The sequence below is a fragment of the Schistocerca nitens genome, unplaced genomic scaffold, assembly GCF_023898315.1.
Source record: "Schistocerca nitens isolate TAMUIC-IGC-003100 unplaced genomic scaffold, iqSchNite1.1 HiC_scaffold_435, whole genome shotgun sequence".
Taxonomy (NCBI): domain Eukaryota; kingdom Metazoa; phylum Arthropoda; class Insecta; order Orthoptera; family Acrididae; genus Schistocerca; species Schistocerca nitens.
The window spans coordinates 25,909-147,804 of record NW_026045968.1 but is presented as its reverse complement, the minus strand read 5'-3'; the positions used below and the strand labels follow the sequence as shown (position 1 = coordinate 147,804).

Here is a 121,896-nt window from a genome sequence, read left to right as displayed (position 1 = left end):
TTCAAACCAGAGAAACAGATGTTTCAAGTAGTATTAACAAGAGTCTCGCAGAAGAATTAAATCAGCTGAGAAATGTTGGGATACTATTTACGCAGAAAGTTGCGAAGTAGCAGAAAATATTGGAATATCACCTGATGTGAATGTAATGATTGATGACGGAGAGAAACGGCAAAGCAGAAGAAAACGCTTTGTTGATGAAGCAGCAGGGGACGATTTAAATCGTAGGTCGAGGAACAGTTTTCAGCTAAATGTTTGCCACGTTATTACACAGCTGTAGGGGACTTTACTGTACCGTGTGCAGCCGCATGCAAATCTGAGACATTCCGTTTCCCGTGGAACTACGTAAGCGAACACGATTCTCCGGTCCAAGAGCTTGTGGGAAACGACGAATCTTGCTACAGTGTAGACGTTAATATCGAAGGTCTCGCAGAAGAAAAGATTCGTGAAGGCAATGTTGTGTCTGAGCATTTCTTCTGCGCCTTGTCAATACTCTTTGTGAGTGAAGTTTGAGTGACGGCCTTACGGACTGTTCTGCCGTTTGCCTGCTGGCGCCTCATAAGCAGAGAGGCCGCTGACAGTTGTGGCAGGAGCCACGGACTGGCAGAGCGGGGAGCTGCGTCAGCTGCGTCCGCAGCACGGCCACAGGGAATGAAGTGAGGTGACAGCAACTGAGTTGATAGGCGTACACTCTCCACTACACTTATTTACTCGATGTGCGAGTCAAAGTAAGTGTAATTTTATTACCTGTAGCTCCATGACTTGCGTTACCGTCTCAGCTGTCCCGTTGTGACCGATGAGTGTGGAGACTCGTGTGTGTCGTTGCGAAACTGCTTTCGTGTGCTGAAACTCGTGCCTCGGTGTTCTGTCTCCAATACAACTAGAATTACTTTGCTTGTTGCAATCTTTTACGTCAAGTAGAGAACAATACCAGATAGAGAGGATTTCCTTCACATTTTGTATGCGTGTCATGTTGTTGTCTGATTGTGTTTAGTTAAATGTAGACTGACTGTATGGTTCCAGATGATAGCCGCATTATGTAGTGTGAATTCTGCTACTACCATCTCATTGTTGTTGAACACAACAGGTACGGTAGAGTAGAATGTTTCCTGAATATGGAGAAGTAAATTGAGTCTGATATCAGGAGCGAGAATTCTGGTGATGGAACTGATATAGCGTCAATCTAGGTATGTTGCAAATTAGAATAGTCTGATGTAGCACCTTGTAGACTGGTGTGAAATACTTTTGAGCGATCAGATATTATAGAGAAGTTGTGATTGTTCACAGTGAACTGTTGACTTTTGCCTAGTTTAGTCTGGAAGTGTACTCGAGACATTTTTGTTGAGAGAAGGATTGTCCATTGTTATATGAATTATTTTACTTTTATCTGGCGTTGTTTCAGTTTTGCTACAGCATTGATTAGAGTATTTGTGTGCTAATGTTACTTGAGGAGGCCTGAAATTAGTGAGTCACAATAGGATTGAGTTTTTTGCTTCTTTATTTTAAAAAATATGACAACTGCTTTTCTACAAATTGTTTCAGTTCCTGTTTTTTTGCACAGAGTTCGCTGGACGGGCTGCCTCATGACAGCATCTCCACCAGCCGCCTCTGGTTGCGCCGCCTGGCGAGGTCCAGCGCTGTCTCCCCACCAGGAGTTGTGGCCCCCCTGTCGGCCCCCGCGACGAGCAGCGCAGCCACCACTTCTGCGTGGCCATTGGCTGCCGCAAGATGCAGCGGCGTCCACTCAGCGACATCCCTGGAGTTCACCGCCGCCCCCACCCCCACCAGCAGCCTCGCCGCCTCGACGTCTCCCCTGCCTGCTGCCCAGTGCAGGGGGGTCAGCCCATCCCCGCCCCTCGCCCCAACGTCGGCCCCTGCGGCGATCAGCGCCCTCAGCTCCCCCACTGACCCCTCCCGAGCTGCCTGGACCAGCCTCCTGGCCCTCTTCTCTGCAGAGAGGCTCCTGCACAAAACACACAAACTGCCACTCTCTGCTACACACACACAGCACACAGAATGAGGACAACAGCCACACGAGGAAACAACTGTTGCGAATACAAATCTGTCCTGAAACAAACCTACTGTATCCCCCTCCTACAGTACAAAACAGTGCGCAATTGTGTGTATGTATTAAATTACAGCAAATCTGTTTTATCTCCCTCATAAGAAAATCTTCACTCATGGTCCATTACAAACAGCATTATACAACCTCTGAAAGAATTTCATTACCACATTTTGTCACACTCATTCCTTCAAGTCAGCTCCTTTGCTCTCGGGACGCAACACCTAACCAGTCGCTCACCTCCACTACAGAACAGGCTTCTTGCAGCTAATACTGGTCTCTGTCTGCAGCTTCACTGCCACACGTCACACACAAGAAGAATCCCATCACCTGGTTTTCAAACAGACACTTTCCTGCTATGCAGGCAAAAAAATTTCACTGCAGTTACTGGCAGTTTTCTTCATTCAGCCTCACTGGTTTTCAAACAGACACTTTCCTGCTATGCAGGCAAAAAAATTTCACTGCAGTTACTGGCAGTTTTCTTCATTCAGCCTCACCAAACACTGAAACTTTCTGACACACAGACAACAATTTATTCAAAACATGTGAGAGATAAACACCAACTCGCCAACACCATCCCCATAAAAAAACTGTGTGTGTGTGTGTGTGTGTGAGACATTTTATGGCCTCATAGCATACGCACATGTATTTAACATGTGCTATCATGCTCAAAATCATCTGAACGATCTCAGTTGTCGTCCATCTTAATGTTTTGCGGTAAGGACGGTTCCATAAAGTTTCTGGTGTGCAGCTGCATAAATTCAGTGGTTCGGTCCTCGGGTTTAAAAGGACGGACCAAGTGCAGCAGCGTCACTCACCTCGGCTCGCTCTGGAGATGGCGGGACGGTGTTCGGCCGAAGTATTAGGAGAAGAGGCTGAATTTATGCGGCTGCACGCCAGAAACTTTATGGAACGATCTGAATTGTGTTTTGCCTGATTTGTGATCAGTCCTCATAACATTGTTCCTCTGCTCTGTTTTCGGTACAGTCTTTGCCTGTACAAAATGTTCACTGCATGAGGCCACAAGAGACAAGTGCTCTGTGTGATTATCGGCTTACATGCAAACTGACACTTCGATAGTGCAAATACCAGGAAACGTGTTATTGGACATTACACGGCCATTACGCTTGCATATTCAAATTTATTGTAATAAATGAAACCTCAGAAAGCAGCATCCTCCTTTAAATGACACGACAAAAGTTTTCTTACTGCGCTACTATCCGGGAATGCAATCTAACAAGTAAAGAAGAAATATCTCAACTATGGTTTCAGTCAAAAGTAACAAAGAGTGTGCAAGTTCAAACTCGAAATGATCTGCCATAAAGTTTTGTGTTTCCCGGATATTCGAACGCAGCACTTGATCCGATGGTTAACTAAGCAGAATGAAACGTCAGAAACCGTCATTTTGAACCAGCAATGAGATGACAAACTGGAACCAGGAGACGAAAGTGTTTTGTGTAATGGGCATTCGGAACCAACACCTATCCACACTGACTTCTAGTCACGCATGGACGTTGAGCAGCGAAATGTGGACATGTCATAATTTTAAATAGAATGATGAAAATTTTCTGCTGACTAGGAATGGAACCCTAGACACATCGTTGTCGACTACATACAAAGATACCTCGACTGTACTATTCTCTTTCACCAGTAGCTGGGAGTGGCATGTTTCAAACTGACACGACAGGACGAAAAGCTGCCTGTCTGACTTGGGACTCGAAACTAGTACCACCATTATTGTTAACAAAGCCCAGAGAATCGGTAAAATCAGAATAATTTCTCACATGTATTTTGCTGAGCTCATGCTGCAACTCAAAGTGACATGCCAGGATTCGAACCCAGGGATGTGTCTCTTGTGAATGTGTTTATGACTTTGCAGACAAGTGGAGACAATGAAGCAGTGGAAATGCATCATCTGAAAGCGATCAAACGTGACGAAAAGGGAGATCTGAGTTCAAATTCCATCATCGTCAATATTTTCCACGTCTCAGGCTCGAATACAGTAAGAGTCAAGTGCGCTGCGGCCTTGTACAGCAATTGGCTCAATGATTTAAAAAAAATATCGCTTAAGAAAGGTGACTGGTGACAGAGTTTCGACCCGGCGTGACTTCCGCCTCTGTCAGGGCCCAGCCTGTAGCGACTCTCTTCCAGGCTACCAGAGGTGGGAGAGATGCTGCTTATGCTTGGTAAAAATGATTGCTGGATGTGAGAAAAGAATCCAGACCTTCACCATATGTAGCAAGAATCATTTCAACTTTTTCTTAACTAGCAACTATTACCACGAATTAAAATTCATGCGAGTTGCGGTATTCGAATCCACTACATGCAGACTAGAAACTCGCGCCCTTAACCCCTTATCTTTCATTTAATTTTTTAACCATTCCGAGGTCTGGCCACGACGCCTCCCCCATACCTGTCAGAGTCGCTGCGCTATTTTCGTGCATAATTTTTTTATTTTTTTTATTTCTAATTTTTTTTATTTTTAGCTCTTCATCTGAAAGACCATGTTTGCACACAAACTAACTCAGCTGAGAGCGACGCCTTCCAAGTTCCGTGTTCACGATGGTTTGCTTTCCGATTTATTTCTCAACATCTTGTAACACGCCCAATGCCTCGGTTGCCAAGGCTCCTTTGGAAAGCTGGTCTTCTGCCAACCCCGGGTACTGCACGCGCTGGAAGCTCCGTGCTGCGATTCCTGATACAGCGGGTGACGATGAGTGTAACGCAGAACAGCAGAAATCAGTGCAGTCGCTTCTGGTTAAAAGGAGTTTCGACATACGGAACGAAGTGAAATAAAGTGTACTAAAAAGTACCACGTGTTCTGTCGTGAGGACCAGCTTTTCCTCCGAGATTCCTTCAACACAAAATAGAGTGCTTCTGACCTATGTATTTCAAATTAGATTTCTGTTTCCTTAAAAATAAATAAGGCAGTAAGAAACACCGTTTAACACAAAAGAGCTTAAGGACGAGTCATTATGATGTTCTTGCGTTTACAGCTTTTTCTGTTCACTTTGCACACTGTTCCACGTAACTGTATGTACTGAAACATGTTGCGAAGTTTCTCTCGCAGTTTTCCACCTCAGCGACGCACACGCCGCCCCGTGGCCCGCTTGTGCCCGGCGTGCGTGCGGCGACCCACCCAGCGTCCGCCCGTCTGGTTTCCCTCTGCTGGCAGGTGGTGCGTTGTTTGTCCTCTTAGCCAGTTTACAGCATTCCTTTATTCACACGGCATGTCGCTACGATCCAAAACAACTGGAAAGCAAGGTATTGGCAGTAGAGTTCGTGTTATTGTGGCTAACAATTGTCTGATAACTCACCAGATGTCCTTCACTTGAGCGCGTACGAACCTCGCCTGCTATCAGGTCGTAATTCTCTCACGTGCTGCCGACCACCCAGGTGGACTGCCTCAAGTTTCACTTTGGTTGCTACTTTCCTGTTTACTGCCCTCTACCAAGTAGTTTTCACACTTGTTGGTAGGTGAGGGGTGCCGATGTTTGTGCAGGTGGCCCTCCAGCTGTAGTGTGGCTACTTTTGTACAGTCACGTTTCCGCTTTTGCTTCTCCATGTACATGTTCTTGACTTTTACCATATTCGACGGCCAACTCTGGTTTGTGTATAACTGAGTTGGAATCAAAATTGTTCAAAATGATAAAAGCCATTGGCGACGTGCCGTACATCTGTGGGTGGATTCCAGACAGTGGGAGTAATTTCCTCTGGTAAGTGCGGCGTGAGGGCCGTGTGTGTCTTCTTCCACATGTCGTGTGTGGAACACAAGAATAAAGTTTCTCACTTTCTCCCAAAGTCGGTGAGATTTAATCCCCACCCCTGTTTCCACCCGAGATGGTCAACATGTCAAACTTTATCTTAAAAATATTACCACGAATTAGAAAATGATTCGTAGCCTACAGAAATCTTGCTGCTGTTTCACGTGGTATGGGTAAAACATGTGCCACGCAGTTGACTTTAGAGACCATGTACATATGCGCAAAGTGTGCCCTTTGGAGGTTGTCAACTCTTCTCGCCCTATGTTCTTTGACTCCAACTGGCACGCTGGCAGGCACTTAAGAGTTTGCAGCTGCAGTACGATTTACGTTAGACCTGTAGTCCAGAGCCAGAACTTGGACTGAGGTCTCGCGTGTTTCGCAAAGATATTCCGCACCCCACATTCATGACGTGTGCTTTAGTGTTGCTTAGCTTTGAACCTGATGCAAGTTCGGATTTGCTGGTGACCTGCAGTGCCTTCTCCCAGTCGCTGTCGCCAACGATCACTACATCCACATCACCCGTGTATGCCCAACACACGATATTCTGGCGGTATGTGTGTGTCTGCATGCGTCAAGCCCTCGTAGCTGTTTCTGCAGAGCGGCTAGCAGGGCCTCAGCGGCAGTGGCGAACGAGGCCCTCCACACAGGACCACCTCTCGTCGCACACAACTCTTTGAGTGCAAGCTGCCTTGTTAGCTGTCCACTCATGATTTGCAAACTGCTGTTCTTCAACATTATACCAATTACCTTGACAAAATATTGCAGAAAATCCAGTACGGTCATTGTTTCAAGAAGGCACTGGTGACTCACCCTATCGAAAGCATTCCCGAAATCGAGCGACATTACGGCGCACTCGAGCGTGACAACATGTGCCGCAGCTACCATGTCGCTATATTCACGGACAGTTTGAATACTTGTTCTGCCTCTACCCACCGTGGTTCCATACGTGCCAGTCACCTCATGCATTATCATTTTCACTTTCCAGGCAAGAACGCGCACTATTAATTTTGTAACCACCAACTGATCTCAAGAGTCCCTTTAGTCAGCCATAGTGCCAGCAGTGCTAGTGTTTTGAATACAGTCCTTAGACAGGTAGGGCTTTTTTCATTGTTTTCTACAAGAAGTGTCTGGTAACCACAGTTAAGTCAACTATCAGCCGCCTTTAGTGAATTAGCAGTCTAGTTAAAAGTTGATTAACTCTCTACAGTAAATTGATTTCTTCGGACGGATAGGATGTGTGACTGCTGTGTACGGACGCAGGAGGAGCTGGCCACTGTCTGCGAACAGCTGAGCGTGTTGATGGCCGCGGTCAGCCGTCTTCAGGCTGCTGCCTCTGAGTGTAGCGGCAGTGGGGAGTCTGGTGCGTCGCAAGGTACACCCCAGGCGTTACACATGCGTCACCCACTGTCCCTGGTGTCGAAACATTCTCGCGGGTACCGGGCGCGGTTGGGCCACCCTCTCCCCAAGGGGAGTGGTGGCGTTCCCGGCACACGAGGCGGAGGGTAAATGTGGAGGCTGGCCGTGTGGCATCGCCCGCTCTGCCTGTGAGTGGACATGTGGCCGCTCCTTCAGCAAGGTCCGAGCAGGCACACGGGGGGAGGGGTTTATTAGTTATTGGGAGCTCCAACGTTAGGCGGGTGATGGAGCCCCTTGGGGAAATAGCGGAAAGGTCTGGGAAATAGGCCAGTGTTCACTCTGTCTGCTTGCCGGGGGGTCTCACCGGAGATGTGGAGGAGGCCCTGCCGGCGGCCATAGAGAGCACTGGGTGCACGCGACTGCAAAGTGTTGCTCATGTCGGCACCAATGACTCCTGCCGTCTGCGTTCAAAGGTCATCCTCAGTTCATACAGGTGGTTGGAGGAGTTGAAGGCGGAAAGCCTCGCTCGCAGGGTGGAATCTGAGCTAACTATTTGTAGTATCGTTCCCAGAACCTATCGCGGTCCTCTGGTTTGGAGCCGAGTGGAAGGCTTAAACCAGAGGCTCAGACGATTCTGCGGAGATCTGGGGTGCAAATTTCTCGACCTCCGCTATCGCATGGAGAAACGTAGGGTCCCCCTGAATAGGTCAGGCGTAAACTACACGCCGGAAGCGGCTACAAGGGTAGCGGAGTATGTGTGGAGTGCACGTGTGGGTCTTTCAGGTTAGAGAATTCCCTCCCTAGGCCCGACAACACCCCTCTTGAGACGCGACAAAACAGTAGTAGGCAAAACGCAACGGGGAATAACAATATTAATAAGCTATTAGTAAACTGCAGGAGCGATTATAGAAAGGTCCCAAAACTTCTCTCATTAATAAGCGGTCACAACGCCCACATAGTACGAGGGACAGAAAGTTGGCTGAAACCAGATGCAACCAGTAATGAAATTCTAAACTCGGATTGGAATGTATACCACAGAGACACGCTGGTCAGTGAAGGATGAGGCGTGTTTATAGCTATAAGAAGTGCAATAGTATGGAAGGATATTGACGGAGATCCGAAATGTGAAATAATTTGGGTGAAGGTCACGGTTAAAGCAGGCTCAGACATGGTAATTGGATGTCATTATAGGCCCTCTGGCTCAGCAGCTATTGTGGCTGAGCACCTGAAGGATAATTTGGAAAATATTTCGAGTAGATTTCCCCACCATGTTATAGTTCTGGGTGGAGATTTTAATTTGCCAGATATAGACTGGGAGACTCAAACGTTCATAACGGGTGGCAGGGACAAAGAAGCCAGTGAAATTTTTTTGAGTGCTTTATCTGAAAACTAGCTTGAGCAGTTAAACAGAGAACCGACTCGTGGCGATAACATATTGGACCTTCTGGTGACAAACAGACCCGAACTATTTGAAACAGAACAGGGAATCAACTATCATAAACTCGTTACTGCATCGATGATTTCAGCCGTAAATAGAAATATTAAAAAAGGTAGGAAGATCTTTCTGTTTAGCAAAAGTGACAAAAAGCAGATTTCAGAGTACCTGACGGCTCAACACAAAAGTTTTGATTTAAGTACAGACAGTGTTGAGGATCAGTGGACAAAGTTCAAAACCATCGTACAATATGCGTTAGATGAGTATGTGCCAAGCAAGATCGTAAGAGATGGAAAAGAGCCACCGTCGTACAACAACCGAGTTAGGAAACTGCTGCGGAAACAAAGGGAACTTCACAGCAAACATAGCCAACGCCTTGCAGACAAACAAAAATTACGCGAAGCGAAATGTAGTGTGAGGAGGGCCATGCGAGAGGCGTTCAATGAATTCGAAAGTGAAGTTCTATGTACTGACTTGGCAGAAAATCCTAAGAAATTTTGGTCTTGTGTCAAAGCGGTAGATGGATCAAAACAAATTAACCAGACACTCTGCGACCAAAATGGTACTGAAACAGAGGATGACGGACCAAAGGCCGAAATACTAAATCTCTTTTTCCAAAGCTGTTTCACAGAGGAAGATTGCACTGTAGTACCTTCTCTAGATTGTCTCACGGATGACAAAATGGTGATATCGAAATACACGACAGAGGGATAGAGAAACAATTAAAATCGCTCAAAAGAGGAAAGGCCGCTCGACCTGATGGGATACCAGTTCGATTTTACACAGAGTACGCGAAGGAACTTGTCCCCCTTCTTGCAGCGGTGTACCGTGGGTCTCTAGAAGAGCGAAGCGTTCCAAAGGATTGGAAAAGGGCACAGGTCATCCCCGTTTTCAAGAAGGGACGTCGAACAGATGTGCAGTACTATAGACATATATCCCTAACGTCGATCAGTTGTAGAATTTTGGAACACGTATTACGTTCGAGTATAATGTCTTATCTGGAAACTAGAAGTCCACGAGACTCAAGAGGGCCATAGACACAGGTTCACAGGTAGATGCCGTGTTTCTTGACTTCCGCAAGGCGTTCGATAAAGTTCCCCACAGTCGTTTAATGAACAAAGTAAGAGCATATGGACTATCAGACCAACTGTCAGACTGGATTGAAGAGTTCCTAGATAACAGAACGCAGCATGTCGTTCTCAATGGAGAGAAGTCTTCCGAAGTAAGGGTGATTTCAGGTGTGCCGCAGGGGAGTGTCGTAGGACCGTTGCTGTTCACAATATACATAAATGACCTTGTGGATGACATCGGAAGTTCACTGAGGCTTTTTGCGGATGATGCTGTGGTATATCGAGAGGTTGGAACGATGGAAAATTGTACTGAAATGCAGGAGGATCTGCAGCGAATTGACACATGGTGCAGGGAATGGCAATTGAATCTCAATGTAGCCCAATGTAATATGCTGCTAATACATAGAAAGAAAGATCCCATATTATTTAGCTACAATATAGCAGCTCAGGAACTGGAAGCAGTTAATTCCGTAAATTATCTGGGAGTACGCATTAGGAGTGATTTAAAATGGAATGATCATATAAAGTTGATCGTCGGTAAAGCAGATGCCAGACAGATTCATTGGAAGAATCCTAAGGAAATGCAATCGGAAAACAAAGGAAGTAGGTTACAGTACGCTTGTTCGCCCACTGCTCGAATACTGGTCAGCAGTGTGGGGTCCGTACCAGATAGGGTTGATAGAAGAGATAGAGAAGATCCAATGGAGAGCAGCGCGCTTCGTTACAGCATCATTTAGTAATCGCAAAAGCGTTACGGAGATGATAGATAAACTCCAGTGGAAGACTGCAGGAGAGACGCTCAGTAGTTCAGCACGGACTTTTGTCGGAGTTTCGAGAACATACCTTCGCCGAGGAGTCAAACAGTATATTACTCCCTCCTACAAATATCTCGTGAAGGGACCGTGAGGATAAAATCAGAGAGATTAGAGCCCACACAGAGCCATACCGACAATCCTCCTTTCCACGAACAATACGAGACTGGAATAGAAGGGAGAACCGATAGAGGTACTCAGGGTACCCTCCGCCACATCATCTAACTTAGAACTAACTTACGCTAAAGTCGACACACACGCCCATACCACAGGGAGGACTCGAACCTCTGACGGGGGCAGCCCCGCAGACCGCGCGGCGAACGGTGGAAAGTATCAACACCAAGTCATCAGACGTGACGAAAAGGGAGATCCGAGTTCGAATCTCAGTCCAGCACCGATATTTTCCACATCTCATGCCGAAATAAAATAAGAATCAGCTGCCCAGTGATCTTGCACGATGAGTGGCACATTCATCAAAAAACACTCTTGCGTAAGAAAGCTCACTGGTGACTGACTTTCAACCTGGCATGATTAGGCCTCCGCCATGGCCCAACCTATAAGGACTCTCGCGCAACAAGTAGCAAAGTGACGTCTCTTATGTCCGTTTGGAACCGCAGTGCAACACTACATTCTTCAAATGACGTCACCAGAGGTGAAGATGTGATGTTTGTACTTCTTAAATTGATTGCCTTATGTGCGAACCTAGCCCCGACCATCACAAGAATCATTCCAAATAAACACCCGTCTGCACAGAGCATTGGTTCATGACTGTCGTAATGAAGGCCTTTCCGCACTAATGGAAAATTCCGATTCCGTGGGGGTCGATTACAACCTGTTGGAAACATTTCTTTGTTGGTCCATATTGACAGTCACTGTCCACCTTGGCTACCTAAGGCGTGCTCCTGACTTGGGTCTGTTATCGCCAAAATAAGATCACGTTAAGAGGCAGCTGCACGAACGGGCAACACGGTATAGTGCGCAGATTTCTGCAGGATGTGCCTCTCCACTAGCGATTCTATGCTCATAGTATTTCGGGTCTATTCACAAATTTGTGTAAACCCTAAGGGCAGATATCGAACATACTCTCGTCTTTGGATTTCGTCTCGCATAATTGCATTCCTGCAGCATTTTATGGGGAGAGTACTTAAGTATGTAAGCAACCAGGGTAGATTATACCTAAAAACTGGACAAGTTTCTGCCAAAACTTAAATCGTGTTTGCAGGTGCTAGTAACATAATAATTGGTTGGATGAAAACGTGCACTTTTGAAATGCAGCAAACAGCTGAAACTAGCCAATAATGTGGATTTAAAAAAATAACTTCACTGCCTCAGCGAGGAAGATTAATAAAAGCCAAATTTCTTCAGCAAACCGACAAAAATAACTATTGTTCTGCAAGGTGATTAAGGCCCGACTGTCAGGCAGGTGGAAATAAAATAAAATCTGAAACTAATAACATATTTTAGTCTACTGTACTCTCATCAATGTATTTTACTTCGCTTGATAGCTCCCGGCCACAGAGATCAATTTTCTTTTCGTTTGACGCGACTGCAATAAACGAAGAGGAGACAGCAAAATCACTTAACGTAAACGCAGGTCATGTGGAGATCAGCCATCTCCCCACCATAACTCACAAGGAGACGGCACGACCACGGGGTCGGGGATTTGTCCGAAATTTTGCGTGGACCCCTATCACCTCACGTGGTTAAAATATTAGGACGCACTACTTGGAAAATCCCGTGAAAAATCGGTCCAAAGTTTCTCAGGTGCCTTATGAGTATAAAATGTTGGTCCAGTGCCGAGCCGCCGTTTGGCCTAGTCATTGTGGTATTATTTTGTGAATACGAAATTTTCAACGAACTCCAGACTGCATTCCATTCATCTGGCTGATTCCCCTTCGCGTACCACTTGCAACCTGATTGACAGAGATGAACATCAATTTGTCTGTGGAAATGCAGATAATATATGGTTGTCAATCAGAAAAAAATTAGCAACTATGCAGAGAAAACCGCCGTATTTGATAACGCCAGCGTGCCTTTTATACCTGGAAGAAGAATTATACGCCACCTCAAAGAAAAATGCCGACAAGTGGTTGAAGGGACACGCGGTATTTTACCTGCTGTCCAGTAAAGAAAGGAGCGAAGGAGATTTTTGGACGTACATCTCCGACCAGCATCACAAGCTACTGCGCATAATTAATTACTATGATACATACGCCAACTTCCTCAGAAGAAGCGTCATGTGAACTCCATTTTCGATTATGCGACTCAGAACATGAAGAAACGAGACACAATTTAATCTTTGAAAAACAAATACGCTGAAGTGACGAACATCACTATCTCGTTTAGGCCTTGATTTCTTCTAAAATGTCAAGGAACCTGCAATTAATTTTTGTTTGTTTTATTACTTTTAAATGTTAGTTGAAAATTATGTACTACTGTGGAATTTTATGACCAATTTAAAAAAATGGTTAGGGCTCGGACTCTCATGCCAGAGGGCTTGGGTTCTTTTTCTTCTGTTTCATTTTCTTTTGTTATTCCACCAATTATTCAAAAAGTTTCTCAAACTGGCATTATTTTAGCTGAAGAATGTAAAGTTTATCATTCACTGAAAAATATTCGTGCTCGTTGTTCTATCTCGTGTCATGGGGTTTCTAGGTTTAGAGGGGCTTTGTAAGGGTCCCCTTGGGATTATAACGGCCATCTGCGCATAGGACTGTGCGCGAGCCGTGAGAAGTAAACGGCAGTTTGTTTTTCGACTTCGTCGTGAACAGACATTCCTGTTTCAAATTTCGACGTGTTATTCCGATCCGAGGTTGAACACGTCGACTGAAGAAGTTGCTGGCTCATCTGGAAAGGAGAAGAAATTCCTGAAGAATCCGTTCTGAGTGATCCATCCAAATTACGATTGAAGGGCACAGTGCTGTATTATGAAAAGCTGTTGACGGAAAATATTTTAATTGCATCGACATCTTCGGAAGAAATCTCTCACGATGCTATGTTATTGGCCGGAGAACTTTATAATAATACACTGGAACTTTTGGGCGCAAAAACATTCGTAACTGAAGAGGAATTAATTCACGCTCATGAGGATTGCAAAGAATGTGTGGAGAACGACGAACAGTTCGAAGTGCCACAAAATGATTCGTCTCCAGACGAATATAAACCGCCACCGAAAAGATTTAAAAGTAACATGATTCCCTTTGCCTACAAAGTCGTGAATATTGCTAAAGCGCACCTCACGTGGTCCTTGGCGACGTTGCAAACAAAAAAATGCCAATGGATGCGAAAAGAATATCTTTCACAATGGGAGAAAGATATTAAAAGTGGTGGTACGCGAATGGATAAATTTGAGGCGATAGATTCGTGGACCTACGACCGTTTTGTGGAAGCAAGACAGCAACATCAGCAAGTTGCGACAATGGACATTGGCTGCGGCTGCACAATTCGTCGATTTCAAATTCAAGGCGTCTGATCGATAGGTCACGGCATTTGAACAGAAGCACAGAATTTCACAACGCAAGATCACGAAACTGGTTTCGAAAAAAGAGGCGGCGTCAATGGAGGCCATCCAGGCGTCTGCGGGGGCCTTTCGTCGGCAGACGTGCCGGTTAATCCCTCAATACCACGACGAGGATTATGCGATACATACTGAGCCAACAGGTAAACACGTTTTCTGCGTACAGAATGTTTTTACCGATGTAAAATATATCACTTCAAATTTAATTATAGAAAAAGATATTTACACACACATTCGAATATTGTTTAATATTAAAAATTCTATTGTTTTACGATACCAATATCAATCTCACTGAAAAAGTAAGTAAAACAGTTTTCGTGAAAAAGTCGGATTTGAATAAAGTGACGCATTCGTACACTGCACAATATTCAATAACATTATCCGGAAAACTGCTCCCACATGTCTTCATATGCTTACAAGAAGCGACCGGTCGTTTCGGACCTCGTATTCACTAATTAATACATGGCTATGGCAATACTTATACGAACGTCATCGTAACATCATCGCAGTCCGGAAAAGGAGCAACGGTTTTATACATGGATTTTGTCCGCAAATATTTAAAATCTTTCGTCGGGGAGATTAAATATTTACTTCTCATTGACTCTTGGGAAGGTGAAACGATTCCAGAGACATATGATGCAATTTTTCAAGATGACGAAAATATGCCAACTTGGGTTCTGAAAGTCATACCTCAAAAATGCACTTCTTTGGTACAACCTTGTGATGTTTACTTTTACAGGCAAGTTAAAAATTTCGTAAAGCGCTTGCAAAATTGCAGCGCATTGAAACAGGAGAATCGTGAAATTAATTCCCGGGAAGATTGCATCAAAATTCATTCTATAATTCTCCATCAATCATCGTCACCAATATTCCGAGACATGATTCAGTATGACTGGTTTGCCTCAAAATTATCAGAAACTAGGAACATTTTCGTAAATGTTCATGGGGCATGTTTTTCCTACAGACTTATTGCAAACGCCCGTTTTCATTTGATGCGCAAGATGTCGCAAAAATTGCTTTGTTTTTACGATAATTATCACTGTGGTTCTAGTTTATAATTATTGTATGTATAAAAATTGAATTTTTCCCAATCGACTTTGTTATTCTGATTAAAAAACCAATGTTTCTCCTCATATACTTTACAATGGAAAATGGAAAACCCACTGCCATGATTTGTGTTGTTGGACAAAAAGAAAGAAATGACATAAATGAGGTGGCAGGTAATTGCAGTCATAAATTACAGTGTTCAAAGAATGAGTCTTTAGCACTAGCACAAATTAGCACCTTCACTGTTACCTTCAACCCGTGGCAGTTCAGCACGCACATTTCCTTCTTCTGCAGCCTGAGGTTCCTCATCATAATTTCCCGGACAAAAATTAATCATTCAGTAAATCCTTGACGTGTTTCTTCCAGGGTACATTACGTGGACAGCAGAGCAGTCCCGAACAGTGACATCGCAAAATCCTTCACTGCCTTTTATGTTTGTCAGTTCCAGCCTTCTAAACGCATCCTTGGGGAGTTCAAGATCTTCCTTCATATCAGACACCAGATGTTTGCCGTCATCTTCTTGTATCTGCTGTACTACTGATTTATTTTTCATGTGCGACTTGCAGGTGAGGTCGGGAACGTGAACCCAACCCATTCCCTCTCTACTAGGAATCCAGTTCCTAACCAATACCCATTCTTTTGAAGACAATTCGGAGCATGTTACCACATTTCTTATTGTGATTCTGATATTTCAGTATTTTCTCTAATTCATTTTCCATATTTTCATGTTTCCGTCTTTCAGCTAAAATCACCTTTGCTGTAACTTTTTTGGAGTTTAAAAGCTTTTTGCTGAGATAACTTAGTTACGGATTATACTCCCTAATGTGTTTTAGCTTAAAACGTATTTTTTGTATATTTATCGGCGGCTCTACACTTTCTGGCCTGACAATGTCGTATAGTTTCGCTGTACTGCATCCTGGATCGTTACACATTATGCTCCATGTTCGTTTAACATACAACGCCTTCGCTTTACACGTTATGTCAGACCCATTCCTCCATTGCTTGGATCCAAAACTGCTGTCTTCACCGGCACTCGAAACAATTCCCCTTTCCACAAGAACTTTGCTAAGGTGGACATGATCGTCTTCTCCACCATTGATGGCATGGGGAGAACCTGTGCTATGTAGTAGGCCTTGGATAAAATATACGTGTTGATAAACAGTATTCTCTGGAACTGGTCTATGCTACGTTGACAGCTCCCTTGATTTTTCTTGCCACCTCCCGCCAACTTATTGCTATCATTTTTAAAAGGGGAGTTGTCAATGCTATTCCAAGAGCTTTGCGTTCATTAACATGGTTCGCCCACTCAATGCGCAAGTTAGCAAGCCGCTTTATATCTAGAAATTTACTTTTGTTTCCATTTACCCTCGCACCTGGTGCGGAACAGTATTTTGCAAGTACCATCTCTAGTTGTGTCACATCTGTTTGGTCTCTGATGATTACGCCTGCATCGTCAGCGTAAGCGCCTACCACGGTCATGGTAATGCCTGTCAGCCTGTGCTGTAGCTGTCTCAGGGGAGGTTCCAGCGGTATGTCGAACAGGAGCATGGATAAGGGGCTTCCTTGGGTAACACCCCTTTTTATGTCAATTTGTTTTGTCAGTTGACAGCTAACGGAGATTTGTGCAGTAACACCCATAGCCACGTTCTCGAGGATGTAGATGGTTTTTGGCAGGAAGTCCATTTGACGCATTGTCTCTATCAGGTATTTGTGATTAATTTGATCAAATGCCTTATGGACGTCTATGAAAAGCAGTCCACATTTTATGTTACTTGCCTGCGCTAGCGCAATGACATCGCGATACAAATCCGCAGTTTGTAAAATCGTCCTTCTGAAAGCACAAGTCTGCTGTTGGCCTATGATGTCAGCCGTGCATGGTGTAAAGCGCTTGTTAATTACTAGACCAATAATTTTATAATCCGAATTTAAAAGCGAAATCGGCCGTAGGTTGTTTATTTTTTTGCAGCCTCTGTTCTTCGGGATCAACACGATTTTGCATTGTTTGAACTCTGCAGGCACTGGCTTCCCCTGTAAGACTTCACTGACAACTTCGGTGAACTTTTCTCCTATTAGGGTCCAAAATAGTTTATAGAATTCAATGGGCAGTCTGTCAGATCCTGGAGATTTCCTAGCGGGGGAGCAGCACACGATTTCTAATACATCTTCCTTGGTGATGTCTGAAGAATTGTTCTCACCATCATCATCTCGCGATATTCGTGGAAGATATGCACCAAAGAGCTCATCGTATTCTTCTTCGTTTGTTTCCCCTGACGCATACATACGTTCATAACACGCCGAGATCTCTGTAATTATTTCCTTCTGGGTGGTGATTATGGTACTGTCATCGATCTGAAGTTCATTTACGAAACTTCTATTCTTGGCGTGTCTGACAAGGTGGTACAGTGCAGCAGTCTCATCTTCAGTGACTTACTCTGCTTTGGACTTCATTTCAAGTCCCTCCAGTTTCTTACGTTTCAGACTTGACAATTTTGCTTTTATTTGCTTGATGTCTTTTGATCTTGTAGGAATTGCATCTGTCTGATCGTAGAGTTCCCTTAGCACGCTGTAGTAGAATTCTACAGTCTGTTTCCCTTCTCTGGCCATATCTATATTGAAAGATATTAAAACTTTCTTTAGCTTCGGTTTCGCTCGTTGGGTCCACCATTCTATCACACTTGGAAAGTTGTTCAGTGAATGGAGACATTTCCCAAGCTCTGGTTAGGGCATCTTCTAAGTCTTCTTCCGATAATAACGAAATATTTAGATTCCACTGGCTTCTTACTCTTCTGGTAGGTTGTGGTGTTTAATTTACGCAGGTCAACAACGCACTGTGATCGGAAAAACTAACGGGAACAGTTTCTGTTTTCAGTACTTTATCTGCTAAATTTTCCGATACGTAAATTCTGTCAATTCTACTACATGAATTCGCAACAATGAGTGAAGTTCACCATTGTTGGTTATTTTATTTCCCACGCATCTTTTAAATCAACAACGAGACGTCTCAAGTCAGTTGAGTAAATCAAGTTGCGGATTTGATCCTTTCGACTCAATACACAATTAAAATTTCCCCCTATTTAGTTGGAGGGGGTTTTTCCTCAGTAAAGAAATTACGCTTTCATTAAAGAATGTGGCTCTTGCAGCTTTATTACTGCTGCCAGAAGGAGCATATAAACTGACTATAGTGACTCCTGCTACGTTTATTCCAATACCTCACCCCGATTCTAATTTATCAACGTTATGTACGGGGATGCCTTCTCTAACTAAAATGGCCGTGCAACACTCGTTTCAGTGGAAATATTGTAAAAAATCGACGTAATTGGACAAATTTAATTGTGGGAATACCACTTCCTGTAGGAGAGCAATATCCGTTGCTGACTCATACAGAAACTGTTTCAGTGCAGCTATTTTAACATCCGACTGTATCCTATTAATATTTAACGTAATCGTATATGACTAACATAGGGGAGTGACCTTTTTTCCCGCTAGTCTATCATTTGATGCCATTCCATGCCGGATACTTCCTGAGAATCTGACTGGAGACCACCATCCCGGTTTGCTTTACAACCTTTCTTTTTACTTTTCTTGCGATTTGCATTGAGTCTGGCCTTCACCGAATGTCTGCTCCGCCCACCCCCTGAGTAGGCAGAGAAATCAGGATGCGCTCTGTGTAAGGACACTTCACCTATCAAGATATTAGCAGTAAATTTCCAGTGCGTTTGGAATAAAGTCCCTGAATTTACTGCCCACCACAAAGCGTGTAGCACACAACTTATTCTCGGAACTGAGACCTGGCTGAACCCTGAGATAGGAAGTTCTGAAATATTTAGTGAGATTTGGAACATGTATCGGAAGGACAGATTAGACACCGTAGGTGTTGTCTTCATTGCAGTTGAGAAAAATATTGTGTCTACTGAGGTCGAAGTAGAGTGTGATTGTGAAGTTATCTGGACACTTTTAACAGGGCTAGGGGAAATAAAGTTAATTGTGGGGTGTTCTTACCAGCCACCAGGTTCCACCATGACAGTTCTAGAATCATTCAAAGGGAGTCTACATTCTGTATCACAGAAGTACCCGTATCATCCTATATTAGTCGGAGGCGACTTCAACCTACCTAGTAGACTGGGATCTCTATGGATTCATTACAGGTGGTACAGACAAGCCGTCGTGTGAATTACTTTTGAACACATTATCTGAAAACCGTCTTGAGCAGCTAAATCGACAGCCAACGCGTAATGGAAATATTTTAGATCTGGTAGCCACGAACAGACCAGACCTCATCGACGGTGTCAGTGTTGAGACAGGGATTAGTGATCATGATGTTGTCATTACGACTATGGTTACGAAAGTTAAAAAGTCGGTCAAGAAGGCTAGCAGAGTATTCTTACTAGAAAGAGCAGATAAGCAGTTGTTAGCATTCCACTTAGTAAATGAATCGACTTCATTGACTTCCGGTACAATGGACGTGGAAGTATTACGGGCAAATTTTAAACACATTGTAGATCACGCATTGGACAAGTATGAGCCGAAAATGTGGGTTACGAACGGAAAAGACCCACCGTGGTTTAACAGCGCAATTTGCAGAATGCTCAGGAAGCAAAGGCAGTTGCACTCGCGGTACAAGAAAGATCAGGAGAATGAGGACAGGCAAAAGTTAGTAGATTCGTGCTGCTGTAAAAAGAGCGGTGCGCGAAGCCTTCAACCACTACCACCGTCATACCTTAGCAAAAGATCTTGCTAAAAACCCAAGGAAATTATGGTCTTACGTAAAATCGGTAAGCGTGTCGTAGGCTTCCATCCAGTTACTCACTGATCAGTCTGGCCTGACAACCGAAGACAGCAAAAGCTGAAATTTTAAATTTAGCATTTGAGAAATCTTTCACGCAAGAGGATCGTACAAACATACCACCGTTTGAGTCTCATACAGATTCCCATATGGAGGGCATAGTGATAGACATCCCTGGCGTTGTGAAGCAGCTGAATGGGTTGAAAATAAATAAATTGCCAGGTCCTGATGGGATTCCAATTAGGTTTTACAGAGAGTACTCTACTGCATTGGCTCCTTACTTAGCTTGTATTTATCACGAATCTCTTGCCCAACAAAGTGCCGAGTTGTAACCTCCCCCTCACTTATCGACCTTAATGACAGTGAAAAATTAAACCGCGTGTACCTAATGGGAATTTTGGAAAAGCAATCGTCACCGAAGTTAATCTGTCGGTAAAGAGGGAGGAAAGGGTTACATCTAAATGAAAGGAAAAATGCAAATGAAACTGGTGGAAATTAATTTTGAAAAGGGGTAAAGTCAATAAAGAAAGTAAATGTGCGGCCGTTACGTCAACAATTAACTAGCGGTAATTAGATATTTGAGATTTGGGGGAAATCATGGTCGCCTGTCCTAAGGATAATTACTATAGTAACTGAAAAAGAAAGGTTATTACACATATAATTAGCACTAGAAGCGTGGCAACTGAAGGTTGACACGTGTAGTGTGAAAACTGAAAGTTTGTCAGAAGTAATAAATTTCGCTACACTCTGACTTAATTTAGCAAAAGAATTAATAAATCCGGAAAATCGAAAGTTAATTTAGTGACTGAAGTTAATAGTGAGCTTTCTTTCTGAAGCACATCGAAATCCAGCAGAATACGGTTAGCCTTGGACTACCTCAACAATCATTTCAAAAGCAACTTGACTCTACGCAATTTAGAAACAAGAGATTTAACTTCGAACTTGAATTAAATGATTCTGAATAATTAACAATAGTAAAATTTAGTACGTACCAAGCTGAGCTGCAGTCACAGGTAAGCTAAAATATGCTAACAAAACTCGCACTCTTAATTTGTGCTTGTGTAATCTAACTATTGTAGCCAGCTATGCTTTAACTGCACTTTGAAACTAAAGTAATGAAATGCAATGATAGTACTTTAATGCTGGCGTCTGAATTTCAACGACACTCGGTTTCATTTCGGAAAAGGAAGGGACCCTGCTTGGTAATGCAATTGGGACAATGAGCAACAAAGGTTCATGCTAAGTTGCTGTAATTTTGCGAGGCAAATGGAACAATGTGAAAAGCTGAGGTCTGCCATACAGTTCTGAAACTTTACGTGCTTTTGGTCTTCCTTGTTAGTTGATTGAAGGTTTGAAGCCGTCGATCGAGGAGGTGGCGACAGTCACTCATTGTCGGCCGTCGCTGTTGCAGAAGCTGGATGTTGGCGCGCGTTCTTCTCAACACGGTCACCAGACGAAACGGGCTCTTGATGTGCGCCAGCTAATGCTTCCCGTCCGCGACACCATGTCAGAAACTATCATCGCAAGTCGAGCGCAATTACATGCTGCTAAACCCCGAAAGCGCGGCAACTCGCGGGAGCGTCACACCACACACCTGCTCCACTCGCTACTCCAGCCAGACCCCAACTGCTCTGCCCGCGCTCCACGCGGCAGAGTTAACACTACCAAAGATCCTACACACTTTGATTCTTCACACGACCTATCGATGTAATCGTTCGATAGCAGTTTTCCCTAGGCAAGACCCAGCGTAAAAATACAAATAATATTTACGAAACACACCAATTATACACTGACATAAATGCATATATATATATATATATATATATATATATATATATATATATATATATAGAAATAGTAAAACAATTACAATATATAAAGGCACAGAAATGTCATATATTCAGGTAACAAATTAAGGAAAAAACTTACAGTACAACAGATGGAAATAGGAGGATATGCATTTCCGGCGTTACACGTGCCCCACATTGAGGATGTTCGTGTAACCTAAACAGACTCAGAAAATGTCCCAAAAAATAAACAGCGGAAATGCAGATGCTCAAAACATCATCAAAATTTAGCATTCGTCTAATTAAGCATAAATCAATTTTTTAGACCATAAAAATTGAGTGGAGACAGACCTAATCTTATTCCACTCTGTCATCTTGCACAAAATAAAACAGGTTGACGACATATTAAAATTCATAGAAAGCATAGAAAATGGTTTAGCTATTCCAAAACCATTAAAATTCGCAACACTATAAGAAATGGAATACTATTTGCAAAATTAATTAGAGTACATGGTCATAAAAGCAGGTAGATAAAATACGCAAATTAATTATTAATTACATAGAATACACATTTTATATAACCTTTTCATAATTATTAACTCGTCATGAGAGTCCACTTAACGCTAAACAAGAAAATAATATACAGTAGATCGACAAAAACATAAATATTGACAGCAGAATTCTTTCACATCAGCTGTCCGGGAAGAAAAACAACTCCGCCTTCCATACTCGCAAGTACAAAGAATGCTGACAGCGGCACAAGAGCCGACAGCGACCCAAGAGCCGACAGCGGCTCCACCTTGCCAGTATTGTTGCGCCCGCCTGTGCGGCATGCTTGATCTCACTCGCCTGTGTAGCGGCATTTCCAGAACGTCCGTTTCACTGAATTCTTTAGGAAAACTCACTCCCGAGTAATCTCAAGGAGTCCCTTAATACTATCACAGTGGATAACCCAACACTGTCCATCATCACACGCATGTACTAGCCTGAAACTTAAAACAGCGTCTAAGTACATCGGCAATGACTAGTAAAACACACATTCATGAAATCTGACAGCTAGTTACAAAAGCATATTTACATTCCTTAATCTACTGTGACTCAGCTGAAAACTTAAACTAGCAGCTTGGATTTTTCAATTGGTTAAAACGTCTAATCAAAAATTAATTACTTGTTAATTACAAGTTCTTTAATGACCTCTAGGTCAGGCAAAAGCATCGCAACATGGCACATCCTTAAATCTTACACTCTATATTACATACTGTACAAATTACCCATTCTGTGGTATTAATCAATCCTAGGTTGGTACAATTTCAAGTCTACAATATTCCGTATACCTAATCGTTTTCCAGAGCTTGGATACTCTAAGCAATAAGCATTTGTGTGAGGTATACCAATGACTTTATATGGTCCATTATACACAAACTTAAATTTAGAGATTTCATTGTCTATCTCGCTCGATTTCTCATGAGCTTTTACAAGTACTAAGTCTCCGATTGCAAACTTAGCAAAACGCACTTTAGCGTCATGACGACGTATGTGAGCATCAGCTTTTAGCTTCATTACTTCTCGCAAACGATCTTTTTTCACACCAATACTAATGTCAATCCGTGGAGGGAATTTGATTATCTCTTCCAATTCACTTTCTACACTTTTGTCACTGCCGAAATTCCTCACGTTACGGCAGTTCAAATTCATTCCTACGTCAATGTCATCCGGCCAGTTAACAATGTGTATAGGCTGGTATTGCCTATGCACACCGTCTCCTGCCTCGTCAAAACTAACTACTTTTGTTTTATCTTGTGACGTACATGTCAAGGTTTTGCTTTCGCAGTTAATCACTGCACGGTACTTTAATAGCCAATCTAACCCAATAATTACTTCCATAGTTAAGTCTGGCACGACGACAAACTCTTGTTCAAATCGTGCCCCACATATCTCGAAGTGGACAAAAATCTGTTTAGTGACTGGTTTACTGGCCTTCCCAGTAGCACCGATAATTTTCACTCCTGTTACTGGCATAACTACGATGCCAGGTCTGTCTTTCAGTAACTCAAATATTTCTCCAGATACAGCACTCAATTCTGCACCGGTGTCAATCAACATGTTCAGTTGTAGGCCGTGCATATTAGCAGACACTACTATCTGTCTACACTTGTCCTCGACTGTTTCTTTATTTTCCCACAGTAAATCCTCGTCTATATCCAGGTCATTCCAGAAAAAACCATCCGGCTTTGATCCTAAATCCGGTTTATCTGGCGGCTTTTTCAGCCTCTGTTCACATACAGTTTTAATTTCAACACGTTTGTCCTGAGGCTTAGTCTGTAGCTTCGCCTCCAATACCGAAACCTTTTCCTGTAACTCGTCAACTAGTGAGTGTTGCTTTGCTATCACTTCACTAATTGTCACCTTCGTTGATTCCTCTTTGGCCAGATTGATCTCATCTGCCAATCTACCTGGAGGAATGTGCCCAGTAGTCTCTGCAATTACTTCCGCTAGATCTGCGCAACCCACACTGCTATCGTCTGACCATATAATGTCAGCTCTAACCTCATACACGCTGTAATCCACATGCTTTTCTACCAATCGTGTCCGGCTATCACTAAAATTTTCGTAATCTTTCTCCTCAATACTTTCGCAATGTTTAAACTGGAGTTTTGCGTCGGATGGGTCGGCTACTTCTACCACTGTAACTTTCGGTAAAGTCTGCCGGTTAGGGCCAGAACTTTCCGTTACTACTTCAACAGCCAACTCCTGCGGGACGAAACACGACGAATCTTGCTCGTGCTCCCCATTAACATCAACTATTTCTAGTAAAGTCTGCCGGTTAGGGCCAGAACTTCCTATCATTTCACAAATACTATCTTCCTGTGGGACGAAACGCGGCAAATCCTGCCCGCACTCCCCATAAACGCTTCTCCCATACAGACCCCTATAATCTCTTAGTTCGTCGTATAAGCGACCGAACTGCCTTAACCAGACCTCATCCCTCTCTGCATCCCCTCGCTCGATGACGGACGTTTTATCCGACATCTGATCTTCTCTCAACACTTGCGAATCATTCTTAAACTCAATCTCCAGTTCCGCTGTGGGTATTACAGCTACCACTTTGTAATCGATTTCCGGAACACTACTTAAATTGTTCTTACTGACAGTGAATGTACTTCCTACTGCTGTGTATACAGCTGATTTACTACCTGTGGGCGCACTCCTTTCTCCTAACACTGGCACACTCTCCCGCCGTTGATTATTCCACACGGAATTTTCATAACGACGACACCTGGGTTTTCTACTGTTATTGGGCCGCCAAAATTTCTCCACGCCCGGTCGGCCCCTCACCGGCGCTGCTAATGGTTTCCCTGTCTCGTCCCAGCAGATACGCTCCCCGGATGCTGCTGAGGCGGCTGATCACACTCTGGCGTTATTACTATTCTGCGAAGCCCGTATCACGCTAGTATGATACTGGTTTCCGTCATTCCTGTTATTATTTGCAGTGAATCGATTGTCATTACGGCCCGAACCACTATTGTTATTGCTGACAAGATTGCGGTATGCATTATTCCCATAGTTATGATTGTTGTGGTTGCTGTGATACCCGTTGTTGTTACCACGGCCTCTACCAGTATCGCGATTATTGCGCCAATTGTCCTCGTCCTCAACTCTTTCCAGGAAATGATTGATTGTCCTGTAATTGCTTCCTACGTAGCGTTTTGTATCATCTGGAAGCTTCTTGTAGAGTTCCCAGACTATTTCGGATTCCGTGCGGCGATCACGCAAATATTCCAACTTGCGGATCCAGCCCTCACAAAACTCCTTCATCGAGCCGCACGAATTCGCATCGAAAGGCCTCGATACGACAAATTCGCGCCAGACACTTTGCTGTTTTTGCTCTGACCAGTATTCAGCCAGAAACAAATTTTTAAACTCGTCAAAGGTCAGGTTCGTAATGTTGAGGTTTAAGCCCCAACGCTTGGCATCACCAGCCAACACATCAATAACCGCATTAATTTTTCTCTCATTAGTCCATGATCTGGGTAAAACTCTTTCACAGTTTTTAATGAAATCCGTCGCGTGTATACCGCCTTTTTTCAAGGGGTCGAACCGCTCCTCTTTCGCCAACAATTCCGAACTATGTGCACAGATTGGCACATAGCTCTGTTTTTCTTCAAGTTTCTTTTCTAATTCCGACACTCTCGTAATCACTTGGCAAGTGGTTGTCGCAAGCGTTTCCACTTCCCTCTTTTTCTCTTCGCAGGTATTAGCCTGCTTCCTCACTTTGGTATCTACTTCAGATACTAAAACCTTTAAAGTTTCCACCTTCTGTTGATCGTCTTTTCTCACTAATTGAATTTGTTCCGTCACCTTATTCTCGATGATCGGAGCAACTGCGTCTCCTACACTTTTCTCGATTCTGCTAATTTCGGAATTAAAACGCGTATTTATGCTCGCAATTTCCGCCTGAACGCCTATCATTTCCTGTTTAAGATTACCGATTTCGGTATTAATCACAACAATATCTCCTTTGATTTTATCAACTTTTGTGTTAACAATTCCAACATTGTTGTTAACAACATTAATAGCTTTGTTCTGATTGTCTAGCTTCCTGTCAATTTTTTCAGACTGAGCTTTAATTTGTGCCGATTGAGTTTCTATCTTGCTAGACTGAGCCTTGATTTCGTTAATCAAAACATTCAATAAATCAGTTAAATTCCCGGAAACTACCGGTTTTACTTCCGTAGCGGCTTCCTCTTTAATTGTCCCCCCGTATTCGTCATCAAGGGATTACGATTTGATTTTCACTTCCGATTCCGAAACATTTTCTAATGTTTGGAATTCCATTTCTGCTCTTTGTTGCGTCTCGGCGGTCGCGTCTTTCATGCTAGCCGCCTGCCCCTGAACAATGGGTACCGCGGTGCGTGTTTCCCACTGTTCGACCGATTGTTCCGTACCCAAGTCTACCAAATTTTGGTAATTGTTGCCTTCACTCATTTTAATAATTTTCAATATAAATAACAAATCTCAAATCTAATTAGGATTCCTCAGACTAATATTCTCGCTGACGTATCGACCATTTCGTAACCAGTACTTTGTTACGAGATTTGCACAATGCAAAATTCGTGTCCAGAACAACCTCATATTTGAAGATTGTCCTGTCACCAGATCGCCACGTGTAACCTCCCCCTCACTTATCGACCTTAATGACAGTGAAAAATTAAACCGCGTGTACCTAATGGGAATTTTGGAAAAGCAATTGTCACCGAAGTTAATCTGTCGGTAAAGAGGGAGGAAAGGGTTACATCTAAATGAAAGGAAAAATGCAAATGAAACTGGTGGAAATTAATTTTGAAAAGGGGTAAAGTTAATAAAGAAAGTAAATGTGCGGCCGTTACGTCAACAATTAACTAGCGGTAATTAGATATTTGAGATTTGGGGGAAATCACGGTCGCCTGTCCTAAGGATAATTACTATAGTAACTGAAAAAGAAAGGTTATTACACATATAATTAGCACTAGAAGCGTGGCAACTGAAGGTTGACACGTGTAGTGTGAAAACTGAAAGTTTGTCAGAAGTAATAAATTTCGCTACACTCTGACTTAATTTAGCAAAAGAATTAATAAATCCGGAAAATCGAAAGTTAATTTAGTGACTGAAGTTAATAGTGAGCTTTCTTTCTGAAGCACATCGAAATCCAGCAGAATACGGTTAGCCTTGGACTACCTCAACAATCATTTCAAAAGCAACTTGACTCTACGCAATTTAGAAACAAGAGATTTAACTTCGAACTTGAATTAAATGATTCTGAATAATTAACAATAGTAAAATTTAGTACGTACCAAGCTGAGCTGCAGTCACAGGTAAGCTAAAATATGCTAACAAAACTCGCACTCTTAATTTGTGCTTGTGTAATCTAACTATTGTAGCCAGCTATGCTTTAACTGCACTTTGAAACTAAAGTAATGAAATGCAATGATAGTACTTTAATGCTGGCGTCTGAATTTCAACGACACTCGGTTTCATTTCGGAAAAGGAAGGGACCCTGCTTGGTAATGCAATTGGGACAATGAGCAACAAAGGTTCATGCTAAGTTGCTGTAATTTTGCGAGGCAAATGGAACAATGTGAAAAGCTGAGGTCTGCCATACAGTTCTGAAACTTTACGTGCTTTTGGTCTTCCTTGTTAGTTGATTGAAGGTTTGAAGCCGTCGATCGAGGAGGTGGCGACAGTCACTCATTGTCGGCCGTCGCTGTTGCAGAAGCTGGATGTTGGCGCGCGTTCTTCTCAACACGGTCACCAGACGAAACGGGCTCTTGATGTGCGCCAGCTAATGCTTCCCGTCCGCGACACCATGTCAGAAACTATCATCGCAAGTCGAGCGCAATTACATGCTGCTAAACCCCGAAAGCGCGGCAACTCGCGGGAGCGTCACACCACACACCTGCTCCACTCGCTACTCCAGCCAGACCCCAACTGCTCTGCCCACGCTCCACGCGGCAGAGTTAACACTACCAAAGATCCTACACACTTTGATTCTTCACACGACCTATCGATGTAATCGTTCGATAGCAGTTTTCCCTAGGCAAGACCCAGCGTAAAAATACAAATAATATTTACGAAACACACCAATTATACACCGACATAAATGCATATATATATATATATATATATATATATATATATATATATATATATATATACAAATAGTAAAACAATTACAATATATAAAGGCACAGAAATGTCATATATTCAGGTAACAAATTAAGGAAAAAACTTACAGTACAACAGATGGAAATAGGAGGATATGCATTTCCGGCGTTACAGAGTGACTGGAAAAAAGCGCAGGTGTCGCCTGTATATAAGAAGGGTAGAAGGATAGATCCTCAAAATTGCAGACCAATATCCTTAACGTCGGTTTATTGCAGGATTCTTGAACATATTCTCAGTTCGAATATAATGAATTTCCTCGAGACAGAAGTTGCTGGCCATGAATCAGCACGGCTTTAGAAAGCACCGCTCCTGCAAAACGCAACTTGCGCTTTTTTCACATGAAATCTTGCGAACCATGGATGAAGGGTATCAGACGGATGCCATATTCCTTGGCTTTGGGAAAGCGTTTGTCTCGGTGCCCCACTGCAGACTCCTAACTAATGTACGAGCACACGGGATTGGTTTCCAAATATGTGAGTGGCTCGAAGACTTCTTACATAATAGAACGCAGTACGTTGCCCTCGATGGTGAGTGTTCATTGGAGGCGAGGGTAGCACCTGGAGTGCCCCAGGGAAGTGTGGTAGGTCCGCTGTTTTCTGTCTACATAAATGACCTTTTGGATAGGGTGGATAGCAATGTGCGGCTGTTTGCTGATGATGCTGTGGTGTATGGGAAGGTGTCGTCGTTGAGTGACTGTAGGAGGATACAAGAGGACTTCGACAGGATTTGTGACTGGTGTACAGAATGGCAGCTAACTCGAAATATAGATAAATGTAAATTAATACAGATGAATAGGAAAAAGAATCCTGTAATGTTTGAATACTCCATTAGTAGCGTAGCACTTGACACAGTCACGTCTATTAAATATTTGGGCGTAACATTGCAGAGCGATATGAAGTGGGACAAGGATGTAATGACAGTTGTGCGGAGTCTTTGGTTGATTTGTAGAATTTTGGGAAGATGTGGTTCATCTGTAAAGGAGACCGCTTATAGGACGCTGGTGCGACCTATTCTTGAGTACTGCTCAAGCGTTTGGGATCCCTAACAGGTTGGATTGAGGGAGAACATAGAAGCAATTCAGAGGCGGGCTGCTATATTTGTTACTGGTAGGTTTGATCATCATGCGAGTGTTACGGAAATGCTTCAGGAACTCGGGTGGGAGTCTCTAGAGGAAAGGAGGCGTCCTTTTCGTGAATCGCTATTGAGGAAATTTAGAGAACCAGCATTTGAGGCTGACTGCAGTACAATTTTACTGCCGCCAACTTGTATTTCGCGGAAAGACCACAAAGATAAGAGAGATTGGGGCTCGTACAGAGGCATATAGGCAGTCATTTTTCCCTCGTTCTGTTTAGGAGTGGAACAGGGAGAGCAGATGCTAGTTGTGGTACGAGGTACCCTCCGCCACGCACCGTATGGTGGATTGCAGAGAGTGTATGTAGATGTAGATGTAGATCTATGTTCTCAGTTGTTTAAAAATAACTGGGTACTGCAATTCTTTTTTGTAGCGATTGGTGAAAACTCAGTGTTCGCTGTGCCACCAAATAATAGGCAGCCAGCGTAAGTTTTCAATTGAAAGACACTACAATACATATCACAAAGACGAGTGTAGTGTACTCAACAGTGAAGAACGGCAAGCAAAATAAAATGTCCTTAAGAAAATGGATGAGACACAAACTCGATTTTACAGTACGTCAAAGTAACTGACACTTCTTAGTTTCTTGTGTTACATTTATGTCTATTTTACTGTACGCTGTACAATGTGCTGTTTTCAATTTTCCAGAATGTGAATCACACTAAATCTTCACTGCAAGCAAGTTTTAGAATCGCATTAAGAATTGCGCAATCTGGGAAACCCTTTTACGAAGGGGAGTTTGTGAAAGGGTGTCTCACTGATGCTGCAGAACTTGTGTGCCCCACGAACGTTAGCAGGTTTCAAGAAATCAGTCTATCCAAACAGTGACAAGACTTATCAGTGCTATGTCCGGTGATGTGCACAGGCAGCTAGTAAATAAGGCAAAAGACTTTGTTGCTTTCTCTGTTGCGCTCGATGACGCAACAGATCTGCGTCATTCCATGCGATGTGGTCTAGAGGCTCCCACATGACCCTCATGGATTTTGATGAAATTTTGTATGAACATTCACACATGTTCTCAATGAACACTGGTGAAGTTTCAGTTTCAGAAATTCAATACTTTCTGAGATACAGTCACTTGTTTAAGGCCATAGCACAGCTTTCTATAGTGCGTCCTTGAATTTTCAGCAACTTTGAGATGAGATATCTCTAAGTATTTGCATGAAAGAAACAAAACTTGACCATCTTATACAACTTTTAGAGCTCTGTAAAGTAAAATATTAAGAAAAGGATTTCTGAGCAATTTTCATATAGATAATTTGAAGCAAAGTCGGACGAGAAAATAGCTGTTTAAAAAAAAATGCTAAGTTTAGTTTTTTATATCTCCAAAAGTAATTGTGGGATGTACATGAAACTTTGCACACCATAACTCACCAACACAAGTTCTTAGAATATAAAATTTCATTCTCCTATTGCTTTCCATTATTTCACAAATCTAGGGTGAAGTTGACGATTTTTCAAAAAGTGGTAAAAATGGGTATTTTTAGTCAAATTTTTCAAACAGTGTTTTTTCCAAACTCTTCTAAACCATGGTCATTAGAAAGAGCATATTCTAAAATATCTAGAAAAGAGGATTTGGTTTTGCAATGCAAGCATATATGGCCCTAAAAAGTAGTAGCATCACACACACACACACACACACAATTATTATTATTAAAAATGAATGAATGTAAATCGTAAAATTTATTTGCATAATCATCTAATTATTAATTGCCTGTTTAATGAACAATACCAGCTTACTGATGGGAAAGAAGTGTATAAATGAGTTGCTACAGTCCATGGTGGTTTAACTACTGCTAGTTTCATTTCACCTGAGAAAACCAGCATTCCCATTGTCATAGGGGCCACGCCCGATAGCTTAGCAACAACAGCCACGGGTGGGTTTCTTTACACAGGTTCCCAAGCCTGATAGCAAAATTATTTAAGTGCCCTGTGTAAAATTAGAAGGCACTCTTGGGTTCCTTAGATTGTTTCCTCTAACCTATTTCAATTTTTGATATGCTACATTAATTTTCTAATGAATATCAAGAGGAATGGTGTATTGCCGGCCAGACGAATTTACTGATGGAGCTGGAATAACTGCAATAATGTCGTGGTCCGGAACCCAGCACTTGTCACTTCTTGGTGGCCAATAAAATGAATTTGCTGGACCATGTGGGTGCACAAAGTTTATTAATGCATCCCTTTGCTCTGTGGAGGTCTCACAGATATTCCCAATCCACCACACGTTTTCATAGATGTATACAACATATTGTCCTGGTTGGAGAGCAGACATTAATATGCCTCCTTCATAACTGTGACCCATTTTAGCTAGAAAAGATGAATAAACATTTGGAACTCTGCTGACCTGAATTATTGTTTCATCAATAGGTAAAAAGTGAAGATTTTCTCTAATGCCTGCTACAGTTTGTCCAAGTTTAAACACCTCTCCTTGCGACAATATTTTTTTCAATTTCATCTTTACTGATGAAAACAAATTTAAATCCATTAATGTTTTCAGAGCAGAAGAGAAACAGATCTAGGGGAGTAAGAATTTGTCCATTAAGTGGCCGTTGTAAGCTTGCTGTTGCTGCTAACTGCTTTGTTGTGCCTCCAATCCGATCACAACGTGATTTGCCGTGTCTAGTAGCAAAAAAATTCCATTCGGCTGTGATTCCAAAATCACTCTTATGATAGCACAAATTTAGGAAATTCTTGAAATTTTTATATTGAGCACTGGAGCCATCACTGAAGTAATGAATGTGGGATATCTATGCAAACCATGCTTTTATACAGGGTTATCACAAATGATTGAAGCGATTTCGAAGCTCTACAATAACTTTATTATTTGAGATATTTTCACAATGCTTTGCACACACATACAAAAACTCAAAAAGTTTTTTTAGGCATTCAAAATTTTCAATATGTGCCGCTTTAGTGATTCGGCAGACATCAAGCCGATAATAAAGTTCCTCCCACACTTGGCGCAGCATGGCCCCATCAATGAGTTCGAAAGCATTGTTGATGTGAGCTCGCAGTTCTGGCACGTTTCTTGGTAGAGGAGGTTTAAACAATGAATCTTTCACATAACCCCACAGAAAGAAATCGCATGGGGTTAAGTCGGGAGAGCGTGGAGACCATGACACAAATTGCTGATCGTGATCTCCACCACGACCGATCTATCGGTTTTCCAATCTCCTGTTTAAGAAATGCCGAACATCATGATGGAAGTGCGGTGGAGCACCATCCTGTTGAAAGATGAAGTCGGCGCTGTCGGTCACCAGTTGTGGCGTGAGCCAATTTTCCAGCATGTCCAGATACACGTGTCCTGTGACGTTTTTTTCGCAGAAGAAAAAGGGGCCGTAAACTTTAAACTGAGAGATTGCACAAAACACGTAAACTTTTGGTGAATTGCGAATTTGCTGCATGAATGCGTGAGGATTTTCTACCGCCCAGGTTCGCACATTATGTCTGTTCACTTCACCATTAAGAAAAAATGTTGCTTCATCACCGAAAACAAGTTTCGCACTGAACGCATCCTCTTCCATGAGCTGTTGCAACCGCGCCGAAAATTCAAAGCGTTGACTTTGTCATTGGGTGTCAGGGCTTGTAGCAATTGTAAACGGTAAGGCTTCTGCTTTAGCCTTTTCCGTAAGATTTTCCAAACCGTCGGCTGTGGTAAGTTTAGCTCCCTGCTTGCTTTATTTGTCGACTTCCGCGGGCTACGCGTGAAACTTGCCCGCAGGCGTTCTACCGTTTCTTCGCGCACTGCAGGCCGACCCGTTGATTTCCCCTTACAGAGGCATCCAGAAGCTTTAAACTGCGCATAATATAGCCGAATGGAGTTAGCAGTTGGTGGATCTTTGTTGAACTTCGTCCTGAAGTGTCGTTGCACTGTTATGACTGACTGATGTGAGTGCATTTCAAGCACGACATACGCTTTCTCGGCTCCTGTCGCCATTTTGTCTCACGGCGCTCTCGAGCGCTCTGGCGGCAGAAACCTGAAGTGCGGCTTCAGCCGAACAAAACTTTTATGAGGTTTTCTACGTATCTGTAGTGTGTCGTGACCATATGTCAATGAATGGAGCTACAGTGAATTTATGAAATCGCTTCAGTCATTTGTAATAGCCCTGCATATTTGATGAGCTCCTTGATAAAAACGTGAACTGTAATAGTGTCATGCCGCGAACAATCACTGATAATGCAAAAACTTAAAGATTCTACTTTCTCATTTCGACGAAAGTAGATAACAAATGGATGAATTGTTGCTTGACTATTGTCCCAGTGGAAGCCTTGCACAGCATCCTGAATGATAAAAGAATAATTTTCTGCAAAATCCATTAGGACAACAAGCTCTTCGTCTTTCAGATGACATTTAAGGCCTTTAAGATGCAAGCTTTGATGCTTGGCAATGTAATGATGGCATGACAGACTCCATACTTTATTTTTTACATCTCCAATAAATTCATCCACTACCATTTGCTTCGGGTCCAGTGTGGCCCGATCGGTATGTATCCATTGCTTAAACACAATAACTTCCTGTGGCTCATGATCTAGGAAATAGCTGGAAATTTCAGATGCTATAGCTTCAGGCCCAGGACACCTTTCACAGCGATGAAGCATGCACTGTTTAGAGTTCAATCTGCAAACTGCCTTGCTGAGAATCTCCTTATAATTTTCACGTATACCAGCTCCGCTAAGCATAAGCTTAACATTTTGGTGAATTGCACAGATTGCATGCATTCCAGCTGATCCTACTGTTATACACCATTAGGGTCTAAGTTCTCAAAACTTTGGGAACCCTATTTCTGGACCATTTATCTTCTTATACATAACATACATTTCCCGTAAATTGCAAAGTAACAGTCTTTTCTGCAAGTATGTCTTTCTGTCTAAAAGTCTAACTGAAATACTATCTTTTTTTCCAGGGCACACCCTACTATACTCTTTCTCCAAAAAAATTTCGCACTTTACTAGCAACTTCTGCTAGTAATTTCCTGACTAGCAACTTCTGCTGGTAATTTCCTGCTTTGCCTATTTTCGGGAAGTGCCAGAATGCCCTTCTCTGCCTTCAGCTTCCAAGCATTCTTCAACATTCTTTCGGACACACCGAACTGAGCTGCTGTTTGTCTGACTGTACAGTTTACAGGTGCCACGGTTAAAATTTGCATCTGTTCTTTATGAATTGCATTATGCATCATGGCTTTCAGTTCAGTCAGCAAATGTGCATAGTCGGCACAGTTTCCACATTCCTTAATTTCACTAGTATCTTCAATTTGTCAGTTTACTCCCATTGCATTTACAATTCTGTTTTTAATCACATTTTGAGCCTTTTGAATTTTCTTCTTCACATATTGGGGCTAATCTCTGTAGCTTACTGTTCTCTTCCAGGGTGAAATACCAATAGACAATAAGCTACTATTTAATTCTTCTTTTGGTGTAAAGTCCTCATCAGAATGTGATGATGAGGCTGATAAAGCTTCATCCAAGTGTTTATTTAAGGTAGTCCTGCAAGCCGGACAAATTTACTGACCTGGCTTTATGTTATTAACAAGCTGCTTCTTCAACATATCAGAAGCCTTATTAGCTGATTCAGTATGAAGAGTGTGAATTCCTTCCTTAACATTATGGTTCACCTTCCCAAAGGGATTGAAGCATTTTTTTTTGTAACCTCTCATATTGTGTTAATAACAGGACTTCATGGTGTAAGCAAACTTGAGAGGTATTGTCCAGCTTTGCTTCAGAACGTCGGACCAACAACTCTTTTTCCTCATCACTAAAATTCGCAAACCATTTTAAAGCAGCTTTTTTGGCAAAGAAAGTGACATGACACTTTGTTCCACCGTCTCCTTCCCAATTGAGCAGGAAGGTATGCTGTTTCCTTCTGCATCCATCTCTAATCAGTAACTAAATAATGTATTTGGCCTCTAAGTGCAAATTATGATCTGCTTAAATTTCAGACAAATTGCTACTGAATGAAATTATACACAATGTATAATACCAATGAAAAAATCTAGTAAGAGATACAGGGCATTACAAATGATTGAAGCGATTTCATAAATTCACTGTAGCTCCATTCAATGACATATGGTCACGACACACTACAGATAATCTTACGGAAAAGGCTAAAGCAGAAGTCTTACCGTTTACAATTGCTACAAGCCCTGACACCCGATGACAAAGTCAAACGCTTTGAATTTTCGGCGCGGTTGCAACAGCTCGTGGAAGAGGATGCGTTCAGTGCAAAACTTGTTTTCAGTGATGAAGCAACATTTTTTCTTAATGGTGAAGTGAACAGACACAATGTGCGAATCTGGGCGTAGAGAAACCTCACGCATTCGTGCAGCAAATTCGCAATTCACCAAAAGTTAACGTGCTTTGTGCAATCTCATTGTTTAAAGTTTACGGCCCCTTTTTCTTCTGTGAAAAAAACGTTACAGGACACGTGTATCTGGACATGCTGGAAAATTGGCTCATGCCACAACTGGTGACGGACAGCGCCGACTTCATCTTTCAACAGGATGGTGCTCCACCGCACTTCCATCATGATGTTCGGCATTTCTTAAACAGGAGATTGGAAAACCGATAGATCGGTCGTGGTGGAGATCATGATCAGCAATTCATGTCATGGCCTCCACGCTCTCCCGACTTAACCCCATGCGATTTCTTTCTGTGGGGTTATGTGAAAGATTCAGTGTTAAAACCTCCACTACCAAGAAACGTGCCAGAACTGCGAGCTCGCATCAACGATGCTTTCGAACTCATTGATGGGAACATGCTGCGCCGAGTGTGGGAGGAACTTGATTATCGGCTTGATGTCTGCCGAATCACTAAAGGGGCACATATCAATCATTTGTGAATGCCTAAAAAAAACTTTGAGTTTTTGTATGTGTCTGTAAAGCATTGTGAAAATATCTCAAATAATAAAGTTATTGTAGAGCTGTGAAATCGCTTCAATCATTTGTAATAACCCTGTATATGCTATAAAAGACACAATCAAAACAATTTTTTGTAAATTAAATTAAAAACTTTGATGGTCTTACGAATCACTTAAAAAGCCACACTCAGTCAAGAGAACCCACCCACTATGCTGCAAACACACCACTAAAATACTAATTGTTCAAACAAGGCTCAAAATAATGAAACAATCTGATCGTTAAGGTAATTGTTGCCATTATATTTTCTATAAACAGTGAATCTTGTGAATTTTCTCTGTGAAACTAGTGGTTACATATTTACCAAGGTAGTAGGCTATATTTAATTGTGATTAAATACAAAATTAAAACTCTTCGGTGTTTAACAAACTAATTTCACATGTTTCCCTAATAACTTTAAGATAAAAATTCACAGGTTACAACACCTAGGTATTAAAATCTCTGCAATATCGATTGGAAAATTTACATCACTTGATGCATGATTCAAGCAAACCGATTCTTTTTTGGAAAAATGTTTTATACAATTGAATCAAAAAATTAGGTCTTCATTTTCCACTTGTAAATATTTACAATTTTGGGAAGTACAAAAAATATGAAGCTATTATTCATTGAATTCTTTATGATCTCTTTTTTTTTGTGTGTGTTTCGTTTTACAAATGAGAAGAGTTTTATGCAGATGACCACTTACGATAAAAGCAGAAGGGCTATTTCTCATAGTTTTCAAGTTTTTGACAGTCTCATTGCCTATTTACCAGATCTTTTTATTTCAATTATTCAAGGCACTAATAAACATTTTTTTAGGCATAATAAAAGGTTCAGGTATAATTTGAGTGCCAGAAAAATGTGTTCAAAATTCCAGTGCGCCTCTTTGATGATGCTACTTTTTAGGGCCTTATATTTTGTGGCACAACTTGACAAGAAGAAGGGATCGGTTGGTAGGACATGTTTTGAGGCATCAAGGGATCACAAATTTAGCATCGGAGGGCAGCGTGGAGGGTAAAAATCGTAGAGGGAGACCAAGAGATGAATACACTAAGCAGATTCAGAAGGATGTAGGTTGCAGTAGGTACTGGGAGATGAAGAAGCTTGCACAGGATAGAGTAGCATGGAGAGCTGCATCAAACCAGTCTCAGGACTGAAGACCACAACAACAACATGCCTGAATTACAAAACCAAATCCACTTTTCTAGATATTTTAGAATATGCTCTTTCTAATCACCATAGTTTAGAAGAGTTTGGAGAAAACACTTTTTTGAAAAATTTGACTAAAAATACCCACTTTTAGCACTATTCGAAAAATCGTCAACTTCACCCTAGATTTGTGAAATAATGGAAAGCAATAGGAGACTGAAATTTTATTATAAGAACTTGTGTTGGTGAGGTATGGTGCGCAAAGTTTTATGTACATCCCACAATTACTTTTGGAGACATAAAAAACTAAACTTCGCATTTTTTTTAAACACCTATTTTTTCGCCCAACTTTGCTTCACATTATCTATATGAAAATTTCTCAGAAATCCTTTTCTTAATATTTTACTTTACAGAGCTCTAAAAGATGTATAAGATGGTCAAGTTTTGTTTCTTTCATGCAAATACTTAGAAATATCTCATCTCAAAGTTGCTGAAAATTCAAGGATGCCGTACTGGAAGCTGTGCTATGGTTTCAAACAAGTGACTATATCTCTGCAAGTATTGAATTTCTGAAACTGAAGCTTTACCAGCGTTCATTGAGAACATGTGTGAATTTTCATACAAAATTTCATCAAAATCCATGATGGTCATGTGGGAACATTTCTCGATATTAGACCACTTAGCACAGAATGGCCCATCTTACAGATACAGCCCAGGTTGTGATATACATACGAGCTGTCGATAACGCACTTTGTGTAACAGAGGACGTTTTGGACTTAGTACCTTAGAAAGGGACTACTACAGGTGCGGACTTACTCCAAGCTGCCGTGCAAGCGATTGATGGTGTCGGTATGGATTGGAATAGATTAGTCTCAGTGACCACAGATGGAGCACCATCAAGGTAAGGCCATTGGAGAGGACTCATAGCACAGATGTGCCAAAAGCTAGGGCGCACAAATGAGACGTATGGAATTCACTGCATTCTTCATCGAGAGGCGCTTTGTGCAAAATCTGTAACATTAGCAAACGTCATGCAAATTTTTGTGCATAGTGTAAACTACCTGAAGACACATGGGCATATGCATCGCCAGTTTCAGCGGTTCTTGGAGGAATTAGGAGCGGAGTATGGCGACATAGCTTACTATACTGAAGTAGGCTGGATCAGTTGAGGTAAAATGCTGAAAATATTTTTTGATTTACGTTTGGTCATAGTAACATTCTTACATGAGAAGAGAAAAAAAAGTGAACCTATGTTGGAAGACCCTTGTTGGATAGACCTTGCATTTCTTGTGGACATTACGTCTCACATGAACAGCCTGAACGTCAGTTTGCAAGGTGAAAATAATTTAATTTCTGACATGTTGGAAAAAGTAAATGCCTTTGAAAGGAAGCTTGCGCTTTGGGAGTGCCAGCTAATGACAGAAAACACTGCACATTTCCCAACTCTTGGACTGGTCCATGAAAGTGCTAGATTTCAAGAATATGTATCAATAATTGTAAAAATTAAGGAACAATTTCGAGCACAATTTGCAGATGATACGAGTTTGTCTCCTGCCATTCGCCTCTTTGCTCGACCGTTCTCGTCGTCAGTTGAAGATGCTCCGAATGATCTACAGATGGAACTGATCGACCTACAGTGCAATACAAGACTGAAGGACAAGTTCTTTGCAGTGAGAAGTTCAAAAGAAATTTACGAAAATTCTTCACAACAAGAATTTCCACGCCTGCACAAAGATGCCGCGAGACTTATGTCCATGTTCGGGTTGACATATGTTTGTGAAAGGTTTTTCTGGGTGATGAAAATGAATAAATCAAGGTTTCTATCAAGCATAAGTGATGAAAATCTTCACAACTGCTTGCATTCGTCAATGAGCTGAGCATTTATGCCCGATATTAACTATATCATTTCTCACGACCAGTGATAAACATGTTTGGATTTATTCCTTTCATAATTAAAAATTATTGTTTACTAACTGTGCATTATTGCATCATTCTGCTCCATGGTACATTATTATCAGGAAAATTGCTCATTAAACCGATTGTTCCAATGTATACTTACATTTAGGGTTTTTTCAATGTGTGAAGGGCTACACTCAGCTTAAGTCGATAAACAATAACCTTTATCTAATTGTCTGTTATTATGCAGATTTTAGACGGAACTGATAATAGTATTGAAATAGCAGGTGAGCGAGAGGTCTGCGGTTATCATTCTGTTCAGAGGTCAGTGAGACAGAAATTATGTGGGTGTAACTGAGGGCACCGAGAATTAGTTATAGGATACCTTGCATTAGTTTAATGTTATTTGAAATCATGAATAAGGTTCGCTGGAAGTCGCTGACTGCTCTCTTTCTTAAATACTAGAACAAAAACATTACGCGTATTTGCGTGCTGTCAGTCAAGCTGCCTTAATAAAAACCGACGGTTGTTAACTGTACTTCTTGTCTTACTGGGTTAAAATGGTAACATAAAAGAAGACGTCTCAATGAGTAGACTGTGACAGTATTTTAAATGTTTTAATACGCAAAATACCTTCCCATGGTTGGCTTGCAAGCTGTGGAAAGAGCACTAGAATGCGCTGGTACAGAGTACCCCAGCAAGTGCATAAAGCGACATCTGTGCATAGAAACATGCACTACATGAATGCTGGCGGCTGCGGCATGCACGCTGTGACCCAGAAGTTGCACATGTGCAGGAGCACCGCACGCGTGCAGAATTTCTGGCCGGCCCTGAGAAAGCAGAACTTATTACTATCCTAGAAAGCAACAGTAGATCATTTTCAGCTAACCCGGACTGGCTCGAAATTTTGGATACTGTATTGCAACTCTGGATCATGATCCATTCTTTGTGAAACCGTATTTGGTACCTTTTTCTAAAAAACAGGGCATACAGAATGAAACAGATAAGACTATGGAATGAGGAGTGATAACACATTAACAGCGAATATATCAGTCCACTTAGCATTGTAAACAAGGATGGAGGAGTACATGTTGCCACTGATGCACAAACTCTAAACAAAGTAAAAAGAGAGGTGGACAGGCCTGAAAATCTGGACAAAATGTTGCAAAAATTTCATAATGAGGTATTTTACCAGCTTCGACATGACTGCTGGCTTTTGGCAAATCCCATTAAGTCTAGAATCGCATGAATATAAAGCAATCCTGTTTACCGGGAAATGTTATCGATACAAAGTAGTTCCATTTGGACTGAATACCTCTCTGGCAGTGTTTATTAGAGCTCTGGACTTTGTGTTAGGGGAGGAGTTGAGTTCCAGGATAACTATTTATGTTGATGATTTATTTATCTCCAATGAAAACTGGCAAAAAAAGCTCCAAACTGTTGCTCTTCAAGCAGGAGGCATCACAGAAAAATTATAGAAATGTGAACGTGTAAAATTAGAAATTAAATTCTTGAGCCATATAATTACTAATACCGGCATTAATAAGGACCTGGAGAAAGCTATGTGCCTTAGAAAAATTTCCACCACCAAAAAATAGGAAACAGTTGTAAGCCTTTTTAGGCTGGTGTGGATTTTACAGAAAATTTGTTAAGGGGCAACCCTTCAATAATCCACACTTGAACAATCTATCAAAAGATTTAGTGCTTTTGTTTGGACAGGTGAGAGTCGGCAGGATTGTGAATCTTTGTAGATTAAACTTTAACATGATAACGTTTTACATCACCCAGTACTGTCACAGAGTTTCAATATGAATACTGACAGTAGCACCTATGGGATTGGTATTGAAATTTTCCAGGAGATAAATGGTACAGGAAATTTAGCACATAGAAGTATAGCTTTTGCCAGCAGGGCATTGACAGGAAACAAAAGGAACTACACCATATCAGAGGAGAAGGTAGCCTTGGCCATATTATGGGACCTCAAGAAATTTATAGATTATTGGTGGGGTTTTAAGATCATCACACATTGACCACAAAGCTCCAACATTCCTTAAAGATTGTTGCCTTCTAAACGGCAGGTCACCCAATGAGCTTTATACCTGCAACAATTTAATTATGAAATCTGCTATGTAAAGGGTACAAAAAATTATGCGGCAATGAATTTGCCCAATGGTACTGATGAAGTACCCAAGGAATGCAATGGAGATGGAACTTTCCAAATTAATTACATGAAGTTCAGGCAAAAATGAATTTGAACAGATTTGCAAAAGCACGCAGTATCATCAAAATGAGCATCGAACTTGGAAATCTGTGAAAGTAAATTTTGATTTTTAAAAGTATCTTGTATAAGAGGAAAGGCTTCATTACTGAAGAATGGATGGTGTGTTGGCCTATTCAATTTGATACAGATGTCAGATTATTTTCACTAGCATTAGGCCAAAGGAGTGTCTAGATAAATTGGCTAGTGTTATAGTGATTGCCAATGGTACAAGTCGAATGGTAACTGAACGTATTAGGTCTTGTGACATCTGCCAGGGAGCTAAGGTAACCAATAGAACTAATCAAGGCCCAATGCAGAACATGTTACATAAAGATACCATGGATTTACTGTCTGTGGACCTGTATGGACCCCTCTCCACAACTTCTGGTAATTGTAAATGTATTTTACTGATTTTGGAAGTATTTTCTAAATTTATAAAATTGTATCTCCTGAAAAAGGTGACAGCAATGTCAGTATTCGATAGGATGGTTCAGTATTTGAGAAACATTGGAAAACCCAGTGCAGTACTGCTCAATAATGGCCCCAATTTAATTCCAAAACCTGGAAAGATGGAATGGAGCAGAATGGTGTAGAAACTAAATAAATTTCGGCCTACCATCCAGGCAGCAACCCTGTTGAACGGTATACAAGGGAAATAGGATGGTTATGTAGGACCTATTGTCACCATAACCACTGAGCGTAGGGCAGATTTGTATGTGAATTTGAGAGTTTAATGAAGACTTTGCCTCATGGGTTTACTGACTTCACACCTGGGGAAATTCTGCTTAATACTAAGAGCAAATGTTCAATTGAGGAAAAACTAAAGTTCCCACCGTTTACAGATTTGGGATTAGCCCAGAAGAAAGAATTGGTAAAAGAAAAAACAAAGCCGAAACGAGATCTAAAACGCACAATAGCAACCTGAAGTTTCCCATGTTCAAAATTGGAGACTATGTTCTTCTGAAGACCCATGAATAATGAAGTGAATTTAACCTCGAAATTTCTAAATCTATGTATATATGATGGGCCATTCACAGGACAAGACACACCTCACAACAATGCTTACTATTTAATCTACCCAGAGTCGAAGAAGCTCCTTTATGTTCATAATGTAGTGGATCTCAAAATGTATGTACCTAGGAATGAATAAATGACGAAATCATACCAGCACTTGCCCGCGAAAGGCAAAGGTCCCGAGTTCGAGTCTCTGTCGGGCACACAGTTTTAATCTGCCAGGAAGTTTCATAGTTTCATGTGTGTTGGTGACTGGTTGTATTAACTGCTGCATCTAGTTCATTCAAGGAACATCGTCTTGACTTCCAAGTTAGTACTACATTTATCTGCAAGGTTAGGTTACTGTGTTGTAGTGTGAACAGATGTCAAGAAAGAGTTTAGTAGGTGTTAAGGAAAGTTAGGTTAGCCTTAGCACTGCCTTGAGCTTTATTACATTGTTTGACAAAAATTCCTAATGAGGCTGGTGACTGATATTAATACGTAATATTACGATTTGCTTTTGTGCTGGAGAACATCTGTTCCTCACCCACATGTTTGGTGTTGGTTATACTCTGCTGGAGTGTTATGGAAATGAATCCCAGTCAAACAGATTGTTTGTACTGTTCCCATTAGGTTATCTCATGGTCACAACTTTCTCAAAAATTCCTCAGAGAGGTTTAATGTAATCACTAACTGCTGTTTATGGTGCTCTGTGTTACCATTACAAGCACTCCCTTTGGAGGAGCCCTCTTGCACCATTCCATCACATGTGGATGGCTGACTTGCTGCAAAGCAGTGCCCTGTATTCTGTGACATTTGTATGGCTGCTTCGGTATCTTGGCATTTTCAGCTCTTAAGAAGGGAGGCAGAGCTTTAGTTGGTAAAGACATTTCCAGTTGGAGCACATCACAACCAGACATACATTCTGGAATCAGGTATTGGATTTTAAGGTGTACTCAGGACCAGATGTACAGTCACATCACTGTTACGACAATGAGTGAAGTAAATTTTAAGAGAGTTCTTACGAGAATTCAGTGTGTAAATAAATAGGATACTGAAGTACACAGGAATGGAATGTGAATTTTAACTTCTATGAGGCTCTAGATAATGCGATAATGAATGGCGATCAAACGAATTTTCACGTTTGTCTATATAATCGATGAGAGACAAATCATAACAACAGACAGCCAGAAAAAAGACATCCAGACACTACAGAAGTGACCAAGCGCTGGTAAGTGCGATAGCTTACACACAATGAGCTAAACAGCTCATGAGTCCAACTTACTGACAAAAATAAGATCCAGAAGAATGGAAGACGAAGTTCATGATCTGTTTGAGGATGCTAAATTTGGAGTAATGGATCCAGGGAGGTCAACTCGATCTTAAACTTTATAGTGGCAGGAATGTTGAGAAAAATCAAGAGATATTTATTGGATTTGTAGATCTTTACATGACATTTGCCAGCATGAAACAGTGAATTTTTTTTCTAAAAGGTACGTATATGGAACAGCAGATAACATAGAAATGAGCAATAATCAACAAGAATTGGTACTCTGAATCAAAGATGATTAAAGAAAAGGATGCAGGTAGTCTCCACAAATGTTCAGATGAACACTGAAGACTCATTGGTGGAATTGAAGAAACTTCCAGGAATTTAATTAAAACTGAAGGTGAAAACGATTTCATTTAATAAAATTCACTGGTGATATTTCTGTGTTCACTGAAAGTCCGAATGAATCACCGGAGTTGAATGAACACTGAATCAGGATTAATGAATGGAAGAAAGAGGAAAGTATTGCGAAGTAGCAGAAATAACATTGGTGGCAATGTTTACATCGGAATTAAGGACCATGCAGTAGACTGCTTGTAGTGACTATTACACATGAAGCTAATTTACACTGAGGGACGGAGCATGGTTGTTATAAGGAGTAATGTTGCATGGGAAAGCAGGAGATTCCTTGTAAAACAAAGTTACTAATACCAAGGATAGGCCTTAATTTGTATTGGATGTCCCTTAATGTATGTTTGGAGCACAACACTGCATTAAAATTAATCGTGGATTATGGAAAAAAACAAGAGGGGAATCGGAGCATTCTAAATTCGGTGCTGTAGAAGGATGTTTAAACTAGGTGAACTCATAGCAGAAGAACTGTGGAACGTGTCTGCAAAAAAGGTGAGGATATGTGGAAAACTGTGACAAGTACGAGGGTCAGCATAGTAAGTTATATTTGAAGGCATCAGGGAATAACTGCTGTGGCACTAGAGGTAGTTGTTGAGGTTAAAAACTGAAGGGAAAGACAGAGAGAGGAACGCATACCACAAATGACTGGATTCTGGGTGCTCATGGCACTGTAAATCTGTTGCTCACACAGATAGACACATTGTTAACAGGAGGCAGAGTTTCTGTTTCGCATGTCTGTGGTTACTGGGACTGGCTGTTACAGCAGTGGGGGAACCAAGGTGGACCACACCCTGACAAGCTAAGGCTCTGCTGACGTTTGCTTCTGGTTGGTGCTTGCAGAGTGTATTTTTTGTTACTAACAGAAACTTTATAGCAAATTATTGGGTTGTTTTTCATGTCTCATTCCTGACGAGAACCAAAAATGGTCTCATAAATGTGTGTCTATGTGTGACCTCTGCTAGACCATTCCGATACATCTAGAGTAACATACAATTATCTCATTTGACATAGTGTTACACATTCAGTGCACTCATACTATACCTGCCACTAAATTGTCTGTGTATGACATTGCATGAATTATTGTTGGCATTGGTTTGCTGATCTTGATGAGAATAAGTCACTGAACTGTTAGGAATAACTATTTTCTCTACCAACCTATTCTTAATTAACCTCTCTCCCATGATACTATGATCTAGTCCTTAGGATACCACCCATGAATGTATGTTCTGATGCTTTTCAGCATTTATGTCTCATCTACCATATAATGGTGTGTGTGTGTGTGTGTGTGTGTGTGTGTGTGTGTGTGTGTGTGTGTGTGTGCGCTGGATGAGGGAACTCACCGCATTCGAGAGACAGTGGCCTCATCAGGTTGAGGAGTCGTGGGCCACACAGCAGCAGGTGTCTGGCGAGGTGCCTGGCAGAGGTGGTGGCAGCGGCGGAGGTGGTGCTTTTTCTTTTATTTATTTTTATTTATTTATTTATTTATTTTTTTTTTTTGCTTAAGGACGCTCAACTACTGAGGTCATTAGCGCCCAGTCACAATTGTTAGAGCACATAGAAGCTAGTAAAACTCAAGATGCAGTTAAATAAGTGAAAGGGTTAGATGTCTTTGGACAAGATAGTCAAAGTAATAAAACGAAGAACGCGAGCAGCTGTTCGAGCGTCATCTGCTAAAATATCCTATAAAGTAGACTGCAGAGACAGGACAACACGAGATTGACTAAAACGGGGACACGACAATAAAACATCGCGCACTGTCAAGGCATGACCACAAGGGCACTGCGGGGCTGGGTCACTGGAGAGCAGATAGCGGTGGCTAAACCAGCAATGCTTAATCCGTAACCTGGTCAGAAGGACCTCTTCTCACCGAGATGGTCGGGAGGAGGTTGTCCAAGCAGTTGGGAACGGTTTTACGGCCCGGAGCTTGTTTCCTTGAAGTGATGACCAAGTATCCCACCGCAATGACACAAGCCTCTTACAAACAACCCCACTAATGTCAGATGACGGGACACAATGGGAGGCTGGCCGAGGCAGGACTGCAGCCTTGGCTGCAGCATCAGCAGCCTCATTCCCAGGCACTCCTACATGGCCGGGAACCCACAGAAAGCTGACATAAGAGCCATCATCAGTAAAAGAATGGAGGGACTGCTGGATCCGTTGCACCAAGGGATGGACCGGATATGGAGCTCCTAGGCTCTGAAGAGCACCGAGTGAATCAGAGCAGAGTACATACGATGAATGGCGGTGGCAGCGGGCATACTGAACGGCGTGATGGAGAGCAAAAAGCTCGGCCGTAAAGCTGGAACACGGGCCGAGGAGCCGGTATTTAAAGGTGACGGCCCCGACGACAAAGGCACAGCTGACACCATCGTCAGTTTTGGAGCCATCAGTGTAAATAAAGGTGTGACTGGCAAGTCGCGCACAAAGTTCGACAAACTGTTAGCAATACACTGCAGCTGCAGTACCCTCCTTCAGGAGTGAGCTGAGGTCGAGATAAATATGAACCGGAGCCTGGAGCCAAGGTTGTGTCGGGCTCTCACCCTCTCTGAAGGTGGTAGGGAGGGCAAAATCCAATTGTCAAAGCAGGCGACGAAAGCGGACTCGAGGGGGCAGCAGGGCAGACACATACAACCCATACTGACGGTCGAGAGAATCGGCGAAGAAGGACTGATAAGAGGGGTGGTCGGGCATTGACAACAGCTGGCAGGCATACCGACAAAGCAGTACGTGTCGCCGGTAGGTCAATGGTAATTCGGCAGCTTCAGCATGAAGACTCTCGATGGGACTAGTGTAGAATGCTCCGGTCGCAAGATGTAACCCCCAATGGTGGACGGAGTTGAGACGGCGTAAGAGGGATGGCCGAGCAGACGAGGCTCCCATAATCCAGCTTTGATCGAACTATGGACCGATACAAGCGAAGCAGGACAGTGCGATCCGCTCCCCAAGATGAACCACTAAGAACTCTGAGGACATTAAGGGAACGTGTACAACGGGCAGCCAAATAAGAGACGTGCAGAGACCAACAAAGTTTCCTGTCCAGTGTGAGCCCTAGAAACTTAGTTTCCACGAATGGGAGAACAACGGGCCCGAGATGTAAGGATGGCGGAAGGAACGCTTTATATCGCCAAAAGTTGATGCAAACCGTCTTCTCTTCAGAGAAACGGAAGCCATTTGCCACACTCCATGAGTATAGGCTGTCTAGATAATGCTGAAGGCAGCGCTCCAGGAGGCATGTTCTCTGGGCACTGCAGTAGATCGCGAAGTCATCAACAAAAAGAGAGCCTGAGACATTAGGTGGAATGCAATCCATAATTGGATTGATCGCTATGGCAAAAAGGGCTGCGCTCAAGACGGGGCCCTGAGGCACTCCGTTCTCCTGGAGGAAGACGTCGGACAATACGGAACCCACACGTACCCTAAACTTTCGATCTCTTAAAAAGGAATCAATAAAAAGGGGCAGGCGACCGCGTAGACCCCACCTGTGGATAGTGCGGGGGATACCTCCTCTCCAACAGGTATCATAAGCCTTCTCCAAATCGAAGAACACGGCTACCGTTTGGCACTTTCGCAAAAAGTTGGTCATGATGAATGTCGACAAGGTCACAAGGTGGTCAACAGCGGAGTGGCGGCGACGAAAGCCGCATTGAACATTGCCAAGTAGCCGTCGAGATTCAAGAATCCAAACTAACCGAGCGTTAACCATGCGCTCCATCACCTTACAGACACAGCTTGTAAGAGAAATGGGGCGGTAACTAGAAGGAAGGTGTCTATCCTTCCCGGGTTTGGGTATAGGAACAACGACGGCGTCACGCCAACGCATGGGGACTTGACCTTCGGTCCAGACGCGATTGTAGGTACGAAGAAGGAAGCTTTTGCCCGCCGGAGAAAGGTGTGCCAGCATCTGAACGTGAATGGCATCTGGCCCCGGAGCAGAGGACCGGGACAGTGCAAGCGCACGTTCGAGTTCCCGCATAGTAAAGGGGGCATTATAAGTTTCCAGATTCAGCGAGTGGAAGGAATGTCGCCAAGCCTCTTCTGCCTCTTTCCTGGGAAGGAAGGCAGGGTGGTAATGGGGGGAGCTTGAAACCTCCGCGAAAAACCGGCCAAAGGCGTTGGAGACAGCCACAGGATCAACGAGGACCTCATTACCTGAGGTCAGGCCAGGTACCGAGGAGTGGGTCTTAATGCCCGACAGCCGGCGCAGGCCACGCCACACGACAGAAGAGGGAGTAAAACTGTTAAAGGAGCTGGTGAAAGAGGCCCAACAAGCTTTTTTGCTGTCTTTGATGACTCTACGGCATTGCGCTCGGAGTCGTTTGTATCCAATACAATTCGCCAACGTAGGATGGCGGTGAAAGGTGCGTAAAGCACGTCGTCGAGCACGGATAGCGTCCCTACAAGCCTCATTCCACTAGGGGATGGAAACGCAACGTGAAGAAGAGGTAGTACGAGGAATGGAACGTTCGGCAGCATTGATGATAACAGCCATGAGGTATTCGACCTGACTGTCACAACTGAGAAAATCGTGGTCCGGAAAGGTCGCCAGGGAGGAGTAAAGTCCCCAGTCAGTTTTCGGTATGTTCCAGCTCGAAGGACATGGGGCTGGGGTGTGGTGCAGGATACGAACGACACAGGGGAAGTGGTCACTCGAATAGGTGTCAGAAAGGACATACCACTCGAACCGATGGGTACGAGTGGTAGAACAGATCGAGAGGTCCAAGAGGGAGTAGGTATGAGCAGAGTGCGAGAGGAAAGTCGGGGCGCCGGTATTGAGGCAGACAAGATTGAGATGGTTGAAGACATCCGCCAAGAGGAAGCCTCTCTGACAGGATGCAGGAGAGCCCCAAAGGGGATGAAGGGCATTGAAGTCGCCAAACAATAAAAACGGTGGAGGAAGCTGAACAATCAGGTGCATCATGTCAGCCCGACTAACTGCGGATGACGATGGAGTGTAGATGGTACAAACAGAAAAAGTAAAGCCAGAAAGAGTAATACGGACAGCTATTGCTTGGAGTGGGGTGGTCAATGGGATGGGATGGTAATAGACATCGTCCCGAACGAGCAACATGACACCACCATGAGCTGGAATACCGTCCACAGGGGTGAGGTCAGACCGCTCCGAGGTATAGTGGGTAAAAGCAATACCGTCAGTTGGGCGCAACTTGGTTTCCTGGAGACCAAGGGCGAGCGGACAGTGCAGGCGGAGGAGCAGTTGTAATTCCTCCCGATTAGATCGAATACCTCTTATGTTCCAATGTGACAAAGCCATCGCTAGTCAGAAAAAAGGGGGAACGAAACGGGTGAAGAGCTGGTCACCTCGACGGCCGCGGAGGGCCAGGTTTCGAGGGAACAACGCGTGGGGTCCGTTTTGGAACGCCGGACCTTGGAAGCTGGGGTCCGGAACGTTTCCCCGATGGACGCCTGAGAAGAGGATCGCTTCGCAGGCGGCGGAGGAGGAAGGGTGGCCCCTGGGGCAGAGGGGGCAGGGGCCGCGAGGGAGGAGGATTTGGAAGGGAGGGATTTGGGAGGCGGAGGCATAGACCCCGGATGGGGTGAGGAGGTGGAGGGGGGACAGGATAGGGGTGAGGATTCTGTGGAAGGAGTGGACACGACTGATGCAAACGAAGTTGTCAACGTCACGGGATGGAGGGGGTCATACTTCTTCCTGGCCTCAGAATAAGAGAGACGATCCAAAGTTTTTAATTCTTGAATCTTCTTCTCCATCTGATACGCGGGGCAGTCTAAAGATCGAGGCGAGTGGATGCCAGGACAATTAACGCACTGAGGTGGTGGGGTGCATGTATGTTCCTCACGAAGAGGATGTCCACAATCGCCACAAAGGAGCTCAGCCTCACCCCGTGACGACATGTGCCCAAAGCGCAAACACCAAAAGCAGCGCATAGGAGGCGGGACGTAAGGGTGCACGTCGCACCGGTAGCACATCACCTTTACCTTCTCTGGGAGATCGTCCCCCTCGATGGCGAGGATAAAGGCCCCGGTGTCGATGCGACGGTCTTTGGGGCCGCACTAGACTCGCCGGACGAAATGCACGCCTCGGCGCTCCAGGTTGTCCCTGAGCTTCTCATCAGATTGCAGCAGGAGGTCCCGATGAAAAATAACCCCCTGCGTCTTATTCTGTGCCAGATGCGGGACAAATGACACTGGGATGTCCCCTAGTCGGTCGCACGCCTGGAGTGCCGCAGACTGTGTGGTGGAGGTGGTCTTTATAAGAACGGACCCCGAACGCATTTTACTGAGAGCCTCGATTTCCCCGAAGATGCCCTCGATGTGCTGGACAAAGAACATGGGCTTTGAGGTGGCGAATGTCCCCCCCATCGGTCCGAGAACAGACTAAATAGCGGGGGAAGTACTTCGCCCCAAGCCGGCGGGCCTGTCCTTCCTCCCAGGGAGTGGCTAAGGGGGAAAGGGCAGGAGAACCGGAACCAGAGACAGTACCTTTCTTTTTAAAAGACTCTGCCGCAGAGCGACCTGATACATGTTGACGTTTCATCTGTGAAACGTCCGCCCCGATACCACCCACTCCGACCAGGGGCTCTCCCCATGGGCGCCACCCAGCCTCAGCAAGGGCCACCTGGCAGGATGACCGTTGCCGGGAGTTCTGATGCCTCAAGGAGACGGGCATCTACTCCTTGGCCGATGTGGGGAGCGTGCAGCTCAGGTATCGGCAGTATGATCCCTGTGTTGTCAGGGTACATGACGACCACACCACAATGGGCTGGCTACCGTGCTGGATTTTGGGTGCCATGGAAAGTCCATCATGATCGTAGGTGCAGATGGGGACGCACTATGGGCGTAACTTGTGCACCCATTAGGCGTTTAGGCCCAATTTGAGGGATAGTGGGTGTGGTTACGCCGTTACAATGCTGAGTGCCAAGGTCTTAGTGCACTGAGGACCAGTGATACACCACGTAAGGCGTCCTTCCCCAAAAGGTTCGTACTTCTGTATAATTTTGAAAAATGGAGGTCAAACTCCAAGGGGGACCATCACATGGAAGGCCGAAACGGTTGAAACTCATTTTAGTCGCCTCTTACGACAGGCAGGAATACCTCGGGCCTATTCTTACCCCGGACCCGCAGGGGGGGGGGGTTACAGGTGGTGGTGGTGGTAGTGTTGTTGGTGGTGGTGGTCCTCAGCTCTGTAACGAGTGGTGCGCTGCACATACAGAGAGAGGCAGGGTGTGAGGTGGCTGTCGTTTCCTTGTGGGGATGTGGGGGTGCCTCCCTATGGCCAGCACTGCTGAGGGACCATCCACACACTGGCAACTATATGGACGACATGTGCCAAATATGGGGATAGGGCTCCCGTTAATACAAATGAGTGACCAGTAAGCTAGTAACTATCAGCTGCACCACCTGAGCTTCCCACGGCAGTCTCTGAACACGATACAACAGGTAGTTCAAAACAAAGTGCAGCCAGAAGGTACATACAATGCCCAACATTTGCAAAAACTCAATTACATAATTACTGGAGAGGTCAGCTCAGGTACTATCACCATCAAATCTATCTAAACGGCCTAAATTCCACTCCACCTAAATTGTATGCACCCACATAATGTTACAGTCCCTTCGATCTCTTTTCAGTACGGGCATTTCACTCTACAAAATGGTTACTACAAGACACTGCTTGAAGAAATTTATCTGTAACACTGAGTCCACAATCAGACTAATGTAATGATAATGTAAATATCACGAAACCTGGTATAATTAGGTGACAGTCTTCAGCAATTGTAAACTCAAGTTTATTGCAATAAATGACATTCCAGAAACTAAGTTTCAACTTGAAATTACATGACGAAGACATTTGTATTAGACTAGCATCCAGGATTCCAATTAAGCAACTATTGTCTCTGTTAAGTAAGTATGAATGATCTTAAATATGATTTTGGCCACATGTAAGCATGTGTGTGCAAATGTTGAAATGACGTAGCATTAAGTTTTGTGTTAGATGATTCAAACCCAGCAAGTAATAGGATTGTTAACTAAGGGCAATAATACATCACATTTCCAAATACAGCAAGATGAGAATCTGAAATGTTGAGAAAGTATTTTGTACCTTTACTGGGATTTGAATCCAGCACCTATCATTGTATTCTAATCACAAACACACATTAAACATCTGCTTAGTTTAGCTGTAGCAAGATGTGCACATGTCTGAAACTGAAATAACTTAATGGAAAGTTCTATGTGGAGTGGGAATCTAAGCCTGCATGCTACATGCATCATTGTTGTTGACTGCACACAAGAAAATGTTTATTATCGAATTCCTTTTTGCCAGTTGCTACGAGTGACATGTCTTAACTTGAAATGATGGCTTGAAAAGTTTTGTGTGACACAGTTGAAATCAACACCACCTGTCATTGTTGACAAGACATGTAGAGGCGATAAAAATCAAAATTACTTTTCTCCTTTGGTTTTATGAGCACATATTACTATATCAAATGACAATGAAATTATTTGCAGACAACCACGAATACAACAGATGCTAACTACTATGGACATATCCCTGGGAACAATTTCTTAGCACAAAAGACCTTTGTCACACCAGATGCATACTGTTACATTCTGAGGACTCTTTAGCCTCTGATTGTACATTTTTTCTCAGGACCAAACATTTTCGTTTTATGAAGTTAAGGCCCAATGGCTCAAATGTCCACCCAACCATCCTGGTTTACATTTTCCTTTTTTTCTTAAACTGATCAATGCAAATGCTGTGACCTTTACCTTGAAATGCCACTATCTATTTCCTTTCCCACATTTGAGTGCTATAGATTCTGCTTTGTCTCTTATGGTCTTGCAGTCGATAAGATGTTTAACACTAAATTACTTCTTTCTTTCTTCCGCAATATTTGCTACTGAATTAAAGTGTTGCATGATGGTTAACTGGTCACATTTCATGACGTTTGCCAGTAATCAATTGGGCCATACTGGTAAACCACCACAGCAAGACAAACCAACTCAAAATGAGAAAATTATTTTCCGATTTGATTTGTTCAGCGCACTTACCACATACACACACAAAATACTTCGTGCACCATTTTCGAAGGCTCAAACAACAATCTTCATGACCGTCAAGTGTACAACATTCAATAAGTCACTCCAAGAATAATTTATAACTTCAAATAAAAAATTATGGTTGATAACTTAACTTATTGCAACCTGTAGGAGAACATGTAAAACAAAATCTCTATGATCTTATGCATGAATCTACTTGTTTCAGTAAAATTATGGGTGGCCCTTTTAGGCAATGTGTATCAATGTGTAGTACGCTACACAGAAAAAATTATTGACTTTCTTATGCAATTGCACAATACATTTTTTAGGCCTCCTTTTACCACCTGGAATTTATCTGGAGGGATTATCTGTGCTACGTAAGCTACGTTTACTGAAGACAAGTCTCGTCTTTGCGAAGACCGGTGGTGTTAATAGTAACAGAAGAAACTACAATAATGAATGACCTCTTCAAAAAAACATATTGGATAAACAAAGCTGCTTAGTACCACCTCAAAGTAAAAAATTAATTTCTTCAGAAATTATAACAAAAGGAATCCACTTCGAGAATAACAATGGACCCATTCTCAGAACAGCAACTGCCTATGATTGACTTCCTTATAAATCAAATGCATTTCTTCTTTTATTAAAATTATATGCCCCTAGCACAAAAATAAAGAACTAGAAAATAATTAACTTTCCTTGACACAATACCACACTACTGCAGTTATTTATACAACAAAGATACCAGGAGAATGTTCTGGAAGTTTGATTGATACTTGTCACAGAGTTTTTTTGTATGATCTAGTGTTGGTGCAAGAAACATTTCCTGCAGAAATTTCCATAGGCTACGGTAGTGCCAGTAAGGCAGCTGACAATTATGTGATTTTATTTCAGCGATTACAAAATCAAGTCTAAAGTACACATTAGGTAGATAAGGCAACTAGTGAAAGTTGATTATTGGTAAACAAGGAAAAGAATGTTTTGTAAAGGCTGTAATTAACCTCCAGCGAAAGGGAATGCTCATCCAGTGAGAAGCATCCTTCGTTAACAACAAAACAATGGCACTGGACTGAAAGTTTGGTGGTCTGTTAAAATGGCTCTAGCTTCATATGATTAAGCTCTGTGTTCGAGTCACTGATCAGCTGAACACTAAACAACTATGCAAAGACCCTCTTTGCTTCTGTTGACTTCAGTTAAACAACATAGTCCGACAATTAGAAGCTCACCACAATCTTTCTTATACCAGAAATTTTATTTCATTACTGAACCAATGATCATGTAAGGTCACGGCACACTTATTTGAACTTGCAACGTTGAAAATGTTGGTGCTGAACTGAGAATCTAACTCAGGTATCTCTTTCTGCCATTTCGAACACTTTTTGGACGATACAGTTCCATCTTTTTGTTGTGTCTGCAATATTCCATAGTCATCCAGGTTTCAATGAAAGGCACAGGTGTCAGGTTTTAAATACTAGTTTGGTACAAAAATTTTCACAGTGTGATTTCAAGTTGTAGCATTCGTGCAAGTAATAGGTGAAAAGCAATTATGATTTTTAGCATTTGTGCATGCAATGTCAACAATAACAATTGGTGCCAGTTACGACTGAATCAGGCACAGAACGTTTTGGCCTGTCATTTCAGATTTATAAATTCCACTCCTAGTGACTGGTGGAAAAGTATTTGACAGTGAACACCTCTTCGTGTGTAGTCAGTGGTGGTAGCATGTACAGGGTTAAGAGTCCCAGTCAGCACAGAACTTTTCCTCGCATAATTTCTTGTTCAGACACAAGCATATCTCACTAGAGGTGAAATAAACTGACATTGTGCATCTATATGTGGCTGGAAAACAACATGATATGTGCTGGGTTCGGAACGCAGAGGGGGAATACTTTGTTGTATAATCATTTCAGTTTCATCATCCCTCTAGTGGTGAAAAATTTCGATACATAAAATTATAATTTTACTGTGCGTCATTCACAATCCCTGTCCAAAACAAAACCTTATGCCTCATCATATCAAGTTTGAACAAGCGCAATGCTGTTACATGTGGTTAAAATGAAAGTTAAGATCTCTCATGCTTTGTTAGCAAAGACAGTAGTGACCGGATTGGAGTCCTGGGTTCCAGTCCAATACAGAAGAATGTAGTTTGAAGCGGAATCTTGCTTTTTGAAATGTCATTTACTGTAATTAACTTTAGTTTACAAGCACTGAGGACCGCCATCTCTGGTAGTGGGTTTTCTGATAATTACGTAATTGTGGTATTGGTTTTCATATGGACAATAGCAGGAAAGGGCAGTTTTCCCTAGTGGTCTCTTGTAGTAATGATTTTGTGTAGTGAAACGACTGTATGAGAAAGAGAACAGCCTAACTGCAAGACAGTTATGTGGCTGCATACAAACCAGGTGGAATGCAGTTCATTTGGCTACTTCTGAGCATAGTAACGCATGCATAAAAATCAGGCACAACACTCGTCTGGCTGTGAAATTTTTTTTAATGTAATTAATGTTATACTTTGATCATCAGACATCGTTCAAAGCCTGTTTTAAAAACTGGCATTTGAGAGGTACAGAAAACAAAATTGTTGACAGTGTGTTTCAAGCTGAGTACAGTGGACAGTGCAGCAAGGTGAAACTTGTGATTTGACACCAGAAAGAGGCTGTGGCTGTGCAACAGTTACTTGTCATAATAGTATTACCACATTAATCTAAATTTCATTCATTAAATACAGTTGACAGAAATTTAAACATTTTTCGAGTGAGCATCCTCACTTTGTAAGCACATATGAAACCACAAGGTAGTTAATGTAAGCTGTGTCATTCCCCAATCCAATCATGGGAGAACAAACACTAATATCTCTCTCTACTCTCTGTCTGTCTGTATCTGTGTGTGTTTTTTTTTTGCGTTTGCACATCTAAGTTTGTGTGTAGAGGAGGGGGGGGGGGGAGAGGTGGAGGCGACGAGCATGTAGTCCGTAAGAAGAGCTGTGAACTTGCTACTGAAATAAAATTAAGTTTGTCCTCCACATACAGTAAATGTTTCAAATGGCTCTGAGTACTATGGGACTTAACATCTATGGTCATCAGTCCCCTATAACTTACAACTAATTAAACCTAACTAACCTAAGGACAGCACACAACACCCAGTCATCATGAGGCAGAGAAAATCCCTCACCCCGCAGGAAATTGAACCCGGGAACCCAGGCGCGGGAAGCGAGAACGCTACCGCACGACCACGAGCTGCGGACCCACATACAGTAGGCTTGAATTGTAAATTCCGTGAGAATCTAATGTCTAGAAGGCCTGGCATGGATACACGGGGGAGGAGGTTGTGAGATATCCTCCCCAGAAAAGGGATAAAACTATCACTTCACTGTATGAAGTAAAAAATAATTCTGCTTACATGCGGTTTTATACATCTTATTTTCATTGTTATTAAAACCCTAAGCACCTGTGGTGTAAAGTTTTGAGTGTGACACTAAGTATAATTTGAGGGGGAGTGGTGGTGGGGGGCAAGTGGAATCAGTGAAAGACCAAGGCAGTTCCAGAACGAAATAACGTATATGTGTCTGCAGCTGACACCCAATAGTGTGGGAAGTATGAGGCCGTGAACTAGGTGAAGACAATTAATTATGACAAGAATCTAATATACATCATTAACAGAATTTGTAAAATGTACACAAAGAATACCGTTAGTAAAAACTTTTTCAAACTTAGGACCTTAGTCATTTCCCACAGTGTGCAGAACGAGCTTTGAGTAATGTAGAGAAATATATTTATGTGTTGCATTTCAATTTTTTTTTCAAGAACATAAATAACAATTTTAGTATGTTTGTTGTTTGAAACATGAATTTTTATGATAATCTTTATTGAATAAAAGAGAAAAACACTGAATGATTTACAATACTGGCTATAAGTTCATTACAATTGGTTCAGGGAATGCACATAGTGCCATCTCAAACACAAGATTTCTGATATGCCAAATAGCACATAAAATACTACGTAAGTATTAAAACCTAAATGAAAAATAAATGATCATTTATCAGTGTTAGTAGCTAGTAGACTTTTATGGACATATGCAATTGTAAAATGGGGCAGAATAAAGGTAACTCTGGTCGCAGAGAGACTTTAATGCTCACAGAAATCAGAGGCACAATAGCAACAACAATGGATGGGATACATAATGTCATAAGGTGTGCCACAGTAGGATGGAAGTCTGTAGTGTTCACCGGGTGGCTATCGAAAAGCCATGGAGCAATCGAGACACGCAGACGGGTCGGATACCGTTCATCGAAGATGCAGTAAAGCATGGTATTCTGTGTGTCACAGAAGGAAATATATGTAAGTACTGTGTGAGCTTTAACAAACGGCTGAATAGAGATGACAACAAAATTAGGTGGGAAGACTCAATTTTAGGCAACCAGCCGGAACTGCCTCGAAGACTGGCTTGTCTGGTGAGGTGGTCTCAGGGTGCAAGAGGTGTGAGCAGCCATACACTGGAGCACCGATGCTTACTTCACCCAGTTTTCTGAACACCTTCCATACAAGCCGTGACAGCATATGATTATTCTTTTATGTAACAGTAAAGGAAACCAAAGAAAAATTCGGAGTAGGTATTAAAGTCCATGGAGAAGAAATAAAAACTTTGAGGTTCGCCGATGACATTGTAATTGTGTCAGAGACAGCAAAGGACTTGGAAGAGCAGTTGAATGGAATGGACAGTGTCTTGAAAGGAGGATGAACATCAACAAAAGCTAAACGAGGATAATGGAACGTAGTACAATTAAATCATGTGTTGTTGAGGGAATCAGATTAGGAAACAAGACGCTTAAAGTAGTAAATGAGTTTTGCTGTTTGGGGAGAAAAATAACTGATGATGGTCGAAGTAGAGAGGATATAAAATGTAGACTGGCAATGGCAAGGAAAGCGTTTCTGAAGAAGAGAAATTTGTTAACGTCGAGTATACATAAAAGTGTCAGGAAGTCGTTGCTGAAAGTATTTGTATGGAGTGTAGCCATGTATGGAAGTGAAACATGGACGATAAATAGTTTGGACAAGAAAAGAATAGATGCTTTCGAAATGTGGTGCTACAGAAGAATGCTGAAGATTAGATGGGTGGATCACATAACTAATGAGGAGGTATTGAATAGAATTGGGGAGGAGTAGTTTGTGGCACAACTTGACAAGAAGAAGGAACCGGTTGGTAGGACATGTTCTGAGGCATCAGGGGATCACAAATTACGCATTGGAGGGCAGTGTGGAGGGTAAAAATCGTAGAGGGAGACCAAGAGATGAATACACTAAGCAGATTCAGAAGGATGTAGGTTGCAGTAGGTACTGGGAGATGAAGAAGCTTGCACAGGGTAGAGTAGCATGGAGAGCTGCATCAAACCAGTCTCAGGCCTGAAGACAACAACAACAACAACAACAACAACAACAACAACATTCCCTTACAGCAATTAAAATCCCTTATGTTCTGTTTGGATTTGGAGAGAACGAAGAATTATGTTGGGATACTTGCTGACACGGCTTGCACACAGAAATAAACTATGCAACAGAGACAAAGCTGTAGTACTGAGGTGTGAATAGTGAATACTCTGATAATCTGCTTTTCTACACGACGAAAATTCCACAGGTCAACATCAGAATCTAAATTTGTGAGAAGGTTGCCATCCTCCTCTATAATCATTCTGGAGTACACTACCTTGCTCGAGGTGTTGATTGTAAGTGACTTACTTTGTCGTCATCTTAATGCAGCGTGACACTATTCAAAGGTGTCATCAGCCACAGAGGTACTGAACAACTTTAAACACTACTTTATGTGAACAGGCTTACAGCAACCAGTACAGGCTGCCGTTTGCAAACTACACCCTTCACTGCCTCGGAGCCTGTGCTGGGCAATACAGCTTTGTGTCCACGGCAGTCTGGGTCATGCTCTATTCACACAGTGAGTGTACCCTCTGTCGTGACAGTTGATGCTAAAACCGAAACAACCACTTTATGTATACATGTAATTTAACAGAATAATGTCTACAAACTGGCTCTGATGATTTTTGTTAGCTAACATACCTGATAATGAACTGGGTTCAGTTTAGGGATTCACTGAAACTGCTACAAGAGAAAAATGATAGCACTGTGAGCTATCGTGAATTGACTGTCTATGATGCTGTATTTTACAGCAGAGACAAATGTAAAGAAACTCAGTGGCAAAAATTATTGACTTGGAAACACAAATACATCCAGAACTGAGAGACAGGAATGAGAGGTTTTCCTCACACTCACCTGCTTTTTGGTGGTGGATCGCACAGCAACCGGCTCACTTCGATCAAGTCTTCAGGTTGATGAAGCATCGCATCTGCCCACCCCTGAGTGGCCATCACCTCAAACGGACAGGTCTTAATCAATTTGATGGCGGTGCGCCTGAGGTCACTGCAGGAGTGGCGGACTGCGAGTACGGCTGCGGCTGCTGCGGTCTCGACACTCAGCTGAATGGCCACCTGCCGCTCGCACTCCGCCTTCAGCCACGATGCCCCGTACTTATCCGCTGCGGCCAGCAGCTGGGGGGCCGTGCCGGGCAGCTGGGGGGCCCGCAGGGTGTACAGGTAGGAGACCAGCTGCCTCAGCACCGGGCCCCCCACGTCCGGGATGCTCACCACGCCGGTGCTCGTCTCGAGGGTGTCGTGGGCGAACATGGCTGCCAACACTGGGCTCCTGTCCGCCAGGACGGCCCTGTGTGCCACCAGCCGCGTGTCACCTGCCTCGAGTATCACCGTGGCGTCGTCCCCGGCGTCCAGGAGTGCACCCAGGTCCACAGTCACTGTCTCTGTCACATCCTTAACTGCTTCCATTGCGGACGATTCTGAAACATGGAAACGCGGAGCAGCCCTTTCAGCATACAGGTGACTACTGACACTTCTACGAGAGACAGCCACACCTGTCTGCAGCGACAGCTGATAAATGTTGTCTGTCATCAGTCAGTTTCAACACTATCACACCCTTTCTGTCAGACTGATGCCATTGGTGAATAACTGCAAATCTTTAGTAATAACATTTTCAAGAGTTCCTTTCCTTTCAGCACATTTCATTTGGAGAACAAGCTCCAGATGCGGCAAAGACGTTATCTCCAAATTTTTTCTACAGCGAAATGTTACTTGGTCTGGAAATGGTTCTAAATGGACATTTACCAAAATATTAAAATGGTTGTAACGATCAATAGCAGTACTTTATTCAAAGAGATATTCTCTTTACATTTCATGTTGTTCAAGAAAACATGACTGTCCACGAGACTCAGAGGGTCATAGACATGGGTTCCCCGGTAAATGCTGTGTTTCTTGACTTCTGCAAGGCGTTTGATGCAGTGCCCCCACAGTCGTTTAATGAATAAAGTAAGAGAATACAGACTATCAGACAAATTGTGTGATTGGATTGAAGAGTTCCTAGATAACAGAACGCTGCATGTCATTCTCAATGGAGAGCCTACCAAAGTAGAGTGATTTCAAGTGCGGCATAGGGGATGTCGCTGGACCGTTGCTACTCACAATATGTATAAATGACCTTGTGGATAATATCGTAATTTCACTGAAGACTTTTGTGGATGATGCTGTAGTATATCGAGAGGTTGTAACAATGGAAAATTTTACTGAAATACAGGAGGATCTGCAACGAATTGATCCATCGTGCAGGGAATGGCAATTGAATCTCAATGTAGACAAGTGTAATGTGCTGCAAATACATGGAAAGAAAGATCCTTTATCATTTAGCTACAAAACAGCATGTCAGCAACTGCAAGCAGTTAATTGCGAAATTATCTGGGAGTAGGCATTAGGAGTGATTTAAAATGGAATGATCATATAAAGTTGATCGTCGGTAAAGCAGATGCCAGACAGATTCATTGGAAGAATCCTAAGCAAATGCAGTCCGAAAACGAAGGAAGTAGGTTACAGTACACTTGTTCGCCCACAGCTTGAATACTGCTCAGCAGTGTGGGATCCGTAGCAGATAGGGTTGATAGAAAAGATCCAATGCAGAGCAGAGTGCTTCGTTACAGGATCATTTAGTAATCGCGAAAGCGTTATGGAGATGATAGATAAACTCCAGTGGAAGACTCTGCAGGAGAGACACTCAGTAGCTCGGTACAGGCTTTTGTTGAAGTTTCGAGAACATACCTTCACTGAGGAAACACACAGTATATTGCTCCCTCCTACGTATATCTCGCGAAGAGACCATACGGATAAAATCAGAGAGATTAGAGCCCACACAGGGGCATGCCGACAATCTTTCTTTCGACGAACAATACAAGATTGGAATAGAAGGGAGAACCGATAGAGGTACTCGAGGTACCCTCCGCCACACACCGTCGGGTGGCTTGCCGAGTGTGGATGTAGATGTAGATTGTTTTATGACCTGAATCTGTATTATTCGTCATTTAACTAGCGGTTATGCACGTACCCTTGCAGGAGTTGTTTCACACAGGGGATCTACGAGTGAGCTCCTGTCTCAAGACTTTATTGGGAGAATGACTCATTCATGTACAGTGGCAGACGGTCTGAATCGGGCTCAGCAGAGTACGTGGTAGGGTTTCGCAGGGATTGAAACAAGGGTAGAGCCACGGGTCGTAACACATCAGAAATGTAACGTCCACTGCGAACAAGAGGTGACCGAGATGTGTAACCAATGGCACCCCATACCATCACGCCGGGTGATGCGCCAGTATGGCGATGACGAATACATGCTTCCAATGTGCGTTCACCGCCACATCGCCAAACACGGATGCGACCATCATGATGCTGTAAACAGAACCTGGATTCATCCGAAAAAAATGACGTTTTGCCATTCGTGCACCCAGGTTCGTCGTCGAGTACACCATCGAGGGCACTCCTGTCTGTGATGCAGCATCAAGGGTAACGCAGCCATGGTCGCCGAGCTGATAGTCCGTGCTGCTGCAAATGTCATCGAACTGTTCGTGCAGATGGTTGTTGTCTTGCAGACGTCCCCATCTGTTGACTCAGGGATCGAGACGTGGCTGCACGACCCGTTACAGCCATGCGGATAAGATGCCTGTCATCTCGACTGCTAGTGATACGAGGCCGTTGGGATCCAGCACGACGTTCCGTATTACCCTCCTGAACCCACCGATTCCATATTCTGCTAACAGTCATTGGATCTCTACCAACACGAGCAGCAATGTTGCGATACGATAAACCGCAATTGCGATAGGCTACAATCCGACATTTATCAAGGTCGGAAACGTGATGGTACGCATTTCTCATCCTTACACGAGGCATCACAACGTTTCACCAGGCAACTGCTGTTTGTGTATGAGAAATCTGTTGGAAACTTACCTCATTTCAGATCATTGTAGGTGTCGCCACCGGCGCCAACATTGTGTGAATGAAAAGCTAATCATTTGCATATCACAGCATCTTCTTCCTGTCGGTTAAATTTCATCATCGTGCTGTAGCAATTTTAATGGCCTATCGCGTACGTAACACACATAACCACAAAACATGAATGACGAATACCCTATTACTCCATCTCTGTTCTTTGAAAAAACAGCACACATTGGGATTTAATTTTCTAGTTTCCTATGACCGCAGCCAAGTCAGTTGCTTTAACTTTAAATGTAGTACAATAACGCATACTACAATATACTGTCCTACTTAAGGTAATCTGTTATATTTGTTTGCTTTTCGCATCTAAGATGTGCGTACGCACTTTGAATTTATGATGTATTCGTTGTGAGGCCTAATTTTAAGACGACAATCTGCTGAAATCGAAAGTTTGAAAATAAGCGTTACGTCTACAAATACGCAACAACCAAAAACGAACATTGGGCGTTACAGCCTGTGTGTTTCCCCGAAACCTGATGAAACATCGTACTTTATACGATAAGTCGCAAAAAGCGATGTCGTACTAATCGGCTTTTTAAATATAGCACTGACACAGGCTTTAGAAGATGGAACCATTAGATTTCGGTGTCACGGCCAACAAGTGGTTAAAAGTGATGTCGCTACAAACAGTCTCGAATGTATGTACACGCAAGGACGTGTGACCTGTAATCGAGAAAGTGGGCTGATGATTCCTCCATTGGCAAAGGATTCCGGATTGGTCAGCCATTCGGATCCCTTTCAGGGGACTGTCTAGGGGGAGGTGACCAAAGGAAAAGGCGGAAAATGAACGAAAGGTTTACGTTGTATGACCTGGGGCATGAAATGTCACAAGTTTGAACTTGTGGTAGGGAAGGTGCAAAATCTGAAATGGCAAATGGTAAGGCTCAATCTAGATAGAGGAAATGGCAAATGGTAAGGCTAAATATCGATACAGTGGGGTTCAGTGAAGCGAAATGGGAAGAAGACATGGGTTTCAGTCACACAGGTATATGGCAATATCAACAACGGCAGAAAATGGTACAACGGGAGTGGGATTCGTTATGAAAAGGAAGGTAGGACAGAGTGAATTACTGTGGACCGTTCGGTGACAGGGCAGTTTTCAGGGCTGAAGCGGTGATTCAGTATATAAAGGGAGATGAAAATGTATAATTCGTTCATCATAAGAATAAAGATGATGTAAACAAAGGCGATGATTGGTCAGAAGCCGTAGCACACGTACACTGGTGTTGTTAATACTCCTAGAAGTAGGTTCTACTTATGTATTAGATATCTTATTACTAAGTTGCGTTAAATGAAATTAAGATATTCTAATATATTAACAGCCGTCAACGTTTTTCGTAATCATGCTTTAGCTACGTGGTTTTTATTTCAAAAATCGTGTACAGTCGCTGTCTCTGCAGCGTTGTGATCTGATTGTTGCGCTCTTAATGCGCAGTATGAAAATGGCCGAGGCTACTTTCTGTTCAGTGGTGAAACACGCATGTGGAACACGGCTAAAAAGTGCCGAAAAATAGGCTGTTGGTAATGTTTTTCATTAATTTACGGAGATTATCGGCTTTGAAGTTTCTCCAGCGTTATATATAACGCAGGTCACGAACGAATGTTTATTGAATGTATAGTGCAGTCGGTGGCGTAATGGAAAATGGTTCAAATGGCTCTTAAGCACTATGGGACTTGACATCTGAGGTCAGCAGTACCCTAGACTTAAAACTTCTTAAACCTAACTAACCTAAGGACATCACACACATTGATGCCCAAGGCAGGGTTCAAACCTGCGACCGTAGAAGCAGCGCGGTACCGGACTGAAGCGCGTAGAACCGCTCGGCCACAGCGGCCGGCGGCTCGTAGCGTAATGGAATATGAACCACATGCGGTTATTCTCTGGTTAAAATCTCTCGTTCAATTTGAAATACCTACATCTCCTAATTATAAAACACAATTTTTCATGAATAATGAACGTCTTGTTTCTAATTACATAATGGACTCGAAATTCCTGTTTCCATTTCAAATACAAATTCTTAATTATCGATGTTTCATGAAAGACTGTTCATACAAGTTGTTTAAATTAAGAAATCATAACAATTTAATTTTTAAGGCAAAAATAAAAACCAAATCCTCTATATTTGGACTAAGTCCATCGTTTTATACCACAGACGTAGTATCGCAGAAACGAGAAAAACAGTCATTTTCACAGCATGGAGCACATAATACAAATGCTGCACAATTACATTTGCTACTGCACCATTACAATATGAACCCAACAGAACTGATCTGGAGCCAAGCTGCGCGAAGAGAAAACGCTGCGCCTGGTTGGCTTTGTGGATTCTGATGTTGATAGGCAGTGGCTACAATATTTAACTATACGGTGAAATCCTTCGATACTCTCTTACGTTACACACAGCTTATGCAGAAAACTTACCGTGCGGTTGGGAATTTTCATCATGCTTGTTTTCAGTTACAATCGTACGTAAGGTAAAAACGAAACGTGGTGCGGTTTTCGCTTAGTCGCCAAATGAGCGTATTGTGGGAAATTTGCAGTGTGTTATTTCATCCTGCTTAAGAATTAAATGACATTCGAAGCTGTATTGCTCCTCTGCTCGTCCCTCTCTACGTGTGAACTGCAGCTGACCACGCCACTGCAGGCTAGCTGTACCAGCTGACTGGCCAGTGCTGTCCAAGTTAAATGCTCGTTCCAGCAAACGCGGAAGAATACACAGTGCAACGTTTACATCATGTTTATTCTTATGATGAACGGATTATAGTAGTAATGGCGGACTGGAATGCGGTGGTAGGGGGGAGTGGAGAGAAGCAAGGGTAGCAGGAGAATATGGGCTTGGTATAGAAGGAACGAGGAAGAAGAAACACGAATTGAGTTCAGCAATAAAACTCAGACAGTAATAGCAAATACTCCGTTCAGGAGGAGGAGACAATACTTGGAAAGCGCCGTGAGATACAGGGGGATTCCAGTTAGGTTACAGTATGGTCGGGCAGAGATTCCGAAATCAGGTATTGGATTGTCAGGTGTACCCAGGAGTAGATATAGACTCGGATCACAATTTAGTAGTGGTAAAGAGCAGGCTGAAGTTTAGGAGACTAGTCGGGAACAACCAATATGCAAAGAAGTGGGAAGCACTAAGGAATGAAGAGATACGCTTAAAGGTCTCTGAGGCTACAGATGCTGCAGTAATGTATAGCTCATTAGCCACTTAGAATGGACATCTCTAAAAAGGGCAGTGACAGAAAAAAGGTAGCTCATTAGCCACTTAGAATGGACATCTCTAAAAAGGGCAGTGACAGAAAAAAGGTCAAGTAAACCAAAGTCCTAAAACACGTACGTTATGAGCTATGAACACTATTTCATGGTCAATACCGTGTAACTAGCAGTAAATAGTTTCTGTATCACTCTTTACAATGTGTCAGTCGTTTTGAATTTCGTTTTTTGTACCTTACGAACACGTCTGTACTAGTGGAGGAGTCACTTGTGTCCTGGAGGCAAAGTTTAATCATCCCCCACTTGAACGTGATCGTCGTTCATTAAGTTACTGCCTCTGTTTGCACACACACATGCAAATATACCGCTATTTCCGTTGGAAACGATTAGAATAAATATCTGTTGACATCGTGTATCAGCTATGTGTGAGCATTACGGATGCATTTCGAGCCATGGAACAGAAGGAGTTTTGGAAATGGAAAATAAAGTTTAGAAAATGCTGTGTGTTCCAGTTGTCAGCAAAGAAACTTAGGACGACTCACGACAGATACGCATAGGCAGTCCAGTTACGTAGGATTCCCCGAAAAATTCCAGCAATCTTAAATAAGTAAGGGTATACACGAGAACTGCGCAAGGGGGAGTGGCACCTCATCTAGGAATGGTCGCAAGTAAAAGTAGGCCGTCCTGTGAATGAGTTAGGAGGCAAGCTCGCACATGAGCGAGCCCGTGAAAGCGCAATAGACAGCTAGAGCGGAAATTTTGCTTCAGTGATGGAATTACAGATGCAGTGCGAAAGGAAAGTGAGAAAAGGTGGTCTGAAACCATAAGAAAGAGACGACAAAAATGTATGTTTTATTGTTGAAGAGCTATTCTGCAGCAGCGGGACACAGTAATATCCTTTGTCGAGTACTGGTTCTTACCAGTGAATGTTACAAAAATTTAACTGAAAACTAAAACAAGGAAAAATTCCCGGGTTTTTCCCGTATCTTCCGGGTCGTATACACCCTGTAATAAAATTCAGTGTACAGTGAGGCAGTATTTATCGGATAGGCAATACCTGCACTGCCCTTATGCGCCACGGCGAAGTGAGCGTCCGGCAGGACTGCTTCCCCCCACCCCCTCCCCACCACCACCCTTTCCGGCCCACCACGGTGTTAGGGTGGGGCAACGCGTGTTCGCGCCCCAGTCGGGTCGCGTCGCAATTTGCGGGGCTGTCCCGTGTGAACCTGTGAATGTACAGAAGGGCGCGCTGCGCCACACACGCTATACGCACCTGAATCTGAGGCTAGCCTTACGTACTGCACGTGGTCATCAGTACTGCACATACCTTCCTGTATCTCAAAATACTGCACTGCTTTCGGCTGTGGCCACACTAAGCACTTTTCTTGTAGCGTTAAAATAACGTATTAAGACTCCTGAATTTCAGCAACACACCCCTTAGTCCCACCCTGGAAGGTCACAGTATCGGAAACATTTTTTCACAAATCAACCACCAGCTGAGACTAAACGTGTATACCACTTACGAAATGCCCTTCGTACGTCATTACTTTTATCACGGTCTATAACATCTTTCAGTGTGTGCGTGACAGCAAGAGCGGTTCATCTCAACAGATTGTGGCGCTGTGTAATGCCTCGTGGCTGATACATACCAATACATATTACTAGTTACATATGTGTGTGTATCGTAGAATGGAATTTTGAACATAAAACGTATTATGCTATTGTTCACCTCTTATGCTGTTTTTTGTATATTTAGATCGGGAGATGACTCGTCAATGATCTGAAACTAGTAATCAGTAAAGGAGTTTCAGCGATCTTGAACTACGATTTTTATCGACACATTTTAACACAGAAGAGCGAAAACGGTAACTTTTATGCTGAAAGGTATACTTTGCACTGGGTTGGCGCCATCTGCGGCCATAACTAACTGGGTCCACATTTCACTTGCAACTTGGAATGTAAGCTTCATGGCGCATTGGGAGAGTCTAGTTTCCGTTGGTGGTCGAGTAATAGGCTAACCATTATTGTTATTAGCCCTTTGTCACGGAGAGCAAAGATGTTTCTTCTAAAGGAGGTTTTCTACTATGAGTTACAGACACCTGAATGAAGCATAAGTTGTTGCGTAACTTTTAGTGGACGAAAAATTATCAGTGTTAAGTGATTTAGAGTACAATTACATAGACGTTGAAGAGAAATCGTGTAAAGAAGATGTGGAGGGCAATGAAGAAACAATCCACACAGGTAACACTCCAAATATGCCACAAGATCTAGCAGAGTGCGTCCAGAAGAAGCTCCAAGAATATGTAAAAGTGGTCCCGCCATGAAGTCTACAAAAAGCAGCGAATAACTGTTGCTGGGAAAGAAATATTTTAGAATCATTCAAAAAATTTTTCGCTCTTGAAAAAGTTGTGAAAATTAGTGACCATACAATTGTATCATCTGAATGCAAAAAAATGAATCTCTTGTTACAGATTCTGGACTATATGCTGTACAGTAACGCTTACTACAATATACTACTTGACGTAATCTGTTACATTTGTTTGCTTTTCACATCTAAGATGTGCGTACTCATTTTGCATTTGACGATGTCTTCGTTGTGATGCTTGATTTGAAACCAACAACCTGCAGAAGGAGTTTGAAAATACGCGTTACGTCCATAAAATAGCAACAAAAAATGCAGAAAAAAACGCATATTGGACCTTACCGCCGATGCATTTCTCCGAAAATGGAATAAAAATACTTAGTTTTATTCGATAAGTCGGAAAAGACGTATTAAGGGAGTTTTTAAACGTAGCGTTCAGATAGGGATTACATGGGACTATTACATTTCGGTGCTGTAGCCGAAATATAGCATTCACGTAAGGTTTAGATGGAACCATTAGATTTTGGTGTTATAGGAGACAAGTCGTTAAAAGTTATGTGCTACAAACGGCCTCGACTGAATTTATCCACAGGACGTGTGGCCTGTAATTGAAAAAGTGGCGTGCCAAAGCGTATCTTCGAAGCTTTTAGGCTTGCAGTTGAATGACCGCGACGAGAAAAATCGAGAAATTGCTGTCAAAGAGACGTTACCGACGATTGCGCCACCCACGCGGCATTCGCGAGCGGAACAGGTGTAAACAGATAATATTTTGAACAGAAATCTTATTGAGAACAGTGTTTTAGTTGGTACTAATGCCCTCTGTGATGATAACCGAAACAAACAGGACCCCTATACCGCCGGTAATTACGGAAGAATTACACTGGTTGCTTTTCAGGGATCGGATGCAGCAGACAACCATGCATTAAATACGAGGGAATTTTTATTCAGTCAAGACGTACTCCGAAGTATCCTACCTACTTCATCGGGAGTACTGTGTCAGAACTTCTCTTCTACACATAAAATAACGCCTGTTTTGGAAAGGTTCAATTCTAAGGGAATCAGTAATTTTCTTTCATTTCTGTTCTGCCACTTAGTACCAAGCTGAATAAATTCTAGATAATGAGCTAGGTAAAAGTTGTGAGCTGCATGTTGCTGCCTTCTGACATGACTAGAACAATGATAAAACTGTTTTGCTCTGAGGTTAAAACTGAGAACATACTGATAATTAGAATACTAGTCTGTACTTCGCCGCTCTTTATGTCGAATCTGACATTACTACCGGCAACAGTTTTAACTTTTTTTTTTTTTTTTTTTTTTTTTTTTTTTTTTTTTTTTGTGAACACAGCTTCCACACTTCAGACAGTAGAACGTGATACGTATCGTACAGGTAAGTACGTCACTGGATACGCGATATTCTGTGTCTGGGCGAGACTGGGAAGGCAACACGACTGCATTCAGCTTTAAAAATCATTTCGATAGGGCAGCGGCACATTTAGATTGCATGCATTAAGACAATTCCCAGCGTAACATCAAAGAAAAATAACTGAAAGATGACTGTCATTGTGAAAAATGAAAACAATAAATAATGAGCGTGTGGCACTGGTGGCTGGGAGACCCCTCGCGAGGCGGTTCGGCCGCCACTCCGCAAGTTCTTTAACGCCACTACGGCGACTTGCGAGTGAATGAGGACAAAATGACGAAGAAAGACACACAACACCCAGTCATCTCGAGGCAGAGAAAATACCTGACACCGCCGGTAATCGAACCCGGGACCCCGCGCGCAGGAACCGAGAACGCTACCGCAAGACCACGAGCCGCGGACAACACGAAAGTGAGATTGCGACATACGAAGTTACTTACTTAACAATACAACACTCACAACCACGTACGACATTACCAGTGCCATTGCGGACAATCTCTCTCTCTCTCTCTCTCTCTCTCTCTCTCACACACACACACACACGCCCACACACACACACGCCCTGCTGTAGGAAAGCAAATGTCCCAGAAGTGGCGGGGCAGCGGCTCTGACGTCACGTGACACCCCCCCGCCCTTCCCCTTTCGTAACGCCCGCAACGAACGCTGCACGCCGTGGCCTTTCGGTAGTGCTTCGTGTAAGTTTCGTATTATATTTTTTCCAAGAAGCGAGCACGGTCAGCGCTTCCTACTACAGAACGCTGCATTCCGAGTAAACAACTCCGTCCTCCACTTGGCTCTACGTCCGCTCAGCATTGCTGAGTAACGACACGGCTCAGATTGTAAGCCCCTGTCTTAATACCTCAGGCCCTACTTTGCAGTTTAACGCAAACAATACTTTGCGCAGTCCACCTTATTTCTGGACAGTACAGAAATTACCTGCACCACGCCATACGTGCAGACGGGATACGATCGTCAAGACTCGAGCAAATTATAGGTTCAGAATGTATCCTTACAAACACTTTACTGTCACTTCCAGCATTACAAGCGCTTTTAACTCTAAATCATCTCCGCTTGTATTTTCCAAAGTTATTTTCATATCAGTCTTACAGAGAAGCTTATATGTCTCAAGTTTTTAACGTAATTAATTCGTATGAGCTGCCCATTGAGAACATTTTATCGATTCCGTTGACTGTTGGCTGCCCTGGTATTTATCCGAGTGCTTGAATTTTTCTGTCTGCTCACTAGGGCTGCGCCAAGTACGATGGCTTGATCGGCTATTCTGCGGCAGCAGTTTTTGTAGCAATCTGCAGTTATTTTTAACAGTTCGTAATGCGCGGGCGTTACCAGGGCTGTGATTGGCTGATGCCGACAGACTGAGAAGTCGCCATACTCGGTTTGTATACTACCGGAGCACGGGTGCCACATTTAGTGGCTTTGTATCGAAACTTACGTGCAAAGAAAAAAATCCACCGAACACTCCGTTACCTGTGCGGTTTCTCACAATATAACAACGCAACATATCGGTATACACACGCCTGCAAGCTGCAGTAACTTCAGGGTCAAATACCAAGTTTGATTTCTGCCGCTTCAAATCAACTACAGTAAGGTCACCACACACAACTGTTGACGTCATGGTAGTTTTGTTTAGTCCTATCTGGAAAGTTTCGTTCGAGAAAAACTTCGTTAATAAAGCTTTGCAAGAACTTGTAAAAACTGCGCTATTCGTCATGTGAAGACTGGGTACTGCATCTAACTGTGAGAACGGACACGGCTACACCTGTTATTATAGTTTCTTCGAGGTTTCCTCAGTGACCTCTGCACATGTTGGGACAGTATTTGACTGCCGTGTCGGCTGCTCAGTCCTGACTGCACTGGACCGATGTAAGGGGTCGTGGGTTCTCTTCCGCTCAGAAATCCGTGCCTCGCCGTGGTGTGCAAGAATGCGGGGTGCGGGAGGCCCTGCAGTATCTGTTAGGGCCTAGGAATTTTTTTTTTGCATTTTTGGTTATCATTCACTATCGTTGTTGGTCTGAGTATTTTGCTGCCATTCGTTCTCACCCGACGATTAACTGCTGTTAAGATAAGCAAATAAAGATTTCATTAATAAAAAATTAAAAATCGGCTCCCTCATTCTCATTTCAAGAAAGAATTTCTCCCTAATTAATTTTGAGTCTCAAAGAAAAATATTCTGGAAGACCGCTAACCAAAAGAGATTACAAAGATGATAGTAATTCTCTTTTAGGCGCATTAGAAAGTAACCGACCACAGATACAATTTTTCATGTTTTAAGTCTACCTAGGCAGTAATAATAATTTGCATTTTGTTCTATGTAAAGAAGTAAAAAGAGTAATTTGTACAGGTGATAGGTATAAAGAAGTATTGGTGCAAATGGCTCTGAGCACTATGCGACTTAACTTCTGAGGTCATCAGTCGCCTATAACTTAGAACTAATTAAACCTAACTAACCTAAGGACATCACACACATTCATGCCCGAGGCAGGATTCGAACCTGCGACCGTGGCTGTCGCTCGGCTCCAGACTGTAGCGCCTAGAACCGCACGGCCACCACGGACGGCATAAAGAAGTATTCAATACTAATTTTCATAGTAGGGAAACATGAAGAGAAATAGCTGTTTCAACCTGATAAAAAAGACTAAAATTATATCTCTGACTTGGCAGAGTTAACATGTCCGCTTGGAATTGGAAAAATTTACCCGACGAAAGGAAGCAGGCATGAATGTCGAAGGGCGTATTTTCATAAATTATAAGTAGAACAATATTTGCAAACACTAGATTTGCCTAAGTATTCAGCAATTTAACCGTGAATAAACGAGAAGCGGAATCATTTATGAGTGGTAACAAAAATTCATTATATTATCAGTATAAGTCAAATATAGTAGAGGGCGAACTGTGCTCTACACAACGTTGCATCACTTACTGTGACGTTTCGTATGTTGTATTCGGAATTAGCACAAGGGAAGGAGCCACGATTTAATGACAATATAAGTAAACTGTCAGTAAGACGTGAATTACAGGTTAACGAACAGCAACACTGATAGCTCACTCTACATGTTAGAAAACAATGATATATAAATTTCTCAGCATTATTTTGCAAGAAGAATGAAGCCATCGGTGCAGTGGTTTTTCGTACGTGACTTTGCACATAATAAACTTCTAGACCTAATTTCAGAATTCAAACACTTGCACGCAACCTGTTAACGATACCTGGGTCTTTGTCCACGTATACACGTCAGTCAGACGCGAAACTGCGTTGGTTCCATGTAAGAACATAAGAGAAAGGAGAGCCACTTGCATGAATATCAAGTACTCAGAAGGAAACCCAGTTCTAAGCAAAGAAGGGAATGCAGAAAGGTAGAAGGAGTATATAGAAGGTATATACAAGGGCGATGTACTTGAGGACAATATTATAGAAATGGAAGAGGATGAAGATGAAATGGGAGATACGATACTGCCTGAAGAGTTTGACAGAGCACTGAAAGACCTGAGTCGAAATAAGGCCCCGGGAGTAGACAACATTCCATTGGAACTACTGACGGCCTTGGGAGAGCCAGTCCTGACAAAACTCTACCATATGGTGAGCAAGATGTATGAAACAGGCGAAATACCCTCAGACTTCAAGAAGAATATAATAATTCCAATCCCAAAGAAAGCAGGTGTTGACAGATGTGAAAATTACCGAACTATCAGTTTAATAAGTCACAGCTGCAAAATACTAACGCGAATTCTTTACAGACGAATGGAAAAACTAGTAGAAGCCAATCTCGGGGAAGATCAGTTTGGATTCCGCAGAAATGTTGGAACACGTGACGCAGTACTGACCTTACGACTTATCTTAGAAGAAAGATTAAGGAAAGGCAAACCTACGTTTCTAGCATTTGTAGACTTAGCGAAAGCTTTTGACAATGTTGACTGGAATACTCTCTTTCAAATTCTAATGGTGGCAGGGGTAAAATACAGGGAGCGAAAGGCTATTTACAATTTGTACAGAAACCAGATGGCAGTTATAAGAGTCGAGGGACACAAAAGGGAAGCGGTGGCTGGGAAGGGAGTGAGACAGGGGTGTAGCCTCTCTCTCATGCTATTCAATCTGTATATTGAACAAGCAGTAAAGGAAACAAAAGAAAAATTCGGAGTAGGTATTAAAATTCATGGAGAAGAAGTAAAAACTTTGAGGTTCGCCGATGACATTGTAATTCTGTCAGAGACAGCAAAGGACTTGGAAGAGCAGTTGAACGGAATGAACAGTGTCTTGAAAGGAGGATATAAGATGAACATCAACAAAAGCAAAACAAGGATAATGGAATGTAGTCAAATTAAGTCGGGTGATGCTGAGGGAATTAGATTAGGAAATGAGACATTTAAAGTAGTAAAGGAGTTTTGGTATTTAGGGAGTAAAATAACTGATGATGGTCGAAGTAGAGAGGATATAAAATGAAGACTGGCAATGGCAAGGAAATCGTTTCTGAAGAAGAGAAATTTTTTAACATCGAGTATTGATTTAAGTGTCAGGAAGTCGTTTCTCAAAGTATTTGTATGGAGTGTAGCCATGTATGGAAGTGAAACATCGACGGTAAATAGTTTGGACAAGAAGAGAATAGAAGCTTTCGAAATGTGGTGCTACAGAAGAATGCTGAAGATTAGATGGGTAGATCACATAACTAATGAGGAAGTATTGAATAGGATTGGGGAGAAGAGAAGTTTGTGGCACAACTTGACCAGAAGATGGGATCGGTTGGTAGGACATGTTCTGAGGCATCAAGGGATCACCAATTTAGTATTGGAGGGCAGCATGGAGGGTAAAAATCGTAGAGGGAGACCAAGAGATGAATACACTAAGCAGATTCAGAGGGATGTAGGCTGCAGTAGGTAGTGGGAGATGAAGAAGCTTGCACAGGATAGAGTAGCGTGGAGAGCTGCATCAAACCAGTCTCAGGACTGAAGACCACAACAACAACAACATCAGTCAGACACGAAACTGCGTTGGTTCCACGTAAGAACATAATTACATTGTGTACCACAAAGGAGTAACGCGGCTCCGATTCAAGGAGGCATATACTCACCATTTATGTACGTAATCGTAGTTTGCTTACGGAAATATTCCGGACAATAATTTACATAGTATTCATACTGGCATTAAAGTCAGTACATTGAGTGTCGGCACTGGGTGGTCAGGAGCTACCGAAGTGCTAGTACTTTCTGCGAAATAAATATTACGCGCAGCAGTGACTAATAGTAAGGGCACCGAAGTACATGGATTGTAAACATTATCGGGGGTGTTCTTGGCGGCAGATTATGTGTACAAATATTTTCTACGTCATTCAAAGAATTCGTAAATATAATTTGCTGAACCGATTTGGATAAAAATTTAAAAAAACATTTTTGTCATTATATAAAACCAGGAAGCGGATCTAAGGCGTAAGTTGAGTCGCTCATTGACATTACTGCCACAGAAAGGGAAGACGACGGACAGAAGGCGAAGTACAGAGCTACCACAAATCATTTGTTTCCAGAGTTCTAAATTTTCCGAAACATTACATGTACAAATATGGTTGGAGCACGAATATAACGGCAAACACAGTGAGTTTAAACTGTGCCTACCACCTGACATTACGAATGCAGCGCCTTGCCAAAATGCCGACAAAGCGAGAGCAGAGTTTTCGTGTATTGGAATTTGCGAAATATTTGATCAAATGTGGCAGCTGCAACCGCTGTGTGGGGGTGAGCGAAATTTTCGTAAGCAGTCCAAACGAATCAACAGCAGCCACAAGCCACGGATTCCAAATACCGGAGCAAAGTGTGTGGAAGGTAATGCGTCGGTGGTTATGGTTCGAACCATACCGTCTGCATCGCGTGCAACAATTGAAAGCCGCAACAGCAGACACACGGGCCGGAGGCGCCTTCAGATTTGCGCCACAAGGCGGGGAGGGAGCAGTCGAAGATGGACATTTCGCCTCCATGCCGATATTGAGAGACGTCACCACAAAGACGTCCGCAACGACTAAAAATAATCGAGCACCGGGTTTCGTTAACGTACGGTGGAAGATGTGGCGAATGTTCTGATTGCATAATAAATGCCCACAGTTGTGGAATTATGACACAGACTAGTTTTTCACTGGAACTTCGTAACTTTCCTGTAACTTTGTAAGGAGACTCGGGTGCTGCCAGTGTGTGTTTGCTGTTGCGGCCGTCACATCGAGCGCTCAGAACGTCGACGTGGACGGCAGATATACGCAATAAACAGACTCCGGATAGACACCTGTGCACGTTGACTTCAGCAGTTAAGGGCCGTGTCACATCACACACGTGTTGGCAGCGTTATCTCTTAGACTTGTTTTAATTCGTCCGTTGGCCTCTCTTGAAAACGGGAATTTTTTCAGTCGCTTGGTACCACTCATCGTTCCAGCGGTCTGCGATAAACAGCTTCTGTGACGGGAGCAAGTTCTTCCTCAAAATTTGTGCAGAATCTTGAAGGTACCTCACCCAGTGCAGATGCCTTTCCACTGTTTAGGGTTTTTAGGTGATTTCATGTTCCGCAACCACTTCACATCTGCCTTTATTTGGGCGTTAGTGCGAAAACAGATGAGTTGAAATGGTTCACATGGCTCTCAGCACTATGGGACTTAAGTTCTGAGGTCATCAGTCCCCTAGAACTTAGAACTACTTAAACCTAACTAACCTAAGGACATCGGACAGAGCCATGCCCGAGGCAGGACTCGAACCTGCGACCGTAGCGGTCGCGCGGTTCCAGACTGTAGCGCCTAGAAGCGCTCGGCCACCCCGGCCGGCAGATGATCTTCGACCGTGAAGGAACTACTTACACGTAACTAACCTAAGGACATCGGACAGAGCCATGCCCGAGGCAGGACTCGAACCTGCGACCGTAGCGGTCGCGCGGTTCCAGACTGTAGAGCCTAGAAGCGCTCGGCCACCCCGGCCGGCAGATGATCTTCGACCGTGAAGTAACTTCGGAAAACAGTATAAACGATTAATTCGTTATCAGAGATTCATATTTTACGAAGTACCGCGTGTACACATAGGATCCGTGCTTGAATAGAAGCATAAACCCACCAAGTTTACATTTTGCACACTACAAATCTTCTGTGAGGGACTTCTGACACGAAACACAAAAGCGGTAGTAAAGTTCGTTCCGCACCTCGCGTAGCAACACGCTGTCAGTGGCCAGCACAGAAACACTGAAGCCTTCTCTGAGCTCTGGCAGTGGGGGTGGGAAAACGCGGTCCCTTGATGGACCCCCTAAGGAGAAAGCCACTTTTCCATATAAATGCAAGGTTGCTTCGTCACTGAAGTTCAGCACGGAGGCGACATGTTCATCCTCCAGCGCTGCCTCCATTGTGGCGCGAATCTGAAGGCTACGGCCGCAACCTTCCGCTTTTAATTGTCGTGCGAAGTGTTACCGCCGACGCATGATCTTCGGAACACTTTGCTGCTGTATTTCGAGTTCGCGGCTTGTGCCTGCTGTTGACTTCTTTGGACTGCGTACAAAAATCTCGTTCACCCCCGTCCACGGTTGTAGCTGCCACATTTGTTCAAATATCTCGTGTATTCCAGCAAAGGAAAACTCTTCCGTCGCCTTGTCGACATTTAGTAAAGGCAGTGCATTCGTACGGTGGGGTGGTCGGTACAGTTTAAACTCGCTGAGTCTCAGTTTACATCCACCCATCAGTCGTATATGTAGTTGTCATACTTTGGAAATTTAGAATTCTGGAAACGAGTGAATCATTTATGGTAGTCCTGTATTTCGCCTTCTGTTTGTCGTCTTCCGTTTCCGTACCGGTGTGGTCACTAAGCGACTCAACTCATGATTTCGATCCACTTGCTAATTTTATGTACGGCCAAAAGTTCTCTTAACTATTAGACAGGTTGGCAATACTGTATTTACAAGTCCTTAGACTAATATAGATAATATTTGCACACATAACCTGCCTCCAAGGATGCACGTGACAATGCTATCAAAGTAATTCTGTGCGTCTCCAATTAATCACTGCAGCGCCTAATATTTCCATTCACAGAATGTACAGCACTTCTGTACTGACTGACCACACAGCGCCAAAACTACGTACTGAATTCAATGCTCGTACCTATACTGCGTACATTACCATCTGCCATCTTGCCGTAAGCAATCAACCATTACATACGTGAATGTATCGGAGCTATATTACTCCTTTCCAGAAAACTATTTATTAAGTACGTACATCCAACTCAACGCAATTTCGCTCCTGACTAACGTACTCTTAGACAAAGACGCAGGTATCATTAATAGGTAGCGTGTGTTTGAATTCTAAAATTAATGTCTAGAACTTCATTCAGTGCAAAGTAAGAAAAATAAATACACCAATGGCTTTACTCTTCCTGCAAAATAAAGCTCAGTACTTTATATATCTTAGTGTTTTATAGCACGTATGGTGACCTATCATTGTCGCTATTCATTAATTGTTGTTCACGTCCTACTGACACTTGAGTTTCCTTATAGTATAAGTGACGGATGGCTCCTTTCCTTATCTGAAATTTCGATTACAACATACGAAGTGCCACAGTAACTGATCCGAAGTTCTTTTAAGAGCAGATGGACCTCTACAATAGCGCAGACTTGTACACATTATATACATAATTTTCGTTACCAATCACGAATGATTCTGCCCCTCGTTTATTTATTCTTCACTGAAAACATACTGAATCTGTAGTTTAGTTCACTGTTAGCTTCCATCTAGAAGTGTGGTGTCCGAACACGAAGCTCCGAAGTACGAGTTTGCATGGAAAAATTTAATCTATAACTACTTCCACACTCACATACTGTGATTAAATGTGTTAATGTTCTTGTTCTTGAGTCGCTAGTAAATAAAGTAAATTCTTAAGAAAAGGTTTTGAAATTTAAATTCGCGGTTCAATGTACAACACAGGCGAATTTCCTACTGTAAAAAACATCACTGTAAAAATGCGTGAAACCACAAATTTTAAAGGTAGCATGACTTCGATGAATAGATACTTAAAAATATTGGATTCAAAGATGTACATACAAATGACGAAAGAAAGATTTTAATGGAACGTAGTGATATCGCTGCTTCAAGGGCACAGTTCTTAACACGTATTATTGAAGTAAGAAAATCAGGGAATAAGAACATTTTTTTTCTTCAACGAAACATTGGTAAACCAATATCACACAAGAAAAGCGTGTTGGAAAATGAGTGATGGTTCGGGTGGGTTTAAAGTACCAGTTAATAAAGGTGGACGAATAATTGTGCTTCACGCTGGTTCTGCTTCCGGATTCATTCCAGAAAGCAAATTAGTGTTCCGGGCAAAAAAGAGCAATTCAGGGGATTATCATTCCGAAATGAACTCAGAGACATTTAAATTGTGGTTCAGGAATCAGTTTCTCCCTTACTTGCCTGCAAACTCTGTGATTGTAATGGACAATGCGAGTTATCACTCCGCTGTTGACAAGACACCCACAACAAGTACAAAAAAAGCCGATATCATGTTGTGGCTTGCAAGTAAAAATATACCACATACTGCAAACCAAACTCGCGCCGAAATGTTGGAACTTGTAGCGCTCCATAAGCCTCGCACAAAACGTTTATGAAATCGATTGTATTGTTCAGGAACATGGACGTATAGTTTTGGGTTTGCCACCGAGTAATTGTCAATACAATCCGATAGAGTTAATTTGGGCACAAGTGAAAGGGTATGTCGCAGAACGAAAAGTGACGTTTAAAATTGCCGATACAGAAAGGCTTTTGCACGAAGCACTTAGACAGAATTACTCCTTCAGCGTGGGCTGAATGTGTTCGGCATGCACAAAGGCTACAGTAGGAGGACATGGAAAGGGAAATTGTGATTGACAATCTGCTTGAACGCATCGCCATCACTCTAAGACCTGATGATTCGGAACGCGACACTGACTACAGCGATGCAGATGACAATCGCCGCGATTGACAACAATGAAAGGTAAGGCACATACACAATAATACTCACGTTCCTTCTTGTTTTTGAGTCTTATTTAGACCAGACGCGTTTTTCTCTTTTGAAGCATCTTCAGTGGACAGTATTTTGTCTCCTCCATTGCTAAGTCACCTTTCGTAGTTTTGCGCTGCGGTAACACAATATTCAACGTTTGTGTCGGCTGATCAGTGTTTTAGCATATAAATACTGTTTGTGTGTGCCACACACAAAATTTATATTTGACATAGCTCAGAGCACTTCACTGGTAACTCCTAATGGTTTTGTAAGTCCAAAGTTTTGTTTAATGTATTTTGCCTACTTCCTTTTGATTGATTGAAGTGATTTAAAATAAAGCCAAACGCCAGGTGTAAACAAAGCTTTTATTACAGTCGCGGAAGACGGAATATTTCTCAATATTACATACGACACCTATCTGGTACTTAAACGAGATATTGTTATACAGTAAATTTTATACGAAATTTAGGTTATCTTGTCCAGATTTCATTCTCAACATTGTGGCAACTAAAATCGACCATACGGAAAGTATACGCTATTTTGTGCAATGATTTACTAAATTTAATGCTGCACATTAACTGCGTTGAACATTGAAACAAAATTAAGTCATTTATGGGGGGAAGGTATCAGTCAAGAAGATGTGTAAAAATCAAATTTTTGGGCCAAATAGTTTTTGTGAAATCGAATGATAAGCGTATCAAAGCAGTCGGAACACCGTGTGTCTGCACAGGCGAGCAGTGCAGTGATGACAAAATCGCGCACAGTGCGGAATGCGGGGAGCACGTGTCTGCAGCAGCGAAAGGCTTAATGCGGCCGTGGCGGCTTTACTTTTCGCTATACTATACTATGGCGCTGCTTCTGTTGGCGCGTGCGTCGTGTGCAACTGGCAACGCAGCAAACTCCCGCGTCTGGGCGGGCATGCGCGAGCCGCCAAGATAAAAGAATTCAACTATAGTTTCTCACGATGTTTGTTGTCGGGAATGTAGCGATAGAAAGAGGGCTTCAGTGCACTATTATTCCCACTAGATTGTTTCTAGAATCAACATGAATATTATACAGAAGGCCATTAGTAATCAATGTGTGTTGCCACTGCATTGGAAAGCACGTTTCGTCGTAACGTCAGCAGTAAAAAGTTCAACTCTATTATTTATTGTATTATTCAGAAGCCAAACTGATTGTTACCGATAACTCGCGCCGTAAGTATGCGCGGCGCTATTCTTCAGATCCATTTTGTTCCTTTTTAGACCACTCGGCCAATGAGCTAAAAAAAATTTGAAAGCACACGAAAAAGGGTAACTTAGTGAGACGCAATAAAACAGAGCAAACGAAACAAAACCGTGGACGGAACTGCCCCATCCGTACTGTAGACTTGGCCGCTGTTTCTATGTTTCGATACAGTGTATCGATACGTGGAACTGTTTCAGTATTTGGAAACGGCTGTGGTTCTGTGTTTCCAAACAGTGGTGCTTCATTCTGCCCTGTCTCTAACAACGGAACCAGATTCGATCTCGAGCCACACACAAAAACTGTATCGTTGTTTCAAAATAACGCTGTTTCCCTCCACTTAAGCGTGGAACGGACTAATTGTATAGAAACAGTGATGTTTCATTCCGCTCTGTGTCGGATGAGATTCGGGCACAGATACTGAAACACATATAGCATATCACTTCATGAAACTCTTGAAGAGTGTCTAAATCTTTTTCACGAACAACAGCATGAAGCTTAAGACTTCCCAAAATAAAACTTCGTTTCTAGCTGACTGCCCGATTCCGAAATGGCGTAATATCTACTTTATAAACAGTAACCAAACAATAAAGTAACGCACACTATTCACATTCAAAATAATAAATGTGTGAAAATCATTCAGTTAAATTACACATCTTTTATAACATACTCTTCTCTGTTCATGTACAGTAATGATATTGAAAAACGCAAGTAAGCCTACAATATCTTTAATAAAAAAGGCGCGGAGTGGCAGTTTTAAGACGTATATGTAAATCAGATGTAGGTATAACTGCAAGCAAGCCGCTTGATGTATCACTGGTGGTGTTCTGGTGAACGGGAAGGGCTGGGAAGCGAGGTGAATTTATATCGTAATGGTTCGAAACACCTTGAGGGACGAAAATTTTTCCCGTTATATATTCGAATTACGTGGCGTTATTTGTGAGTATAGTTAATGTGCCAATTCTCCACAATGATTTCCTTTGTGTGCATGGAAATTAGCTGGATGGGTATATTACCCGTACTAACGGAATGTGGGAATCCCAGAAGCGTATCCGTTTTGTCTGCAGTTTGCTCCCGCCTCCAGTTTCGTTCGTGGTGGTTCTACTGTCTTCAGCTAAGGCGTTATGAAGCACTGTGTGGGATTATTTTAAGAGGATGAATCCTGAGGAAACGTTCGGCAGTGTTGTCGTTTAATAGTTCGACCTCTTGCTTGAACAGACTTTTGGGACATTAGCATCCAACAGTCAATTTAAGTGAAACTCGGTCGAAACCAGTTTTTATGAATCTGGAAAGTGGCGAAGCCAGTTAAACTTCCACAGAAATTGTTCAGGAATCTGCCGATTCAGTTCTGGGTAGGTGTGGTACACAGAGATGGCTGGATTTGCAATAAGAGCAGTACCTTCATCCAAACGAGGCAAAATAGACGAATAGATGTTAAGACGTGTTGTTAAAGAATAGTTGAGAGTGAAGAGTTTAGAAAAGTGACTTATTTATAAATGAAAACTATTTACCCCCAGTAGAAAAACCGTCTCCAACAGTTTACTCTCTCAAGTGTTCGACAACACCCTGACACGAGTACGATGTGCAGTGCAAGCTACATCCTACATCTGCATTACGACTGATAGGTGGACATCTGTGAACAATGAGAATTATATTGCAGTGACTGCTCACTTCATTAATGAAAACTGCAATCTTACGTCATATTTGATATCTAGTTTTAAATTCCATAACAAACATACAGCTAAAAACCATTCCAGTGAAGTACAAAATGTGATACCAGCTTTGGGTATTACCAATAAAATTATAGCTTGCACTACAGATAATACATCTAATTTGGTGGAGGCAGTGATGTGCAAATGGTGGCATGTACCTTGTTTTGCACATACACTGAATTTAACTGTGGAAGTAAGCCTTGAACCAATTACTGAGACAAGAGCAAAAGTGAAGTCAATAACGGAATTTTTCAAAAGAAGTCCTCAAGCATTTGAGAAATTACACAATATTCGGAAGGAAATGGGGGTCCCTATTTTAACGACGAAACAACATTGCCCTACGACATGGAATTCCTTGTATGAAACGTTTTTGAAAATCAAATAGCCTTTACACCCTCGGCATCTTCAGTGCGGATTTACAAACAAAACTGTCCAACGGTCAGGTATTGAAAAATCTTGTGAAATACTATTTCCTTTAGTGCAAGTCACAACAGAAATTAGCAGCGAAAGAAATGTAACCTTGCCAAAAGTTGTCTTATTAAGCAAAGGTTTACAAAGTCACTGTCTGAGACTTAAAAACTCAGATTAGAGCAACGAGGCCATTAATACAGTAAGTGCTAAACTTTAGGATGGAATCTGCACCTGCCTGTACGAATTATTTAAATCTTAGTCTGGATTTTATACTTCAAGGAAACATACCAATAGTCTGGATTTTATACTTCAAGGAAACATACCAATCTCTGCATTTCAGTTACCTTGAAATGTTTTAACATGTTTTCCAGTTCTATCAGGTTACATATTATGAGCTGTACCCAGCTGACTAATGTTTGATGAAAAACTGCCATATTTGACCATTGCGTTATATGCTCCAGTCTCTTATGGCAATTTTTTGATCTGTGTGAATCAGTCACTTTGCAGGCCTGCTCTGTGAGACAAACAATGGTAAATTTAACTGTAAGAAAAGAGTGAGTGGGACACTCATAAATGTTATTTCAGTGCCTCGCTTCCCAGAACGCTATCTCAATACATTACATCTCATGATATGCCTTTTCAAGAGCCCATACAGATTTTCACTCATAAAACTATCAAGATTAGGAGCTACAATACAGGGAAGCGAGTTTGGGAAAATCTGCTATGTCAAACATACCGACTCTGTCCTCAGCCAGTTGGAAAGCATAAAAGTCACACGACACAAAAGCAGCGCATTTGCTGCAGGAAATAAACTGTCAAGACACCTAAGTGAAAGTTTCATACTTTCTGCGATTTAATTAGCACTCTGACATCTCATTTGTGTTTATACGGAAATATTTATACAGTAGACATTCAAGATGACAATGTCAGGTCTACACGACTACAAAACGCACACTGTTTCGAAACTGCGTATCGAAACATTACATTGTGTTTTATTTGTTTCGAAACAGGTACGTGTTTCAGTTCGCCCACCTCTACTGTACTCGCCTGGGACGTGGGGACTCCCCCGGGGTGCCGTGCTCACGTGTCAGGGGCGTGCAGGGCTGGCTGGCTGCACCGACGCCTCTTCGTGCAAAGGCCGCGCGCGTCTTGATCAAAATTAAATGGCTCTGAGCACTGTAGGACTTAACAGCTTAGGTCATCAGTCCCCTAGAACTACTTAAACCTAACTAACCTAAGGATATCACACGCATCCATGCCCAAGGCAAGATTCGAACCTGCGACCGTAGCGGTCACGCGGTTCCAGAGTGAAGCGCCCAGAAGCGCACGGCCACACCTGCCGGCGTGCCTTTACACTAGGGACGAACGGTGGCCACTAGTGAGAAATAGTGCCGATTCCAACTTATTTCGACCCATGACATCAAAATGGACATAGAACATTCTTCGAAATCTAACATGTGTAAAATACGTGCCACAGCAAGATTTCTTGTTACTATAACATTGCGTTTCTTTGGCTCCAGTAACTTACAACGATACTGTAACCTGTCGGGCTAGCCTAGACCTCGGGCTATGCAACAGATGACTTTTCCACCACAGCATACATTACAAAAAATATGGCAGCTATGAGAATATCACTGCGTTCTGTTGTGTCCGTAAGTGTGTGTGACGTCACACAGCACATCATTACGCCACGAGTCAATGTCGAAGTCCGGTATCGGTAGCTGCGACCTACTCCAGTTCAGCCGCCTGTACTGAAGATACGGGTATATACAGGACGTACCGAGAGTTGGTGCTCTAACAGAAGTGAAACACACGACGGAAGTCAGACAACTGTAGATTCCTTTTAACTGACTGACTACTAAGTGGTTTATGACCTAACGGGCCACATAGGCGACAGCGAAATTTTCGCCAATCGCTTTTTTCTTCGACAGAGGCGGCTGGTCGGAAGTAAAATGCACCTACTCGCCGATGTCCACTGTGGTCTAATTATCGTATGGCAACGCAACTTGGTAGATATGCTAACGCGTTAATGCGGGAAATACGGAAGCGTCCGATCCCGCCCGTCTGCTTTGACCCATGACGTCACAAATATGGCGGAAACAAAAACAAACACACACACTTTCCACAAGAAGCCTAATGACACTAACGAGACAAGCGCGGGAAATGGGGTTTTGGGTGGGGGGGAGGGCGCAAACTAAATATAAACAAATTTAGACGCCTTGCGTAGCTACAAGTGAAGACAGCCATGCATGAATCCCCACCCACCTCCCCAGGGGTCGTAACCCCTGCAACCCACAGAAGATAAAGATGCTTCAGTAGCTGATTAGTGTTTTTTGTCTTTAAAAAAAAATCTCACGGGATAGAACGAACAGATCAGAAAGATAAATATAATAAACTAAAACAGAAATTGGAGGAAACAGATAATTAAAATAAGTAATAAGCGTTTTTAAATTAAAAAAAAATCTCACGAGATAGAACGAACAGATCAGAAAAGTAAATAAAATAAGATAAAACAGAACTGGAGACAGCCACACTCAAACCAAACTCCGCGCCGTCATGACGTCACACACGACAACACCCTTACGTCACGGGTTAAAGCCGATTCGTGTGGGGGACCCCCCCCCCCCCCCCCCCCGCCACAGCCACGCGTCAGGGCGCTGCCTCGCCACCGTCTCCACCTGAGTGGCGGCTACTGCCGGCCCAAGTACCGTGTCAAGCACCGCACTGAGGAAATGTACGCAGCTGTCACACACTTTGCCCGTGGACAAAACACCTAAAGAATTAAAAGCACCAAGAAACACTGTACACACTCGTAAGACGTAAGTGATCTTAGTGCCCTATTACGGATAATCGATGTGTGACTCAAAGCGTAACTGGCGGCCTTTTTATGAAACTGTTTTTCTGCTGCGGCTACTGTTCATCCGTCAACATTTCCCCACACTTCGACACGACTCATCTCCCTACACACGAGACGTTTTGGAGAGGTCTTTAATACGGTGTGCATCAATTGCGTTGCATATTTTCTGATAGACCAGTATAAATACGAAAACCACCACACAAACTTCAACGTCAAAAGAGTGAAAGCAATTTGGAGCACCGATATCGGGGTAATTATTATTCACAGAATTCGTGCGACTTTTATCAAATCATCCTGTACGTGCGACAGGGAAGAAAACTTAACTTCGAGAACAGGTACACCAACACATCGATTGTCCAAATTAAAAATTATATAGTTGTGGTACTGAAATTTGCGTTTTATGGCGATGTCCGCTCTAACTGATACACATTTTCAGCACTGCGTCAAATGGTTCAAATGGCTCTGAGCACTATGGGACTCAACTGCTGAGGTCATGAGTCCCCTAGAACTTAGAACTAGTTAAACCTAACTAACCTAAGGACATCACAAACATCCATGCCCGAGGCAGGATTCGAACCTGCGACCGTAGCGGTCTTGCGGTTCCAGACTGCAGCGCCGTTAACCGCACGGCCACTTCGGCCGGCGCACTGCGTCAGTAAGACGTTAGTGCCAGCCCGTAATTCGATAACAGACTTAACATCGATAATGGGTAAGGCTTCATTAACAGTAAGTGGCTAAACGAAGTATTTGCTATAGGTTTCAGTAAAATATAATTAGCAAATCTCTCTACAAATTCTGACGTGATTCACTCCTCTGACGGAAAGTGACAGCAGAAATCTACCTCCACGTTCGATACTATTGCACTGGAAATGAGAAATTAAATCTCTACCCTACCGTCGTCAATAGGCTGCACACAAAAATTTACACTGCACTTTAAATCGTGTCATTTGAACCTCAAGTACAGAAGTTGGCGACAGTTTCACAATCGGTAACATTCATTCTTTCGTCACTTGCGATGCGCCAAGCACGACAAGCCACGCAGAACACGAGGCACTTATGCAGTTTAGCAGGTACGGAAAAAATTTTTCATTTTTTTCCAAAATTTGATTACGAATACGATATTTATTTTCGCCCCAGTCAATTATTTACATCAAAAAAATTGTTTTAAATTTTTTAAAATTTTTTTTTTAGTTTTCAATATTTTGTCGATTACAGTATACGTTCATTTTAACGGAACGGTAGGTACGTATTTTTACTAATTAGCCACAATCAAACGCCAGTGCAAAATTAACAAACTTTTAATAAACTCCCCCCACTGTATATTTACACATCTGTAGCGTAGCCCACTTGAGGTTAGGTTGGGAGTTTTTTTTTTGGAATGCGGCCGCGGCAGCGGCCGCCTATGATTCGAAAATATTGAACTGGTGATCATTCACCATATAACATCCATTTTCATTTAATGAGTTGATGATGAGAATATGATGCTCATAATTGTAAACGAAAATAAGTAGAAATAAAAACAAAACGGATTAGTTTACAGCTTCGGGATACGCTAAGCAAAGGTTTAAACTAAGAAAAGGTTTAAACTGAAACAAGTGAACTGGCAGTCTGTCGTGTCGAATTCGTTGCTTTGAACACGATTTGCTAGTCGACAATATACTGAAAGGTTCATTTGAATATGGCAAATAGATTTCCAAATCTTACGGAATTTCGCCTCAAAAATTTATTCGAAATATCGGCCACTAATAGGGAGGCGATTAAGTGGGCCCAACAACACGGATTGTTGAAAAGTGTGATGATTTGTGATGGCAAGTGCGTGGGATACAACGAAATGCGATTAGAAAACAATAATTCTATGGATGGTGTCATCTGGCGTTGTTCTGCAGGTCGAGTTTGTAGGAAACAAGCATCAATTCGAAAATTTTCATTCTTTTCAGGAAGCCATATTGAAGTTTCCAAGATCTTGCAACTGATGTATCTGTGGGCTTATGATATAGATAAGCAGGACTTTTTACAGAGGGAGTTGGAAATCGGAAGTGCCCATACGATTGTTGATTGGAAACAATTTTGTAGGGACATTTGTCACGAATATTTTTTGCTCAATCCGATCCTTCTGGGAGGCAGAGGTCATATTGTGGAGATCGACGAAAGTTGTTTTGTTCGTCCAAAGTACGAACGTGGTCATCGCGTTAGAGAACAATGGGTTTTTGGTGGTTTCGATGTGGAAACAAAGGAAAGTTTCATGGTGACTGTAGACAGACGGGATGCTGGCACTTTGTTGCCTATTTTGCAACAGTTCGTGCTCCCTGGTACTACTGTTGTCTCGGATTTGTGGGCAGCATACAACACAGTGGGTAATCTGGGATATCAGCATTTGACTGTAAACCATTCGATTAATTTCGTTGACTCCCTTACTCACGCTACAACCAATCACGTAGAATCTGTTTGGCAGAAAGCCAAGGAAAAAAACAAACGCAGGTTCGGTACCCACCGTACTATGCTAGATAACTATTTGGCAGAATTTTTGTGGCGTCAGCGTTTTCAAAAGGATGCATTTCATAACTTGGTTGAGCACGTTCGTTTAGTGTATCCCGAAGCAGCACAGTGATTACGTTTTATTTTTATTTTGCTAAATTTAGTTAAAAGTTTGTTAATTTTGCACTGGCGTTTGATTGTGGCTAATTAGTAAAAATACGTACCTACCGTTCCGTTAAAATGAACGTATACTGTAATCGACAAAATATTGAAAAATAAATAAAAAAAACTTTTAAAAAATTTAAAACAATTTTTTGATGTAAATAATTGACTGGGGCGTATCACATTTGACTATAATCGATGAAATTTTGGAAAAAAATGAAAAATTTTTTCCGTACCTGCTAAACTGCATAAGTGCCGAACACGACGCGTCTCAAAGAGATCGCCGATGCGCTGCTTTGTCGGCACACCGTGCTCTCTTATCAGACAAATATTAACACGAGAACGGACAGAACGCGCTGCAGCGTCGCGTAGTGCAGAAAAATTGTGGTGTGTTATCGCTTCCCTTTCATTAGTAATCTCAAACTAGGAGACGTGACGTCACAGAACGATAAACAACAATATGAAAGGTTTACTTCAAGAGGCACAAACATTAGGATAAATTCTCAAGAATTCGCCAACTACCAATCAAATCTTCGCCTCAGTCTAACCAGAATATTAGACAAAGCAACAGATCGCTCGCGCATCGCAACCTCAACTCCAGAGAATCGTGAAAGTAGTGAAATGAACGCGAGTGCTGCGTTTCATAGCCAGAAGCACGTCGGCATGGCGCCACGTGTTGTGATCCACGAGTGGATTACACAGTATTCGGAATGCCCATGCACAAAACAACTTCCGACGTCTGATTACTTTCCAGACGATTTAACGTGTGTAATACTTGATGTTAAGCCTGTAGGCGAGAAACAGTTTACGGACGGTTTGAAATTATTCTTATCGTGTTTTCGAAGTCGCCAAAACAAAAGCAAGTTTTTCGCACGGCTAAACGTGTGACGTCATAACTGTACGACTATGTTAATTTTGCCGACACTTTGTATGGTGTGTGTGGACACTGTCTGCAAACATAAACTAAAACGTTAAGTCTGATGCGGAAGGTGACCGCATCAGCGGCGAATATGTGCTACTTCACGTACATGTGTGTGTGTGTGTGGGGGGGGGGGGGGTTACCGAAAAATATCTTGGGGGGGGGGGGTTACCGAAAAATATCTTAAGCGTTTTAAATGTCGTTCGGAGTTTATTGCAAATCGCTAACTGCCGTCATTCTGGAAGACTGGCTGAATAACGTCCGCGTATTTGAGCGCCATGAAATACGTCACCTCGAGACACGCCAAGTTACCGTCATAGTTTTCTTACTGTGTGAAACCCGTAATGTCAGATTATATCTCTGAATGAGTACGGTAGGACAACATTTTAGATGTTTAAAGTCGGCAAAAGTAAGCGAAATATTGAAAAACAAATTTTTGTCATCCCTGCAAACCGCTAGATAGGCAACCTGTAGCCGACCTCCAGTTCCAGGCTGGCGGTCCAGTGTGACAGACAACCACGGCTGCTGGAACCTGTGGCAGAAGACGCCGTGTCGCCATAGAACTCACCCAGTCACAAGTGCCGAGTTTGATGGTTTTCGGAAACTTGCGTCCTACGAACATAATCAAGAACGCGAGGTTTTCATATTAAATACCTTTGGTACGAGAATTCTGGAGAAATCTACACTGCCATCGAAATACTAGCCGACTGAATGTGGCGGTATTTTCCATCCGTTCTACCTTATTCTTGCTCAAGTTATCACCGGTTAAAAGGCTCGAGCAAGGCGATAAATAACGAGCAATAAATTACTGAACACTCAAACCGGTAATTTAACACCCTGATCGCGACCCCTTTGTCCGTAGCCATTGTGATTTTTAAAAGTAAGAGAATATATTAGACAAGAGCAGTTCCTTGACGTTGCCCTTATTGATTTACGCGACAAACCACACAAAAGCGTGCAGAACATCGGCAGCTTCCAGAAATTCCAGTAGCCTGCTGGCCGCCTTACCTTTCTCGGGTCTCACGCTCCTGTCCTCTCGGCCGCTCCCTCAACAGTCAACTGTGAACTGGGCCGCACAGACAGCCGGGGCGCGCGGCTGCCCCCACCCGGCTCTGACGTCACGGGGCGGCGTTGCCAGCTCGGCCCGCGGCAGGCGAGGGAGGCTGCGGCTGCGGCACGGCGGGCGAGGCGTCGACGTCGGTGTCGGCACGGCCGGGCAGCCTGCGTCCCATCCACGCCACAGGCCGTTCATCTTGTCCCGCGCTATACAGCTGGTAACACACACTCCCTCCTACATGTGGCTCCCAAAACCTGATTTCGTAAACCGATTAGCAAATACCGCTTCCTGTGAACGCAAAGATGAAAGAAAACGCTGTATTTTGGTCACGGGTTGAGGACGGGTGTGAACAGATGATTTTCCGTCGCGATTCGTCTCGATCATTTGCTACCCCGGAAGTGAAGGACGGATGTAACAAGTTGTCGTTAAAGAACGTTAAAGTGCTATCAATGTTCAATTGTATTCATAGTTACACATTAGCTATTCACCGTTGTGTGACAAATTTGTAGTAGATGCAACCGAAGGGTGGCGTTAAGTTCCTATCGAACCAAACTGCTGAGCTCGTCGGTCCCTAAGCTTACACACTACTTAATCCAACTTAACACTAAGTTACGCCAAGGACGACACACACACCCATGCCCGTGGCAGGACTCGAACCTCCGACGGGGGTAGGCGCGCAGATGCAGCCGACACAATGTCTTCAGACTGTTAGGGACAACAGTTAGAAGCAGCCGTCAGTTGCAACACAGGGTTCGGCAGGCTCGCTTTAGTGCCCTCCATTGTCTGTTGTTTGCTGCATGTGAGGGAAACTCGTGCCCGTTAATACGAGGAGAAGAAAGTGTTCTTCCTTTAAAACCATGAAAGGAGAGTTCCCTGTCGAAGTAAACCACGACTATACGAAGGTACAATGTACGCTGTCGTTCAGTATTTTTCAGTGAACATGGGGGACATGTCGACAAAACGCAACACATAAAGAAAAAGAAGCGACTGATCGCCGTTTCTGCGAGAATTTCTAGCAGCACAACTTTCTTTTTAAGTACGGATAAACTACAAACAGAGGAAGACTTTGGCGTATCAAGTTGAAAATGTTAGCGGTGGAAAAGTTGTGTGCTTGTAGGTGACGCCAAGGAAAACTTACGGCCACTTATGTGACACGTTTTGACAGTCGAAATGACGCACAGCCAAGAGAAGTAGCGTTCTTTGTGTTGACCTATAACAATGAAGACATGAGACGTGCAAAGAAACAATGCTTCACGGTGCCATTAAAGGAAACTATAGTTGAATTCTTTTATCTTGGCGGCTCGCGCATGCCCGCCCAGACGCTGGAGATTGCTGCGTTGCCAGTTGCACACGACTCACGCCCAAGAGAAGCAGCGCCATAGTATAGCATAGTTCGCAAGCTTACGTGTAGGGGGGAGCGCGCAGTTCATGAAGTAAAGCCACCACGGCCGCATTAACCCTTTCGCTGCTACAAAGACGTGCTCCCTGCATTCCGCTCTGTGGGCGATTTTGTCACTGCACTGCTCGCCTGTGCAGACACATTGTGTTCCGACTGCTTTGACACTCTTTATCATTCGATTCCACAAAAACTATTTGGCTCAAAAATTAGATTTTTACCTATCTTCTTGACTGATACCTTCCCCCCATAAATGACCTAATTTTGTTTCGATGTTCAACGCAGTTATTATGCAGCATTAAATATAGTAAACCTTTGCTCGAAATTTTGAAGAGTTTGCAGAGGTAAAAGTCCATAGAGTATGCTTTCCGTATGGTCGATTTTAGTTGCCACAATGTTGAGAATAAAATGTGGACAAGATACTTATATATTTCATTTAATTTAAGTACCACATAAGTGTCGTATGTAATATTGAGAAATATTCCACCTTTCGCGACCGTAACAAAAGTTTTACTTACACTGGGCACGTTTGGCTTTATTTTAAAGCACTTCAATCAGTCAAAAGGAAGTAGACAAAATACATTAAACAAAACTGTGGACTTACAAAAACATTAGGACTTGAATATACCGTCTGTCAGTGAAGTGCTCAGAGCTATGTCAAATATAATTTTGTGTGTGACACACACAAACAGCATTTATTTGCTAAAACACTGATGAGCCAAAACAAACGTTGAATATTGTGCTACCGCAGCACAAAACTACGAAAGGTTACTTGGCAATGGAGGACACAAAATACAGTCCTCTTATGATGCTTCAAAAGAGAGAAACGCGTCTGGTCTAAATAAGTCGCTTATTACAGTTGCAGAAGAGGGATATATTTCAATACCATTGGTAAAACTGCGACTGTGGAACAAAAACAAGAAATAGAACATGAATACCATTGTGTATGTGCCATACCTTTCACCGATGGAAGTGCTTTAAAATAAAGCCAAACGCGCCGTGTATATATGAAACTTTTATTACAGTCGCGAAAGACGGAATATTTCTCAATATTACATACGACACCTATGTGGTACTTAAATTAAATGAGATATTGCTATACAGTAAATATTATATGAAATTTAGGTATCTTGTTCACATTTCATTCTCAACATTGTGGCAACTAAAATCGACCATACGGAAAGTATACGCTATGGACTTTTACCTCTGCAAACTCTTCAAATTTTCGTGCAATGGTTTACTACATTTAATGCTGCACATCAAAACAAAATTAAGTCATTTATGGGGGGAAGGTATCAGGCAAGAAGACGTGTAAAAATCAATTTTTTTGGCCAAATAGTTTTTGTGAAATCGAATGATAAGTGTGTCAAAGCAGTGGGAACATCGTGTGTCTGCACAGGCGAGAAGTGCGGTGATGACAAAATCGCGCACAGCACGGAATGCGGGGAGCACGTGTCTGCAGCAGCGAAAAAGTTAATGAAGAGGCAAAGCACTAGAAATTTCATTCAAACGAATAAAATTCGTGAAGTAAGGCACTCCAATATTGTTTTTAAATAAAGAAAATATTAAGCACCATTCAAGGTTTGAACTCATAACCTTTCACTAGGCAGCCCAACACCATAACCGTTACGCTACCTCAGCTCATCGAACAGCGTAACTACATAAGGACTCTAACACCTCACGCAACTACTTATGAACACTGTTGGTATGACTATGAATTACTCACGCTTCGTCGAAGTACAATAGGAAATAAACAATTACCGCTGTTCTTTATTGCGAAAAAGCAGTTCGTGAGATTGAAACAAACACCTTTCCTTGCTAGCGCCTGAATGAGGAGTCATATTGCTTGTTTGGTTTAATTAATTAATAGAATATGAAGCAATTGGTATAAAGAATGCTTTTTCCAAACTTTCTGTAAAAGAAAGTCTGCTATCAAGACTTGCTTTTGTTCTATTACTTTATTTATGACTGAACGTTTCTAAAACTGAAGACACTCATCCGTGCTCTGCACTGCTGTCGAGATCTGGCAACATCGTTCTCTGTTCATTGGCTGACTGTGTTTTGTGACGTCAGATGCGCAGAACGAACCTAAACTCGGCCGCCAAGATATATGACGCGCACTTTAACGGACATTTTTTAATCTGTAATTACATAGCCTGAAAAAGTACTTTGGTTTTTCTTTTATCCGTTAGTCGTTTTTCATTTCGTTCTTTGTAGAGTCTTTTTCTGTGGGACAGTTTGACGTATCAAACTGAAATTTATGTCACATACTGCAAATAGAGGAACAGAAACGTATCGCTGCGGAAGAAGTCCTGTTTGGCTTCCATACCACAAAACACAATTGTTCTTTCCGTTCAATGGACAGCACCACTGTTCTCGTCAGAGGGCTGTTTGAGAAGAAATTTGAATGTTCTAAGAGAAAGTAGGAGTCGATTTTAGTGAACGTTTTAAAAATGCTAAGTGTGTGTCTGTCATGTTGGATGCACGAAATCACGAAAGCTTAAAGTTATTACTGCGAAAGGTGTGCAGTGCAAAGTAATTTGTCTTCCGAGCACCGGTGGAGAAACAGCAGGATTATTAGCTGGGATATAACCTGCATATTTTAAAAATTAAAAATATAGTTGACACGATTGTCACGTTTTGGCAGGTAATTGTGATACCACCTTTGGTGCCACAAGATGCGTGGAGTAAACATTGTCCGTTCCTAACTGAACAGTGTTCTCGGGGTGAGCATGGAAGGCACCCGTTGTGCAGTCCACGTGGTAGACACTGGAGATTACACTGATACAGAAACAACAGTGAATTAATTTTTTCAGTATTGTGACATGGGTGAACTGAAATCGTTCTGTGATTTCGTTGATACTGAATACAAAAAAGTTATAGGCAGTATTAAAACTAGATTGTTGACATTGTTCAGAGGAGTTTTTAAGAGGAGTTGATATGTATGAACCTTGGAAATCTTATTTTCTATCTCAGGGTAGGTGTCCTACGTTGCTGAAACAATTTTTCGAAAACCCACAGTCACTTATTTGGCTTCATTTCACACAATGTCAATTCAAAATGTTTTTAAATTCAATCCAAAAGTTGCAAATAACCACGATTTCAGCGTGCTTAAAGAAAAAAACCATTAACAGGAAGTTTGGTAAATTTCAAACTTCAATACTTTTTTCATTTTTAATTAACTTGGAAAAGGAAGTATTTTTACTCAGTCAAAATACGAGCCTGTTATCAATTTATTTTAAGACACTTTTGTGACTTATTTGGAAAAATGGAGTTCTCCACTTCAACCTCTGAAATCATTTCATTGTATAACGCTAAAAAATTCTGTTTCTTGGGCTGAATTTTTAAATTTTCTGATAATTCTGAAGACAGTAGACTGATGTGCAACATTTCAGATAGGATGTGTGAACAACATTGTGTCGCAGAAACTTGAGGAATGGGAAGCAGCTAATTTGGAAACAGCTAAGAGATAGTGTGATGTATTCCATCCCCTTAAAAGTACAGGTACTTCATGTAAAAATAGAGAGACGCTTGTGAGTTTTCCTCTTGCTGCACCAGTCACAACTGCTGCTGTGGAAAGAGTATTTTCACCTCAAATTGCTAGAGATTCTGAAGACAGTGCGCGACGAAACAGACCCGTTTTATCGGCTCTGAACACGTCTTTCGGATCATAATCCGCAGTTAGGTCGCACAATACTGTCTTCCGTTCTGTTGCTACACTTTGCTGCACATCCTTAGCTTCCCTACACACTTCATTCCACACGATGTTGTGCGTAGCTCTGAAACTGTACAGCCTTCCCGTGTATGCATAAACCCGGTGTTTCCAAGCTCTTTGGCTCACTATGCAACGTGGGTCCAGAAAAAGGTAAGTTATTTACCCACGCACCAACGAACCATACCCACATTATTCCGTTAATTTCTTCATCTCCCGTCTTCTTCGCCTTTCTTTTCATTTGCCCCACCCCAATCACCCATTCGTCCAGTATCTTCTTCTTGTTTCTTAGAGCATCGTAAATTTGTTTTTTACCGCATTTGAAACGCAGCATTATTTCGTGTACAGAGAGTTGGTCTTTCTCACTATCCTCGATTATCTTAATGTTTTCATTAAGTGTAAGTGTTTGCGACTTGTACTTTTCCTTCGAATTATTTTATCACTTAAGGCGCTACTGGTCAAATGAAACGGACAGAACATAATGCTGTTAGTGCGTCATCGGAACAACACTCGTCTCCTTCACTGCACCGATTGCAGCAGCGTCCACAGTTGCGCCACAGTGTTCCAGCGTGCGCCCCCCCCCCTTCCCCCTCCTCCACCCCCTATGCGTCAATAATAATGGAAAACCAGAGACCCCGCCAAACCGAGCGCTCATGAACGAACCATTTCCTTTGATGCACCGGCACTACTCGCTAACCCGCAGCACATATGCTCTTTTCTCGGTTTTGCGCCGCCGAGCAGATAGTCAGGCATATATTGTCTTTGTGTCAAAATTAACTTTCGGCATTACACAGTAAATTCTTAATAAAGTCGTAGAATTTGCGAGCCGTTTTAGACACGTTCCGCTGTATATATATATATATATATATATATATATATATATATATATATATATATATATATATATAAAAGTTAGCTTGTAAAAGTAAAATGAGTGTGTCGGGACTGAAATACTTCTACGGTTTGGGCAGATTTCCGACTTATACACGTTCTGAATTGATCAAATTTTACTATATTTTATTTTGTGTCCACTCTCGAATGAAAATATTTTCTGCATATTTCGTGTAAAATCACCTTGTGATGCAATCAGATTACCTTAGATTTTAATGTTGCTGGCAATCGTAACAGATCATAGCGACATTCTACAGCTGTTGCTGTGTACATTTGTTACGCACATGCTTTGGCAGTTTTTCCGACAGCATTTAAAGGAAGCACACTTCAGATTCCATCACAAGTAATGCGGTTTCAATGTATAGTGTCTAAAGAAAAAGTCGTGCTTTCAAGTCAAGCAAGAAATAGAACTGCGTGCAATTCACCTGTAAGAATGGTAAAAGTGACAAGAAAGAGCCGGATTGGCTATGCAGGTGCAGGATGAAGAAATTATTTTACAAAAGCAGCCTCATATTTGCCAGCTTTGTATTCTAGGGCAGCCGAAGCCTTGAGAGACGTGGGGCCTCCCATGACGCCTGATGCCCGGGGATTTTGCCCCCCCCTGTCCCCCCCCCCCCCTTCTATCTCTTCTGGCCTTCCCTTCACCTCTTCAGCGGTAGTGCTTCTCTCCATAGTTTTCAAAGTTTGCTAGTTTCATAATTAAAAATTGCTTTCCCCGTAATAATGAACCAATCTTAAAAGTGTTTTACTTGCAACACGGGTAATCTACTGAAGTTATATTTCCCGAAACTTTTACACAGCAAATCGTGGCCAAATCTGTACACTTTGGGGAGATCTCTAATTCTGCCAGTGGGTTACGCTGCACATTTTCGTATGGCGTACGTATAATTACTGACACTATCAGATACGCAATTCATCCTTAAAAACACCTAAAGGCCCGCTACACAATCAAATAGTGGCACCAAATTTTACTCTGTGTGCCAAATATTTGAACGTGTGGGGTTTTGTTTGACACGGGGCGTGTTTGACGTGTTTGAGCGAAATTTTGATTGATGGAAAATTTGAAAACGTGGCTGACTTGTGTGATGGTGTTTTGCCGCACATGCTTAGTGAAATACTTTTGTTACAATTCATATATGAGTGTATCGTGGGTCACCACAACCAGTGCAAGTTACGATCAAGCAAGAAAGTAAAATAGCACTGGCACTTACCAAAATAGTAGACGTGTCGCATCTTTCCCAGCCATAGTTTACGCAGGATAAGGTTAAGAAGAAAACCAGCATTCTACGCACAACACGCAGTAAAATAAAAAGTCGAAATTCTTCCAAGGGCGATGTAGGCTTCACGTTCCCACATTGTGGTACCTTAATAATTTGTCATAGAATACCAAGTAGAAGAGAAGAAATTTTCTCATACTTGTGTCTTCTTTTTCAATGTGAGCGGGAAGGTGCTCCAAACAAGGTATTAGAAGTTTCCCTGTCCATTCGCAGAAAGCTGACGTAGCCGTCACGTTCCGAGTGTAACATTTCCCTTTAACAGGTTACAGCTTATGTGTTTCTCATTCTAAATCACCTCTGGTCCAGCATCTTGTTTTCTTCTTCTTTAAAGACAGTGCCAGAGTATGTTGGAAATGTTTTACCTGCATTTGGAGCATAGACAAACAGCGTCTGCTCCAAAAGTGAGATTAAATGAACAGACTCGTCGGTTCACGATTGACAAATAAGTGCGCGGACCTTATATCGACACGGCAGCCGCTTCGTGTTCTCCTGTCGGCCGGTCACAGCACGGGACACGTGGCGCCACACGGACGTGCTTCTGGCGGTACGACACAGCACCGAGGACGTTCACCGCAGTATTCGTGCGGCATTATTTTCACTGTTCTGTCAAATGAAGTTTCTGGTGACGGCCTGATGTGTGGCAAACCGCGGGTGGCTGAAAGAAGCAAAGCGACGCGCCGCCACGTTTGTTTACGTGTTTGCAAAGCTAAAGTACCTTATTTGGTGGACCTATACTTGCATGCTACGAAAATATGCAGTTTAATTAACGCACCGCACTAGAGACCTGTCCAGAAAGCGACGTTATTTCTGCGATTTGTCGTACAGTAGGGCGAGGAAAGTTTGTTCAGCAATTGTCGCCACATCACTTTTTTAAACAGAAAATGAAAACCACTTTAATCGCAAAATTTAAAGTGTTCGTCTTATGATCCATCAAATTCGGATGACGTGGGACCACTACGGAACGTTTAGACTCGCTCTCAATTTTAAATATGCAACAGTCTTGTAGCAATAAAGTAGACATTGTTGATTAACGTGCGGTGTTGTGTCCACTGCTTACTATTATTGTCGAGAAAAATGAGCGAAAAGTCCGCACCTGAACGTTTTAGCGGGTCGCTATCGACTTTTCTGTCACGTCTGCTATGCATTGACGCATTTCATAATATTTTCTTTTATAAGGTGTAATCTGTTAATTATCATGTCTGAAACAGAAAACCGTCCCCAGTTGTCGGAAGAGAGCGCAGGTAAGGTGGGCAGCAGAAGCGATTCATAAAACTGCCGCCAACTATCCTCCACATCGATTTGTTGTGCAATTTTAGCAGATAATCTGAGTTAAAACATAGTGAGGTGCCTCGAACAGAATGAGGTCCTCTATGTCAAGTAGCACGCATTTCGGAAACGTCAATCTCGTGAAACCCATCTCACTTATTTCTCTATCGGCATACTAAAAACCGCGAATGGAGGCAGTCAGGTAGTCCCAGAACCTCTCGATTTCCGAAAGTCATTTGAATCAGTACCACGTCTACTCTTATTATCAAAAGTACAATTGTACGGTGTATCGAGCGAAATTTGTGACTGGATCGAGCATTTTTTGGTAGGGAAGACGAAGAAAGTTGTCACGCATCGGAGATTCATCGGCGGATGTAGAAGTAACTTCTTGCCTTAGGGAACTGTGTTGAGATCTTAGCTGTTCGTGTTCGTGATGTCCCATTAATGACCATTCAGACAGTATGAATAGTAACCTCAATCATTTTGCAGATGATGCAATTCTCTGTATGGAAGTAGTGTTTGACAAAAGATGCATAAAATACTCAGTCAGGTTTTTAAAAGATTTCAACGTGTACAAAGATCGGTAACTTGCTTTAAATGTTCGGAAATGCAGTATTATGTACTTCACAAAACGAAAAAATCATAGTATCCTGTGACTGTGTTATCGATGAGTCACAGCTGGAATCGTTTACAAATGGCTGCGTGTCACACGTTGTAGGGATACGGAATGGAATGAGCACGCAGGCTCTGCAGTGAGTGGAGAGGGTGGAGGGCATCGATTTGTTGGTAGAATACAGAGGAGGTGCAGCCGGTCCGAGACTGGTTTACGAATCACACGTGCGGCCCACCCTGGAGTGGAGCGTGGCCGCCCTGGTAGCGTCTGTGCTACCCGCCGATCGCGAGCTCCTCCGCGAAAGGGTCGCCTCAAAGAGCGGCGTCAGCATCTCAGTCTTCAGAACAAAAATCCAGGTGTAACGTCGACATTAAGTAACTACCAGTTTACAAACTCAGTAAACTAGTGGCATCCGATTTATAAGATTTTGCGCTCGAACGAGGAAAGTGACAAATTCCGCGATTTTTCGTAAGTGACATTCCGGAGCCCTGGGTGATTAGCGATGACTTTACCTGCACAGCTCACAGCTTTGTCAATAGAAGGGTGGTGCCACAGTAGTGCCTGGCAGGCATGGGAAAAACCGACCGGTTAAAGCCGATACCGGTATTTTAGTTCCGAATAACCGGTATTTTCCGGTATTCCTTTGTTCTCCGCTGTAACAGGCGCTTTTTAATTTTTTACTGAATACAGAGTGATAAACCGTAATATCAGTTCGACATATTGCTTTATTATACAAAATGGGAAAGGCGATCAGTGCTATTTTACTAACAACGCCGACAGAAACGAGGAACAAACACACGGCGTAAGAACCGGTACGGAACTGCTGAGTCAGCGACGTCCCCGGCCGTTCGGCTGCCATCACAGTGGCACCGACAACGGTCGTCAGACGCCGTCGCCAGACGTCGCCCGACAGAGTCAGCCGACAGCGTGCGCACACTGGACCCGATCTCCTTCGTCATTTTCTGACTGGGCCACAGGAGGTTAGGTTAGGTTAGAAACTATACTACGTATCAAGTAGGTTAGGTTCTAAAGACGCCCCTCTCATTGGATACGAGTGCTGCATAACGGCTTCTGTTTTTAAAGAGACGCCGAATCCGTGGAATGAGCTTTCCTGTCTCGTAAAGAACATGGTGAGTACTACATGCTCTGTTGTCGGAATAACCAGCCAAGTTGTACGGATATATGAGATGACGGGAGAAACGTTTCGTTAATACTCGAGATAAAAGCAAGTTGTAAACACTCTGGTTCGCTGGGTTTGTTTAAAGTTGTACAGACGTGCGTCAATTAACCGTCAATGTGTGTCACTGACCACACGAGTAAGACACAAACATAAGGTGTAGCGTAAGACACTGTGATAACCTCCAGCACTTACAAGTGGAAGTACACACTGTGCAACACCTTTGCAAACCACTTCATATCAACACAATCACTGTCCTACTGGCATGAAACGACAGTAAGGAGTAATAATAAATTGTGTGCAACTAATGTCAGCCTACCCCAAAAAAGACCCAGTACAATAGCTATAGGTAGGGTAAACTTTGGCAATTTCGTGAGGATTTCTGTATTAACTTAATTTAAAATACATAAAAAATATTTTAAAAGCCTGCTGAATTATATATGTAAGCCTGTCCTTAAATGCATTACTCAGTATGCACAATGTTATGATTAATTGATTCTACATTCTCTCCCTTATGATTTCATGAACTAATAATTTTGTAGGTTATTTCGTGACACCCCTTAGTAAGTTCCTGACATTACTTGGGTAATTTCGTGATAATGCATTAATTAAATAATGAAAGCATTGTATTTCTATAAAAGATATTATTCTCTCATTTTACGACACTGAGGCTTATTTATGATAATTATGATGAAGTACTGACGAAGTAATGAGCAAAAACACTGCATTGAATTTACTGATTAAATGAAAGCCTCATTTCAGTCTCCACCAGAAAGGTTTTGACACTTGTTGCACATAAAAACGCCCTCACTCTCTTCAAAAGTATGCTGACACTTGGAATGGTACCACATTAAACACAAGCTACACTGCATCCATAGTGCCCTGATTTTTTCCTCACGTCTTCTAAATAACTGTCGCCACAGGATCCATATTTATTGGTATCTTTTGTCCTCTTCTTTGTCACTCCGGAAGTGCTGGGTTGTAGATTTAATGTATCTTCCTTCCGTGGCCTACCTATAAATCAATAAATTTCATTAAAATAAATAAACAACAACTCAAAGGAACAACTGTCAACTCTGCTAATGAAGCACGTAGGATAATATTTTAGAAAATGCATAGGCCTACCTCTGGTTCTTTTGGAAGCTGCTGCTTGAATTGGAGTCAGACATCTTACCTTGCTATCTGTCTTTCTCCTCCGCTTGCATTTGTTCCCATCATCTGTTAAGACAGGCAGAGTACGAAGGTCATTCACCTCTGAATGACTTTCTGGATCATCTAATGCTGGCTCCAGATTGTCTTCTGCAGGTTTGTCTGTCAGCTTTGATGTTGCTATTGCCTCATCAGTCACAGCGGCAGGGTTAAATGGATATATCCCAGTCTTCCTAAAAGCTGATATGATGATCTCAGGACTGAAAGCACTGTAGTAAGCGGGTTTCAACAATTTGTGGAAATCAGATCTGTTGGGTCTGAGGCCTGGATTCTTGACCATGTAGCTCTTTAAAGATTTTCCCCATGATCTTTTAAGTTGCCTATATACCCCTACATCCAATGGTTGCAGAATGTGAGAAGAAAATGTCAGAAGAAAGATCTGGTTCTTCTTGGTCAGATCAATGACATTTTCTTTTATTTTTTTACAATTTTTTTTGTATTGTTCCGTGGGACCAAATTAAAGAGAAGTCTCCATGGTCATTGAACGAGTCAATACATGAAATTATAACACGATAGTAGAAACAGATAAAATGAAATATAAAAAACACATATTCAGGCGACAAGTCGTAAGTTTAAATAAAGAAAATCAAGAATGTAACACTGGAATTTGCTCAATTTTTCAGCTCTTCCAGGAGCTCCTCGACAGAATAGGAGTGAGCCATGAGGAAACTCTTCAGTTTAGACTTAAATGTGTTTGGGCTACTGCTGAAATATGGGATCAATGGGAATCCATTAGTAAAATTATAGGTCTTGCAGGAGGTATACATTGTATGAAATGATTGGTCCATTCCAGAAAAAAGTTCTCCATTTATCCTCCCTTTTGGTGATAAATGCTGCCAGGAATTACGTCTTTCACAAGATTTTCTGACATTCGAACACCCTTAAATATTACCATAGGTGGTTTCCAGTGACCGCTAGCATTGACACAAACAATAAATGTGTGGTTTTCACCTCGATCAGCAAAAGTTCTGCTATTTACATACTTTTTTCCAATTGCTGTAACGATCTTGGATGCTTACACCACATATGAGAGCCCTGTCTTATCATAATTCCTTACTAGATCTGGGCGATTTTGAACTCCTAGATCTGTGACTAATGCTTCTAATTCTTGATAAAAGTCAGTAATTATTGACTTATTTCCCACTGAAGACCTATAAGCAGCTATATTTTCAGGCACTCTTAAGGGAAGCCCATAACGTGTTTTAAAATCTTTCCACCACCAGTCCCCTGCAGCTTGTTCTTCTTCACTGAAAGGATGTTCCCTACCAGTTGCTGTAGCTAGCTTATAAGCCAATTTTAGAATCTGAATTACAGTCAATTCCTGCATGGAAAGTATGTAATTGCATATTCTTTGTTCCATTTGTACAGGTAAAGCAGAGGTTTCCCTAATTTAAGTACGCCTACACGTTCACCTTCAGTCCTGCTAAGAAAGTCTTTTGGGGTAGGCCACAGCACTTGACATTGCTTTGATGCCTTGTAAATTGAGTATTTCTCCTCTTTTACCAACCTTGCTGCTGTAATAATATTTTGGTTCGCATAATTGCGATATTTTGGAGACATCTAACATGCAGAAGAAGAAAAAGGTTAAGTTCGTGATAGCTTGGTTAATTCGTGATATGTAAATTTAATATATTATCTGGTTTAAAATGAAGTGCTCCATCTATACCATTGGCATGCTGCTGCAAATAGTTAAATATCCGTTTTTAAAAACGTTTATTAGCCAGTATTTGCGAAGACTGTCTAGGGTGGCGCAAGATGGCAGTTAAAATGCTAAGATGTTTACTATAGTTCAGTTCTGTTATCTTGGCGGTTCGCGCAGACGCGGCAGATTGCTGCGTTGCCAGTTGCAAACGACGCACGCGCCAAGAGAAGCAGCGCCATAGTATGGCATAGTTCGCAAACACGTTTAGGGGGAAGCGCTCAGTTTATGAAGTAAAGCCACCACGGCCGCATTAACCCTTTCGCTGCTACAGAGACGTGCTCCCCGCATTCCGCGCTGTGCGCGATTTTGTCATCACTGCACTGCTCGCCTGTGCAGACTCATGGTGTTCCGACTGCTTTGACACACTTATCATTCGATTTCACAAAAACTGTTTGGCCCAAAAATTTGATTTTTACACATCTTCTTGACTGATTACCTTCCCCCCCATAAGTGATTTAATTTTGTTTCGATGTTCAACGCAGTTATTGTGCAGCATTAAATGTAGTAAACCATTGCACGAAATTTTGAACAGTTTGCAGACGTAAAAACAGCGTATACTTTCCGTATGGTTGATTTTAGTTGCCACTAGGTATTTAAAAAAATTACATTCAAACGAATAAAATTCATGAAGTAAGACACTTCGATATTGTTTTTAAATAATGAAAATTTTAAGCATCGAATAAGGTTTGAATTCAGAACCTTTTGCTTTCAATCCAAACACTTTCTTTTTTTTCTTTTAATCTCATTTTGTTCGCTGCATCTGCTCGAGGCGGACGTCATAAGACATCGAATTAAGTTCGTTGATCACCGATTAACTCAGTTTCTTTTACTACGGAGGGTACATAAACCTCTGACCGAACACGCTGAGCTACCGTGCCGGCAACACCTTAACCATTACGCTACCGCAGCTTGTCATTCAATTGGCTTCCTGGAGGACTTTAAAGAATCACGCAAAATACCGACAAACACTGTTGGTATGACTACGAATTACTCACGTTTCGACGAAGTACAATAGGAAATAAACAATTACCGCCGTTCTTTATTGCGAATGAATGTTCTTGCTATCTCCTGAATTAGGAGGCTTATTGCTTGTTTGGTTTAATTAATTAATAGAATACGAAGCAATTGGTATAAAGAATGCTTTTCCCAAACTTTCTTTTATAGAAAGTCTGCTATCAAGACCTTGCTTTTGTTCAATTGCTTTATTTGTGACAGAACGTTTCTAAAACTGAAGACACTCGTCCGTGCTCTGCACTGCAGTCAAGCTCTGGCAACGTCGTTCTCTGTTCATTGGCTGACTGTGTTTTGTGACGTCAGATGCGCAGAACGAACGTAAAGTCGGCCGTCGTCGTAAATGACGCGCACTTTAGCGCAGCTAAGGCTATTACGTCTGAACTAACGAACGCAAAAACACAAACCTTAATCAGAAAAATTTATTTATATCACATAAACAACTGTGCAAAATCAAGAAATGTTACTTTGTTAGTATGAGGAGTAATCAGCACTTTGAAAGCACGTGGGATTCTGCAGCGCGAAAGCGAAAGCCAGTTATCCCCGACGGGAGGAAACAACTGACTGTGCTGCCGAGGCCGCAGGTAGGGGCCGTGTGCTGCTGCGTGTGGGCCAGAGGCTGCACTTCTGGCGCGGTTGATAAATCCGTCAAGAGGTTCAAATGGTTCAAATGGCTCTGAGCACTATGGGACTTAACTGCAGCGGTCATCAGTCCCCTAGAACTACTTAAACCTAACTAACCTAAGGACATCACACACATCCATGCCCGAGGCAGGATTCGAACCTGCGACCGTAGCGGTCGCGCGGATCCAGACTGTAGCGCCTAGAACCGCTCGGCCACTCCGGCTGGCCCGTGAAGAGGAATCCACAAAGTGTCACGAAATAAGCAATGCCACGAACTTACCAAGGTTTATCCTATATACGATACGCCACCCTTTTGACTCGAATAAATTGTTTTTGGTGGTTATGATCTATGCCTAATATTTCCAATAAAGATTTTGCCTATTTGAGGTTTCGAATAAATCTGCGATTTCAGTCCATATATTCCGGATTATATCCCGATATATTTTCATCCTCAGGATGCCAGGAACTCATCAGTTTCTGACGCTCCATATTTAGTGCGTGAGAACATCAGTCGGTTTGACCGAAGAAAACCAGCTCATCTGAACTTCAGCGATTGTCGTCCGATGTCTGTACGTTCGGGAGAGAAGAGGTGCCGTAGTGTGACGGCGCACGCAGCGGCGGACTGATTTGAAAAGATCGGCCGGCCGCCTCCGGCCGACGTCGGTCGTCGGCGGAATCCACCGACACCGGAGCCACCGCGGGCGCCGCCTGACAAGGGACGCGGGTGCGTGCGGTGCGTAGCGGGGCCCGCCCCCGCACGGCCTGCGCGGCGGTGCCTCGCACTGCCGATGGCACCAGCGCCGCTCTGCAAACATGTTTTCGAGGTGACGTAAAATACTGTCCAACTTCCAGCGTGCTGGAGCAGCTCGGGTCAGCAACTTCCGTTAGTCAGTAGAACCAGAAAAACCAGTCCGAGTTGCAAATTTTTACCCTTCACTCATTCGATGAATCATCATTACCGTTTTTAAATCATCATAACACATCCGAAAATTGTATTTCCGAAAACGCCAAAAATATGCAATGATCAGTGCATACAAATAACTTATCTGTACGCACTGTAAATGTTCATTGCACATTTTTTTACTTCTTCGGAAATGCCATTTTCGACTATGTTATGGTGATTTAAAAATGAGTCTCGGCACGAAACTAGTCATCGAATGAATAAAAAGTAAAAATTTACAACTTGGACTCGTTTTTCCATTCTACTGGTAAAATGGTTTCCGAAGTGACACAGCACTGACCTGCAATGCTTCACGTGCTTTAAGGGATTAAATATTTGTCTGCCATAGAAGAGTAACAAATTAAAAACTTAACAATTCATTCACAGCATTCAGTAAAAATACAAGGTAGCTGATCTTTTCCCAGTGTCTACATAACACGCCTCCATCTGGTTGTAACCCTCGCGCGATCCTCGATTTTTGAGCGCAGTTTCTGAAACTTGGAGTCGTTAGGCGAATATTGATGTCTTTTGGAATTCAACCACCCATCACTTTTCGAGAGAAACAGCGAACGGTTGACGCTCGGTGTTTTCTTTTGTTTGCTCATTTAATTGTTTTGATTCTATGTATCACGAAATTAAGAGAGAAAAATTTTTCAGTGTTTGTTCGATTTCTACGTTTATTACAGGACGTAATAGGAACGATAAACCGACAATCGGTTGGTTCAGAAACAGTTTGAGCGCTTTTCACATTCAGGTTAAACTGGCGTGGAAAAAATTGATACAGCCGAAAACCGGTTGTTTCAGCGATACAAGTCCACCTGCTCGATACAATTTGAGGCGAAACTCGTCCGACCGGGCAACATGCTTGCAGCCATAAACAGTCCAAGGGCCTTCGACTCCGGAAGCCCATATCGATGACGTTTCGCTGAATGATTCGCACGCTGACACTTGCTGCTGGCCCAGCATTGAAATCTGCAGCAATTTGTGGAAGAGTCGGACGTCTGTCACGTTGGACGATTCTCTTCAGTCGTCGTTGGTCCCGTTCTCGCATGATCTTTTTCCGGCCGCAGCGATGTCGGAGATCTGACGTTTTACCGGAGTCCTCATATTCACAGTACACTCCTGAAATGGTCGTACGGGAAAATCCGCACTTCATCACTACCTCGGAGATGCTGTGTCCCATCGCTCGTGCACCGACTGTAACATCGCGTACAAACTCACTTAAATATTGATAATCTGCAATTGTAGCAGCAGTAACCGGTCTAATACATGCGCCAGACACTTGTCACTTATATAAGCGTTGCGACCGCAGCGCCGTATTCTGCCTGTTTACATATCTCAGTATTTGAATACGCATGCTTATACTAGTGTCTTTGGCGCGTGAGTCTACGACAAGTGTCTGGCGCACTTGTTAAATAGGTTACTACTGCTAGAATGGCAGTTTATGAAGATGTAAGTGAGTTTGAACGTCGTGTTATAGTCGGCCTACTTGCGTCTCCGAGGTAGCGATGGAGTGGAGATCTGCGCGTACGACAGTTTCACAAGTGTACTGTAACAGGAATCCGGTAAAACATCAAACGGAGCCGTGACGCATGTGGCCTTCCACAACAGAAATCGTGAGCGACCGTAGGAACTATTCGAGACGAACCATCGTCGTTTAATGACCGTGTCGGCAGACGGTGGAACGAACACAGCACAATTCAGAGCACTAGCGTTCTACGATTATCGTTCCACGATCATTGTTGAACGATAATGGCAACAGTCGCAACAAGCAGAACGTACCTTAAGGAAGAACAACCGTTTACACACCGTGGGCAAGTCAATCTTCGCAACACGCTGTAATCGTAGGTTGAAAATTCCATACGACTCGAGGAAGTCGACAAAAGCGACGCCATCGGTATATTGCCATTCAGTGCGTGTTTTTCGAGACCCGCACCGTGGTCTGCGGTCTACTGACGGGAATCTAAACACAGCCGGGCATCTCGAGTTCCTCAGATGTGCTGCCGCCGCAGCGACTGGGGGACATAAGGCAACCAATGTTTCATCATCGTGACCCCCGGTTTCTCACGTCTGGCGGCGGAGCCTCTGGAGAGAACACTTGGAGAGCACTGCAACGGTCGTTCAGAAAACGCGAATCGGTCTGCTCACTCGCCAAAATTAACACTACTATGTTTTCATTTGTGGCAAAAATTAAAACAAGCATTCAGTTAGGAAACACCGATGACTGCCAAAGGCACGAAATGCGTTACAACACGGGCCTGTGATGCCGGTAACTCCAGATGTAACTCAACGTGCAGTATTATTTCTCGAAAATCATTTTATAGCAATTCTCGTCATCAACGTTTTGAGCACTTTGTATGACAGCCGTGACAATAAACAGACGACAGTATGTGAGAAAATGTTTTTTTGGAAATTTGTGGTAAGGTCTTATGGGACCAAACTGCAGAGATCATCGGTCCCTAAGCTTACGCACTACTTAATCTAACTTAAACTAACTTGCACTGCTGAAAATACACACTGCCATGTCCGAGGGAGGGTTCGAATCTCAGACGGGGGGAGCCGCACGGACCGTGACAAGGCGTCCCAGACCGCGCGGCCACCCAGTGCGGCCCGTGTGTAAGTTCGGGTTTGCTTACATTTGGTATAATAGGGCATGCATTTGTGGAACCTGTACTCCTAAGGATGGGCGGTGGTTTGCGGGTACGTATTCTGGTGAGTCACAGAGAATGTTAAGAATACATCGACATATTGAAGCGACTGTGATTTTTTAAAATACGATGATATACTTTTTTTTTAACGGCGTCCGAATGCGCTTGAACAGACGGGTACAGGGATATGGAGATTGTTGATTTTGGAGTTGAGCCGGCCGGAGTGGCCGCGCGGTTCTAGGCGCTACAGTCTGGAGCCCAGCGACTGCTACGGTCGCAGGTTCGAATCCTGCCTCGGGCATGGATGTGTGTGATGTCCTTAGGTTAGTTAGGTTTAAGTAGTTCTAAGTTCTAGGGGACTGATGACCATAGTAGTTAAGTCCCATAGTGTTCAGAGCCATTTGAACCATTTTTGAAGTCGGCTAATAGGTATCTCTGCTTAAGGGAAGTCTCTCTAATCAAGAATTCACCTTTAGAAAAAGTCAGGTATCTATGTAATTAAGGAATTAGCACATTTCATCAAATATAAGAACTAATAGGGTTAAAATTAGTGAAATGCATATAGATGTTGATACTGCCATTGCTGGAATATCAGAGCATCACCTAAATAATGTGAATGTTCATAGGCGTCCTTTACCAGTTTACAGATTAGCTGGCCAGTTTTCAAGGAGCTCTTCTCGGAGTGGGGTCTGGACATGTACGTGAAAAACGGTATTCCATTTCAGTCTGTTAACACAGCAAAGCACTGCACCGTATTATGTCTACGAGTGTTCTGCTGAAGCAGTCGAATTTAGTGAAATTTCAGTTTCAATTACAGTTATTGATAGGTCCCCTAACTCTGATTTTAGGACATTTTAGTTCCAGCTAAGAAGAGCTCTTGGTTCACTTTACAGAAAGCACCAGAAATTACAACGTGTACAAGTTTGCTTCCGCCGTTTGCCGATAGGTGGCTACAACGGTAAGTAGCGGTCGAAAGAAACAGATCGCAGACGTCAGGCAGCTAGGTTGGACCTCGGTCAGCATAACCTCACGCAAACATTAGTCTATTTGTGCCTGCATCATAAAGTTGTTCTTGATTGAAAATGTCAGTTTACGAGCATAATCATCGTCATTTGCGAGAGGCGTTAGTGTTCTGTTTCAGTATGAAGAAAAAAGCGGCTGGGTCTCATCGACTGGTCTCAAGTACGTCTGGGAGAGACGCTATTAGTGAAAGAAAGTGCCGCGAGTGGTTTCATCGGTTCAAGAACGGCGATTTTAACGTCGTAGACCGGCATAGTGGTGGAAGAGAGAATGTTTTCGAAGATGCAGAATTGGGAACATTGCTGAGTGAAGACTCACGTCATACTCAAGAGGAATTGGCACAATTAGTGGGAGTAACACAGCAAGCCATTTCAAAACGTCTCAAAGCTATGGACATGACTAAGAAAGAAGGAAGTTTGGTCCTGTGTGAGCTGAACCCGAGAGACGTTGAACGACGTTTGTGTGTTTGTGAACCGTTGCTTCAGAGGCAAAAACGGAAGGGATTTCTGCATTGCATTGCGACCGGGGACGAAAAATGGGTTCATTACGATACACCAAAGGCAAAAAATCGTGGGCATATCCCGGCCATGCTTCCACGTCGACGGCCAAACCGAATATTCACGGCTCCAAGATCATGCCCTGCATCTGGTGGCACCAGCTCGGCGTCGTGTACTGTGAGGTTTCAAAACCGAGTGAAACAATGACAGGTGTTCGATATCGAACGCAATCAATGTGTTTGAGCAGAGCGTTAAAAGACAAACGGCCGCAATACAGCGAGAGGCACGATAAGGTGATTTTGCAGCAGGACAACGCTCGACCCCACGTTGCAAAAGAGGCCAAAACGTACTTGGAAACGTTAAAATGGGAAGTCCTACCCCAGCCATCGTATTCTCCAGACATTGCTCCCTCTGACTATCACCTGTTTAGATCAATGGCGCATGGCCTGGCTGACCAACACTTCCGGTCTCATGAAGAAGTTACAAACTGGATCGGTTCGTGGATCGCTTCAAAAGATGAACAATTTTTTCGACGTGGGATTCGTACACTGCCCGAAAGATGGGAGAAAGTAGTGGCCAGCGATGGAAAATACTTTGAATGATACACGCGTGACCAATTTGTTTCATAAAAGCCTCAAATGTTGGGGAAAAAGACGGCGGAAACAAAAGTTGTACACCGTGTAGTTTGCGTGGTGACTTTAATATTAATTTTACAAGTGACTGTGCAACAAAAAGAATGCTGAACGATCTCCTAAATTCACATCATCTAATGCAGATTATATTCTTTGCGACAAGAGTGCAGGGGAACGGTAGCACAACCAAGAACAACATTCTGGTTCATTGTTCATTGCTAGACAGGCATTCTGTTTGTGAAAGGGTGAATTGCCTTCAAAACATGACACACAAATGTTAATGATAAAAGAATCTGTGCGTACACAAATGTTAAATATAATTGCAAACTATTTAGAAAAGTTAACCCAGCGCCAACAGACGTTTTTTCGAACCTCATTAAAGAAGAAGAGTGGCCGGACATTTACACTGCTGGTAACATAGACGACTGACAAATAAACGCTTTCCTTATCACATTTCTCATGGCGTTTGGAAGTCGCTTTCCATTAGAACACTGAAAACAGGATACTAGCACTAACAGGCAATCTAGGTGGCTGACTAGTGGGAATTTATAATGTTGGAAACAGCCACAGTCGAGTTGCAGTAGCCCGTTACAGACAGAACTGTAAACTGCTTTAAAGTGTTACTAGGGAGGCAAAAAGCGTGATATGCAAATACAATACCTAATCCTCTGCATAAAATTAAAACCATATGAGCAATATAGCAGGTGAATTAAATAAAACTTAGTTTGAAAGGGGAATCACATAACTTTCACAGAAAGAGACTGCTTTCTGAAACACGCTTCAGTTATGCTGACAGAGGGGGGACTGAGTGAATAATCAGATCGCTGCAGACTAAGGGCTCTCGTAGATATGACGTGGTACGTAGCGGAATACTTAAGCACCGTGATGCGTATGTTATACTAGTAATTTTTCCTTTAGTAATAGTCAGTTTCCTGAACGATTTAAGTACTCAGAAGTGAGACCACTTTATAAAAAAGGAGAATGGGATAATGTCGACAATTTGAGTCCTTTTTCTATGACATCGATGTTTGTTCAAGTTGTCGGAAAGACTGTACATATAAGCTTAATTGATCATAGGGATCAGTTTCATTTTAGAAGTGCTTTAACAACTAAAAATGCTGTATTCTTTTTTCTCTGTGACTCACTTAACGCAATAAACAAAAATTCGCGAACACCAGGGATGTTATTTGATTTAAGTAAGGTGATTGATTGTGTTGGTCACAAAATGTTATTACAGAAGTTGGGCCATTATGGAATAAGATGAGTAACACACAACTGGTTCCACTCATATCTTAAGAACATACAGCGAAAGATGATGTGTCCACCGTAATAAGAACGGGCATGACATGGACTCTGACTGGGAGACGGTTATGTAAAGCAGGGGCGGAGGCGGGGGGGGGGGGGCTGAGAGGTCGGTGCTGGGACCGTTCCTGTTTCTTATATATGTGAATGATATATGTTTATATCACAGGTGATTATGAGATATTTCTGTTTACTGATGACACTAACTTCATAGGGAAGGATGTCGAGTGCAACATAGGCAACGTATCAAATGGTGCAGTTGAAGAATTAAGTTCATAGCTTGTAGAAACAAAACTGATGCTAAATCACAATAAGACACTTTCTATCACACAGTTCAATCAAAACTGTCGTTCTGATTACACAGCGTGGGCAAATAATAAGTGAATCTGAACACTCCAAATTCCTAAGAACTAAGCTGTCATGGAAAGCCCGTGTTCAAAAACATGATGCTGCTTTATTTACAGTTAGTACAGTATCTGCATAAGTGGTAGTCAAACGTGGAAATTAATCTACTTTGTTCATTTCCATTCATTTATGACATATGTTATTACTTTCTCTGGGGTAACTCTTCCCGTTCTCAAAGGGTATTTTTGGCTCAGAAATGGGTAGCTCGAGCAAAATGTGGTACACGATGCTGAACCTCTTGTCGACCCCTGGAATTCTGACACTGGCCTCTCAACAGGCATTTTCTTCAGTTCCGTTCGCTGTTAACAATATGAACCAACTCCCGAGAAGCAGCAGCTTTCCGCTCGGTTAATACCAGGCAGGGATCCAGTCTGCACTTGGCCCGCACCTCATTTACTACTGTACTCCGGTGCATCCATTTTAGTAAGCTGCCACGAAGAAAACAGCTCAATTCTTCTAGTGTGTCAGCGAGTTCCCGGATAAAAGACGAAGTGGCCGTGCGGTTAAAGGCGCTGCAGTCTGGAACCGCAAGACCGCTACGGTCGCAGGTTCGAATCCTGCCTCGGGCATGGATGTTTGTGATGTCCTTAGGTTAGTTAGGTTTAACTAGTTCTAAGTTCTAGGGGACTAATAACCTCGGCAGTTGAGTCCCATAGTGCTCAGAGCCATTTGAACCATTTGAACCAACCGGATAAAAGAAAGAAAATTAGTGTGTTATACTGTTGATTACGCTAGTTTTTGCTCATCATCGTGTAGATGTTATCTGTTGTCAACGTGTCTGATGTTAATTTCATGACCACGGACATTTCCTCGTAAATTTGGTCCTAATTAACTAGACGTGTAAAATAAAAAAAATAAATGAACTACTTTTCAGAATGAAATTTTTACTCTGAGCAGAGCGAGCGTCGATGTGAAATTCCTGGCAGATTAAAACTGTGTGCCAGACCGAGAATCGAACTCGGCACCTTTGCCATTTGCGGGCGAGTGGTCTACCAGCTGAGCTACCCAAGTAGGACTCACGCCCCGCCCTCACAGCCTTACTTCCGCCAGTACCTCGGCTCCTACCTTCCAAACTTCACAGAGGCTCTCCTGCGAAACGTGCAAGACCGGCGCTCCTGGAAGAAAGAAAATTGCGGAGGCGTTGCTTGGCTTCAGTCTGGAGCTATGCCGTGTCTCCGCAATATCCTTTCTTTCAGGACTCCCGGTCTTGCATGTTTCGAAGGAGAGCTTCTGTGATGTTCGGAAAGGGTTAGACGGGGCAGGAAGTAAGGCTGGTTTCGGCGAAATTGCCCCGGACACCACAGCCCATGTACGCCTCCTGTAATTATACGGCGATAATTGTCCTCATACCCTCTTAGAGTAAACAACAGCAATCGCGACGTGATGCAGTTTTCAACAATACAGGAGTCTCTTCGACGTCCCGTGTCGTCTCTTAGCAACAGTCTGAGACGAGTCGAATGGCGAGCATCACGAATGGTTCTGTCCGCGTTCTGCAAAACCTTAGAAAACCGTGAAATGCTGTAGCGGCACGGGCAACGCCAATAGCCGTCTCTGGTAAGTCTTGAACCAGCATCTGTTTTCCGCCAATCCTTGGCAGCCAAAGCACAGGCGTTAAATCGCTGCACGATTCCGCGAACGCATAACATTAATTCTCACATCACGTATGTTGGGTGAATACTGTCTTCGACACAGCAGTTATATTCGAGGTAATTTAGTTTTGCAAAACAGGCGTCCGGACTGTTTATTACGGTTCGTCTAAAGCAGTTTGTGTTGGAGAACCGTTAACTTCATAAATCTTGTAATCAGAGTAAGCTCGGAATTAATACAAATTATACATGGTGCTACGAAAATGCCCATCCGAAGTGCTTGCTGTATTCGCTCGCGTAGACAACGTGACATGTTCAGTACATGACCGTGCTGCCGTGAAACACACATTTTCCATGGCGATATCGTAAGAAGTAACGTATTTTAAACACTTCCTAACTTACTTTAAATGAATTTCAGGCATTAAGTTCTATGTTGAAACAAATCTAGTGTCCGTTTCTACCTGTCAGCTTTGACCAATGACATCCCGAGTGAAGGACGCCATGAGTTTACGATGTTCAAGTGGCTTGTTATTAAATTTTATCTGTGGCTGTCTTAGTGTCTGACGTAAACTACGATGTTTATTACAAACATATCTCGATTTACCAGGTTGCGGTTAGTCAAGAACCTAAGTGCACAGCTTAAGTTGCTGCGTGTCAATCAAGTAGCAATCGTATTTATAATCGTATTCTCGTAAATATATATGGCTATTTTTTCCTAATACGGCATGATTTCCGAAGGCGGGGTTAGACAGGAACTTAAAGAGTGTAACTGAAATTGCTGCGTGTGAGGCGATCCTCAGTTGCATCTATAATCTTGCTTCTCACAATATTTGGCCGTTTTTTTCCGAATGTGCCACGATTGCCGAGGGTGAGGTGTGGCAGCAACCAAACACGACAGTTACATAGGTCAATTCTAGTTCTCCATCCCTCGGTTCGTTATTTTTCGTGGTTTTTCAAAAGTGTTTGTTGTTTCTTCTAGGATTATTTACTTATTTATTGTCTGATATACGCTAGGTTAAGTGTAGTTGTCGATTCCAAAGTTAGTAATGTTTTTCGTACTTCCAAGAGCATAGCAAGCGATACGAAAAAGTTTAACCCTTGACGAAACAATTAACAGCCAATAACAATCATGAATAATAATAGAACGTGGAATCAACAAATGGAGTGATACCATACCTGGCAATACTCAAAGAATGGACAGTACACAGCTACAGCAACAACAGTAGTACTGAAAGCAACACCAAAACAGATGTTGTTGTGGTCTACAGTCCAGAGACTGGCATCGTATAACAAACCATTGCACACTCCTGCTATCCACTCTTTTAGAATTTTCAAGTTGGTGTCGCTCTAATTATTGACTCCACGTTCCTTTATTACGTCATTTTCAGGAGGCGTGAGTCCCTATTTCTTTTAGGATTTACCTGTACTCCGTCAATTATCTCTGGTAAGGATCCCACACCGGGCAACACTATTCTAAAAGACGGCGGACAAGCGTAGTGTAGACAGTCTCTTTAGTAGATCTGTTACATTTTGTGTCCTGCCAATAAAACGCAGTCTTTGGTTAGCCTTCCCCACAACATTTTGTGTGTATTCCTTCCAATTTAAGTTGTTTGTAATTATAACCCCTAGCAATTTTGTTGAATTTACGGCCCTTGGATTCGACTGATCTATCGTGTAACCGAAGTTTAACGGTTTTCCTTTAGCACTCATGTGGATGACGTCACACTTTTCATTATTCAGGGCGAATTGCCAGTTTTCGCACCATACAGTCATTCACCATGATGACTTCGCACGGCGCCGATAATGTTTCAGGCTGCCCTATATTGCACTTCTTGTTCTTCAACCGTTCACTCTTTCTATTTTGCTTTTTTTCCACAGTTCAGTACAGCCTCTCCCTGTTTTCATGCTTGGTCTGTGTGCAGTTTTTGACGGGCTATCCTATCCACTGGGCCATCTTACCACTAAATGTGACGGGTGTGCGGTGGGCACTTAACGTTGTCAGTAGCCACCTTGAATTAGGTATGACGTCATTAATGGAAGCCGACAGTTGGAAACGGAACCGAGAATTTATCCTCTATTTTCGACAGAACGCTTATTTGCCATTTCAATCATAGCTGTCTAGTTCTTGGAACGAAATGCCTTTCGAAATTGTTTTTCTGTTCAAAGGGCCCACACCCTGCCTATGTAACCCATGTTAATTTAGGCAAGTATTTGACCCATTTCTGAAATAAATTGTTTGATGCAAGACGTTAATATTTTTACTGTATGTTACATGATAAACCGTCATAACGACCGGGAGAGCGGTGTGCTGACCCCATGCCCCTCCTATCCGCATCCTCACCTGAGGATGATACGGCGGTCGGATGGTCCCGATGGGTCGCTTGCGGCCTGTAGACGGAGTTAGTATGTTACATGATGCTAATAGAGTAAATTGTACTAAAAAAAATCCATGTACTAATAAAATCCATTTTATAGTTTTTAAGAAATACTTTTTTAAATTTATTAACAAAAAATATTAAGTTTTTTCAGCAGAAAATATTTTTTTGTTAACTTCCTAATGGAGGAATATTAATGAATGTAGTACCAGAGGTGGCTTGTTATGTTATGCAGAGTCTCTGAAAATTTCATTCATTTATCTATGACAGTTTCAGATATAAGGGGCATATGTACTGAAAATTTTAGTTTGCGGAAGATTGACTTTAAAGAAAAAACTTTTGAAATTTGTTATTTACAGTTAATTAAAACTGTCCTGCTGCACATGATGGCCCTTCTTTGGCCTCTAGCAGGTCTTCCAGCTTCTTTTTCACCTTGCTGGATGTCTGTCTTGCTTTCTTGCCCATATTAGATGCAGACCTGTCTGCATCGGCTATCCTCATTTTATCGCAGTGTTGCAGCCCAGTGATCATATTTTCACCAGGATTAATTCCCAGCTTTTTCAGTACCCAACACTTTCCAATATTACCGCGGTTCGATCGCGTCCGCATTGTTACTTTGTGCCAAGAAGCGCTCCGAACAAGGGAAGTGTCCAGGCGTCTCGGAATGAACCAAAGCGATGTGTTCCGACATGGAGGAGATACAGAGAGACAGGAACTGTCGATGATATTCCTCGCTCAGGCCGGCCAAGGGCTACTACTGCAGTGGGTGACCGCTACCTACGGATTATGGCTCGGAGGAACCCTGACAGCAACGCCACCATGTTGAACAATGCTTTTCGTGCAGCCACAGGACGTCGTGTTACCACTCAAACTGTACGCAGTAGGCTGCATGATGCGCAACTTCACTCGCGATGTCCATGGCGAGATCCATCTTTGCAACCGCGACACCCTACAGTGCGGTGGAGATGGGCTCAACAACATGCCGAATGGACCGCTCAGGTTTGGTATCACGTTTTCTGCACTGATGAGTGTCGCATATGCCTTCAACCACACAATTGTCGGAGACGTGTTTGGAGGCAACTCGGTCAGGGTGAACGAATTAGACACACTGTTCAGCGAGTGCAGCAAGGTGGAGGTTCCCTGATGTTTTGGGGTGGCATTATATGCGGCCGACGTACGCCACTGGTGGTCATGGAAGGCGCCGTAACGGCTGTACGATACGTGAATGCCATCCTCCGACCGATAGTGGAACCGTATCGGCAGCATATTGCCGAGGCATTCGTCTTCACGTGCGACAATTCGCGCCCCCGTCGTGTTCTTCTTGTGAATAACTCCCTTCAGGATAACTACATCATTTGGCAAGAGTGGCCAGCATGTTCTCCACATATGAACTCTATCGAACATGCCTGGGGTAGATAGATTGAACAGGGCTGTCTATGGACGCCCAATCACCGTTCAGGAGTGGGACTCTGGACCGGCAGTGGCTTGATGAACATGTGGATAGTTTGCCACAACGAATACAGGCATGCATCAATGCAAGAGGACGTGCTACTGGGTACCGGTGTGTATAGCAATCTGGACCACCACCTCTGAAGGTCTCGCTGTATGGTGGTACAACACGCAATGTGTGGTTTTCATGAGCAATAAAAAGGGCGGAAACGGTGTTTATGTTGACCTCTATTCCAGTTTTCTGTACAGGTTCCGGAGCTCTCGGAACCGAGGTGATGCAAAACTTTTTTTGATGTGTATAAATAGCGCCATATCAATGGCTGGAAAAATTTGGAGGATTATTTCTGTAAACATACAGGTTGACAGAGGGCTAGTGCAATCGGCGGTGCTATTTACAAAACTATACATTACTTCCGTTAATATATTTTATTTTTAGCTCATGTCAAAATTCTGTACGACTGATGCGCATCTTTCAGTCATATTCGCTGCGAGATTGTTTTTCCCGCCACGTATTATTTACTCTCTGAGCGTTTTCCCGCGACGAATAATTGCTCTCTGAATGGTGTATTTATACGAGCAGCTGTCGGTTTTACGACACTTGTCATGTTGCGCTGCCCTTGAGAGTTACATACGACGCGAATTCGAAGCTTGCAGAATTCTATAACAGAGTTCTGTAACAGAAGCTTTCATTTTCGGTTTCCAGCGTCCACCAGAAAATTCTCTCGGCGAAAAGGTAAGAGGTACTCAACTTTTGTAGCGCAAGATGTGGCTGACGCTTAATCAATAGCGATCGTGCTCATAGGTAGTTGCGAAAATGTGTGATGTTGGTGTTCTTCTAGGATGTTAAGGTTTTTGCGTCTTTATTAGACATGTCAACATATATGAAAAACATACGTGGTCTAACTGCACGCAGTTTCTCGTGTTCTGCAGCTTCTGGGACAGTCATTTCCTTAGTGATCACCCATAAGCAAAATCGCTACGATAACTGAAATGGTGTTTCTTTTGGTTGTCAGTGGCTTGGAATAGTAGAGGGAGACCAAGAGATGAATACACTAAGCAAATTCAGAAGGATGTAGACTGCAGCCGGCCGGGGTGGCCGAGCGGTTCTAGGCGCTACAGTCTGGAACCGAGCGACCGCTACGGTCGCAGGTTCGAATCCTGCCTGGGGCATGGATGTGTGTGACGTCCTTAGGTTAGTTAGGTTTAATTAGTTCTAAGTTCTAGGCGACTGATGACCTCAGAAGTTAAGTCGCATAGTGCTCAGAGCCATTTGAACCATTTTTTTTCAAAACTTACAAACATTCTGTTGATGGCAATGACTGCCTTGTACGTTTAGTACCACTCAGCTGGTGCTATAGTTCCGTGAGGCGTTTTCTCTAGAATGCGTTTAGTCAGTCTTGGCACTATGTGCAATAATGTAAATTATTTGTTAGCAGGTTGCGTAAAAGTTTCATGAGTTCATTTTTGACAGTGTATTTGAGCTCGCATACTCGCGCATGCGCACACCTACACGCTCTCATTTGCGCGCACGGACGTGTGTGTGTGTCTCTCAAGATGGGAATTTTGCGCACTCCCCACCCCAAACCCCCCCTCCGCACCACACAAACAGTCACAGGCCCCTCTTCACGGAGTAACATTAGATGCAACTTCAACGGCATTTAAATGAAAAATTCGTATTCCTCTGTTACAAGTTTCAGGTCACAAATATAACGCGTATTTCTATCAGTTATGTAGTCTCTTGTCATAATAAAATAAATGGTAGACGTCTTACGTTTCGTGATCATTTCTGAGAAGGTATTTGTTAATGTGTGGCTGCAATTGAGGTTTTTCTGTCGAGTTGTAAATTACATCATGAGAACTATTGGGACAAAAATTCTGCTTTATCTCCATCCAGACTGTCTACTCTAATCATCCTGATTTAGTGACCGTTTTTCCTCAGTAGTTGTCCGCTGAAGCGTATAACCATTCTGAACAGATATTCAAATACACCCGATCTGTGTTGGTCAGATGGAATCTTTCAATACAGATACAGCAGAGTTCGTATCTCGGCAAGAAGTGCAGAGCGCGCCTATACGCTCATTGTTAACTGCACAACGCAAAGCGTCCCTCTACAGTAATTGCTGATCACAGTCGCAGCGAAATCTTCTTTACGCGACCTGATGAACGTAGAAGAGTTTCTTCTTGATAATTCTAAACTACAGGTTATCAGAAACCTTAGGAGCTCCCGTATTTACAGCAAACGCAGCAGGGGCCTATGAAAACCAGGAAAGAAAATCGAGATCACAGTAAAAAATTAGGCGGCGAAAGAAGCAGCGATCTTTCAGGTAGGAATACGTCCTCTTGGAAGTACAGTCAAAGAACTTACGCCATTGTGTAAACATCTACAACTGTAAATCTAGTTTGCTGTGCGAGGGATAATTGTTTGAAACAGGGTTGTGGCAGCTGTTCCAGAGAGTGAGGACCCGATGCTCGATGGCCTCCACCCACTTTTGAGGAGGCGGCTGTGCGACGCATTCGGTGAGTGAACTTCGTTTGATAATCTAACGTCTGTCTCGTGTAGGTCATCACGGAATACCCGCCCTATTTTGTCTTTGTGCTACAAGTACCCATGGGGCGAAACGTCTCCACACCATGTACACTATGTGATCAAAAGTATCCGGGCACCTGGCTGAAAATGACTTACAAGTACGTGGCACCCTCCATCAGTAATGCTGGAATTCAGTGTGGTGTTGGCCTGCCCTTAGCCCTGATGACAGCTTCCACTGTCGCATGCACACGTTCAATCAGGTGCTGGAAGGTTTCATGGGGAATGGCAGCCCATTCTTCACGGAGTGCTGTACTGAGGAGAGGTACCGATGTCATTTGGAAAGATCTGACACGTAGTTGGCGTTCCAAAACATCCCAAAGGTGTTCTGTAGGATTCAGGTCAGGACTCTATGTAGGCCAGTCCATTACAGGGATGTAACGACTGTGTTGAGGTTCTTCATTGTTCTGATCCTGATAATTGTTTCAAGTTAAGAATTTGCATTGGGCAAAAACTATTTTTCCTCAACCCCGCTTGGTACTCGCCAGTTGTGCGTTCTCCTTGGTCTTCTGTCTTACTCAGTAGGGAGCTCGGTAGATGTGGGTGCCGCGCGGGATTAGCCGAGCGGTCTCAGGCGCTACAGTCATGGACTGTGCGGCTGGTCGCGGCGGAGGTTCGAGTCCTCCCTCGGGCACGGGTGTGTGTGTTTGTCCTTAGGATAATTTAGGATAAGTAGTATGTAAACTTAGGGACTGATGACCTTAGCAGTTAAGTCCCATAAGATTTCACACACATTTGAACAACATATGTGTGTGCCTGTCCTGTCTCCCTTCTTACGTGGCGGATGGATTGTGGCTTGTTTCCAGGCGTCCGGTACTCCTCCTTTCTCCCAGCAGTATTTCGTAACCTCGTAAACGGTTTCAGCTGCCCGCTCCCTCCTAGTTTTCACAACTCAGCCAATACTCCGTCTTCTTCTGGCGCCCTGTTGTTTCTCGGCTGGCCACTGCATTGTTGAGTCTAATGCAGTTATATGGCTCTCAAGGCGGGATTTCCTTTGAGGCTGAAAGATTGTCTTTGTGTTGCTAGTAATACAGAGTTGTG

The 121,896-nt window shown here is 42.8% G+C and overlaps 1 protein-coding gene across 1 annotated transcript; it reads right to left on the bottom strand.

Annotated features, from left to right (window-relative positions):
• Positions 1-1,477: 1,477 nt before the first annotated feature.
• Positions 1,478-90,563, bottom strand: LOC126232125 (protein roadkill-like). The gene is made up of 3 exons (XM_049942434.1): positions 90,491-90,563; positions 59,630-60,206; positions 1,478-1,960 (listed from the first exon to the last, which is right to left on the bottom strand). Exons 2-3 carry the CDS (start codon positions 60,193-60,195, stop codon positions 1,579-1,581), a joined length of 948 nt encoding a protein of 315 aa, XP_049798391.1. The 5' UTR covers positions 60,196-60,206; positions 90,491-90,563; the 3' UTR covers positions 1,478-1,578.
• Between the last annotated feature and the right edge of the window lie 31,333 nt (positions 90,564-121,896).

Coding starts and splice junctions, on each gene's coding strand:
- LOC126232125 (XM_049942434.1), bottom strand. CDS start 60,195: ATGGAAGCAGTTAAGGATGTGACAGAGACAGTGACTGTGGACCTGGGT. Junction 1,961..59,629: donor GATCCACCACCAAAAAGCAG/GTGAGTGTGAGG, acceptor TGTTTTGTGCAG/GAGCCTCTCTGCAGAGAAGA.